This window comes from Eretmochelys imbricata, chromosome 4 (assembly GCF_965152235.1).
Source record: "Eretmochelys imbricata isolate rEreImb1 chromosome 4, rEreImb1.hap1, whole genome shotgun sequence".
In the NCBI taxonomy this organism is placed as follows: Eukaryota; Metazoa; Chordata; order Testudines; family Cheloniidae; genus Eretmochelys; species Eretmochelys imbricata.
The window spans coordinates 14768973-14871137 of NC_135575.1; the positions used below are offsets into that span (position 1 = coordinate 14768973).

Here is a 102165-nt window from a genome sequence, read left to right on the forward strand (position 1 = left end):
GCTGTCTCTCTGCTGTATCAGCCCAGCTGCGTCCCGGAAGAGTTGGGGCACTGGTAACGTGGCATACCCATGATTGAGGGAGCGCGCTTGTCATATGTTCCTAGGTTAGGTGTACTAGCTGATGGTGGGTTGCTCCTGCAGGCAGTGGCCTAGGACACTTTTCTTCACCTGGAGAGAAGAATGTGACTTTTCTCTCCGATATGGACCTTGCTACAAGTATCTAGGCCTGCATCCCCTCTGCATTAGTTTGCTGTACCGTGCTCTACCAGTGTACGGTGAGACGTTTCATAATCTGAAGCTTGTACAGAAAGCCTCTGCTCACTTGTTGAATGGAGCACACTGCAGAGAGCATGTAAAATCAGTTCTTGGGGAGCCGAGTGGCTGCCAAGCAGTTCCTAGGTGGGATTCAAGTGCTGTTTTTAACCAATAAAGTCCCATCTGATTTGGTACCTGGTTACCTAGGAAATCACCTCTCTCCTCCTTCAAGACAAGCACAGGTGTGATCATCGGAGAGGCTGAGTGCAAGTACCTTTGGTTTAAAAGGAAGGGAACTGGTGACGGGGGGTCTCTATGGTAGCCTATCAGCTTGAGAAATAACTCCCTGACCCACTCCAAAGAATGTTTTTCAGGAGGTATTAGTGGCTCTTTACAGGTTAGGTTTGAGCAAAATAATCCAGCTGCTTCAGCACAAGGAAGCTGCCGAACATCAGTGCTGAGGTCTGCTGACAGTCCTCCATGGCCATGTGGAATGTTCTGTCATAGTCTCCTCCCATTGAAAACGGAGAATCACATTCGCCGCCATCTGGGTGAGGTCAGGCAAGGCGCACACACCAAGATTTCACAAACTGATGAGTGGTTTTGGGTGCCTGAGTGTTTGGGTGCCCAAATTGTGAAACTTCCGAGTGATTTTGGTGCAACAGATTCTTTCCTGTGGTCTGGAACATTTTGTTCAGCAAGTTACAGTAACCCTTCATCGGTGCTCTTCAGTAATTTAAAGGGCATTGCCAAAGAAAGGAAATCTGAGAAACATGGATACAGTCTAAGACTGACAGGAAAAGACTGTTACTAATTGTGAGCTCTGAAGCTCTCTATTCAACTTTAAGGCACAAAGTACACAAGTGTGGGCTTAATTTTAAGCATGTGCTTAAGGGCTGTCCTGAATAGGGATAGACTTAAATGAAAGTTTTCGAGCTTTCCTGCGTCAGAGTCTTTGTGCTGTTCATCCTTTCTTTAACAAGATGTAACAGGATGTTACCTTTTATGATAACACCGGAAGATGAAGACTAATTTGGCATTGGAGGATGGAAAAAAAACTCTTCAAATGCAGATGAATCACCCAGGAAATGTCAGACCATTGACTGGCTGTTTGACTGATGACTTAGCAATGTCATAAAAGTGTATTACAAAACTTGCACTTGCGGGGGTTGGGGGAGCTACAGTACTTGGAAGCCATTTCAGATGGCACAAGGAATTGACTAATTACTTAACCAGATAATAAATAATTAAAAGCCTTATTACATTAATTATTGCTGGAAGTGGAGTGGTACCCTTTGTAGTAAAGACTATATTGTGGAGAGCAGGGATGGCACCCCAGTGGCAGTCATCCCGATCCATGGTCAGCACTGGGATTCTTAGTAGTTGCTCTATGTATAGTACTAACTTTCACTTGCTGTCTACAGTCCTTGACAATACTGGCTTAAGCCAAATGACTCCTGAGGAAAGACGCTTCAATTATGCATTTGACCTGGATGAAAAATAATATCTATCCCCATGGACTCAGATGACCCCAATTGATGTGTGATGTGACCCGCAGCACTAAAATGTCTTGCTTATTGTTTGAAAGCAGATAAACCCACCAAATAAGTTTAGGCATTTCTGTGCTGTTGCGCAATACTTGCGAAGCAATTGCTGCATTCCCCTCTAGTGTATCATGTTGTTGAGAAGTGGTTTTGGAGCTCAGATTTCTTCCAGTGAAAAGTAAAAATTCTCTACAGCCCTACTTCAGAATGAACATGGCAAATGGAAGTCCATTGTAGTTACACTGAGATGGGCTGGGAGTGACACATTTGTGTCCCATTATTATTTAAGTTCTCAACATCTTTGTTGTAAAGCTGGGGAAGAATCATTTGTTTCTACAATGTCTGGTTTTTCAGCCTCTTCCCGGGTAGTAGGCGAGAGTGCCTGCTGTCTCTTCTTACTTTTTAATTTGGCTTGTGAGCCTCTTGGCAACACCCATATGGGCCAATCCAGATATACAATGCATACAACTTAGTTCCAGGGGCTGTCAACTGATGTTATAGGCAGACAATGCCCTTCTGTATATATCCAAAACCAGAAACCACTATTCCAGCCCTCCAATCACCAATTCAAAAATTTGGAGCAATATCTGCTTACAAAATAAATTAGGAAAAATTGGAACTATTGGAAATCTCCCCATGGTCATGTGGTGGGGCCTTTCCTCAATGGAATTTCCACAGGCAAACTGATACAATCAAGTACCTAGGTATAAAAGCACCAAGAAACATTAATGAACTAGTGAACATAAATTTAGATCATGTACTTTCTCAGATAGCTAGTGATACAAATAGGTGGCACCCTCTCTCCCTGAGCCAGTGGAGAAGGGCTAATACAATAAAAATGAATATTCTGCCTATTGAATCATAGGACTGGAAGGGACCAGACGTCATCTAGTCTGGTCCCCTGCACTCATGACAGGACTAAGTATTAGCTAGACCATCCCTGATAGGTGTTTGTCTAACCTACTGTTAAAAATCTCAATGATGGAGATTCCACAACCTCCCTAGGCAATTTATTCCAGTGCTTAACCACCCTGACAGTTAAGAAGTTTTTCCTGATGTCCAACCTAAATCACCCTTGCTGCAATTTAAACCCATTGCTTCTTGTCCTATCCTCATAGGTCAAGGAGAACAATTTTTCTCCTTGATCCTTGTAACAACATTTTATGTCCTTGAAAACTATTATCATCTCCTCTGTCTTCTCTTCTCCAGACTAAACAAACCCAATTTTTTCAATCTTCCCTCATAGGTCATGTTTTCTAGACCTTTAATCATTTTTGTTGCTCTTTTCCAGACTTTCTCCAGTTTGTCCACATCCTTCCTGAAATGTGGCACCCAGAACTGGACACAATACGCCAGTTGAGGCCTAATCAGCGTGGAGTAGAGTGGAAGAATTACTTCTCATGTCTTGCTTACAACACTCCTGCTAATACAGCCCAGAATGATGTTTGCTTTTTTTGCAACAATGTTATACTATTCACTCATATTTAACTTGTGGTCCACTATGATCCCCAGATCCTTTTCTGCAGTACTCCTTCCTAGGCAGTCATTTCCCAGTTTGTATGTGTGCAACTGATTGTTCCTGCCTAAATGGAGTACTTTGCATTTGTCCTTATTGAATTTCATCCTATTTACTTCAGACCATTTCTCCAGTTTGTCCAGATCATTTTGAATTTTAATCCTAGCTTCCAAAGCACTTGCAACCCCTCCTAGCTTGGTATCATCCACAAACTTTGTAAGTGTACCCTCTATGCCATTATCTAAATCACTGATGAAGATATTGAACAGAACCAAACCCAGAACCGATCCCTGCAGAACCCCACTTGTTATACCCTTCCAGCATGACTGTGAACCACTGATAACTACTCTCTGGGAACGATTTTATGTTATGCACCCACCTTATAGTAGCTCCATCTATGTTGTATTCCCTAGTTTGTTTATGAGGTCATGCAAGACAGTATCAAAAGCCTTACTAACATCAAGATATACCACATCTACCATTTCCCTCATTATCCACAAGGCTTGTTACCCTGTCAAAAAAAGCTATTAGGTTGGTTTGACACAATTTGTTCTTGACAAATCCATGCTGACTTCTAGGTATTTGCAAATTGATTGCATAATTATTTGCTCAATTATCTTTCTGGGTACTGAAGTTAATCTGACTGGTCTGTAATTTCCTGGGTTGTCCTTATTTCCCTTGTTATAGATTGGCACTCTGTTTTCCCTTTTCCAGTCTTTTGGAATCTCTCCCTTCTTCCATGACTTTTCAAAGATAATTGCTAATGGCTCAGATATTACCTCAGTCAGCCCCTTGAGTATTCTAGGATGTATTTCATAAGGCCCTCATGCCATGAAGACATCTAACTTGTTTAAGTAATTTTTAACTTGCTCTTTCCCTATTTTAGCCTCTGATCCTACCTCATTCTTTCACTGGCATTCACTATGTTAGATGTCCAATCTCTACTAACCTTTTTGGTGAAAACTGAAACAAAAAAAGTAATATATCCCTCCATCTTATTTTAGAAAATTGAATAACGTTCTTAGAGTCTTTCTGTGGGGTTGTGGTCAACACCCAGGACTATCACTTAAAAACTCTGGCTCCCTATAGCCCAGGGGGGTTGGGGTTGGGCTCTGTCATAAATATAAAGGGAAGGGTAACCACCTTTCTGTATACAGTGCTATAAAATCCCTCCTGGCCAGAGGCAAGACCCTTTCACCTGTAAAGGGTTTTGAAGCTAAGGTAAACTTGCTGGCACCTGACCCAAAATGGCCAATGAGGGGACAAGATTCTTTCAAATCTGGACGGGGGAAACAAAGAGCTCTCGGTCTGTGTGATGCTTTTGCCAGAAACAGATCAGGAATGCAGTCTTACAATTCCTGTAAAGTTAATAAGTAATCTAGTTAGAAAATGCATTAGATTTTCTTTTGTTTAAGGGCTGGTAAAATAAGATGTGCTGGATGGAATGCATATTCCTGTTTTTGTGTCTTTTGTAACTTAAGGTTTTCCCTAGAGGGATTCGCTATGTTTTGAATCTGATTACCCTGTAAGGTATTTACCATCCTGATTTTACAGAGGTGATTCTTTTACTTTTTCTTTAATTAAAATTCTTCTTTTAAGAACCTGATTGATTTTTCATTGTTCTTAAGATCTAAGGGTTTGGGTCTGTGTTCACCTGTACTAATTGGTGAGGATTCTTATCAAGCCTTCCCTAGGAAGGGGGTGTAGGGCTTGGGGGGATATTTTGGGGGAAGACGTTTCCAAGTGGGCTCTTTTCCTGTTCTTTGTTTAACACGCTTGGTGGTGACAGCATACGGTTCAAGGACAAGGTAAGGTTTGTACCTTGGGGAAGTTTTTAACCTAAACTGGTAAGAATAAGCTTAGGGGATTTTTCATGCAGGTCCCCACATCTGTACCCTAGAGTTCACAGGCTCTAAGACCTACATAATTACTGTTCTGCTTTTAGCATATCACAGATGTCAAACTGGTTGTACTGGGGCAGCTCTGTCACTACCTGGTGAACCTTGCTGCCTGGAAAGTTCAGAGAGTCTCTCAGTGACAAATGCACCCCTCTCATTTATCCTCCACCAAGGTGTGCATTTATTTCCCTCTTGCATCACAATAGCAAACAACACAGCAAGCAAGGATTACAAGGACAGGCTTTCCTGTAGCCCTTTCTCCCTAGCCTAGGCTCACCCTCTGAGCTCCTCTTCAGCTTCCTTTGCTTCCTGTTTGCTCTCTTTATATTCTCCTCAATTGCTGTATTAACATGGTGATTACCACAATCCCTCAGCAGACAGTGTGTAATTGCCTCGGCTGGGCCTGCAGCCTTCTCCAGGCTGTAGCAATGTCAGTGATCAGGGTGCTGCTGATAGCATGCATGACAGAGTGCTAACACCCTTATACTCACATGGGTGGAAACTGAACAGATATCACTGCATCCAATTCCCTCTGCAGTTCTGTTCAGTTCCTCTTTTTGACTGATGTAACAAATAAGATACCTATAGTAATGACTGTGCAAACTTAGTTAAGAGGTACCAATTTTATCTTCGCTGTCTTGCAAAAGCACCTGTCTGGGGTAACCCAGACTTTCAAATTGGGGGGAAAAACTATAATCTGGAAGAATTGGCTAAGCAAGGGCATCATATGGATTCCCCAGGTAGTCAAGGATGAGGGCTTTGTCCCTTCTTTAACACTATATCAACAATATGACTTGCCACTCTCAGTGGAGTGGCAGTATTTACAAACTGAAACGCAGGCTATTGTCCAGTTTTCCTGGGACTGCCAGAGGGCCCAGAGCCACTGGGAACCTTGGAATTGCTTCATAAACTCCCCCAGGCTCATGTCTGCTGTGTGCTTTACATATGGCCTGGCGTTCTTTGGGAAAGCCTGGGAAGTGGGGGTTATCACAGCCCTTGAAAGAATCCCAGTGTGCTTCTGTGGGTCTCAGACCAGATACCAAGATTCCATTCAAAATTTGGATGTCACAGAGGCTATGCAAGATGTGGGGGCTCATGCTCTGATATTTGTTGGTGCTATAATCACGAGAGCGGAATCCTGATGCATATGCCATGTGACGGTCCAACAGGCAGAACAGCTGTAGACACAAGAGTAAAAACAGAGCTTGGGTTCAGCAATCAAAGCTCAGCTGAAAATTATATCCTCGGTTCTGTGCCTGCGACACTGCGTTTAACTCCACCACACAGATTTTGCTTCTGGAGGACCACAATGATTACTAAGCGCGTGATTTTACAAAAGTGGAGGCGTAAGGTTATGCCCAGAATAGAACACTGGTATTTGGACCTGTCTAAGTGAGCAGTGAAAGAAAGCCTGGTTTATCAATGTAGAGAGCAATTATCTTAATTTGAAGAAATTTGGCCCCTGTTTCTTGATACAGCACAGAAATGCCAGACTTCCATTCTACATCTGACCTTACTGCTTCTTCCCATCACTCCCACCCCCCTGCTCTGGTCCCCTTTTCCCTTTTTTGCCTATTTATGTATGTCTTTATTATGGTGGTGGTGGTTGTTACCCCCATCCTACCATGTTAAGCCCATGTACTATTGTCTGATTTTGTATTGTCTAATCTTGCAGCTTTGACAAGTTGTAAAGATGCAAAACTGCATGATTTTATTGATGACTCTGTGAAATGTGCAGTGTTTGGTGACATATACAAGCTGTAGGTCATTTATCTTATATATTGTTTATTGTTGTTATTAATCACAACAAACTCTGCCTTTGCAGTTGGGAGGTTTTCTGAGGCTGTTTCACGGCGGACTGCAGAGAACTAGGGGACTGGGGTGTCATTTCAACTTATACCACAAAGCGGTTATGCACTTGCCTCAAATTGGACTCCTATTCCCCCTTCTCTACTCCCACAATTTCTTTTCCCAGGAGATCCTTTTAGCTTCTCTTACAGCCCTGAGGATCCCCTCATTTTCCATTCTCCTCCCTCAGCCCCTGAATCCAAGTATACATCGTGTTTTCGATGTCTCTCTCTGTCATGTTCTGTCAATTAGGCTTCACTGCTATGCCTTACACTCTGCCAAAGAGAAGGAACGAAGAACTTGCATTTCAAGCCCTCCCTCTCTCCCCACAAGTCGCAGCAAGGTACACTGCACCATTAAAATGTGGTGTTCGTGCTCCATAAATCAGCCCAGTTATCAGATGGAATTTGTCCCCTAATTCCGTCAGCTGGTGGATGTATGAAAGGCTGATAAGGTAAATGAATACATACATGTCAAACATCTGCTGTCCAAGAACTCAGTCTCTGATTGCCGATTCCATAGGTTACATTGTCAAACACAGACAAAGCAAAAGACTCCCAGACTTGATGTTATACTGATGACAAATATTTATTCAGGGAAAGACACATGCATATAATTAACTAACTCCCGGAAACATTATTTAAGCACGTATACAATTAATTATCTTTGAAGTAACTACCCCTTTACAGTAAATAACGATAATTTCCTTTTACTGTTAAACTCCCTTTTATATGTACCTTAGTCTTATCAAATCAATGAAAGACCAATCTGTTAGTACAGTGCGGCAAGATTTTAAGCGTATTTACATATCATTTTGGAACTGCAAGACAGTAACACTAAATAGCTCCTTTACCCAGCAGTCTGTTTATAACTGATATTGTGATCTAATTGCCAAAGGCACGTGCCCACTAGAAGTTGTGCTTGCAGTTGCACAGATACCTGCTGTTTGCACGAAACCTTCATCTGCTCAGACACACTGGCATTTGCATGGGTTAAATAGGCACTGGCACTCCCAGGGCAGTAATTATTTGTGCAGTTTAACCAATGTTGCTGGCACTCCTGGAAGGTTTGCACATACAAAGGCAACAGATTCAGTTTTGAGAAAAGAGATTGAACAGCATCATTTCATGTTGAAATGTGAAAATTGCTAGAAATTACCATGTTATTACAATATAAAACTCAATGGTCTATCCTCCCCTTGATCACTTATTTCAGTTTTGGTCTCCCCATTTCAAAAAACATAGAAAATGGTTACAGAAGGCAATGAAAATTTACTAGAGACACAATGGGCGTCCATATGACAGAAGATTAAAAAGACCAGGACTAATTGCTACACCTACCGCTGGTGCAGAATACGGCTGCGTGCTTGCTTGCAACTGTTAGTTCTGAGGAACGCATTACAACAGTTCCTGAAACAAATGCCATCATCCAGTTTGCTTTGTGATGCAATTTGCAGTGCTGTTGGCCTTGAGCTCTTAACACCCTGTGGCTAAAGTTTTCTCAAGTGGCTCAGTGGTTTTTAGGAGTTTTGCCCAGGCCCTGATTTTCAGACATGCCAAGCACCCACCATTCCAGCTGACATCAATGCGGGTTGCAGTTATGCAGCACCCTATAAAGTCACCTTTGAGCTTTTAAGATGCCTGAATGGGGCACCCCAAATCAAAGGCCACGTCTGAAAAATGTCATCTCTGACTTGGTCCCTAGCCATGTCAGAGATTGTCTCTCTGCTCATAGGCCACAGCAGCAGCTAAGATTACCTGGGTCACGCAAGCTAAAAGTTAGGATGTTATTAGTGGAGAGCTTCTCTCTGAACTTTGTTTCTCCCATTCATCTGGCAGAGGCTGAACTTGAGCCAGCGGGAGGCCAGACTTTGTTCTCGGATGAGTCATGGACGAGGGTGTTAGGAGGGCAAGTGTGTAATTTAGTCAGGTAGAGCGAGCCAAGAATGGTTTGTTTTTAAAGGAATCTGTTACGTTCAATATTATAGAGGTGCCTAGAGATGCTGTGTTGGACCTGCTTTAAAACCTGAATATTAATAAATGGTCCTTAATGTTCTTTGCCTCTTCCAGCTGCTTTAAACATTTTTCAGTTCAATTGCATTGTGACCTTTGTTACTTTCCTGATGTGTACTGAAGGGCTGGAATGGTCTCAAGAAAGTCCAGGGTCTGTCTACTGTCTGGCAATGGAATTTCAGTGCTCTGAAAAAAAATGGTAGGTTTGTTTCAATACGTTTTTTTTCTGGGGGAGGGCAAGAAGGTGTCTTTTTAATATGAGAGAGCAGAAGTAAAGTGAATTTTTAGGAGAAAAGGTTGGAACTGGCGAGCTGGACAGTGATGCATGACTCCATCCATTCTCTTAGGGCCCAGGTTCATAGATGCTTGGCACAAAGAACTTTCTCTGACTTCAGTAAGTATCCCATGGATGGTGCAGCTACAGAATCAGGCAGTTGGAGGCCAGCCAGGGTTGAGTACAGAGCACAGACGCAGCAGTGCTGCTCCCTGGCTGGTGAATAATGGCATTGCCAAACCCAAGTGTTCAGCAGTTCAGAAGTAGAGTTAAATAACTTCCAGTCTGTAATGCAGAGGGAATTGGTTCTGTGGGCATGGGTCCCCACGATGTGCATCTGCATGACAACATTACTGCTAGTAACTCTGTGATCTGAAAAGAGCAGGAAACATCCAACAAAATACCGCAGGGCAGAGAATGGCTGTCCCCTGTCAACATGTTTAGCAGTCGGGTTGCACTATTCAAAGTTGGCAAATCACCTCCCTGCCAGACATGCCCTTTCATGCTCCCTCTATGCTTCCCTCCCAGATCCATAAGCCCGAGTGCCCAAGCCACATTTTACGTCTTTGCCTACTTCGTCTTTAAGCATCTCTTCGGAGCTTCATTCTTCTACTCTCTTCCTTGGAGCTGCAGCAGCACCTCACGCACCTCCTACCCAACACCGAGTCCCCCAGAAAACCTCAAACTCAGAGCCTCATTGGTCAGTGGCCTCCTGAGCCTCACATTTTCTGCCAATCAGGAGACCCCATTATCAAGAGGAGGGGCCACCTATTTAACTGCCCTCTAAGATTACCTGTAAGCTCAGTGCTTGTCCTGAGGAACAATTTCAGGGTAAGAATGGTAGCCTTTCTCAGAATTGCTTCACAGGTACCTAACTTGTGAGATCCAGGATATTCTACAGCTCACACTAACCCAGCATGATGGCCCAGGTACAGTAGCTGCAGGTATTTGGACATTGACATATAGCCCGCTTATAAGCGGAGAGTGTAACTTCATGAAGGCAGGTTTCAGAGTAACAGCCGTGTTAGTCTGTATTCGCAAAAAGAAAAGGAGTACTTGTGGCACCTTAGAGACTAACCAATTTATTTGAGCATGAGCTTTCGTGAGCTACAGCTCACTTCATCGGATGCATCTGATGAAGTGAGCTGTAGCTCACGAAAGCTCATGCTCAAATAAATTGGTTAGTCTCTAAGGTGCCACAAGTACTCCTTTTCTTTTCATGAAGGCAGTAACTAAACATTTTTCTTTAGCACACGCATAGTTTAAAGTTTTCTTCAGGTCGTTTGGCATGTTCCAGGGGTTTTTAATCACCCTTAACAAAGAAGCAGTTTCAAAACTTTTTCAATGCAATTCTTTAACCTAATTGTCCACGTCTGCTAAATTTCACAATTAGTACTAGTTGAACAGGATGCGTTACCCCGGAGGGACATGGGACATGACTAAGGCAAAGTGCACGAGTCTAAGCACAGCACCACTAAAAGAGAGGGTAAAAAGCAGAATTGTCAATAACAGGGATTTAGGATAGCTCAGTGGTTTGAGCATTGGCCTGCTAAATCCAGGGTTGTGAGTTCAATCTTTGAGGGGGCCATTTAGGGATCTGGGAAAAAAATTGGGGATTGGTCCTGCTTTGAGCAGGGGGTTGGACTAGATGATGTCCTGAGGTCCCTTCCAACCCTGATATTCTAGGATTCTATGATAAAACATTGCTAGAAACCCTTATAGAAAATAAATATTGTTTAAATTGGAATGACTACATTATCTGCATGTTAATACTAGAAAAGGGTGAGGTTTGGGCTTGGTTAGGTGGTTACAGATGAGTTGTGTTTTTGAGGGGTTTTGTTAGTTTTTTGCTATCTGCACTGAATAGGTATTTCCTTCTCTTACTTTAACAGATGTCAGTTCTAGAACAATGACTATGATGTATCCATCATACAGGTGTGCCCCCCTTCCATGGCCAAGAAGGGGATGGTGTGGAAACTCTTTGAAAGACCCTGACTCCGGAATTAATCCTGGAAAGCCACTGCCACATGGTGAGCTGGAAAGTGGATTACAGGGGAGGGTTGTTGCAGAGTTGTGTGGCAAACAGGAAGGGGAGCAGGCTGCAGCAAGAGATAGAGACCCCCCCGAAAGAGGGGTTGAATCCTCTCTGAGACTCAGGGGGTGAGAGCAATGCAGATCTTACTCCGCATATGACATTTCAGTCTGTTGTGAGCCAGGATTCTTCTTTTGTATCTGTAACAATTTTACTACCATCATCATGTATTACTTAATTCTGTAACTACAGCTAGAGCACTAACGCTGCCAGAGCATTTTGCAATATAATGTACTGAATGATGCTACGTGACTGTCAGGACTTGACTTCACTAGAAGTGGAGTTAGGCCAAGGTTGAGTGCTTTTGAAAATGCCACCCTGGATAGAGAAGACAGACAAAAGAAGTATTAGTGTGCCATTTTACAGATAACGAATGGAAGCACGGATAGATCTAAGACCAACTCCATGAAAACCCTTAAGTACATGGGCAATCCCACTGAAATCAATGGGACAACTCACATACTTACAGTTAAGCAAGTGCTTAAATGCTTTGCTGTACTGGAGTCTAAGTGACTTGACCAGTGTCACACAGTGAGTTTGTAGAAGAGCCAGGAATTGAGTGACAGATCTCCTCAATCCCAGTCTAGTGCCTGATCCACAAAGCCATTTCTTCTCCATTAGATGCCAATGCAGGAAGGTACTTTAAGCATTTGTTTTTCTTTATGCTCATGCTTAAGTCCTGTTGACTTCAATGGGACTGACGCATGTGCTTAAATGTAAGTATGTGCTGAAGTCTTATACGGAAAGGGGATGTTTTTCCAGAATTGAGGCCTAGAAGCATAACAACTGTTAAAATCCTAAAATGTCATGGTGACCTTAGATTTTGTTACTCTTCCCTCATTAAATAATAGATTAGTGTGGATGAATGTTCAGTATAGAAATCTTTGGTTTCAGAGTAGCAGCCGTGTTAGTCTGTATTCGCAAAAAGAAAAGGAGTACTTGTGGCACCTTAGAGACTAACCAATTTATTTGAGCATAAGCTTTCGTGAGCAAATGAACACTGTCAGCTTGTTTATTGTGTTAAATGACTGCATTCAATTTTCCAGTAGAGGGCCATCTAAATAGAAGCCAAAGGAGCCAGTATCAAAATAGGTTTCAGAGTAGCAGCCGTGTTAGTCTGTATTCGCAAAAAGAAAAGGAGTATGTAGCTCACGAAAGCTTATGCTCAAATAAATTGGTTAGTCTCTAAGGTGCCACAAGTACTCCTTTTCAGTATCAAAATAGTTTGATCAATTCAGGGCATTCAGTTCCTTCTCTGATGAAATGATAAAGATGAATTTCTGGATTTTTAACACGCATGTGACTACCATAGGTAATCCTGTGACCAGAGCATGTTGGAATGTATGTGAGTCTAAGACTAGTAGGGATTGGTATTATATAGAAAGTCTTTCTTGAGAAAAATGAGTAGTAGTTTCTATTGATGTAAAATTTTATAGTAATAATGCCTCATCCTCCTCTTAAACAGAACTGAAAAACGATTGTAGAGAAAAAGAAAAGGAGGACTTGTGGCACCTTAGAGACTAACAAATTTATTTGAGCATAAGTTTTCGTGAGCTACAGCTCACTTCAATGGATCTTATACATGCAGTCATTCCTCAGTATGACACAGCAAATGTTACAAAATGCGCTGAGTAATACTGTTGTGGACTATAATATCTTACATCTTTAATTCTGAAAGTCCCTTTACTAACCACACTATACAGCTGTCACTTTGCCCACTGTTGAAATGGAGTGAGACATGTTTAACAACTCATGCTAACACTGTACAACTATGTAGTACAGAAAATGAAGAGTAGCATAACTTATTGAAACAACAATGGAAATTTAGGTCCAGGAAAGCATCCCCCTTCAGGAAAGCACGTTAACATGCTCAAGTGCTGTCCTGACTCAGAGCCTTTGGAAAATAGCGTGTAATCACCCAAACTGGAACGTAGCCAGGATGCTGGGCTAGCACATGGTTCTGTGAAGAGGGCCATGGAATTGTTAATGACCACAAGTGGTAAAGAGGACCTTGGTTTTATGGGTCTTCTGGGAGATGGCTTCTCTAAAAGCACAATGCTGTTTAATTCCACGCAGAGGCATTTGTCCAGTATTGACTCAGAGGATCATTATCGATCCCATCGTAGGCACAGAGATGGGGTGGATTGGCCATCTAATGAAATAGGATAGGTGAACTACTGCACTAGTATAGAGGCTGAAAGACTGCTTGACCCAGGAAATTCCTTTCAACCTCCAATCCATTACCTTATACAGTAACTCCTCACTTAAAGTGGTCCCGGTTACTGTCGTTACTTTGCTGATCAATTAGGGAACAAACTCATTTAAAGTTGCACAATGCTCCCTTATAACGTCGTTTGGCAGCCACCTGCTTTGTCCACTGCTTGCAGGATTCTCTGGAAGAGAAGCCCCCCCACCCTTGTGGGGATTAGAACTGGGGGGCCGGCAGCCCACCCACCCCCCATCAGCTCCCCTAAATTCCCTGTAAGGTATGTGGCTCGGCAGCTGCTCAGCAGCAGTTCAGGTGGCCGTGCTGCTCCTGTCCTGCCCTCTGCCTTGCAGCTGCTCCCGGGAGCTTCCTGCTGATATCAGGATGTCCCCCTGCTCCTGCCCCCCGCGGCTCCGTACCCCCTCTCCACAAAACGGAGGAGGGGGACAGGGCTCAGGGACAGAAAGGAGGGAGCTTGCTAAAAGCTTTAGCTTCCTGTCTGAACTGGCTGATCTGCTTAAAAGGGCAACGTAATTGAAGTGCGGTCAGCGTACTTAAAGGGGCAAGGCACATCTCTCTCTCTCACTCATGCCCTCACCCCCCAGCACTTTGGAAAGCCTGCAGCCGTGCATGTGCCGTCAGGAGGAGGGAGTGGTGCACTCCAGCTGGATAGCGTGGGCTCATCATCATGTTCAGTTTTTGCAGGGAAGTGTTTGCAGCTACTGTCCTGCATCTATTGTGTTTCCTCCCTCCTGCGTCAGTCCATGCTGCCTTGTAGAGTGTGAGGCTACATTAACAATAGCGTATTAACCCTTGAGGGTTCAGTCGCGTGCTAGTTCATCATTTAGCAGCAAGGCATTCCCTGGGAAATATCACACCCTCTTACTCCACCACCTCAACCAAGCTTCACAATCATTCATTGCAGTGTACAATATTAAATTGTTTAAAACTTATCCTGTATATGTATATAATGTCTTTTGTCTGGCGAAAAAAATTCCCTGGAACCTAACCCCCCCATTTACATTAATTCTTATGGGGAAATTGAATTTGCTTAACATCGTTTTGCATAAAGTCGCATTTTTGAGGAACATAACTGCAACGTTAAGTGAGGAGTTACTGTATGGCAGACATGGAATATTTCAGACTTGATCGGTTTCCATCATGTTTCCAAATATACACAGAGATTCTTAAAGAACAAACTTCCTGATAGGATAATATAGATATAGGTAGGTCTTCCAAATAAGGATCTGACAACTAAGACATGAGTGGTACCCCCATTATCATACTTTGTTACTGAAATAATTGCTTGTGTACTAGTCCTTTCTTTGGGGAGAAGGTTAGTTGTAATGCACCTATGAATGAGACCCCACCCCCCTGCTGGACAGTTTGATTTTATTCCCCTAACCTGCCAAGAATTCAGAGTGGACAAAGAAAGGACGCTCCAAGGAGCAGAAAAGGAAATGATGCAAAAGGAGATTGAAGAACAACATATCACAGTCTCGAGCCACTTCCTATTTGACAGATGTCAGCATCATAAAAACCACAATCTCCATTAGCACTCACTGCCTCACTTGTTAGCAGCTTTTACAGAGGGGACAAAGTAGGAATATGCAGGAAGACTGCCCTGCCTTTTACCCTCACAGGTGGACCTTGTCGGTCAGGAACTTAGGAACACAGCAATTGCTGTATCGAACCAATATTCCATCTAGTATCCCTTCTCTGATATTGGCCAGTACCAGCTGTTTCCAAGGAAGGCTCAGGTGAAACTCCTCAGGGGCAGGTGATTTCATAACTCTGTTGCAAAATCTCTTCTTGACCTCCATAACTCAGAGGTTAGTTTTTGCCCTGAAGCATGAGGGTGTGATTTGGTTTCCCCCAATCCTTACTATTATCATGGTGGCTAATTTTGCTCTCATCTAAATGTCCAATCCTTTTGGGGAGCAAACTGACACATGGTTGGGGATTTTTGCCCAGCTGCTGCCTGGGCTCTACCTGCCCCGGGGCTCTGATCTGCAGATACAAAGACAGCTTCAATTCCTGGTACTTGTCCCAAGAACTAAAGTCACTTTAAAAAAAAAAAAAAGAAGAAGAAGAATCAAGTGAAAGTTACTAAAAGCTTCTCAAGCTCACCCATTCATACCTAGAGGAGAAAAGAAATATTTTTTCTACTATAGGATGCCTCCATTTCAGTTCTGCTTGCATCTTGCTTGACGTCTTATATGTTTTTGATATGCAGTCTGTGTGCTTAACGTTAATGGGAAAGTAACATTTCTCAGCCCCTTGGGGGACATAGGAAGTGCCAGACCAGATCTGATCCAGGGTCCGGTGTCCTGTCTCAAACAGCAGTCAGCACAAGATGCCTCAGAGGAAAGTACAAGGATACTAACCCTGTGAAGGTCTCATCCCAATCCCTAACAGTTACAGATGCATTTAAATTTTGATGTATGAGGGGGTTTGGGAGTAACTCAGATAGCTAGAATCAGCCATTAAAACTATCCATGTCTTCTCCGCTGTTCCTGGTTTACGGCCGCCTTAAAACTTTTGTGCTCTTTGCTCTCCACAGTTTCCATATTCTCTCTCTTTCTTTGCTTTAAATAAAAAATAATTTATTGTATTGCAGGCAAGCTGTCCCCAAGCAACCGAACAGAACTAATAGCATGCCTTCTACTCATCCCCTTGATCTCTCTGATGCAGGAAAATTCAGGCCTGACAAGAGACTGGGGGTTGTCTCATTGCAGCTGCACTGATTCTGTAAAGATGAGCAGTGGCAGGTTTTCTGACAACCCTGCTTCCTCCATATAAAGCTAAAGATTCACTGCACTGTGAGCTGGCCCCGCCATGTGGCCCATCTGCTCAACTGCATCCTGATTGTCCTGCTTCGGTGACATGGGGGGATGATTAATAACAAAATAAGAGAGCTTTCTCCTTTGATACCATGCTACGGACTCATTAGATTGGAAATTTAAAAAATCAATGATTAATATTGTTTGTTTATATGTATTGCACTTACAATATTTGGGGGATTTTACAGACAGGGAGGAAGAGAAGCTGCCTGTCCGGGACAGCTTACAGTTTAAACTGCCAAACAAAGTAAAGGAATGAGGAAGAAGAGCAGCTAAGAGCAGTGTGATGGAAACGACACCGTTAAGCACACGTTTGGTTAAGTACCATGATTTTTGCATGGATTGTTTTTAATGAAGCTCTACCATCTCTTTTTCATGGAGTCTGTTAATACCCCGGCAAGGTGAGGACGGGTGGGACAGGGTTTAAAACTCTCCTCAAAGAAGTGTGTTGTCAAGAGGGACTTGGTTGAGGAGAGAGTGGAGGGAAGCCAGCCCAGCCCAGGGAGGGTGTGCCAGTCATAAAGGGCAGCCCAGAAGAAGGCCCAGAAAGGAGAGTAGCAGAAGGACATAAGGCCTGTGTCGAGCTAGACAGAAATGATTTTTTTTTCTTCCTGTGAAAAATTTTGATGAAAACTTTTTAAAAATTGCATTTTCCTTAAAAAAAAACAAAAAAACACTTTTTTTATATTTTGGCAACCAAAATCTGAAATTGTTCAGCATCAAAATGGAAAATTTTGGTCAAAATCTGAATATTTTTTTCCAAAATTTCCATTTAATCCAAAAAGCCATTTCTCATCAAAAGCATTTTCACATAATTTTTTTGACCAGGTCTAGTCTGATTTTCCACTGACTCAAGTGGGAATTGCTGGGTGCTCAGCACTTTTGAAAATCAAGCCACGTCTTTAGGTTCCTAATTATGGGTTTAGGAGCCTACCATTTGCCCCCCAGGTTTAAAAATCTTGGCCTGATGGTTTTATAAATTCTTCCTGATTGGTGGCATTATTTTTTTGATACAAGTGGAAAGCTAAAAACAGCAGCTCCATATGAAACTCTGTAAAAAGTTGGGACTTGAATGTAGCCTGAATGGGATACTGGCTGAGGTGAATTTTTTGGATGGGGAGTTGAAGGAAGGAAGCTGAGGCTTTTAAATGGATGTCTCTGCTGTATGTCTTACAGCAAAAGCCACCAGAGGTCACTGCAGCCCAATAACTGTTTATTGCTGTTCATTAACTACAAGTGGAATGCAGCTTCTTGGGTCACATACTTTTATTTCCTTATGACATGGTAATACCTCCTCAAATATTGTTTAAGAAAAGGAGAGGTTGTAGCTGGAGACTGTTCTTATGAAGTTGATCCTGTAGCGAAAGAGGATGGAGGAGAAGCAATGCAGAGCTAGAGGGAAAGCAGAGAAACAACTGGGTCAGGATACAACTGCCAAACCTGTGACCTCAGTGCATGATGCTAATGCTGTTACCTGGACTCAGAATTCCTCTCCCCGGTCACAAGGTTGCTGGCCCTTGAAGGGGAGATGGGTTTCAGCCCCACCCATGACACTTTTCTCCCTAGTTGGGGAAAATGAAGAAGGTCATGTGATCCAATCAGGGATTGAGGCAGGGTCGGGGGGAGTTTAGCAGGCATTAGGCAGAGGCTCCATCCACAGGAGTTGCGGAAAGGCTCCTGAAGAAGCCCCTGAGCTAGCAGGGGCAAGAAGCAGAGGAGACTCTAGTCGGAAAAGACTGTTTCCCTGCGGGTGTGACCTGGTCTCCAAGTTGTGGAGGTTGGTGGGAAGACTGCACTCCAGCCAAGGCGCTGTGGAGGAAGGGCCAGTCTGGGTGGGATGAGGGTAACTTGAGGGCCAAAGGAAACATCAAGGACTTAAGTAATTAGACCCCAGAAGGGAGCCTCTTGTTTTGAATACCTTGGAGTGAGTGGACTTTTTAAGGAGCACAGAGGTAAGAGTGTTGCAGGGCCACGGAGGCCGCGAGGGAGTGTTCTGGAGGAGATGAGCCTGTTCTATCCCCCTGTGACTGGCTGCCCTCTGCCAGGAGCATGGGAACAGCCAAACAAGAGTGCGTGTGGCTCGTGAGCAGCCGCGCTGCGATGGGATGAAAGGGTCAGACGCCCCAGAGAAGCGGGAGGGATCTGTGCACGGAACGTTTCTCCCTTGGAGCAAAGGGAGCGCCAGAGACCAAACTCTGACTCTGAGTCTGCCCCTGGGTCACAGCAGCTGCATCCTTCCTCAGGGGTTGTGGCAACTCTGTAACTGGTCCCGTAACGAGGTGTGGGGGCCCGTGTGAGGAGTCTCTGTGGCTCCTGCTCCCACTACCTAAAAACTCTTTTTTTATTTTTTTAATTGTGTGTGACTGGAAAGAGGGAAGGAAGGACAGGAATCGTTGGGCTGATCCTACCCTCTTCTGCTGCCAGAGGCAGGGAACCCAGCTGCTCCTGCTGCGGGGTGTGATTAATGGCTGCTCTAACGAAATGTTTTGCCGAGGCCTTTCTGGAGATAAGCCAGAGGTCTTCCAGGGATTTTTTTCAATTTGTATTTTTGTCTTTTTGCTCCACTCATTTAACTACAAAATCCTGAGCAGTCAGCGTATGGGGGCCCAGAATAACCATCCCACCCGTAATAGGCTGTCGGCCAAGTAAACACAAGACACTGCAGGAACGGAGACAAAATGGAGGCTGCCACCAACACTGCTGAGGTGCATTTACACCAAATAGTTGCCACCAGCGCTTGCTCCTTCTGCCTTTAGCTGAGCTGCCCTCTGTGTTGCCCCACTCTTGTGGCTGGAAGCTGCCCACCCTGTTTAGTGGAGGAGCTGTCTCAGCAAGAGCCGGACAGTGGGTTATTTGTAGATGTCCTAACACCATCACCCTGCCCGTGCCCTCCCTCTTCTCAGAACATCAGGGGATCCACAGCCACGGACTTCACAGGCTACAAAGTCATCCTGGGCAGACTTAGCTGGGGCCATGGACAAATAGAATTAGGACGAATTACTCGACATATTTTTCACACAAGTAGTAGGCTTAGATTTTAAGGCAGTGGAAAGGGCTGGAAATTTGCTTTTTATTTTTAAATGAAAGATGAGATTCTCTTTGAGGTGTAAAGAGCCCCAAAGCTGGGTAGCAGGCTTTGGAGCCCCATGGACCTGTGAGTAGGAAATTCCTACATTAGACAAGCATAAGCAGGTCCTAAAGTATATGGCCTAGTGTTCTGAACACGGGGGTTGGAGAGCCAGTACTCATCTTACCTGCCACAGTGACTTCTTCTAAGGCCTTTTGCAGTCAGGTGCTAACCCCTCTGCTTCATCTTTCCTCTGTGTAAAATGATGAAAATAATACTGGCTTTTTACAGGTCCTACCTCATGTGAAATTTAGGTCCAGATTCTGAAACTGTTATGCATGGTGAGTAGCACCTTACTCTGAGAACAGACCAAAATCGATGGAGCTGCCTGAAGAGTAGGGTACTAAATATGAGTTAGAGGAACCAGAGTCTGTCCCTTAATGTTTATAATCTACTTTGAAGATGAAACTTCTTTGTGATTTAAACTTTCCGCCAACAAGTTGGTGGTCTTAGAATAGAAATACTCTTCCTTTCTCCTTCCTGTTCTGGCCATGTGCTCTCTGGTTCTAGTCAACGTTATCAGAAACATCACAAAAGGAAATGTTACTTGCTCTGTGAGGTCATCCCAGCCAACCAGTAGTGAGGGGGTTGCAGGAGGCATTGCTGGGCTTTTGTTTTTTGACAGGAAAGGCATTTTTGTTTTCTTCTGGAATGTCTGAGGGAACAGACAGACATCAGTAGTGAATAATTAAAACAAGTTCTGCAGTTTCCCAACAAGATGTTAATCTTCATGTAAAAGCCTAAGAATTATGCATGCAGTGTAGCTGAATGGGCTCTATTGTGCAGAAGGGAGGTACACCTTTCCTATGTGCAGGCTGTAGGGGTGTGCCCATGGGAGTGGCATGGGAAGAGAGGAAGTAACCACCCTATTGAAGAAATGCCACCCTAGGTGAAACAACGTAATGTAGCAAAGGCAGTTCTCCAGAGACATCAGAGACCAAGGGTGCTGCACCTGTTTGAAATAATAGGGCAATGTGGCAAGAGGATGATGCCCTCGCATGCGCCAAACTGAGTAGTTAGGCCAATATTTTCAAAAGCAGCCACTGACTTTTGGGGGGTGGGCGGTGGTTTCTGCATCTCCCACTAGACATACCTTCATGGTTCAGAAAGATGTCTCAAACTGAGCAGCCAGAACCAAGGCCTGCAAAGCTACTGCCCATTCTTGGCATGTTTCGTGTTAGTGCTTTCTATTATGACAGGAGTTACCTGTTGGCACTGTTACAGCCTTATAACTGCTTTTTCTTAGGCGACTGAGTGGTGTACTGTGTTCCTGGGTGCTCTGAGCATCTGCGTCTGCAATGGGGTGCTCTCCGTCCCGCTGTCTGCCCAGAAATAACTGGATAGAAGGATCCACTGAACTTGCACCATCATCATGCGCTTTCTGGCTGCGAGTGCCTGTCCTCTGCTTCGTGTGCCCTCAGGAATGCCATGGTACTAAATGCTCTGGTGCTGCTCCACTGTGCACGTTTCCCCTGTCTGCAATACCACTGGGGCCTGATTTCAAGCCTGGGGTTGCTTTAGTTCATGCACCTGTTAGAACCTGTGCTGTGTGGGTGGACCTGAGGGAACGTAACATAGTGCTCGCGATCCTGTAGACACTCCCATTTCCCTCCCGCCATCTGGCTGTTCTGTGGAGCTTGCCTTCTGTGCAGAACAGCTGTGCTACCCTGAACAGTACTGGCTGCATAGAGAGGCAGCACTCTGAATTTGTCCCACCAGAGTTTACTAAGGTCGGGATTAGTTTCTGTGACCTAGGTGCAGCCTGCACAGCCTGTTCTGCAGGAGCCAGGATGACAGGAGCCCTCTGTGGGCTGTGGCAGAACTTTTGCTCATTCGCAGCAGGCAGCGTGTTGAAATTCTTCACTTGCAGGGGCATGTCTGTTGGCTGCAATCAAAGGTATCGCCTGAAGGGCTGAGAACGACAGAAGTAGGTGGATAGAATTCCAGACCGAGACACACCCTGTAAACAACCAGGAAGAGTCTTCTTGTAATTCTTGCACCCTTCTGACTGTCACTGACTGGTTTACCCTTCTTTACAGAGAGTCCATGTCCCAAGACAGACAGTGATTCTGCATGCTACCCTAAAATGAGGTTTCGTAAATGCTTCTCTTCTTGCCTTAGCTATGTTTTTATAGCACGCTTAAACCAGGAGGATCCCAAAGCACTTTATAGCCATGAGGCTGAGTTTTGCCATCAGTAACACCCATGAAATCCCATGGCAGTTGTGTGAGTGAGACTGAGAGCTGCGGGAAGAATTTAGCCCTATAGCGTTTAGAGAGAGTGCATTTAATCTAATGCCACTGAAATGGCTGTCCGCTAACTGCTACCCATAGCACGTGGCATTCACTATATTGGCAACACTGCTCAGCAGGGTGTGTAGGGTTTATAACTTATCTAAATGACATGAACATCAGCAGAATGTACTTGCTTTTTAGAAACCTTTCCATCTGCATTGTGGTTTGGGTAAACATGAAAAACACTGACGATATGATGATGCGATGCAGTATGTATCTGAATGGGACAACAGAAGTAGCTAGCTTGTGATGTATTTAGTACTATGGTATTTATTATTTGTAAGGGGAGAGGGCTGAAATTCCCCATGAGTGGCTATTAATGCCTTGTTGTAAGGGCAGCACCATATCAGGGAAAGGATAATTTGAGAGCAGACAGCTATAGGCTTCCCTTTACTAAGAGATGGTTCACAGGCTGGAGAATGAATACTTCTGAGCATTTCCCCCTGAAATACATGAGGGAGGGTGAAAATGCTAAGAAAGAAGCAATACTTACAGTTACAGCCATGAGGCAGAGCCACTCTGAACCAGCCAGCCTCTGATTTGTATTCTCCCCTTTGGATTGCCCTGTCTCTGTTCAAATGCACATGGTGGGTGGGATTTTCAAAAGTGCCTGAGTCAGTTAGGAGCACAGATCCCACTTGGACATATTTGAAAATCCAACTCTAAATATCTGCCTAGCTATATAATTCAACATTAACAGTATGCATTTTCTTATCTCTATCTGTACAGTTTTGTCACAAAAGAAGAGTGTTGTACTGCTTAATTAAATGGGTGTCCATATGCAAAGGATTATATGTCAATTCTCCTCTTTCTTACTTCATTTTTACAACAGTGGGACTCTACTCAGAGTTACTTCTGAGAAGTACAGTACATATGTGCTGTATATAGCACAGAAATTCCAAGAGAAGATCTGTAGAACACAGAACAACTGTGGACTAGGCAAGATGAATGTGCCCTAGTCCAAAGAAACATATGTCCTATCTTTAGAGCCCTGCAAATCTGTGGATATCCACTTTATATCCTTGGATATCCACAGCCGCAGATGCGGATATCCACAGACCATGTTTGCAGATTGCGGATCAAATGCAGATACAAATTTTCTATCTGCCCATCTTTACAACTGGAATGTATCTGCTTCTTATTCTGGACCCAAACAGGAACAGAGTGAAAACCACAGAGCACAGCAATTTGTATTTGCTACCACTCATTCTCAGTCCAAATTATTTAACAAAGAGCATCAGACTATCTGCGAACAGTTACAGTACCTTCTGCTAAAAGAACGGGAGGACTTGTGGCACCTTAGAGACTAACAAATGTATTTGAGCATAAGCTTTCGTGAGCTACAGCTGCAGTTACAGAGCAGAGAATGGTGCGTATAGTTGCCACTGAAACCCTGGTGTATGGTAGACACTTAAGAAGGCCTGATTCTTCTTTCAGTGACAGTGGCGTAAATCAAGAGTTACTCCACTGAAGTAAATGGTCCAAGTTCTCTGCTGCATAGGCAGGCATGTCATTCTTACAATTTATTTGGGTACTTATTTGGCCTAAATCATCTACTGTCTGAGCTCTTTCAATTTGTTGATGGATTTTTCTCCCTCATAAAACCCCTGTGAGGGGGGGGAAATGCTCATTCCTTTTAACAGATGGAGCACTGAGACATGGTTGATTAAGTGACTTTTCCCAGAGTGACTCAGAAAAGTTTGTGAGTGAGTTGGGAATTGAACTTAGGTCTCCGAAGTCTCAGTCAAGTGGCTTAGCTATTAGACCATCATTCTTCCCCCCACATTCATCTGAGTTTCATCCATTTACACCATCATAATTTGGCCCAAATATGTTACAATGGTATAAAAATATCCAAAAAACAGAGGAAAGATAGTGCATTCTTCTTGTTTAATCAAAGTCTTCTCCATCAGTTAAATCTCTGCTTAAGCTGGATTTGTCCCCTTTGAAACTTTGACACTTTATAGCACAGCTTCCCAGTGTATATTACAGTTGTATCCATTCAGTGCACTGGAGCACTCTGAAAGCCCTCATGGTGTGAAGAGCTGTACTTACCATCAGCTATATGAAATTCAATAAAAACAAGTGCAGAGTTCTTCACACAAGGAAGGAAATATCAAATGCACCACTACAAAAGGGGGAATAACTGGTGGTAGTACTGCTACAGGAAATTTGGGAGTTATAGTGGACCACAAATTGAATATGAGCCAACAATCTGGCCATTCCGGGGTGTATTAACAGGAATGTCACGTTAAGACATGGGTGGTAATTGTCCTGTTCTACTGAGCACTGGTGGGCCCTCAGCTGGAGTGCTGTGTCCAAGTGTGGGCACTATGCTTTAGGAAAGATGTGGGTGAACTGGACAGAGTTCACAGGAGACCAATAAAAGTGATAAAAGGTTTAGAAAACCTGACCTATGAGGAAAGGTTTAAAAGAAAAACTGGACATGTTTAGTCTTGAGAAAAAAGTGAGTGGGGACCTGATAAGTCTTCAAATATGATAAGGGCTGCTATAAAGAGGACTGTGATCAATTGTTAATTGTAAGTAGGATAAGAAGTAATGGGCGTACTCTACAGCAAGGGAGATTTAGGTTAGGTATTAGGAAAAACTTTCTAACTGTAAGGGTCGTTAATCTCCGGTGTACGCCTCCAAATCAAAGTCAAGCTTTTCGGAGCTACGTGTTGCCAGTCATTAGGCTGCTCAAGGGAAGGGACATGAAATGTGGGTATGTCGATGCTCCTGCTAGGAGCAGCCTTCTCAGCACAGGTCGATGTGCCAGCACACTGAAAATAGCATGTGGAGTTGCAGCTCAGGCTCTCAAACCCACTCACGCCCTGGGCCTGCGATCCTGAGCTCCAGCCCAAGCTGCGATGTCTACACTGCTATTTTTAGTATGCTAGCTCAAGCCCTGCTAGGGCAAATCTGTCTACCCAGGCTGGAAGGCTCATTCCCAGCTGCAGTGAAGACACCCACAAGGCGGGCCGTAGGGTGAGAGGTCATCAATCCATCCTCATCCTGCCATAAACTGGTTTAACAACCAGAAGGGCTTTGCTACATAACTGGGTGTCAGTGTGAATAGCCATGAAAGAGCAACATGCTTCTGACTGTTCCTGCAGCGCTGTAAGAAGAAAGGAGCCTGGCTATAGTGTCCCGTTTCGTTACGGGGATGGGAAAGCGTGCCTAGGTGTTACTCCAAAAGGACAATTAAATTTTGTATACATATTTGTTAAACCCACTCCACAGCTCATATGCAACAGGAAGTGCGGCTGATTGGGCAGCTGATTCCAGGAGCTGCTGAAGTTGGGGAGACTTGCAGGGCTGTCAGTACCTCTCGGGAGCAGGATCTGTGAAATTTCAGGAGCTGTTTCAGAGCAAGGTGTGGGTGGTTTCCTTTGAGAGTCTGATTCTCTATGGTGCTGAACACCAACTGATAGGTGTTAAGTACCCACTCCATTCCCATTGACTTCAGCAGGAGTTAACCATGCTCAGCAGCTCACAGGGTAGGGTTCTAGTTTGTATATCAGAGCTGTTTTGCCATTCAGCAGCTAGCACCGCTTGCTGCAGCAAATAGAGCTGTGCAAAATATTTGCCTCTCCCACACTCAGGAGAAAATCTCCTGATATGGGGTTTTATTCATTACCAACTCAACACTCACCCAGGTTCACTTTTTTAAAAAAACTTATTTGTTAAGGTGCACAAATCTGGTGTGTGAATCTAGGCCCAGTTTTGAGTGAACTTTTTGCACTGGGACTTTGGGAAATTTGCGGTTCCTCGTGGGTTTGATTCAAAATGAGGTGAAAGTCTATGGTTACAGCTGAAGTTTGCTTTGTGATTTTGACTTAGTGTGGAAAGAACCATTCAAATCCGGCTGTGAGGTAGCCAGGCTTTAAAAAGAAAAGAGATGGGTGAAGCCAAAGATCTGGATCCAAAATGTGGGGGGACCTGGATCCAGTGTTCCCAAGTGGGCTTGTAACAGGGTGGGCTGTCCCCTTCAGAAACCGTGAAAGCCTGGAATCAGCCCACCCTGTTCCAAGACATGGCCTCTTTAAGAACAAGTAGTTCAGAGAAGGATCACCAGAGCTGGGAATGGCAGCCAGGTGTCTAAATGGTGTGATCAGCTGATGATTATAAAGGAGTACTCTTAGGGTGGAGGTTAGCCTAGAGTCAGGGAAGACTTTCAGAGTGTGTCTTCTGTGGTGAACCAGAATGAACTGGGGAAGCCTGCAGGGCTTGAGACACGGCCCTAGGAAGGAGAGCTATGGAGCCCTGCCCCAAAGACAGAAGGAGTTTGATGCCAGGACTAGGAAGAGACCCAGGGGAAGGTATTTTGAGAGAGTTCCAGGGGCTGCAGTGAGACTGGCATAGGAGGAATGGGGGAGCTGAGAGAGAGGTGCCCTTTCAAGTCCTGAGACAGGAAGGGTTTAAACCTGGAAGGACCACAGGAACTGTGTGGTGTGAGGTGTTGGAAAAATTAGACCATGCTGTGAGCATGATCATTGGAGACTCCAGAGCAGTGGTTCTCAACCTGTGGCCCAATCTGCACGCAGCTGCGGCCCACGTGACAGCCTCAGGGTCATACAGGCAGTGTGTGTATATGTTGTGTAGATGTGGCCCACATAACACCTAGAGAGCTGCATATGCAGCCCACAAGGGTAAATAGGTTGAGAACCACTGCTCCAGAGGCATGTGTAGGTGGGGTGTGTACAGTGCCATGTTGTGGGGTGCTCTGGGACAGTACCCTACACAACAGGGCTCATCTCTTGCCAATGGAGAGGGCACTTCACAAGTATTCTTTCAATGTCCCCATCAGGGTGACTCAGCTGGAAATGGTCAGTGGCAAGCAGTCTAAAGCATGAGCCTGATGGCATTTGAGAACAGCTGTGTCTCTGAGCTGGAGATGGGCTGTAACTACAAAGGGACTGATTCTGTAAGTCTGCATGCAGGTCAGGGGTTTTGCATCCCAGGGATTTGGTTGGGGTCCATTTCATATCTGAGCCTGAAGTTTGTTTACCCCTCTCCCCTTCTCTTCCCACAGCTCCCTGCAAGTGAGGGGAAAAGGCCACTTTTTAATGGGAGAGGAAGATGTTCTATCAAATGGAATTAATCCATGAGTTTGGTCACCTCTCCTGTGTCTGCTGTTAAACTGCTGCTGCTCTTAATGTTAGCCACAGAGAGTCTGATTGTGTCTGGGCCTTATGCAGATGCACAGTGGGGATGGAAGGAGTCTTGTCAACCTTTATAAAAGGGCCTTGTAGTCTAGGGACACTCCCGCACTCTTCCTAATAATTCCCCAAAGAGGACTGGGAAGGAGGTGGGGCCATGATCCCGTCACACTGGTGAGAACAGATGGACACCAGAACGTGGGCAAGTAAGAGTATGATTAGTGGATGTGCATGCTCTGTGTGCCCAGCAGTCAGGGCAACATTCTGCCTCCTTGTTCTCCCTCTGGGCCAATGTAGCTCAGCACCATCCTGTACCAAGGGCTGTGGGTACAAGGCAGACTCTGCCCCATTGCTGCTGTCTATGAAAATGAGGCACTGCAGAGCAACTGCAAAAATCTGGTTAAAGATTGAGAGGAGTTATATGGTTAAGCCAGTTGTTTTTAATTCCTTGTCTTCTTGCAGATGTCAACAGAAGAACCCCCATGGTGCCCCCAAGGGGGGGGAAAATCATGGACTGATGCTCAGCTAATGTAAATTAACTTCAAAGGAGCTATAGCACTTACAATCAGATGAGGATCTGATTCTGTAATTTGTCTTTCTTAGATTTGGATCTGGACCTGATCTGGATACTGCAGGTATCGGGGATTCTTCAAATAGCTGTTTAATAAATGTTGTTCTTTGAGTAGTTCCCTTCTCAGCAGAAATCTCTGAGAGGAAAAATCTGTCTTAAGGTGATGCATTATGTACTTATAGTAGCATATCTTTGAAAACAAGCTACACCAAATTCCAGGCTGCCTGCTTCATCTTCGAAGGGCACGTTCATTCATTCGTTCTGGCTTTCCAATACAGTATTTGAGTGTGAATCCCTCTTGTTTCTTCCAGTTCTCCCAAATATCATTCACTGCTCTAGTGATCTATTTGCCAGTGACACTGGGTCAGATCCTCAGCTGGTATAAATTGATGTAGCTCCACTGACTTAAGCTAAGCTAGGTGTATTTAGACCAAATAAGGACTTTATTTTTTAAGTAATTCGCTATGTAGCTTAGTGTCTGTACACACATACGCCCTGCAACTTCCACAATAACTCCTGTCTTGTAGTAACAAAAGAAGGATGCAGCATAACTAAACTCACTCCTTTTGTTTGATATAACTATAAAGCAGGCTTGGGGGGCATGCAGATCCACTGCATGAAAGCATAGTATCTTTCCTCATCTCTCCCCTTTTGCAGCCACAACTTATGATCCAAGATAGGGCACGGCTTCCATATGTGGAGAGACTAAAAAGATTAGGGTTCTTCAGCTCAGAAAAGAGATAATTAAGGGGGCAGATATGATAGGGTTCTATAAAATCATGAATGGTAAGGAAAAAGTGAATAAAGAGACGTTGTTTACTCTTTCCTACAATACAAAAACCCATGGGTCTCCCACAATAAAAACGATAGGAAGTACTTTTGCACACAACACATAATTAATCTGTGGAACTCATTGCCATGGTATGTCATGATGACTAAAAGTAAAACAGAGTTCAAAAAAAGAACTGGCTACGTTCATGGAGGATAGGTCCGTCAATGGCAATTAGCCAAAATGGTCAGGGATACAACCCCGTGCTTGGGGTGACCGTCTACCTCTGACTGCCAGGACCTGGGAAGGGAAGAAAGGGGTGGATCTCTCCAAAAACTCCCCTGTTCTCTGTGCTCCCCCTGAAACTCTGGGACTGGCCACTGTAGGAGGCGGGATAGTGGGCTTGATGGACCCCTAGTCTGACCCAGTATGGTGGTTCTTGTGTTCCTATGTGTTCTAATTTAAAGCTGGTGGGTTTTTTTTATTTCCAGGGTGTTGCCTATTTCTGATCTTCAGTGTTGTTTCAGTGGCATTATTCATGTTTGGCTTTAAAGCAAGTGAGATCAGAATTAGGCCATAGCTGGGAGTGGGGGTTCCACAGTAGAAACAAAAGATACAAACAAACCTGAGCCAAGATCAGGTCAGTCAGGCAACAGAACTTTTTCTCTTTCTGGTTAGAACAATTTTGCATTCACTGAACCACAAAAATAGTTGAAATAAAAGATTTTCCAGGTGACCCTGTGTATATTAAGCGATTTGAGGATTTATTATTATTTATTTTATGGGCATTTGAGATTGGTCCAAAACGGTCTACCTCAGCTGGTGTATATTGATGTAACTCCATTGATGGCAGTGAAGCTATGCTGATTTAGGACCTGGCCCTAAATTTTAAATATTCTTTTTCCAGAATCACCTCCCCACCCCCGAACCGCCAAATAAAGGTCCAGGCAAAAACTGGACTGTAAAAATGGTAAGTGTGGTTCAGGTTTTCAACTGGGTGACCCACTTAGAATCATTGGTTGCTTGTATCTTCACTTCAGTTCACAGGCATGAGTGTGAATGTTATCCCTTTCCTGTCTCGCAGAGCATTGAAATGTTCATGAGTCCTAAGCTGTAGTGTAAACCTGCACTAAAACTCTGGATCTAAGCACATGCCACTTTTGAGTAGCTTGAAATCTAAACCCATAAGTTTTTTTTTATACTGTCTATATCTTGACGTTAGTAAGGCTTTTGATACTGTCTCGCATGACCCTCTCATAAACAAACTAGGGAAATACAACCTAGATGGAGCTACTACAAGGTGGGTGCATAACTGGTTGGAAAATCGTTCCCAGAGAGTAGTTATCAGTGGTACACAGTTATGGTGGAAGGGCATAACGAGTGGGGTCCCACAGGGGTCGGTTCTGGGTCAGTTCAATATCTTCATCAATGATTTAGATAATGGCATAGACAATACACTTATAAAGTTTGTGGACAATATCAAGCTGGGAGGGGTTAGGATTAAAATTCAAAATGATCTGGACAAACTGGCGAAATGGTCTGAAGTAAATAGGATGAAATTCAATAAGGACAAATGCAAAGTACTCCACTTAGGAAGGAACAATCAGTTGCACATATACAAACTGGAAAATGCCTGCCTAGGAAGGAGTACTGCGGAAAGGGATCTGGGGGTCATAGTGGATCACAAGCTAAATGTGAGTCAACAGTGTAACGCTGTTGCAAAAAAAAGCAAACATCATTCTGGGATGTATTAGGAGTGTTGTAAGCAAGATACAAGAAGTAATTCTTCTGCTCTACTCTGCACTGAAAACAGGTGATGAATGTTTCTAGGATGCATCTGGCCAGTAAATAGCTAGTTAGCATCAACAGTTTGCCTTCCACGATAAAATCAGCGATTAAAGTGTTAACAAGAGTAGTCAATCCACTTCCCTTAGGTGTGTAACCCTGAGTAGGGAGTGCTCCTATCAGCTGCTCATAGAAAGGAAAGCAAACACTCCCAACACGCACCAAGGTACAGGGAGTGTCTCGTGTTTCCAACACTTCCCTGCTTGTTGAGCAAAGTAACAATTAACAGCTCCTGGACTCTTGCATAAAACTGTTGGAGGCAACTGTCAGGTAGAGTACAGTGCTGTCATGCTTCGTCCGGGGCTCCATAAAAAGGCACGTGAAACTCCTCTGTTACTTTTCAGCTGGTTTTGATCACACATACAGGTAAGTGAATTTAGCTGGAGCCGCACTTCTGCTTTCTGTTCAATGTGCAGTGTCAGTAAGTGATTGGTATTACGGCATTGTAGAGACTGCGTGTCAAATTCCTTTCAGCTGGTTAGTGTACTAGAGCAAAGGAGACATGTTAGTGCTCACCTTCAGAAACGATCTTTTATAAGATGACCCTCATACTTAAAGGTAGTCCCTGCAATTCAGGATAGGCAGAGGAAAGTGTTTTGTACCTGTCTTGTAGCTAAACAGAAGCCATAAGTCTCTGGAGAGGTGTCTCTGCTATTTTTCATTAATGTTATTACAACTATATTTTCAAAGGTCACGTTGACCTTACTTTTCCCTGGTAGCAGGAATCCATAAAAATGCTTCCTCTGCATAAATGTCAGTCATCCATTATTAGAACAGAATAGCTAACGTAAGCCTTTTATTAAAGCCCCGTGTATAATGTTTACCGAGGCAAATAGGACAAGGCATGCTTATAGTTCTATCTCTTTCTGTCTGACACTAGAGATACTGGGCCACATTCATCAGTAAACTTGAGGTGCTTTGCACTGCTACAGTGGCCCAAGCTAGCTGTAATACCTGACTTATTCAGCCAGTTAACCTGTGTTTATCATACCGGTGAGTCTGGCCCTGTGTTATGCACTGAAACAGTTATGGTGGGTTTTTTTGTCATCTTTCAGGTTGTCCAAACTTATGCAAAATAACACATCATAGGAATGAACTTTATTTTCCATCAGTACTATTGAGGCACTGGGAAGAAATAAGGTCCTTCAAAACACAATCTACTTTGGGTGCTCAGGACGCTACACCTAACTTACAGCATCACAGAACAGTATAAAAGCAGATAAAATCCATTTTATGCTGATGAAAAATGGATTGCTTTTTACATAACACGTTTACATCCACAAATATTAAATAAAACCAAATCAACAAAAACAAATACCAGGATACATACTGAAACAAGAAATAATCCATAAAGTACCAGACCTCATGGAACCTAAGAAAGAAAGGATTAAAGGTCACTCCTACACCCTTGTATCTATAATGTTAAGCCCTGCATCCTATGAGGTATACATTTTGTTGTATGGTCCTTCTAATGTAGATGGCTGAACTGCACTAGAATCTGAGGCAAACAGTAAAGCTATGTGAATAAAGGATGTCTTGGTTTGGTGAGAGTTCCAAAAACTTTGGAGGAGGGAATAATTTTGGATTGACCAGATTTTTTGTTTTTGTTTTTTGAGATTTTTGGTGAATCAGAAGATCAAATTCAGTTTGGTTTGAAAGAAAACACTTAAAAATGAAAGTTTCACTTTTGAACTTTCTTGCGTTTTCTGTTTTTAATGAAGTTGAGGGAAATATTGAAAGTCATTCTGAATTGAAAAATTAAAACGTTTTCATTTAAAAATGTCAGTGAAACATTTTGATTTTTGTTGGAATTTTTTGGCAAACAATTTGTAACTTTGACATAAATTTGACATATTTCAGTTGACCTGAATTTGTATTGTTTTTGCCACTCCCCTCCCCCAAATGTTTTCAGTTAGTATAGGGAAGAATATCTGATTCTCCTCTGACCTACACTGGTATAAATTGGGAGTAATGGCATGTAAGTCAGTGGAAATATACCAAAGTAAAATCGGTTTTAGAGAAGACTCAAGCTCAGTATTTAACCTGTTCTTCATCACAACCTCTCTTTATATGTCAGGAGATGAAGGTACAGCTAGATAGCGGGAGAAGCTGTAAAAAGATAATACCTAATATTAACAGACTCAAAGTATGTCACAAGAGCTGGCAACTTTGTATTGTCCTTCCTGAAGCGAACAGTCTCATCTCACTGTTTCCCACTCAATCGTCTTAAGGGCAGCATTATGCAAATGGTGCTGGAAACTCCCTTTGCGCCGTTCTGGGGAGGAGACAAACATGGAGAAGGGAGGTGATGTTGAAAACAGACAAACCAAGGCACTGGAATACGGCAGGACAATGGCTGCTTTTGTAGAGTTATGCAGGACTAAGGCTTATGCAAGGGTAAATGCTATCGTCATTTGTGCAACTGCATAATGCATGTGTTTTTGTGAGGTGCTGAATGCCCTCAACTGTCATTGACTTCAGTGTGATCTAAGGGTAAACGGCATAAGACTGATATATTGTGTTCCACCTATAGGCATAAAGACGGAACAGCTAATAGTTTTTTCAACCCCCCCATATGCAAGTCACTCAAGAAGCTGCTGTATTTGGTAGCTGTAGTGTTGGGTTTTAATAAAATTGGTCACAGGAAGGTTATTTTTGTTTCAACTGAGCTGGGCTACGTGTGGGGAAAGGGTGGGGTGTTTCCTAGATCAGTCACTCTAACTGAACTGGGAGAGGCCAGAGCCCTCCCTGGAGTAAGGCAACAAGGGAGGTTCTGCGATGAGGTGGGCAGTGCTGGCTGCCTAATACATGACAGCACTTGTGTCCTGAGAAAGCTGAGCCAGACCAGATGAAAGCTGGGTCTGGCCTAGATAGATCCAGGCCAGACCTGCCTTAGGAATGTGCAGAGCCTAGAGAGGAGGACCTGGGCAACCGAGTTGCTATGGAAACCAGTCAACAACCCAACTGTCATGTCCTGTTGGAGGCAAAAAGAGAACAGGAACTGGTATGAACTGTGTGGGTTTGAGACTTGAAGTCTTGCGGGTTCCAGATCTGAGTGTAAATGCGTGTATCAAAAGAGGTACAAGGGCTGCCAGGTCTATTTCACCATGTGGCTATAACACAACAGATTGACTTAAACACCTGTTTCAGAAGAGCAGCATTGTAAGCAGCACTGGCCAGAGAAATAAAAGTAATGAAAATTTTGTAAAATCTTCTCACCACACCCTTTCTTCCTAACCCCCCCCCCCCCGGTCACTCGAAATGTTGACAGTTTCATCCATATGGGGGGAAATTGTGAAAATATTACTGGTTGGTTGGTTGCCTTGTGTTTGGCCTTCATCATCAAAATTTGAAATTTGGATGGAAAGTTTTATCAGCATATCAAAATTGAGACAAAATTCAGCTCTATTATGAGTCCCCCTGAGCATATCCATGGCAAATGTCTTCAAGGAAGGGCTTTTGCTCTGTGTGTGTGCAGTGGATGATTAGGCCATCAGTAAAAAATCTTCCCCCATACAAAAGATGCTCTTCACTGTGTGGGAAGCCATCTGCAGCTCTTGGGATCCACTCCTTAACTGAATAAATGACCTGACTGCTACTATATAACAAATAATCTGTTAACTCTGTGATCAACAAAGCAACTCAAGAGCAAATAATCTAGATTTAATAATTTTACCTGTAGTGCTGGGTGTTAGAGGCAATGTGTCACTCGGCTCTTATTGGTCAGCTACATTCTGTTACATATAAGGGACAAACCTAATTGTGTATTGCTGGCCAGCCAGAAACCCATGCAACCATAAAAATAAAATTTTCTCAAAGTATGAAAAAGGGTTATTTATGCATGGTCGACTCTTTATTTTTTCTTAACTGTTATCAGTGAATAATGGGGTAGCCATCTGGACTGACACACAGGTTCCGTTTGGTATAAACTAGTGTCTAGCTATCAGTGTTAGTTAATAAATCAGATTAAATCAAAATAAATTACTTCAGAATACATTAGATGGTTCCTATAAAATACACTGAGGAAGAGAATACAATATAATGAAAGTTGTAGTTAGGGATCTCCATTTTCAGTCATCCACCAGAACATTCTCTGTTGTACAGTAATCACTGAGCAGATTTCATTTCTCAGAACGTATATTTAATTGGACTCAGCATGATCCAATGCCCATTGAAGTCAATGAGACTCTTTCAGTTGACTTCAGTGAGCTCTTGATAAGTGACTTAACTCTGAGTTTGGCAGGGGGAAAGTTTCTTGCACGCCTTTACCCATAAAGTTGTTTAATTATAGTCCCTTCTGTTCTTATAGGTTAAGTTGTAGGATTTAAATCTATGGGGACATAATGATGCATGCTAATGACTAGCTTTCTTAGACTTACCAACTGTTAGAATCCTTTCCCTACCTTCTTCGTCTAAAATCAGTATGCAGAGCCATCCAGTCCTCTAGTGTCTCCTGCTTTCGTGACTGCAAATTTTCTTTCCAGGCTACCTCAGATGCTCTTGTATGTCAAGGTGTAGTGGATGGATGGGATAAAGGTATTCTATAAATGGGATGATAAGCCTCTTTGCTTGCTAATATTTGTTTAAATGTATTTTATTTTTATTTTGGATATCTATATACTATAAATGTATCCAGTTATAAAAGATCTCTCTTCAGAGGATCAAATCTTGTCTAAAGGAGAGAGATTAGAGGCTGGCATGCACCAGGGTCTTTCTGATTTTTAATTTTCCCACTTCTCATTTCTGGCCATTCTGAACTTCACTTCTTCAAATGCTTTTATTGTATCCATTACTGCAGATGTAAAGCTGGGTTCACCCATACCCTCCTTTGACCTGGGCTTTGTGGCCTCCAGCTCATCCACACATCTTAATGGAACTGGTCCAGGTTCACACGGGTATAAATGAGAGCAGCATTTGACATTCAGTTTTTACTCATTCCTCAAACAAATGCACACCAATTGGCTTCAATTGACATTTGCCAGCATACGGACTGAGTAAAAGCTGAGGTAAGGATCTTTGAATTTAGCCCTTAGAGATTTGAGAGATTTATATTCGTAACTTTATCTCTTCTTGTCCATGTACCACAACACAAGCCTGACAAATGATACTTCACTGAAAAAGCTTAATCTTCATTCTCTTCAGTTACACCCTACTCAGCCTGCCTTTTATTTCTAATACCGTGGAATGAATTGAGAACAGCCAAAACTCCATAATCATACTTCCCAGGAATTCACTGTTGGAGTCTCATTGGTCTAGCTTACGCAGTGCCGAGACAGCTATATGGAAAGCAATCGATAATATTGCAATTAGTATCCTTGGTTTCTTTTTAATACCTCTGCTTTTTTACTTTGTGTGCCACAGGACTCCACTGGATCAACTGGAATTTCTACGTTTCCCATCCAATTCCACGGGAACCTGGTTCAGCTTTACTTGCTAGGACACTTTCGCTTTGTGACCTGAGGCAACTTTACATCAGTTGTCCATGAGCTAATCTATGCTGTGACAAGGATTCTAGTCTCGTCCTGGTATTGAGCCTCTCTTGTAAAATAATACTGAAGTATTTTAGAGTAGTTGCTGCAAATCGTTTGAATTAGTAACACCGTTGTAAGCTGTAGTATTTGGGAGTATTACTATACATAGTACATATAGTCCCCTTATATTATAGGAACGGTATGGACTATGTATAGTAATAGTCCTACCTATAGTGGGAATGGCCTTCTTTTATAGTGCTAGCACAGAATATATCATGTTCCATCAAAGAAAAATGACATTATTTTAATGTCAAGTCCCAAACTTTAGGAAAAACCAAGTATACAAAAACAAATTTTCCGAGTGTAGTACATGATTTGAGGATTTGAATAGCTCAGACCTAGGTTAGGGGTTTGTTACAGGAGTGGGTGGGTGAGATTCTGTGGCCTGCGTTGTGCAGGAGGTCAGCCTAGACTATCATAATGGTCCCTTCTGACCTTAAAATCTATGAATCTATTAAGTGAAACTACATTGCAAATAGAGAGATGTAATGAACAATGATTAGTACTTCTGTTCCTGTTATGTAGTGCCATCTAATCCGAATAAATGAAGAAAGTGACTATGAAATCGCAACATCTACCATCTGCTGTTTCCATCAATAAGGACAAGTACATTACTAGGTAACTTTTCTGTAAGAATATTTAATGTCTTGGTAATGATCTGTTCCACTTATTCATTAAGATTAGATTCTGTAAAGGAGAAATGTTGTCTATAATAATAATGCAGATGTTCAGAGCCTGATCCTACTAGCAATCTACTTACAGAATGAAGTCAACAGGTATTCACACATATTGGTCTTACAGAACTGGGCTTTTCATCTTTTTGATTGACTTGTACACAGACATAGAGGCCAACATTTTCTAACATGGGTGCATAAATTAAAATTTGGTGTGTGAGAAGTGGATGCTCGTCACCTCTAAAATCCGGTTTATGGGTCTAAATATGGTTTTATAGGGTTTGGGGGGCCTAACCCTTGCTCTTTTGAAAACTTGGACCAGACATCTTTCTCCAAATTGTCTACATGAGAGATGCACAGAGGCCTATCACGTCATCTGCTCCATCCTCCTACAAATGTACATGTTTGTTCGGTCAAGTCTGAAAAGTCTCCAGGAATGGAGCTGGCATTATGTTTCCCTTGGCAGACTGTTCCACAGTCATAGGGTAGATCTTGCTGTCAAGAAGTTTTCCTGATATTATACTAAACCCTAAGCTTTCTGATGCACAAGGCAACTGCAGAGATTGCACCGTCCTGTAGGACATAGAGCCTCCTCCCCAGGCAGTACCTGGCTTGATATGTGGGCCAGTATGACAGGAATGGGGTCCATTGCTCCACCTCTTCCCTGCCTTTCTTTGAGCCCCTTTGGGATGATGTACATACCAGGGGACCCACAGAGGGAGCCGTCCCTAAGCAAGTACAGGGGTTGTGACTGTCCTTTTCCCCCACTCCCTATGCCCCCATGCACAGACCCATCACAATCTGTCCCTTAGTGTTTATACTTTCAAATATCAGACCAGACTCAAACCCCCTTACTCCGGTTCAGTAGCACCTTACCCTGTGTGGGCCTGTTGATTTCAATAGCATTACTCAAGGGAACTACTCATTGTAAACAGGGACATCAGAACCTTACCCATGGCACATAATTATTACCTACCTATGTGCTCCGTGCTTAGTCATCATTCCCTTTATGATAATTCTGCTTTAGGACACCATGCGGTAGGTCTCACCAGTAATTAACCAATTTAAATTTGTGAGAGCACAGCACACGAGCTCCCGATAAGGCACTAAGCCAGCCAAAGCCTTTTGCTTCTTGTAAATACACATGTGCCTAATTAACTGGCTGAGAGACCTGGATCAAAGCAGAGGTTTTTCAATCTTTCTATTACCATGCACGTTTCTCTGCTTTAAGGGAAATGAACATTTGAAAATGAATGGGCATTAAAATAGTGTTTGCTGACTAAAACCACTTCAGATATAACATTCATATTGTATCTTTCCATGACGGTAACTTGGGATCTGCTGTTATTACACATGCCTCTTTCAGTACTGTCCTGCACAGTGTTCCACAACACAAGCCCATTGTCTTCAATTTGCCCAAGGGGTGGATCAAGAGAGAACAAAGGGGCGTGTGAAATGAGCTGGCTGGCATGCACAGCACGTTCTCTTCTCTTGATAAACACCCCTATTAAAGGTGCCCACAGAAAACACCAGCATAATCATGCTGGAAGGGACCTTGAGAGGTCATCTAGTCCATCCAGCCCCCTGCATTGAGGCAGGACCAAGTAAACCTAGTCCACCCCGAGAGCTGTTTGTCTAACCTGTTGTTAAAAACCTCCAATGATGAGGATTTGACAACCTCCCTTGGAAGCCTATTCCAGTGCATAACTATCCTTAAAGTTAGAAAGTTTCTCTTAATATCTAACCAAAATCTCCCTGGCTGCCCAGTAAGCCAATTCTTGTCCTATCTTCAGTGGACATGGAAAACAATGGATCACCGTCCTCTTTTGTAACAGCCCTTCACATATTTGAAGATTATCAGGTCTCCCTTTTTTTCTCTCAAGACTAAATAGGCTCAGGTTTTTTTAACCTTTCCTCATAGCTCAGGTTTTCTAAACGTTTTGTAATTTTTGTTGCTCTCCTCTGGAATCTCTCCAGTTTGTCCACATCTTTCTTAAAGTATGGTGCCCAGACCTAGAGACAGCACTCCAGCTGAGTCCTCACCGGAGCCAAGTAAAGTGGGACGATTACCTCCCGCATTTTACATATGACACGCCATAATATTAGCCTTGTTTGCAAGTGCATCACATTATTGGCTCATATTTAAGTTGTGATCCACTATAATCAACAGATCCTTTTCAGAAGTACTTCCACTATCCGGTCATTCCCCCATTTTATAGTTGTGCATTTGATTTTTCCTTTCTAAATGTCATACTTGTTTTTATTTAATTTCATCTTGTTGATTTCAGACCAGTTCTCCAATTGGCCAAGATTGTTTTGAATTCTAATTCTGTCCTCTGACCCCTCCCAGGTGGTCTCATCTTGCAAATTTGATAAGCATAATCTCCACTCCATCATCCAAATCATTAATGAAAATACTGAATAGTAGCAGACCCAGGAGAGAGACCTATGGGCCCCACTAGATAACCTCCCCCTCTCCCCAGTCCCATCAGTTTGACAGCCAGCCATTGATAACTACTCTTTGAGTAAGATCTTTCAACCAGTTGTACACCCACTTTACAGTAATTTAATTTAGACCCCATTTCCCTAGTTTGCCTATGAGAATGTTATGTGGGACTGTGTAAAAACCCTTACTAAAATCTAGATCATAACATCTATTACTTCCCTCCTATCCACTAGGCCAGTAACCTTGTCAAAGAAGTGAGTTAAGATGGTTTGGCATAACTTGTTCTTGACAAATGCATGTTGGCTATTGCTTGTAATCCTATAATCCTCTAGGTGCTTACAAATTGATTGTTTGATCATTTGTTCTTGTATCTTTCCAGGTATGAAAGGCTGACTGGTCTATAGTTCCCTTGGTCCTATTTGTTCCTCTTTTTAAAGATAGGTACTATGTTTGCCCTTCTCCAGTCCTCAAAGATAATGCTAACTATTCTGAGATTGTTGCAGCTAGTTCCTTCAGTATCCTCGGGTACATTTATTCAAGTCCTACTAACCTGAATATGTCTAATTTATCTAAATATTCTTTAATCTGTTCTTTCCCTTGCATTCCTTCCCCCTTGTTAATATTGTGTTAAGTATCTGGTCACAATTTTATCTTTTTAGTGAAGACTGAAGAAAAATAAGCATTAAACACCTCACTCTTCTTGATGCCATCCATTATTAGCTCTTCTTCCCCTCCATGGAAGAATCTATGCTTTCCTTCATTGTTTTCTTGCCCCTAGTGTATTTATAGAGCCTTTTCTATTGCATTTGATGTCCCTTGCTAGGAGTAACTCATTTGGTGCTTTATCCTTCCTGAGTTTTTGTCCCTACATACTTGTGCTATTCTTTTGTACTCATCCTTAGCAATTTGACCACATTTCACTTTTTGTAGGGTTCCTTTTTGATTTTCAGGTCATTAAAGAGATCCTGATGGAGCCATATTGGCCTCTTACCATTCTTCTTCTCTTTCCTTTGCATCAGAAGTGTTTCCTCTTGCACCTTTAGTGTTGTCTCTTTGAAGAATGGCCTGCTCTCCTGAACTCCTTTTCTCCTTAGATTTTCTTTTCATGGGACCTTACCTACCAGTTCTCTGAGTTTGTTAAAGTCTGATTTGTCCTCATCCCGCTGCTCCCATTCCTTCCTTTCTTTAGAATCATGAAATCTATCCTTTCATGATCACTTTCATCCAAATTGCCTTCTACCTTCAGATTCACAGCCAGTTCCTCTCTGTTAGGCAGAATCAAATCCAACATGGCTGTCCCCTTGGTTACTTCCTCCACTTTCTGAAACATAAAGTTGTCCCCAGTACAATCCAAGAATTTATTGGATATTTTGTCATGTTACTTTTCCAAAAGATGCTGGGGTAGTTAATCCCCTGTAATGGGTTTTACAAACCCCATAATGAGCCTAGGCAGAAGAAAGAGGAGAGTCTCTTCCGCTTACAGGCAATCCGCTTGATTGCACCTCCACACGGCTGCCAGAACTGCCAATCATGGAGACAGGCACCCACAGCTGTGACCAATATAGAAAACAAGACAGGCTGTAAAGGGGAGAATACGGAGAATGAGGCAGAAAGGCCTGAGATAGCAAAGGGGTGACAGCCCTATGCCAGGCTGCCTCTGAGAAAGCAACCAGGAGACTGCAAGCCCTGGAGTTGAAGGGCTGATAGACTCCATTTAAGATAAGAGTTCCTGGACTGAAAACAAACTGAAGAGGGCTGGTTAGGAGAAGCTGGGACCCCTCGGAAGACTACATCAAGAGATTCTGACACCCCCATTACTACCAGGTCTTATGTCTTGGATATATTTCTGTTTTGTTCTAGAAATGCCTCATCCGCCGCCAACTTCTCTTGATTTAGTGGTCTGTAGTAGACTCCTATCTTGACATAGCCTCTGCTTTTTCCACCTCTTATCCTCACCCAGGGGCTTTCAACTGCTCTGCCTCTCAATTCCTTCTACATCTCAGAGTAAATGCATATATCGCTGACGTATAATGCAACACCTCCTGCCTTCTTCCCCCGGCCTGTGCTTCCTGAACAAGCTACACCACTCTATACCAATATTCCAGTCATGAGACTTATCCTACTAAGTCTCTGTGATGCCAGTTTAATCAGAATTTAGCTTATGGACTTCTAGTTCTCCGTGTTTATTCCCCATGGTCCCCCGTTTGTATATAGACATCTAAGATGTTGAGAAGATTCCCCCACTGTTATCCCTGTTGCTGCTCCTATGACCCTGTTGTTTGTAATGGATACTGCTTGTCATAACATTGTTTTGTAATGTGATCAATAATGTCACAATTCAACAAGAAGAGGGCTTGATTTTGAAATAGATAATAGAAAAACAGCCCAACTCTGAGGACTGGATTCTGCCCTGCATTAGCTTGAGGAAGACTTCATATCTAAAACTCCATGATGGGGCCATGCTAAGGACTGGAGAGCCTGTTTGGGCTCAGAGAAGAGGGCATTAAGGGCCTTGTTTGGGGTCACGGAGATGGAGAAGGGCTTCGAGAATAGGCAGGAGGGAGTATGTATTCAAACCAAACCTTTAAGTGATTAGATTTGATTTGGGGAAAGAGGGTGAAGTTTCAAGCAAATTCTTGTGTTTTTTCTAAATGATTTCACCCAACTGTAATCTGAACACTGTTCATACTCAGCAGTTTTTAATGACAAATGTCATTAAGTATCTCAGTGCCCTCACTGAAAGACCCAGCCTCCCACCAAGCATAGGGATGTCTGTGCTTAAAAACAGTGGTTGAGAAAATCAATGCCAGTTACGTGATTTAACCACACGGCTCCCTGTAGTCAACTTGAAAAATCTTAACCACTCTGTGTATACAAATATATAGTAAGTTCCTTATATTTTAATAAGGAAAGAAAATTAACATCACTTAAGTCAAGTCCATTTTGGTCTTCTAAACTATTTTCCAAGGTCCCACAGTCAGGCAGAAAGCATACCGGACAAGTAAATCTGATCTGCTACCAAAGTTCCCCTATAGGACTTTATTTCCAAATGGTTTGCACAATTTTAGTCACACTGTTTATTGCACTGATTTACCTGATGATGAATCTGATGATGTTTATTGCACCTGATGAGGATGTTAGTTTTTATTTATGCCAACTCCCACAGACAGCTGTCAGTAGGTGTTTTGCCTCAGCAAGCGCTGATTAAAGTTGAGTAAAGATTTTTCAGGATTAGTCTCTATTTTAACCTGATATAGAGCCAATCTCAAAAGTAACTCCCACAGGGCCATGCAATGCCCTCAGTCCATGGCTAAAGTTCTCATTGCTGTCTATAGGACTTGCAGCATGCATGGATCAAGGGCCACATATGGCCCTCAGTGTTAGACCAAAGCTGTTAAACGCTTTCTTTATCCCTTCTCCAGCAAGGAACTGGCAACCTTTACAGAAAGGAACCCATCAACCAACCTCCTAGCTGTTGAGTCATCACTGCCAAGTGGACGGATTATGCACAGATTAAAATGTCATAATTAAAAGCTTTCAAAGCATGAAAAAAAAATTCATTCATGACTTTTTGGAGATTCTTGTATTCAGGATCAGCAGGAGCTCAAATGCTACATATTTCTGAAAAAAAGTGCTGAATTTTACCCTCCAATATTTTTGAGGCACCTGCATGGTCAAAGACATTGTTGACCCTAGTCGTCATCAGTCATATGACAGGGAATTTTTTGCTTGCTTGTTTCTGTCATGGTTCAGGGCAACATTGCCTATATTCCCCCTCTGTGGCTCTCGAAGGCACCCACTCCTGACTCCTCAGCCCTCATTTGGGTAGAGACCTGTGTGTGTCACCCTCATGATCAGAGGTTTTCACGCTGCATGGTACCCTGCCTACACTGTTATCTCCTGCAAACCAGAGCATGCAAACAGACCAGAGTCTGTGCTTTGCTAACTCGCTGAAGGCTATGAGCACCTGTAATTGCCAGCAGTCACAAGTTACCCCACAGCCCTTTCTAAGCAAGCACATTTATTATTAAGGTGAAAGCATTGCAGAGAAGATGTTTAAAAACAATAAAAGCACCTGCACACATGCTAAAAAGCTTACTGGAGATCATCCCCAATTCCAGCAAGGGCTGTGGTAGGAGTCAGTCCTTCAAACCCGAGAAAAGGTTTTTTCTGTTTATTACAATTTCACAACAGTCTAGTGCACAACTGGTACCTCCTTCCTCCACCCCCAGGAATAGATAAGTCTTTCCTTTATACAGTTTTGGCCTTTGATCATGAGACTCTGGGAACAGTTAATCAGCAGACAATGGTCTCTTCCTCAGGGCACAGCTTCAAAAAATTCCTCTGGCAAACCACTTGACACTGTTTTGTCCCAAAAGTCCATTCTTGTGTGGCCTGTTGGTCAGTATAGTCCCTTGAAGTTTATAACACTTTCCAGGGTTCACATCCCCCTTCCCCCCCTAGAGAGAGGTTATGTACAATTCTGGCCCACAATAATACCTAAATCATTCATCTAATGCAATGGACCCAAACTATACTTAAACTTAATTCGATAAGGTCTCCCAGGGATATTACAGGAAAATGTCTTATCTGTCATGGTTTGTTTCACTTCTCTTTGTATTTCAAGCTTTCTATTTATTATTTTGTTCTGGGATGACTCAAACATCTTGCTGTTTTTTCCTGGCTGATAGGACACAAAGGATGAATGACAAGCAAATCCAATTCAATACAGGAAAGTGTTTTCAACATTCTCACTATGATTAAAGGCAAGGACAAATGGCAGCTAATAGTTGCTTGGATAAGCCAAAACCCTTTGGCCCCAAAACTGCTCTCCAGTTGGGGGAGCTACTGGAAACATTATTTTTGGGGGGATCACTTTGGTCAACAGGGCTGTTGATCCATACAATAAGGTCCTATTCCAGAGCCAACTGAAGTCAATGGAAAAAGTCCTATTGACTTTAGTGGGCCCTAATGCCTCAATCTAGTACTGAATAAAGGGTGCGCCACCAAAGAAGAGATTAGCTTCAGGAGCCACTTCAGACCTATCCTCCTTAGGAAAGTACAATACAATGCTGTTCTGTTTAGTATCTTTCAGAGAGACTGTTTTACCTCATGCTTTGCATGTGCAGAGATGGGTAATACAATTAAATACAATTAAATACTAACAGAGGAAGAAACAGAGACAGGGCAAGGAAGAAAATGGGGTTTGAAAACAGAAGAGCTGGTAGGCTGCAGAGACAGGAACATTGTTACATATGGCAGAAACCTCAGAGAAACCTCTTACTTTACTTGTAGTAAGACAGTGTAAAGGAACAGACAGAAGGGAAAGTACTCCTGTCTTTCATAACCCCACCATGTATTATTTAATACCTTTCTAAAGTAAAAGGCTGCAAATCTTGTATATAGCTAGTCTACACCGCCATATGTTGCTATCACTCTCACCCTCGTCCTCCTTTGTCCACCATCTTTGCTTTCAGTTATACCAACTTTTGTTGCTTCTCGTCTTCAGCTGTAAGCTCTTTGGCACGAGGACTGTCTGCTGTGAATGAGGCAGAGCAGGGACTTGGATCTGGGTCTCCCACATCCCAGGCAAGTGTCCTAAAAGCGGGTCGGGAAGAGTTTCTCTCTCTCCCTCTACCCCCTGAACTGAAAAGCTCATGTTTTGGACACAGACAACCCCCACTCCACTTCCAAACTGAAAAGCTCAGTTTTCGATCTGAAAATGGACATTTCACCAGAATTCAGTTTTCATGAAAATGTTGGAAAAGCTTCATTTTCACATCAATGCAGAACAAAAACAAATGTCAAAACCTTAAAAGTTGCCCCAAAACAAACTTGTGATCCTCTGATCGGTTCTACTATCCATCAATATGTTAATCATTTATGCGTGCTTTCTGGTACTTGCAGGCACAAATCACATTGGAGGAACATCCAAGTAATAGTTGCTGGAGAAAAATGGGAAGCTGGTTTGAGACACTGTTCAAAATCAGGCCCTTAGTCTTTCACATCAGGCTTCCCTATTCACTTATTTACTTATGATCACTTATTCAGGACCATACAGTGTCCTCGATCAATACAATTAACTCCCATTGCCAACACTAAACGTTCTACTTGCTTGTGAAGGATTGTACACTGCAAGGCCTTAACAATATATAGATATTGTACATGATTCTTCTTTAGGTTCCTGGTCAACTAAGGGTCAGTTCTAATATTTACACAGTAATCTGTTGCTCTTTATGATCCTGTGCGTGATTTAAATGTCACTTTTTCCTGACACTACTATAAATATATTCTTGTAATTTTCCACTCCCTCTGTAAATCATCATTGGCAAAGGGATTAATTAAATAATAGCTCTAAGAGTAGGTGTGTGCAGTGTGTTTTCAACAAATGTGTACATACCTTTTGTTTACTTAGGTGAGTTTGCAGATGCTGTGTGTTTGCTTTGCTCACAGACAGGTTTTTATTAATATTTATTGTGCTTAACGGATTAGGCCCTCTGGCAGTGATTTGCATGGGTTTGTACCTCTGGTTCTGCTTTCAGTTTCAGGTTTGATCAAACCCACAATCTAAAATCAATCATCAGCTGAAACGACCAGCTTTCTCCTGATTCATAAATTCTGCCATGCTTGTTCAAAATCCTCCTCAAATTTGCTAGCCATGTTTAGTGAATCATTCAATGGATGGTTTGAATTTCAAACATATAATATAGCCTGAAACATAGTGAGTTTCCCTGGGTTTGGTTTTCACTGCAAACGTTTTGCACAGCTCTAGTCTTAAACAAATTATGGTAAACTTGTGTAAAACCGCCACCATCATACTCACCTTCCATCTCAAGGGCCTAGTATGTCAAAAGGGCGTGCCTGTCTGTGGTACTTGTGATAAGACACAATTTGTCAGATGTGCACTCAAGAAGAAAGGAACATTCACCAGAAAGGGTCTGCACGTGTTATTGGAACCTTCCCCATTCTGGCTTAGAGTATTTTCCTTTTTTCTAGGTTGTGAGTGTGTTTTAAATCCTGACACAATGGGATTTAAACACTTATTTCCTCCTCCTGCCATTTTTAAATGCCAGCTACCTATAAATAACATCAAGCAGCAGGACCAGGGGCATTCAGTCTGCTTTCCCTCATATTTTCATTGCAAGATGTCAGTGCAGGAAACTTTGTGCTCGTTACTAATTGGTATGCTATTTTAGGTCTGTGGTTTATTGTCTTTGTCCTGGAAATATTGAAAGGGCAGCTATCTTCATTCTCATGCCCATTCCCCCTGAATGTGGAGTGGATACATCTTTCTGTAACTCTGAAAGCAAAAGAAAAGTAAGATAGCTCGTGTAGTTATTTAATAGCTCCATCAAATTAAGGCAGAATAAACATACAGTTACCAAACCGCCATTAATATTCCTCTCACCAAAGAGAACTTCTTCAAAGTAAATAAAATTAACCATAGTATTTATTTAAGGCACAGTTTTCCTGCTTGCTTCACTACTCATTAATAGAATCTGGGTACAAAGTGCAAATTACTCTCTAGCACCATTATTGCTGGTACTGAGTCAAACTAAAACAACATCATAGGACCTAATCACACCAGCCACGCCATCAGGGGCTCATTCACCTGCACATCTACCACTGTGATATATGCCATCATGTGCCAGCAATGCCCCGCTGCCATGTACATTGGCCATGTACAGTCTCTATGCCAAAGAATAAATGGACACAAATCTGACATCAGGAATCATAACATTCAAAAAACAGTACGAGAATACTTCAACCTCTCTGGTCACTCAGTAACAGACTTAAAGGTGGCAATTTTGCAACAGAAAAACTTCAAAAACAGACTCCAACAAGAAACTGCTGAACTTGACTTGATTTGCAAACTAGAAACCATTAACTCAGGCTTGAATAGAGACTGGGAGTGGCTGGGTCATTACACTAATTGAATCTATTTCCCCATGTTACGCATCCTCACACCTCTTGTCAACTGTCTGAAATGGGCCATCTTGATTATCGCTACAAAAGTTTTTTTTTCTCCTGCTGATAATAGCTCATCTTAATTAATTAGCCTCTTAGAGTTCGTCTGGCAACTCCCACCTTTTCATATTTTCTGTATGTGTATATATATCCTCTTATTATATGTTCCATTCTATGCATCTGATGAAGTGGGCTACAGTCCACAAAAGCTTATGCTCAAATAAATGTTAGTCTATATCCTCAAAAAGAACAGTAGTACTTGTTGCACCTTAGAGACTAACACGACTGCTACTGTGAAACCTAAAACAACCTTGACTATCTGTCACAGGGCCTTCGGTTGCCCTCACACTAAGGGACCCCTGCACCCACAAATCAGCATGAGACCTCTTCTGGGTGCAATCACCAGTGCCTTTTATTTACAGTGTCAGTTCCCACCACCTTCTGTTTACAGACGGCTCCAAACTAGCAACCTAGGAGGGGGACAGCTAGCTTCTCCAGCAAGCAGGGACACCCAGCCCATAGCTTCTTTCTTTCTCTTCCTTCCTGCCAGCCCTATATAGCCCCCTGGCTAATGAGGCCCGGAGATGCTTCCCTTCTATCAATTAGGTGTGACATACCGAGCCAGCCCCAATTAATGCTTCTTAATTGGAGCTGGGCTAACAGAGGGCTGGCTCAGGACCTCCTGGCCAGCACCCTGTCACACGATCCTTTTAAAAAAATTGATAGAAAAATGCAGGTCAATATTCCAGAGGGAAATATGCCTCCAACAGGATGTGTGGTAATCACTAACAAACTGCCACAAAGCTATAATGTGTAACTGATTAATATACCCTTCTCTCATATCATACAGTGGCTTGTGTGTATAGCAGCCCTGTTCACTGTTAGTATATGTTAAACTCTGCATATCTGCTCCTTCAGTATTGGAGCTAGGGGAGATGACTGCCACCTACATGTGTTTTTAACTTTTAACTTAGAACCCCTTTGTATATGGTAAAAGCACAAGCTATTGCATTATTTCAGAGTAGTAGCCGCAAAAAGAAAAGGAGTACTTGTGGCACCTTAGAGACTAACAAATTTATCTGAGCATAAGCTTTCTTGAGCTACAGCTCACTTCCTTGGATGCATGCAGTGGAAAATACAGTGGGGAGATTTTATATATTGCATTCTCTACCTTTTTGTTTTTGAATATCATGAATGAGATCCAGCCCCCATTGAAGTCAAAGGCAAAACTACAGTGGAATAATATTTTGCCCCATATATTTGTCCCAGAATTGTTCAACTGGAGATCCAGATTTTCAGAATTCTGTCTCTCAATTTCACAGAGATTTGCATTCTCTGTGGATCTACAGTAAAGGTTTTCTTTCCTGTCTGTTCTATAGCACCATCCCAAATAAGGAGAAACTTAACATTTTACACTGGTCTTCTTTACCTTGAATATTGTCACCCAGAGTTTCACAGGCCTCCTGGCTCTACTCCTTTCCATTTGGAAAGTTAGAGGTGTTATTAAGTTTGATATCTAGGAGCAGTGCAAAGTTTGTAAATTTCCTAGACTGGATGGACTATGTAAGCTTTATTTCCAGTATTCTTCCTTTTCTGGCTGTGCCTCACTTATTTTATGGTATACCTCCTCAATAGTATCAATCTGCCTTACATTTTGAAACAAATGCAATTCTGTGGATCATGGTCTTAGAAAAGGGTCAGGGCTGTGAATTCTGAGTGTTACCTGGGAATGGTGGACACTAATTGAAGCTCTCCTTAACAGACTTCCTAAGGGTATGTCTACACTACGGAATAAGGTCGAATTTATAGAAGCCGGTTTTTTAGAAATCGGTTTTATATATTCAAGTGTGTGTGTCCCTACAGAAAATGCTCTAAGTGCATTAACTCGGCAGAGTGCTTCCACAGTACCGAGGCTAGAGTCGACTTCCAGAGCGTTGCACTGTGGATAGCTATCCCACAGTTCCCACAGTCTCTGCTGCCCATTGGAATTCTGGGTTGAGATCCCAATGCCTGATGGGGCTAAAACATTGTCACAGGTGGTTCTGGGTACATATCGTCAGGCCCCCTTTCCCTCCCTCCCTCCCTCCGTGAAAGCAAGGGCAGACAATCGTTTTGCGCCTTTTTTCCTGAGTTACCTGTGCAGACGCCATACCATGGCAAGCATGGAACCCGCTCAGGTAACCGTCACCGTATGTCTCCTGGGTGCTGGCAGACGCGGTACGGCATTGCTACACAGTAGCAGCAACCCATTGCCTTCTGGCAGCAGACGGTGCAGTACGACTGGTAGCCGTCCTCGTCGTGTCCGAGGTGCTCCTGGCCACATCGGCTGGGAGTGCCTGGGCAGACATGGGCGCAGGGACTAAATTTGGAGTGACTTGACCAGGTCATTCTCTTTAGTCCTGCAGTCAGTCCTATTGAACCATCTTATGGTGAGCAGGCAGGCGATACGGATTGCTAGCAGTCGTACTGTACCATCTTCTGCCGGGCAGGCAAGAGATGAGGATGGCTAGCAGTCGTATTGTACCATCTTCTGCCGGGCAGGCAAGGGATGAGGATGGCTAGCAGTCGTACTGTACCATCTTCTGCCGAGCAGCCATGAGATGTGGATGGCATGCAGTCCTTCTGCACCGTCTGCTGCCAGCCAAAGATGTAAAAGATAGATGGAGTGGATCAAAACAAGAAATAGACCAGATTTGTTTTGTACTCATTTGCCTCCTCCCCTGTCTAAGGGACTCATTCCTCTAGGTCACACTGCACTCACTCACAGAGAAGGTGCAGCGAGGTAAATCTAGCCATGTATCAATCAGAGGCCAGGCTAACCTCCTTGTTCCAATAAGAACAATAACTTAGGTGCACCATTTCTTATTGGAACCCTCCGTGAAGTCCTGCCTGAAATACTCCTTGATGTAAAGCCTTTGTTGATTTTAGCTCCCTGAAGCCAACCCTGTAAGCTGTGTCGTCAGTCGCCCCTCCCTCTGTCAGAGCAACGGCAGACAATCGTTCCGCGCCTTTTTTCTGTGCGGACGCCATACCAAGGCAAGCATGGAGGCCGCTCAGCTCACTTTGGCAATTAGGAGCACATTAAACACCACACGCATTATCCAGCAGTATATGCAGCACCAGAACCTGGCAAAGCGATACCGGGCGAGGAGGCGACATCAGCGCGGTCATGTGAGTGATCAGGACATGGACACAGATTTCTCTGAAAGCATGGGCCCTGCCAATGCATACATCATGGTGCTAATGGGGCAGGTTCATGCTGTGGAACTCCGATTCTGGGCTCGGGAAACAAGCACAGACTGGTGGGACGTTGCAGGTCTGGGACGATTCCCAGTGGCTGCGAAACTTTCGCATCCGTAAGGGCACTTTCATGGAACTTTGTGACTTACTTTCCCCTGCCCTGAGGTGCATGAATACCAAGATGAGAGCAGCCCTCACAGTTGAGAAGCGAGTGGCGATAGCCCTGTGGAAGCTTGCAACGCCAGACAGCTACCGGTCAGTTGGGAATCAATTTTGGAGTGGGCAAATCTACTGTGGGGGCTGCTGTGATGCAAGTAGCCCACGCAATCAAAGATCTGCTGATATCAAGGGTAGTGACCCTGGGAAATGTGCAGGTCATAGTGGATGGCTTTGCTGCAATGGGATTCCCTAACTGTGGTGGGGCCATAGTCGGAACCCATATCCCTATCTTGGCACCGGAGCACCAAGCTGGCGAGTACATAAACCACAAGGGGTACTTTTCAATAGTGCTGCAAGCTCTGGTGGATCACAAGGGACGTTTCACCAACATCAACGTGGGATGGCCGGGAAAGGTACATGACGCTCGCATCTTCAGGAACTCTGGTCTGTTTCAAAAGCTGCAGGAAGGGACTTTATTCCCAGACCAGAAAATAACTGTTGGGGATGTTGAAATGCCTATATGTATCCTTGGGGACCCAGCCTACCCCTTAATGCCATGGCTCATGAAGCCGTACACAGGCAGCCTGGACAGCAGTCAGGAGCTGTTCAACTACAGGCTGAGCAAGTGCAGAATGGTGGTAGAATGTGCATTTGGACGTTTAAAGGCACGCTGGCGCAGTTTACTGACTCGCTTAGACCTCAGCGAAACCAATATTTCCACTTTTATTACTGATTGCTGTGTGCTCCACAATATCTGTGAGAGTAAAGGGGAGACGTTTATGGCGGGGTGGGAGGTTGAGGCAAATCACCTGGCTGCTGGTTACGCGCAGCCAGACACCAGGATGGTTAGAAGAGCACAGGAGGGCGCGGTGCGCATCAGAGAAGCTTTGAAAACCAGTTTCATGACTGGCCAGGCTACGGTGTGAAAGTTCTGTTTGTTTCTCCTTGATGAAACCCCCTGCCCCTTGGTTCACTCTACTTCCCTGTAAGCTAACCACCCTCTCCTCCTCCCTTTGATCACCAGTTGCAGAGGCAATAAAGTCATTGTTGCTTCACATTCATGCATTCTTTATTCATTCATCACACAAATAGGGGGATGACTACCAAGGTGGCCCAGGAGGGGTGGTGGAGGAGGGAAGAAAAATGCCACACAGCACTTTAAAAGTTTACAACTTTAAAATTTATTGAATGCCAGCCTTCTTTTTTTGGGGCAATCCTCTGTGGCGGAGTGGCCGGTGGCCCCCACACCACGTTCTTGGGCATCTGGGTGTGGAGGCTATGGGACTTGGTGAGGAGGGCGGTTGGTTACACGGGGGCTGTAGTGGCAGTCTGTGCTCCAGCTGCCTTTGCTGCAGCTCAACCATACACTGGAGCATACTGGTTTGGTCCTCCAGCAGCCTCAGCATTGAATCCTGCCTCCTCTCATCACACTGCCGCCACATTTGAGCTTCAGCCCTGTCTTCAGCCCGCCACTTACTCTCTTCAGCCCGCCACCTCTCCTCCCAGTCATTTTGTGCTTTCCTGCACTCTGACATTATTTGCCTCCACGCATTTGTCTGTGCTCTGTCAGTGTGGGAGGACAGCATGAGCTCGGAGAACATTTAATCTTGAGTGCATTTTTTTTTCTTTCTAAGCTTCACTACCCTTTGGGAAGGAGAAGATCCTGTGATCATTGAAACACATGCAGCTGGTGGAGAAAAAAAAAGGGACAGTGGTATTTAAAAAGACACATTTTATAAAACAGTGGCTACACTCTTTCAGGGTAAACCTTGCTGTTAACATTACATACAAAGCACATGTGCTTTCGTTACAAGGTCGCATTTTGCCTCCCCCACCGCGTGGCTACCCCCTCAACCCTCCCCCCTCCCTCTGGCTAACAGCGGGGAACATTTCTGTTTAGCCACAGGCAAACAGCCCAGCAGGAATGGGCTCCTCTGAGTGTCCCCTGAAGAAAAGCACTCTATTTCAACCAGGTGACCATGAATTATATCTCACTCTCCTGAGGATAACACAGAGAGATAAAGAACGGATGTTGTTTGAACGCCAGCAAACATACACTGCAATGCTTTGTTGTACAATATTCCCGAGTACGTGTTACTGGCCTGGAGTGGTAAAGTGTCCTACCATGAAGGACGCAATAAGGCTGCCCTCCCCAGAAACCTTTTTCAAAGGCTTTGGGAGTACATCCAGGAGAGCCGGGAATGCCAGGGCAAAGTAATCCTTTCACATGCTTGCTTTGAAACCATGTATAGTATTTTAAAAGGTACACTCACCGGAGGTCCCTTCTCCGCCTGCTGGGTCCAGGAGACAGCCTTGGGTGGGTTCGGGGGGTGCTGGTTCCAGGTCCAGGGTGAGAAACAGTTCCTGGCTGTCGGGAAAACCGGTTTCTCTGCTTGCTTGCTGTGAGCTATCTACAACCTCATCATCATCATCATCTTCTTCGTCCCCAAAACCTGCTTCCGTATTGCCTCCATCTCCATTGAAGGAGTCAAACAACACGGCTGGGGTAGTGGTGGCTGAACCCCCTAAAATGGCATGCAGCTCATCATAGAAGCGGCATGTTTGGGGCTCTGACCCGGAGCGGCCGTTCGCCTCTCTGGTTTTCTGGTAGGCTTGCCTCAGCTCCTTCAGTTTCACGCGGCACTGCTTCGGGTCCCTATTATGGCCTCTGTCCTTCATGCCCTGGGAGACTTTCACAAAGGTTTTGGCATTTCGAAAACTGGAACGGAGTTCTGATAGCACAGATTCCTCTCCCCATACAGCGATCAGATCCCGTACCTCCCGTTCGGTCCATGCTGGAGCTCTTTTGCGATTCTGGGACTCCATCATGGTCACCTCTGCTGATGAGCTCTGCATGGTCACCTGCAGCTTGCCACACTGGCCAAACAGGAAATGAGATTCAAAAGTTCGCGGTTCTTTTCCTGTCTACCTGGCCAGTGCATCTGAGTTGAGAGTGCTGTCCAGAGCGGTCATAATGGAGCACTCTGGGATAGCTCCCGGAGGCCAATACCGTCGAATTGTGTCCACAGTACCCCAAATTCGAGCCGGCAAGGCCGATTTAAGCGCAAATCCACTTGTCAGGGGTGGAGTAAGGAAATCGATTTTATGAGCCCTTTAAGTCGAAATAAAGGGCTTCATCGTGTGGACGGGTGCAGGTTTACATCGATTTAATGCTGCTAAATTCGACCTAAAGTCCTAGTGTAGACCAGGGCTTAGTATCAAATTTGAGTTGCTGGGTCTTTAAAGCTCCAACCCCTTTGCCAAATAAATAGATTAGAGAACTTCCAACTGGAAGTCGTGAGTCCAAGCTGCGAGAAATGAAACTCATTGTTTTGTTCTTCAACCAGATGAGAAAAAGGGCCTGATTCTGACAGCCCCTCTCACACTAGGGAGTACTTTGCTCTGTAAGTAGCTCCACTGATTTCAGTGAGATTACAAATTATCCAGCGTGTGTAAGACTTTCAAAATGCGGTCCAAAGTGTTTTGTGGTAGCTTTAAAAATTTGAGCATAAGAAGCAAAAACGGAGAAGCATTGAATTGCTATCTCATAAAGGTGATTTTTTTCTGTATATGAAGCTGAGATCTATCCTCCAGCTTCAACTATTCTGAACTGTATTTTTCATGTTTCACGTCAACCTAGCTAAATAAAAAATGAGACAAATTGTTATTGTAACATTGTTATTTTAATCACAGAGAAATAAAGCAATTGAGAGTAAAGAGTCCTTTAGGAACCTTATATCTCTCCTTGTATGTATGCATTGCAATAGGGTCTTCCTTTCATAATCACAAAACATGTCTGCAATCATAATTTTGTGCATATAAGATTGTGTGGATAATGTTGTTCCTTTGTATTATTTGCCACATGACATTGTCCAGTACTTTGTGATCATTTAGTAAAGGACCCTGCTGAAAGATAGATGTGCAAAGAAGGCACAGCTCCAGTCTTTCGAGGAACACTAGCTCTGAATTTCCAGACTCTTGCATGATTCAACTTTCAAGCTTAACGTTACAATACTGTAGATTTAGAATAGAAGTGTCCTCTCAACTGTAATTTGAGGGTCTCTACTGCAACACCAGCATATAAAAATGCTTAAGGGGAAGATTTTCAAAGGCACAAAGAACATTTAGGGTACATCTATATTTTGAGCTATCAGGTGTGATTCCCAGCTTTCATAGATGTCTCTGCACTATCTCTGCTTGAGCTAATGCCTAAAACCAGCAGTATGTCAGTGGCGGCATGGATGGTGACTCACTCTAGCTGCCCAAATACGTACCCCGGGCAGGATTGTACTTGGGGCAGCTGGCCCGACCGGCCACCAGTGCTGCCACAGATGCACTGCTATTTTTAGGCACTAGCTCAAGCAGAGCTGGCGCGCGTATGTCTCCGCAAGCTGGAAATCACAACTCGCAGCTCAAATACAGATGTATCCTTAAACACCCAACTTCCATCTTCCCTTTGAATGGTTTGAGAAACTATTTATATTGATTTATAAGCAATGTTTTAACTAGGACCTGTTCCAAGCTCTATATTAGACAGTCTTCAAAATGTCTTATTTTCTCATGAGCTAGCAAATCCCCCAATTTTAGTGTTCCAGTTACCAAACAAGCACTTCTAACTGCAGCAAGCCCAGAGTTCTGAAGACAAGTTTTGGAATCAGTTGTTCCCAGTCTCGTTATGTACTGAAGAAGACATTTTGTTATTGTACAGTATACTTGTTTTATATTGTCATTGTAAAGTGTCTGTTCCCATTAAATTACTGTATTTGGCCAACATTTCAAACTTGGGTGCTTTAAAATTGGCTGCCACCAGAATTCATGGCCTGATTTTTCAGAGGTGCTGATTGCCCCACAATTACCACTGACGCCGGTGCAATTGTAGAAGCTGAGTACTCCTGAAATCTAAATATGGATTTAGAAGTCTAACAATATTTGAAAATGTTGACCTTGACATCTGGATTTTATGGTACTAGAGAGATTTTTAAATAGTCTCATTGTGATCTCTTCTTCTAGGGATCAACTTAACTCTTTACTGAAGACGTATAACTATTTTTATGCTGACCAAGAGAATCTGCAGCTCTCCTGTAATCAAGTAAGGAATGTGAGCAAACAGAACTGTCTATTTGAAAAGCACAGCAGGAGGGGGTGCTAATGAGTTCTTGGTACATACTGCAGGTGAACTGTGGAACATGGGATTTCAGATACCTTAGGAGTGCATTAGTGGCACATTAATGTATAAGATGGAGTGTGCGTCTTCAGTTATAACATGAGTCTTTACAATATAAAAAAGCAAGCGTGACAGCCAAATTCTACAGTCCCATTCTTCAAGAGTGGTGGAGCACTGAAAGTTACAGATCGAGGTTAGGTGAGTCATGAAAAGGGGAGGAGTTATTGACTCAGCAGCAGGAGCTCCCTGCCACCCCACTCCTTAGATCCCAGGGAGTCCTACTCGGAGAGCTCGACAAGGATCCAGAATCATCAGCTGAGGGAAGTAGGGTTGTGCCAGGACTCTCTGTACCTCCCCCAACCCAAGGGAGGAAATTGCATGGTCATTGGTGCTCAAGTTTGCTGTAACTTTTTCAGCATCCTCCTCAACACAGGGAAACCCCCAATAGGCGCCTCTGGGGTGGTAAACACCCATTTTTTCATGGTTTGTATGTATAAAAGCATCTTCTGTATTTTCCACAGTATGCATCCGATGAAGTGAGCTGTAGCTCACGAAAGCTTATGCTCAAATAAATTGGTTAGTCTCTAAGGTGCCACAAGTACTCCTTTTCTTTTTGTGAATACAGACTAACACGGATGTTACTCTGAAAGCAGTCAGGGTAGATCTTGGTAGCACAATCCTGGCATGGGCCATAGGGGCCAGGGGCTGGTGTGGAGGCAAGGGACCTCTGAGTGAATGGGTCTTGTTTCTGGTGTGTCCCCCAAGATCCCCTGGTTTCGAGGTCTGACTCACTTATCCTCTTCCACAGTGGAGAGCCTCCGCTCTTCTGCCTTCACGGGAACACATGGGGCCCTCAGAGAAATAACCCTAGGAAAATAATCTGCGAAGGGGGAGCATATGGGCTTCTCAGTCTGTACTCTGTCAAAACTCCGTGAAGTCATTAAGAATTTTGTCACAGTAAGGGTGCTACGCAAGGACAATAGGATTTTGGCCTGATGCAAGGCCCACTAATATCAGTGAGTATTGGAGTGGGCCCTTTCCCCTTAATTTACAACGTAGCCCTGCAGTGTGGTCCGCAATCCACTCCATGATTGCAAAATCCAGGCCAAGACTTAAGCAGACCCTTTTTGGGGACACACCAGCCCGGACTTGGTTCCTCAGTCAGTGAGCTAGAGTGCCAGGGTTGTCTATATCCACACAGCAAAGCTCTACCTGGGCTCTCCTACCCGAGCTAGCTTGAATCCAAGCTTGGGGTGGGTAAGAATAGCAGTGAAGACAGTGCACCAGGCGTTTCAGGGTGGGATAGTGAGTCAAGTACGTACCCAGGGTCTGTGCCGGGCTTGTGCTAACCAGAGGCTACCCCTTGCTGATACCTTCAATAAAATGCACTTGTCCTGCTGGCTTCACCATCTGACAGGCAGGACTTGGCTCTTAGTTTCAACTGTTTCCTGCAACTTCACATGGAACCTGGTTCCCTGAGCCCGTCATAACACTGCACTCCTGGGTTTTTTTTCAGCCAGAAGGCAGCAAACCAGTTATCGAAGGAATCCTGGCTATTTTTTGGGGAGTACGTTGTCCCATCTGGTTAAAAATCCAAGATGAGAAGCAAATTCCACCTTTTGTGACTCTGAAGTCGCCGGAGCTTGTGGGTTTGTTCCCTAGTAAAAGGTAATATATTAACTTCTGTAAGCCTTATGCAGGCTGATGTTCCCACAGTCCAACTGTGAAGATAAAACAAAGATGACATTTGCACACCAGATTCTGTGAAGGCTCTGCCTGTCTTTTGCCTGGTGGAAACCTGTGCAAGGTTTCATTTGTTGCTTGTTTGGCCTTGTGGCAGCTTCTGCAATGCAGAAAGCAGACACTTTAATATCATGAATCCAGGCTTTAAAGTGGGATTTAAAAGTAGTTCCAAAAATCAATGACCTAAAGGACCCAATCTCCTATATGAGCTACTTGCATACCTGAGACGGGGAACTCCGTGCATGAATTCCCACTGTATTCTGCCGTTATGGTCGGGGAATGGCACATTTGCTTCCCTCCCCTCGAACCAGCAGATCCCCTGAGACAAGTGAAAGTTGTGTGCTTCCTCCTGAACCCTAAGCAGGAGCATCGCTGCTAGGGAATCCTCCTCCATCCTCAACCCCTGAAGGGCCCCTTTGGGTGAAAGCTGACTGAATCAGCATTAATTTAACCCACTAATGTCCCACAGGTTTCAGGGTGATGAAATCACAGAGATTGTCTGTCCCTGCCTCCAGGGCATAATTCTCAAATACAGCTGAGCAACCTGATTTCGATAATTTACCTGATGACACTGCCTACAATGCCATATGGCCCATCTGTGACTGCTAGCAGCAGATATCCCCAACAGCCGGAGCTGGAGCACTAAATGAAAAGGGTTCTGAGTTACTACAGAGAATTTTTTCCCAGGTGCCTGGCTGGTGGGTCTTGCCCACATGCTCAGGGTTCAACTCATCGCCATATTTGGGGTAAGGAAGGAATTTTCCCCCAGGTCACATTGGCAGAGACCCTGTTTTCTTTCGTTTTTTTGCCTTCCTCTGTAGCATGGGGCACGGGTCACTTGCAGGTTTAACCTAGTGCAAATAATGGATTCTCTGTAACTTGAAGTCTTTAAATCATGATTTGAGGACTTCAGTAACTCAGCCAGAGGTTAGGGGTCTATTACAGGTATGGATGGGTGAGGTTCTGTGGCCTGCAATGTGCAGGAAGTCAGACTAGGTGATATGATGGACCCTCAAAGTCTATGAGCCGAAATCCAAAACAGGATTTTTTTGTTTGATTTTTTTTAGATAAAACACCAAGGTCACGGAAGTCATGGATTCTGTGGCTTTCCATGACTTCTGCAGTGGCCGGTGCTGGCTCAGTGGCTGCCCTGGGACAGCTGCAGCTGTTTGGGTGTGGGAGGGGGCTCAGGGCTGGGGCATGGGGTAGGGTGCAGCGCAGCACTTACCACCCACCGGCATGTCCCTGAAGCTCCTAGGTAGAGGGGCAAAAGGGCTCTGCGCTCTGCCCATGCCTGCAGGTGCCACCCCCGAATCTTCCATGGCTGTGGTTCCATTGGCAGGAGCAGCACACACAGGCCCCTGGCTGCCCCTCCTCTAGGAGCTGCAGGGACACATGGAGCCAGGTGGGGAGCCTGCGAGCCCTGCCAACTCTCTTCTCTCCCCCCCGGCCCCCAACAGGACCAGTGCAGGTCCTGGGCCATGCACTGCTGCGTGCCACCCCCACCCCGCCCAGCACCAGCAGGGCTCCCAGGCCACCCCCCAGCAACCCGGTTCGCTCCCGCAGAACACCTGCGGCCCCGCGGCTGAAGTTTTAGTTAGGAGTATATAGTGAAAGTCATGGACAAGTAATGGGCCATGAACTTCTGTTTACTGACTGTGACCTGTCCATGACTTTTACTAAAAATACCCGTGACTAAAACGTAGCCTTAAGTATGAGCCATCCACTTGATGATATGATCAGATTATTCTTCAAATATAGTTTCTGACATGTTTGCCATTATTTGTTGCAATATATTTTCATGCAAGTTGTTTACTGCAGTACTTGACCAGTGCTGTAGTTGGTCAAAGACTATTTGTCAAATAATTTAATGAATAAAGGAATTATTTATACAGAGGAAGTTGGGGCTTGTGGTTAAGGTACTTCATGGCACTTAGGAGAGCTTGGTTCCCACTGGGCCACAGATTTCCTGTGTGACCTTGGACAAGTCTCTTATTATTGTTTTATTTATATTATCACAGTGTCTAGGAGCCCTAGTCATGGATCAGCACCCCATTGTGCTAGGAGTACAGATCTCTCTGTGGATCAGTTCCCCATCTGTAAAATGGAGGTAATGAGGCCTCATTGGCCGGTTTTGTCTATACAGAGTATAAGCTCTTCAAAGCAGGAACTGTCTCATACTATGTCTCTGCACAGTGTCTAGATCATTGGGACTTTCATCTCAGTTGGGACCTCTACATGTAACTATAAAACCAATAATAATAAAGTTAGAATAATTTGTCTCATTTTTTCCATAGTTGACCTGTTCCACTTAGGCTGATGAGCAACTTGTGGTGCCCTTGGTCCCACAATTCATGTTTAGTAAAACATGATATTGTGATGTGCTAAAGTTGCCTACTTTATACAATCAAATGAAAGACTCTAACATGATGTTTACAGTTCTGAACAGGAACGGCCATCTGTTACGTGATGCTTGGCTGGAGCCTAAACTGAATTCACCCCAATTAAAAAAGAGTATCAACCTGTAAATATATGCTTGATCCCTGTTTCAGGGGGATGATGCGCTGGGGAGAAGTTCATAATCTCCATCACATTAGCGAAGAGACACCAAGTTCTTCAGTAGAACCCCCAAACCATGAGAAAGGTCAGTGTTCTTCATATATTCATCAGAAAGTTCTCTGATGTGATACAACTGATGACAAACTGTAGCCCTGTCTGTGGGGAGGAGTAATACGAGACATCTTGGGATATTTAGACCCTGCTTGAATACACTATAATACATAGTAGTGATGGCAATACACCTGCTCATTACCTATATAGCAATCAGCCCATAATACTGAATTATGCTGTCTCTACGGAGATTATCCCCACAGACTCAATGGAATGACATACTGTTACTGGTGGCCAGTTCAAACAGCCGATAACTCTGACTGCTTTATGAACACTACAAACCATTATACCTTCGTACCAGCATCACCTATTGGCAAACAGCTATAGAAATGATGCTGCAAGCAGCACTGGGCTGTACTAAAAGGGAAGTGAAGTAGCTCTACACTGTGCTGATGATGTTTTATTTTGTCCAGGTTGCTCCTCTTATGAGAGCAGCACCCTGAAGCCTAGGAGTGTGCAGGAGCTCAACTCCCTGACCCCTCACAGAACCAGAACAATGAGTGATGCTGCACAAGTGAGGAAAAGGGAAAATCCCCCCACAATAGCAAGAAAAGACGTGGAAACACACAGGTTCTCCATTAATGGGCATTTCTACAACTACGAGGTGTGAACGCTCTCCTGTGCTAAAAGTTACTGTGAATGCGGCAGTGAACTGATGGGGTGAAATGCAACGATTTGTTTAAGGCTTGATTCTGCCTTAACCATCATCAGGTGAAGTGTGGCATGAGAACCCAGCATCCCAAGCCCCCAGAGAGCTCCCGCACAGTGCGCTTGGCCATGTCTGCTGCACCGTGCTTAAGGAGGGAGCAGTGTCCTCCCCGCTCTGTGTCTGGCAAGCTCGACTGGCTGGTAAAAAGGGGGCATGGAATCATGGCTCTGCCCACCCCCCATCCCTCCTTGCCCTGCTCCCAGCACCTAATACTGCTAGGGATGCTGTATGCCCTGGTCTGTGTCTATGTCAGAGAAGGCAGGCCACAGAAGTGTGCCTTGCCCTTGGAAGAGAGGTTTGGGATGGTCCTTCATTCCTGCGGGATTTTGTTCGGCAGCCTTGGACCAGCCCCCAGGCAAGCTCTGTCTCCTGCAGAGGCAAGCATTAGCCTTATGGCAAATGATTCCATTGTGCCTGAGAAGCGAGACTGTCGCCTTCACTCCCAGAGCTTTAACCGATCTTTTAGCTATCCTGGGCCCAAACCATTGAGAGCCTTGAAGCAAAGGGCCAAGACTTTGAACCTGACTCAGTAGCCTCTGGGAAGCCAGCGTAGAGAGCAGGGGACTATGCATCTTTACTGCGATTCTGGACAGTACCTATACAATGGTCACTCCTTGTACTGGTACCGCCCTGCCCTCTTAGAGGGGCCCTGGCTCCCTTATGCATATCCACAAGGGCTGAACAGAATCTTTCCCAGGTGTGTTTGCTCACTGGGATAGCCCCCTGAGATACATCTCCCAGTTTTACAAGGTCGACGGCAGTCATGGGACTTATTCCAACATGCAGTAATTCAGCATTGTCTCACCAATTGTAATTGTTGTATACGACCTTAAAATGTTTGGGTTTTTTTAACGTTTTACTCTTGTTTTTCACCTCATTAATTTTTTTACCCGACATTAATTTAAGGTCTATTATCATAGGCTGTGACATGACAGGTACATTTGCTTCAATTTCCTCTTTCAGAGTCCCCAATAAATCCACTTCAGGCTCACTTTATTAAATAATACCCCTGCTTAGGGCCAGTTTATTACCAAAACACAATTCATTGATTCCTCAACAAAAATCCCAAAAGCAGTCCATTTCCCATATCCCCCAAACCTGGTCCTTTCAACCCCGCTCTCCCCAGCAAGTGTCCCGCCAGTCTCTCTGCTGGAAGTCCTTCCATAGCACAGTCCAGTGTCTTCCTCTTCTGCCACCCCTAGGCTCCTCATTGGCCCTCTTCTGCCTGGATGGCTAGCCCAGCCCTTCCAGCTGGAGCCCAACCCCGCTCTTCCCAGCAGGAACCCCTACAGCCCCTCTGCTGGGATATCATCTTTACCAGGGGAGTGTCCCTCACTCTCCTGGGTCCTCTCACTGTTCCCCGGGTCCAGCTCTCCAACCTGGAGACATCAGTGGGTAATCCCCTCTGGTGCTCCCCTTGCCTTTCAGTCCTCTCCAGCCCTGGTGCTCTGGCTTGGGGAGGTCAGCTGATAAACCCCTCTTGCTGATTTCCTTCCTTCAGGCATCTTCCCCCAGAAAACACCTTCTGGCTCTGGCAACTGTCAGCTTTCCCTTTTCCTGACCTCACTCGGCAGCTCTGATTCACCCTGTCTCTCTCTCACTGGGTGTGTCCAACTCACCAGGTCTTGCTCTCATCCTGGTCTCTTTTGTCCAGCTGCCCTGATCTGTTATAGTCCCAGGTGCTGCCCTACCCTTTTAATTGGCCATATTGGGAGCCCCTGCTCTGGCCCACAGGCTCTGGACCTATTTCATTCCCCGGGGCCAGGCACACTGTGACAATCTTTACATACAACAAGGTTATAACCATAGTCTTTGGCCCTACTGAACTAAGCTACTACACTTCAACCTCTCTGGTCACTCAATTTCAGACCTAAAAGTCACAATTCTCCAACAACAAAAACTTCAAAAACAGACTCCAATGAGAAACTGCAGAATTGGAATTAATTTGCAAACTGGACACCATTAAATTAGGCTTGAATAAAAACTGGGAGTGGATGGGTCATTACACAAAGTAAAAACTATTTCCCCGTGCTAATTTTCCCCCTACTGTTACTCACACCTTCTTGTCAACTGTTTGAAATTTGAAATCCTGATTATCACTACAAAAGTTTTTTTTAAACCTGCTGATAATAGCCCACCTTAATTGATTGGTTTCATTACAGTTGGTATGGCAACACCCATTTTTTCATGTTCTGTGTATAGATATCTTCCTACTGTATTTTCCACTGCATGCATCTGATGAAGTGGGGTTTAGCCCATGAAAGCTTATGCTCAAATAAATGTGTTAGTCTCTAAGGGCAGGTCTTAACTACCCACCGGATAGTGGGTAGTGATCGATCTATCAGGGATTGATTTATCGCATCTCATCTAGACGTGATAAATTGATCACCAAATGTGCTCCCCGTCGACTCCAGAGCTCCAGCTCACAAGAGGCAGAAGCGGAGTCGACGGGGGAGCAGCAGCGATCGACTCGCCACCATCCTCATGGCCAGGTAAGTAGACCTAAGATACGCTGACTTCAGCTACTTTATTCGCGTAGCTGAAGTTGCGTATCTTAGGTACCCTCCGCTTCCCCCATGTAGAACAGGGCTAAGGTGTCACAAGTACCCCTCGTTCTTTTTGCTGATACAGACTAACACGGCTACCCCTCTGAAACCTGAGCCAAATTCAGTACTCATATGTGCTGGGAAAATGCAGACTAGCTTCATTAAAATCAGTGGAATGACCCCCAGAGTTAGTGATATAACTGAGATCAGAATTTTGGCCTATTGTTTCTAGTGCTAAGAAATAAAAACTATAACATAGGATTTTGCAGTAGAAATGCTCTCATAGGTATAACTATAGTAGCTCAGAATATCTTCATAATATTCTCATTAATTCTCATTATATTCTTTCTTCCTTCCTTTATAAGAAGCTAGAAAAAAAACAAGAACCACGCATTGCATAAGTCTGTTCACAGAAATATGTCACACTGAAAAAAATTGGGACTATTTACTGCTTTTAAAATATGCATAAGTAGATTTCAAGGAGCAGACAATTTCAAGCAAAGAAAGAATAATATACACATGTTGCATGACATGATGCATCATATTGTACCAGATCGATTTTAAACCAGTGTGTTTTCATCAAATATCACATTTTGTTGTTGCTCTTGGTTTTTAGACATCCGTTTTCACTCCAGCCTTTGGATCAGAAACTAAAATAAGAATAAACAGTAACATGAAAACAGGAGAGGTGATTGAGCAACTACTGCAGAAATTTAAGGTAATTCTCTTTGTGTACGCGCGCACACAAAAATTGAATTCTGGAAAAGATAACCAGAATATAGAAATGCCTTCTGTCGCCAACTGTATCAAAGGACAGAAATATTAAGGAGACTTGCCACAAACAGCAAGTGTAGCAAACAAAGTATGCTATTGCCACTTTTAAGGATGAAGGTAGGTTTTATTTTCCTTAGGCTTCATATGTGCGTTGAGACTAATGACAAGTGTTTGATGTGGTCTACATTTATGGGAAGGAAAGCTGCACTATATCTTCAGCTTTTCCTAGCGAATGACTTCATTATCACCACATATACAGTAAGGAAAGCTAATCTATTGCTTAATGCACATGCCCATGTCTCCCTCTAGTGATAGGCCCTCACAAACATGATTTGCTTATAATTCGTGGCAGTTCGTTAGCCCACGCCAGTCAGGCTACAAAATGTATTTTGAAAACTCTTTTTTACTTAAATCTGGATATGTTTATCAGTCAAGGACAAACTGATTTGATTTAAATGTCACAATTCACTCTCTCCAGTAGCAAAAGAGGCTCAATTCTTGGTATAACTAATAGTGCCTCCTGAATCTGCCTTGTTACCATGGCAATCTACCACTCAGGATTCACTTTATAAGGGTGTTGCTGTGGTAACCACTGTTTGGTGCAGTCATAGCAGGATTGTAGCAGTTAAACCCACGCTGCAGGGGGTTTGCAGAGGGAAGGGATGGGGCTTACACCCTGTGCCTTCCCAGCCTCAGCCCCCACGGGGCAGGCCCCGTGCATGAGGAGCCAACAGTAGCAACTCCAGCTGCCTGGTCTGCTTGCTGCTGTTTCCATATGAACAAGGTAAGCTTTTAATAGCTATTACATTGGGCGGGGTGGAAATAAATATTTTGTGATTTGTGCCTCACCTGCAAAAAAAAAAAAAAAGTCATCAGGTTCCCCTGCTTACAGCAAAAGAAGTTTTCCTTCAGCTCAAGTGGCAAGACCTGTGTTTCAGTGAGGAAGGTCCCATGTTCAAACCTCACTGATAAAACATGGCATCTGGATGTATGCAGCCAAGGAACATCACAGGAGCAGAAAGGCTATTAAAAACAGGCTGCAATGATCTTTTATTCTAGCGTGATTAGAATAATCCTTCCTTTGGAAGTGATGAATTTGCCCTACTGTCTTCAGTCAAAACTCTCATACGTTTTCATAACTAACATGTGCCACTAGCCCCATGCCCAGAGCTTCTCTTATACTTGAGTGTTACATAAAATATTGCCAAAAGAACAGTTCTAAATTACTGAAAATAATCACCTATCTGCAGTTCTTGCCATTTCAGAATCACTTTATACTGGAGATAATTAATAACAACAACAATAATAGTGCCTAGCTTTTATATAGTGCGTTAGAGTTTTCTAATCTGACCTTACTGCTGTACAGCACCCTTAAGTGAGAAGTCAGTGAAATGCAGTGGAACATGATGTGAAATAAAATGCTAAAAGGAGAATGTGGACTTTTATGAATAATACCCATAACTAATGGGACTACCGTTTCTGAAGACACCCAATAGAGACTAAATCATGAGTTAGATGTAAAAAGGACTGAGAATTTCATAGTGTTATTCAGGCAAATAGGTGGTAGTAAATCCAAATTCTCTACTGCGGTGTCTGTACAACTGGTAAATCTGATTGTCACAAAAATATCTGTATGGAGTATTACAGTGTTTCCAGGGAAACAAGGGAGTAGTGATCCATTACTTTTTTGTGAGATGATCTACTGTGGTGATCCATTACTCTTCTGGAAAGTACAATGGTAGTTATATTAATGACATGGTAGCTGGGGGCAAAGGGAAGGAAAATGGTACCTTAGTGTGAAACCTTATCCAAAGTCCAGATAGGGTGACGACATGTCCCAGTTTTATAGGGACAGTCCCAATATTTGTTTTTTTTTTTTATATGGGCTCCTATTATCCCCCACCCCACCCCTGTCCCAATTTTTCACACTTGCTCTCTGGTCACCCTAAGTCCAGAATGTTTAAGGGGGCCACCCCTACTAATTTTTCTATCTACTGTCAGTACTGACAGCCCACTGTGAGTTAAGACCACAAATTTCAGGTGCATCCCTTATATCTGTTGACAGTTTAATGATGGGGAAATGTAGCATATGTGAACCCTGCCATTCAGTGCATTGAGTCAAGTTTGGTTTTTCTTTGTCAGATTGAAAACAGTCCACAAGAATTTGCACTTTATATCATCCACGCATCAGGAGGTAAATAAAACAGTTTGTTTCTCTGTGGCTCCACGGCTGATTAGACTTCCAATGGGCTTTGGAGGCTGCTCATATCGCACACAAACGGGACAGGCGTTGGAGTCTTACCTGTGCTCTGCCAATTGGGGATTGCGTTGGTCTAAAACCATTCGTGAAGACCTGGTGCAGTCTCTCAGTGGAAAACGGAACTTAATTTATTCATCATATACTTTGTATATCTAACGTGTGTCAAGTTAACTTTGTTATTTTAGGAAAAGCAAAAATAGGCTTAAGAACCTAATTTTAGATAAAATACTGCTCTAATTTACAATCTGTGAAACCCCACTAAACACTTTGGAGTAGAGGTACCAGTTAAGTTTGTTGGGGGAGGTTCTATTTGAAACCCATCGTATATCACTCTCAAAGGGTGATAAAATACTTACATGAGGCAGCAATAGCCCAAATCCCTTTCACATGGTGGCTGTCTGTATATCAGGTCTACAATTTTTATTCCTGTCATATTTTACATTGGCTTTCAGAATAAGGAAGATAATCCTGACTCTCAGTTGTCCAGTTTATATTATTGGTTTGCAGAATTATTCACTGGGTTTTTATTAAAGAGAAACTAAGGCTAAAATTTCCAAACCAGTGGGCCTGAAATTAGGCTCCTAAATCCATATTTCATCACCTAAATAGAAACTCCTGGTTTCTATTTAGATGCCTAAATATAAGTTTAGGGCCCTAATTTAGGTGCCTGGTTTGGAAATTTTGTCCTGAGATCCGTAGGACCATATGCTCCCATTGATCTGCATGTGGCACTCCCATTTATGTCAATGACATTTGTGTGTGTTAAATAAGAGCAGTGCATGTCCAAAGTATGAAAGTAGTATGTCTAAGCAAAGAATTGGCCATACTATTTGAGTTAGATATTAGTTACTGCTGCTGTATGTTGTGCCAAAAATGAACATGCATATCAATTCATTTGTTTTCATTCCCAGAAAAGAAAAGGCTCAAGAACACAGACACTCCACTGCTGGAGAGACTTTTACAGGGTCCCTCAGAAAAGATTGCCCAATTTTTTCTCATGGACAAGAATGCAGAAGAAGTTACCAGTGATGTATGTGATCCTCCTCGTTCTGCATATTTCCCAATACTCTTCCCATTTAACACACCTCACTGATGTGCATTTCTTGTGGTCCCCACAATAGGTTGCTCAGTACCTTAAATTTCATGTTCCTCTTCTGGAATCGTTTCTGCACAAACTAGATGAAGAAGAAGAACGGGAGATTCAACAGACAATTGCAAAGTAAGTAGGAGTAAACGAGGTAGGTTTGCTTTATTTGTTTGCAGTCTGAGAAAATACACTGCTTTCAAAGTCATTGGTAGGTGCTACAAGGTAGAACCTAGATACAGCGTGGTGCTATATTGTGGCTAGCTCTGCACAGGTGTACAAAAATAGACAGAGGGCGCATGTAGCCTTTCTCATCCCTCTGGCACACCTGCCAAGTAGGAACCACAGTCTCACTGATTCCCATCCCAGTGTGCAAGACCTGTGGATGTCTTCCACTGACAGCCACACTGGGCACACTGGCCAGCAGAGCGTGCACACTGCACCCTTTAAATGATGTTGCAGCTCCCATTTAGAATGCACAGCCTCAGTGCTCCCAGAGATATTCTTGCTAAATCCATCAGAATGCCTCCAGGGACTGCCACTGGGCAGGAGCACATCTGCATCACACCCACACCCAAACTCCAGGGCTGTGGCTGTAAATGCAAGAACGAATCCTGTAGTATTTGCATAGCACTTAGCAATGATTTGCTAATGAGAAGAAGGGAGGGTCAGTGGTGAGGGTGCTAGCTTGGCATTCAGAAGACCCAGGTTCAGTTGCCTGTTCACCCACCCCCTCAGTTCTCCAGTTGTAAAAGGAGAATTGTAGTGCTCCCCTTTTGAGGATAAATGTATTAAAGCAGAGATACTTGGACTGAGGCTCGGGAGCTGCAAATGGCTCTTTAATGTGTCTCCTCTGGCTCTTTGCAGACTATGATATTAAAACACTGTGTGATTTAATTATTAACCATAAGGATGCTTTTACTATGTTATTAACCAATTGTAGTTGATAAAAAAATAATACTTGGTCAGTCATTTTGCTGTGAGAATAATACATGTATATACATAAACTAAATATTTCCCCGTTATACAGTTTAAATATGAATAGAACTATAGTAAATGAACCAACGAATTCACATGACTGTGGCTTTTTTGGGTACTGTTGATCACTAATTTGGCTCCTGAACCACTGAGATCTGAGTATCACTGTATTAATGGTTGTGATCAGAGACTATAGTAACCCTGATCTGGATAGATCTATAACTCAACACCCCTTAAAAATTCTCTTCAGCTAGCTGACATGAACTTTCCTGATGCCAGCCAGGGACAGACCACAGTCATGGGCACTTTAGAAATGCAGATCAATAGCTAAGGCTAGGTCTACACTGGCAATGGAACGACAAAATGTTTGTCTTTCAGAGGTGTTTAAACCCCCCCCTTTGCCAACGACAGGCGCCAGCGTGCACAGCGCTTTGTCGGCGGGCGCTCTCCTGCTGACAACGCAAACACTGCTCGTTGAGGGTGAAAGTTTTTTGTCGGCAGGAGAGCCAGCAAACAGCGGCTACGCTGCGCAGTTTTTAGCGACACAGCTGTAGCGACACAGTCATGTCACCAAAAGCTGTGTGGTGTAGACAGAGCCTAAACATGTAAAGGACTTGTCACTGAAGTCAACAGAGGTATGTCAGTTTAAACCAGCTGATGATCTGGCCAAAACAAACAGGACAGGGAATCTAGAAAAATTCAGGCCTTTTCTAACAACAAAGTTGCCATTTTCCATCAGAATTTTTTTCTGATGAAAAATTTCTGACCCATTCAAATATTTAACTGAACATTTGGGCTGAATTTCTGCATAGTTCAGTATGTTTTGAAATGATTGCACTCTCTCTCTCTCTCTTTACCGCAGATACGTTAGGGAGAAGGCTATCATACGTCAGCACCTTGACAGTAAAACAGTAATAAAAACGGAGACTACCGTATAATGTCACAGCCTGCGGCTGATAAAACACTTCCTGTAAGCCAAAGGAGACTTAATTTTATATCCTTTATATCCTTGGAAATATTGAGAATGTGACATCTATAGCACATGGGCCTGTCAAGTGGGGTGGGGTGAGTTGCTGGTGACTGTGCATCTGGGATTGAAAAGAAACTCCACTGCAATCTGAATGGGAATTAAGAAGAGCTGATAAAAACTGTATTGTTCTCTAGCATGGGTACTGCACATTCTGAAAACTCGTGTAACTAAAACTTCAGAAAGGAGAAAAGCCAATTAAAAGGGCACAACTTTGAAACCTGTCCACTTGCACCCCACTAGCCAGAGCATTGTGAAGATAGATAAATATCGTAATCCCCCAGATGGCGTAAGAATCATACAGAAAATAGTCATCAGCTGTCTTTGAGAGAGATTGTTTAGTCTGAGTCTGGGGGTACTCATTAATGGATCTAGGGCCAAATTTACAAAGGTATTTAGGCACGTAAGCAGGTGAGGTAGCTAAATCCCATTGAAAGTCAATGGAAGGTAGGCGCCTAAGTCCCTTACCTTTGTAAATCAGACCTTTAGTGTTTTAGCTTGAATAATATCTGAAAAAGACTCTTCCCCTCATGCTTTGTATTTAATCAATTGATTAAAAATAAGAGATAAATTTTTCACTTGAAACTCCTTTTTAAGTCACTGTGTAATGAGCTCTCTCTAAACATTGTTACAATTGATCAGTTTCTTCAAGACCCCACAGAGGTATTTTCTTTTGGCTAAGAAACAGATTACTTTCCTATTTCCTTTTTCCTTCTTCTTGTTTAGAGGCTATGGGGGGCTCTGTTCAGCAGGCAAAAATATGTGCAGGCAGTACGATCCCAGTGAGTACTGGTGGGGCAGACTAGCATAATTCAACCATGTCCCTGAGGATGCAGGGCTCAGGCATTGTGGGGCCACAGCGCAGAGTCTGTATCAGTCTCTTCCTTAATATCATTCACTTGGATCACGCATCCCAAGCATTTTGCTAAGGCCAAACTTGCCAAGTTGTAAATAAAGCCCAGATAATTCATATGAATAACTCACTGCCCCCTGTTATCATGCTGTGTTTGCCTTTTGTCTTGTGGTTTCTATGTCCCATGCTGAGCTGTCACGTACTTATACAGGATAAATTACACAGGACAAACACTGAGGGGTTGCTTTACCGTAATGCACAATATGCTGCTGGAGAACATAGTGGAATAAATTACACAAATACAAATACCAACTTTATTCTTGCCTGAGATATTGTAACTTGGATGGTGCGTCAAAAACGAAAAGCACCTGTGTTAATGGGAATTATTATTTGTTATCAGCAACTAGTTTATTTTAATGTACATCTTTTTGTAACTCTGCCTGTGCACTTTTTATTAAGGTGCTTATTTTTTGGCTAAAACCATTCAGCAGTCAAGAATACTTAGTATTAAATATCTCAAAGCTAGAACTGTCAATTCCTTAAGCCAATAAATGCAGCTGCAGTATTTGAAAAGTTTCATTGCCAAGCCTTAAAAAATGGGAAATTTGAGCCGAAAGGTTTAGGCTTGTAAAGGGTAGGCCACATTTCAATAAAGTCTGCACCAGTTTACGGTTTTGGGTCAGAACCAAGTAAATTAAATGATTGTGTGGTTTCCACCCAAAACCAAGCACAAGTTACAGTTTTAGCTGACAGGTTTCAGAGTAGCAGCCGTGTTAGTCTGTATCCGCAAAAAGAAAAGGAGGACTTGTGGCACCTTAGAGACTAATCCATTTATTTGAGCATGAGCTTTCGTGAGCTACAGCTCACTTCATCGGATGCACATTGCGTTTTCAGTTCGCTTGAAGATATAGTGTAACCTTTGGCACTGGGTAGATGGTACTACAACATACTTAGGTATTATTATATTAATGTAACTGGAGTACAAGCCTTCTGACTGATTAGAAATTATACAATTTATTTTATTGTTTTAATCTTAATACAAAAAGGTATATTTTGTAACTCTGGTCTCTCTCAATGGTTTGCAATGTATCCAGTGCATAATATGTTTGAATAAATTCTAATGAGTTTTATGTAGAATGGCCTATGGAATTCAGCCTAGTAACTGTTGAGTAGTGACTTATGAATACAGAGTATGAAAATGTTGACATATTAAAATATGAATAACTCAATGACCTTGCTGAGATGTAAAAGCTCATCAATGTACAGGTCATATGGGAAATGGCTGGGAACATATCAGGTCTGGTCCCGCAACACCTACATACACACAGTTCTTAATTTAGCAAAGCACTTCAGCATTTGCTTAACTTTAAGTAAGTGCTTAAATCCATTGGCTTTCATTGTTTAACCAAATCAGGCCTAAGTAGAGGGGAGTTTTGCATGTACATAAAAGCTGCAAAATTGGTCCCACTGGAACGTAAGTGGCTAGATTTAAGGTACTTTAAATCTAATAGGTCTGTTTTCAGATAAAATAATCCCATTCCAGTGGATAAATTGAGAGTAAAAGTTAGACCTTACAAAGGTTATCATGGAGGAAAACAGGCTCATATCCAGTTATCCGTATTACATTTAAAGTAATGCCTCAATTAAGGGGAAAACTAGCCTATTTACATGGACCTTGGTCACCCTCTCATTGAGCATGTTGTTCCAAGTGACAGATTTATCTTCCATTTGGTGCTGCAAGATCACGAGCAGACACAACCTTGCAGCCCATGCTTTCATTCTTGTTAGGGCTGATGTGAGAAAAAGGCTGTAGAAATACAGCCCCTCAGAATGACCCTATCAAGTTACACTCCTGTATGTTGGGGCATATGTATCATTTTCAGAAATCACAGTACTTAGCTTTAATGTGCTGTTCCTGCTTGGCAATGAGCCTTTAAAAATATAGTTACTTTTATGTCTGTTTTATTTCTACTCTGTCAAACTCGTCAATGCGTGAAATACAAATGAAAAGTAAAAGAGGTAAGTGTTCTAAAAAAACAAGACTAAGATATACGGCGAAGACTTCAAAAATATAAGAAACCAGAAAAGAAAAAAATTGGCTGTGATTCAGTAAAGAAATGAAACACACGCTTTAATTTTAAGAGTAAGTGCCACTGACTGATGAGACTGAAAGGCAAGTACATCCTTTAAGTGTGGTGTCATCTGATTGAATCCCTTCCCCTTTCCTTCGTCTGTATGTTGTGTATATGTAGGTTGTAAGTTATTCAGGGCAAGGACCTGTCTTCCCAGGTTTGTAGAGTGTCTAACACTTTGGGGCATTATAAAAATACCTATGAAGCCTGGCATGGCCCTGGATAGATTTTCTGCAGTGTCTCCATGACCTGAACTGTTAAAGAAACAAAATTACCAGTTTGTAATGGTACCAGCCGTTTGCAAACATGGCAACGATTTTGTAGAAAATTGTTTGAGTGATTGTCCAATGTGATGAATCAACTGGCCAGGACAAGGGAAGAGTTTATTCAAAGCTTTATTCATCACTGAATGAAAGGCAGCAATGAGAGATGAAAGTAAGAGCAGAATTGCCTTTGTTTCTTTGAATCAGAGAACTATGACAGAGACAACTAATAAGAAAGCAAGCAAATACAGTAAACAGGGCAGAGATTAACTTTATCTCCATCTTCTTCACAGGTGAGCTATGAAAAATGAGAAAAGAGTTACTTACAGTGGTAAACAAGAAAGTGACTTTCTATTTTTGGTAGTGATAAATCACTTTAAATGAGCCACATTAAATCTGAACATCTAGGTATATCTGTTTGCAAACCTTTGTGAGGAAGGATCTTCTTTTAGAGATATTTGTCTTTTGGTATTTGATGGCATCACATACCCTCTGTTCATTTATATGGATAAACAGGAATGCCAAAACAGCCCCTGTTACAAGTTACAGCAACCTCAGGGAGGTTTCCAGGGAGCCACTCTGCTGCAGGGGTTTGCCAGAGTGTAGCACATTCCAACTCTGCGTCCAACATATCCTTCATCGGCCTTTATAGCAGCCTTTTGCTCTACATCTGTTCAGGATGCCCAACAAGACAGTCTTCAGGTGCCTTAAGGCAGCTTTCTAGTTCCCCTTGTGCTGTTATAGCATCATGTGCATTAGCAAGTTCAAGCAGTGAATGTCTATACTGTACTTTCAGCAAAGAGCTATTAAAATGCTAAGTTAATCTATGATGATGATTATTATGCAGTGACACACAGGGTATTTAACAGGGGCTAAGGGGCTGGCCCTTACTATGAATCAATGGAATCTACAGTTACATTAGCTTAGCTAAAAATTATAATGGCTTTCAATTCTTATGCTGCACAGAATAAACCTGGAACAAGAAGAAGCCCTACCTCCATGATACCGGGGCCTTGTCTAAACAGTTTAATTTAAATCGTTTTTCTACTCAGTTTAGTTAAGCTGATGCAAAACACTGTGTGGACACTCTTAATTTGGATCTGAGTAGCTTACTTCAGCTCATTTTCCCTGTCCCTAATCATTCTGAGCTAAATTGATGTAAGCCAGGTGTCTATCAATTTAAAGAGTGTCCACATGGCCTTTTGCACCAACTGAATTAAATTGATTCTAAAAAGCACACCTTTAGTTCAACCGATGCAATGTTGTGTCTAGACTGGGCTTAGTGTTCCACAGCTGGCCAGATGCATTATGGGGAGTTTATACCTATCTTTGAGGCAGGTAGCATAGGTCACTGCAGGAGACTAGATAGCAGATTAATTATTAGGGGTAGAGCCTCACTTGGTGTGAATTGTCACAGCTCCACTGACTTCCACAGAGCTATGGCAAATTACAGCAGCTGAAAGAAAAGGAGTACTTGTGGCACCTTAGAGACTAACCAATTTATTTGAGCATGAGCTTTCGTGAGCTACAGCTCACTTCATCGGATGCATACCGTGGAAACTGCAGCAGACTTTATATACACACAGAGAATATGAAACAATACCTCCTCCCACCCCACTGTCCTGCTGGTCATAGCTTATCTAAAGTGATCATCAAGGTGGGCCATTTCCAGCACAAATTCAGGTTTTCTCACCCCCCCCCACCCCCATACACACACAAACTCACTCTCCTGCTGGTAATAGCTCATCCAAAGTGACCACTCTCCCTACTTTGGATGAGCTATTACCAGCAGGAGAGTGAGTTTGTGTGTGTATGGGGGTGGGGGGGTGAGAAAACCTGAATTTGTGCTGGAAATGGCCCACCTTGATTACCATGCACATTGTAGGGAGAGTGGTCACTTTGGATGAGCTATTACCAGCAGGAGAGTGAGTTTGTGTGTGTATGGGGGTGGGGGGGTGAGAAAACCTGAATTTGTGCTGGAAATGGCCCACCTTGATGATCACTTTAGATAAGCTATTACCAGCAGGACAGTGGGGTGGGAGGAGGTATTGTTTCATATTCTCTGTGTGTATATAAAGTCTGCTGCAGTTTCCACGGTATGCATCCGATGAAGTGAGCTGTAGCTCACGAAAGCTCATGCTCAAATAAATTGGTTAGTCTCTAAGGTGCCACAAGTACTCCTTTTCTTTTTGCGAATACAGACTAACACGGCTGTTACTCTACAGCAGCTGAGAATCCGCTCCTTAGTCTCTTCCACCACGGCAATTCATAAGTTCCAAAGCACCCTTCATGGAAATTGGGAATAGACAGTCTCACTATTAAAATACTGTTACTCCTTTATGTAATTCAGAACATATTTCCCACTGCGGTTACCTGTGGTGTTTTATTGTGCCACCAAAGCCTGACTTTTTGCTATCAGTTTTGGACCCTAGGAGAGAAAGACAGAGATTTATCGGTGTGACAATCCTGGAAGAGAATGTTATTTAGATAGACAATATAAGCATCCTAGCTTTAGGAGCATTTCCTGTCATTTAGAAACATACAGTTGTACGTGCTGTATATACATAAAGTTGCAACGTTATCTCCAAGAAATTTCACACAATCCCCATATTCACTGGGATCAACTCTGAAATACTTCAGTTGAACCCAAAAGGAAAAGAAAATCTCACTGTATTTAACACAGTTAAGGCTGCTACTCCTGAACTGAGATTTTTACTGAAAGATGCTGCAGTTGTTAGAAAAGTATTTAAAGTACAGATCCACTTGGAAATGGGACTGGAAACAGTGGCCCCTTCTACCTCTATAGATCTGCTTGTTGTGTGGATTCAGAGTCTCAATGTTTTCCTTTTATTGACAGAAATGAGTGTTTACTGCATTTTACCCCTTAGAGCCTTGCGGAGCAGCTACAGTTTTGAGGGAGAGAGTTGGATTCCATTCTGGCTCAAGCAGTGGAAAGGGGACTGGTAACTAAATTCCAGCATCAGAATATCCAAAAAAAGGGGAGAGTGCACTCTAAGAAAAAGATGCACAGAAATAGGGTGGGGAGGAGAGAGAAGCAAAAGGAGGTGGTTGTGTGATTTAACAGTAAAATGAATCTCAACCAATATGGAAAAGAATAGGGAGACAGGGAGAGAAATGGAGCTAGGTGAAAGAAATTGAGAAATTCAATCACTAAAAATCTAGGAAACAACTGCTTTCACCTAACTTTGAGAATATACCACTCCTCCCTTTCTCAGAGCTGGGCTTGAGGAGAGAAATTTAAATTAGAAATTATCCTTCAGGAGAAACTGTTAGATTAGATTTGAGAACCTGCCCTCAGGACTACATCAGTGAAGTGTCCTATAGGCCTTCAGGCCCTTGACACTATTAATACAGGGTGTGTTCTGTAAGTGTAAACTTCTGAACATGAGCAAAAGGTTAACACTAGATGTATCTTAGGCAAACTTACATTCTTTGGCATTTTGGAGTTTATATATTTAGATGCGGGCAATATGGTTCCTTCTTTAAAAACCTGAATGGAACCATTCTGGCTAGCCGTAGTCATTTTTAAAAAGCAGATACTTACACCTCCCAGGCCTGCCTTCCTTTTTGATTAAAGATACATGATTTGATTAAAGATACCTCTTCTGTAAAGCATGCCTCGTGGTCTTCTGCTTTGCAGCACTTTTCTCTCATGCCCAGAAAAGATGTAATGATGGTCTTCAGTTGTTCTTCTGTAATGGTGGGCTTATATTTGATGACCCTGATGAGCAGCCTGAAAGGAGAACAAACCACAGCAATGCCTACTTAGCTTAAAGATATATAGCACGTGAATTGCCACCAAAGAACTTCTATGCCCTCAAATCTACAAATCCTTATTTCAAAGTTACGTTATCGCCTCCTTTCCTTTGTGTAGTTTCACTGGGCCTGGTCACTGCCCCATGGACGAACGGGCAGGTAGGTGGAAATCTCTGCACCATTCCTCAGTACAAAGTAGTAACCTTTGCTTGCAAGGTTGATTGGCCCTGAGCGTGTATGCAATCGTGAAAATGGTTTTTGTAGCCACCTGTAACTTTAGCGACTCCAAGGAAGAGAAGGGCCCCTCCCCGCACCAGGACCTCAGAGTTCTGCTTGTTTGGGTGTATGACATGAATAGTTTTGGGGGAGGGCAGACCAGCAGCCTGACTGACATGCTAGACCAACTAGCTACAGGCACCAGATGGTGCCCCTATGGGTGGCATGGTCCATATGTGTGCACAGTCCCCACACAAACACAGCTCTTGGGGAAGAAAGTTAGTTGCCAAGGTGTCCGTTTCCAGCAACAGGATGAGATGCAGCTCCTTAGTTGCTCTCTGTGGGAAGAAGAGATGGCACACTAAGACCCCAGGTCTCATTAGTTCTAAGGTGTGTCACAGAGCCACTGAGAAGAGAGAAATATTTGGGTTCTTCCACTTTTGGGGGCCAGGGGATGGCCCAGTGGTGCTCATTGGAAGTTGGGAGAGCCAGGTTTAGTTGCCTGTTCTGCGTTGATTTCCTGTGTGACCTTGGGCAAGTCACTTAGCCTCCAAAATGCCATGTATAGACAATGCCAGACGGAAAATGGGAGCAAGCCTCCTAGCCCAGGTTGACAGACGGGGGTTAGCAGGGCTCACACGAGCGCTCTATAAATAGCTGTACAGAGAGTGCTTTGAAGTTGCAGCTTTGGGCTCTGAAGACTAGGGAGTAGGTGGGCTTCAGAGCCCGAACTCCAGGCCAAGCCACAACTACCAAGAATTGTCTATTCAGCTATGTTTAGAGCAGTAGGGCAAGCCTGGCTCGGAGGCTTGTTCCAAAATGCTGTGTAGACATACCCTCTGTGCCTCAGTTCCCCCTGTGTAAAATGGGAATAATACTGCTCCACCTCACAGGTGTCTTGGGCTAGAGACCTCAGAGATTGTGAGATGTTAAGATACTACAGTTACAGGGCCATATAAGCACCATAAACAGCCCTATTTATAAAGTTGGTTGTCTTAATGTTAGTGTCCTAAATCCATATTTCGGTAGATAAATGCCCATTTTAGGAACTTATGTGCTGATTTAGGGGTCCAGATATGAACATTTAGAGCCCTAACATTTCAAAATGTAGTTAAAATTAGGTCACTCAGTTTTTGAGTGCTCATCTTGAGACCTCTTAAAGGGGCTTGATTTTCAGAACATGCTGAACCCCCTTCTTCTGAAAAAAACCAGACCTCTTTCCAGCCTCTCGTGTTAGGCACCCAAAAATAAAACTATGGTCAGCTTTAAAATTTTACACCGGAGGGATAAAATTTTCAGTAGCACCTATGTGATTTAGGAGCCTGAGTCCCACTGATTTTACCCATGGTGCCTAAATAGCAATGTAGACACCTAAATTTGAAAATTAGTTGCTTACAATAGAAGGCAGACAAGGAAATGAAGACCAAACAAAAAATTGAACAACACTTCCGGCAGCAGGGGTGGAAATATAGAGAATTGGTGAGGAGAAGAAATAAGTAAATATTTCTGGAAGAACAAGTTTTTAACAAGGGATGTGAAGGAGGAAGAGGAAACAGAAGGTGCTAGAGAGAAAGCTGGGTAGACAAGAAGAGGGTGAATAGTAGCAGGATGGTGGTACAGAAGCTGGGGCAAATAGAATAAACAGGCATATCTTACTCCTGCTTCTTTTTCTGTAGCTCTGTCTCTTGAGTTGCACACAAGTCTTCATGGAAGGTGAACAGATCAGGAGTCAATGGTATGGGCACATACTTCTCATCGATTCCCAAGTTGCTAATGCACACCCTTCTAAGAGCATAGGAGTTACTACAGCACTTACAGACATTAGGGTTTATAGACCTGGCATAGTGTCGTCTACATATTTGGCCAAGAATAAGGTCAACCTGTATGGAGAGAGAGAAATGTTTTTTACATTGGCATTTTAAAAAAAAATAACAGACACATGCTATCCTTGGTAATTTCATGAGGGTTTCAACCTTATAAATGAAAACCTTTATAATTTAAAGCAAATTCCTTCAAAGAGCACCAGCTCACATTCCTATTGTAAGCTGAGTGGTGCCATCAACACAAAATGGGGCCAGATTTTCAAACAGTGGCCTCCATGCCTATGCAATTTTATGCACTGTCATCTGTGCACACAAATTATGGAATTTACACGTGCACTTGATTTGTTTGCACCAACAGGGATTTTCAGGTGTATGTACATGTGACACTGCAAAAAACTGCATATGCTAAAGTACACATGCAGGCCAGTTTGTGGCCCTTTTAATAATTTGGCCCATGAGATAGATGTATCAGTGATGGAATAATGATATAAAGTTAATCATCCCAAGGGAGCAATGTCATAGCCAGGCCATATCTGCTCACAGCCTGGTTCTGCTCCCAAGATATGCAGGAGACAGGTGCTACTGACTGCAATAGGAACAGGATCAGAATTCCAGTAGGTGTAACTAATGCCCTGACTCAGCAAAAGACATGCTTCACTGTAGCCTGACAGTTTTGTTTGCAAAACTATAGGCCAGATCCTCAGCTGGTGTGAATCAACATAAATCGATTGACTTCAATGGTAATTATGCCTGTTTACACCACCTCACGATCTGTCCCTACACCGCAAGGCCAAGTCAGTGACCAGTTGTGCATTTTGCTACCTCATGGGGGTTCTGAGTTAGAGCTTCTCTCTAGAGCCTCTGGGCAGTGGGAGATTGGGAATAGTGGGGAGACAGCAAGATTGCCAGGAACAAGCGGGACTGAGATAAGGAAAGAAACATACTCACGTGTCCCTCAGCACAAGGAAATATTTTGTCCTCACTTAGATGGCAGCACATGGCACCAACTGCTGCCATTTCCTTGGTGAAGTGGAGCAGCTCTTCGGATGACAGCTGAGGCATCTTCTTGGTGTAACGGACAAGGAGCCTGAAACAACAACCTCTCAATTACCGGTGGTTCACCAGGTTAGTAATTGATGAGCCAACTCCTCAGTAGGTGGAACTCCAACCGTTCACGCTAGCTGAGGGTCTAGCCCAATGTTTTAAAAGCTAGATGCTTTCCATTTACAGGGGTGTAAGCAATAAGAATCAGGTCCTTTGTGTTTGCCTGAGAGTTCTCTCACTCACGGCCCAGTTTCTTCTGTTACATCAGGTATTGGAATAAAAATGAAGGTGATGTCACAAATTCAACATAATGGGCCTGATTCTGAAACTTGACAAATACCACCACTCTACCATTGCCTTCAATGGGACTCAAGGGACCTCATCTGTTTGCAAGACTGAGCCCTATGTGACTTCATGGGAGGCTGCCATGGGGCAGAAGATTGGCTGGAAAAGAACCCACTCTTCTTCATATACAACGTTATCATTAGCAAGTATGGCAAGACAAACCCTGACTACGGAGTGAAAGGTGAACAGGTTGAGGGTCAAGCCAGGTTTGCTGGGACATTTCTCCTGTTCCAAAGGCCTTTTTAAAAGCCGATGTGTTGATTTGAGAGGGACCAGACAGAGAGCGCAGCATATCCTGTACTTTGCTTCAGAGAAGATGGGCCCAGTTCAGCAAGGCACTTAAGAAGATGCCTAACACTAAGCACACGCATCGTACAAATGACTTCATTCAGAGTACTCCCATGCTTAAAGACCGGTTTCAGAGTGTAGGCGTGTTAGTCTGTATCAGCAGAAAGAATGAGGAGTCCTTGTGGCACCTTAGAGACTAACAAATTTATTTGAGCATAAGCTTTTGTGGGCTAAAACCCACTTCATTGGATGCATGCAATGGAAAATACAGTAGGAAGATATATATATACACAGAGAACATGAGAAAATGGGTGTTGCCATACCCACTATAACACGAGTGTTCAGTTAAGGTGAGCTAGAAGAGTACCCAGAAGTTACCTACTACAGGATAGGCCCAACAAAGAAAATAAGAGAACGCCACTAGCCATCACTTTCAGCCACCAACTAAAACCTCTCCAGTGCATCATCAAGGATCTACAACCTATCCTGAAGGACGACCCATCACTCTCACAGATCTTGGGAGACAGGCCAGTCCTTGCTTACAGACAGTCCCCCAACCTAAAGCAAATACTCACCAGCAACCACACACCACACAACAGAACCACTAACCCAGGAACCTATCCTTGCAACAAAACCCGTTGCCAACTCTGTCCACATATCTATTCAGGGGACGCCATCATAGGACCTAATCACATCAGCCACACTATCAGAGGCTCGTTCACCTGCACATCTACCAATGTGATATGTGCCAGTAATGCCCCCCTGCCATGTACATTGGCCAAACCAGACAGTCTCTACATAAAAGAATAAATGGACACAAATCAGACGTCAAGAATTATAACATTCAAAAACCAGTCGGAGAACACTTCAATCTCCCTGGTCACTCGATTACAGACCTAAAAGTGGCAATACTACAAAAAAAAAACTTCAGAAACAGCCTCCAACGAGAAACTGCTGAATTGGAATTAATTTGCAAACTGGACACCATTAAATTAGGCTTGAATAAAGACTGGGAGTGGATGGGTCATTACACAAAGTAAAACTATTTCCCCATGCTTATTTCCCTTACTGTTAATCACACTTCTTGTCAACTGTTTGAAATGGGCCATCCCGATTATCACTACAAAAGATTTTTGTTTTTTTTTTCTCTCCTGCTGATAATAGCTCACCTTAACTGATCACTCTCGTTATAGTGGGTATGGCAACCCCCATTTTTTCATGTTCTCTGTGTGTGTGTATATATATCTATATATCTCTATATATCTTCCTACTGTATTTTCCACTACATGCATCTGATGAAGTGGGTTTTAGCCCATGAAAGCTTATGCTCAAATAAATTTGTTAGTCTCTAAGGTGCTACAAGGACTCCACCATCTTTTTCCCATGCTTAAAGTTAGTCCTGTACTTAAGAACCATGCTGAATTAGGGCCAACACCAGCAGCGTTGTAGGTTAGTCCACGCTCCCTGTGCCGTAATGTTCGTCAACCCTGACATGGTGGGACTGTCACCTGGGATGAGATGGTGGTTCAGTCTATCCAAGCTTTGGTCCCTCTCCTCCACAGCTAGATTTTTTGTTAATACATACTAGTGGGGCATATTACAGCACGCGGAGAGAGAACAGGAGCCTATGAGAAAGGGCAAAGCAACTCACTTTGAGCCATACTAAGGCTTTTAAGTCAGAGCTCAGGGTTCAGAATTCAGCCAGACTGAAACTGCACATCTCAGTGATCAGCAAACCTGACCTGTATTATACACAGGAGACCAAGCAGTTTAACAATGTATTTATTACCTTCCCACTTTATGAGTGGAAATATGGACCTAATTCATGAGATAGAATGTTACCTTGACAAAACCTAAAGTTGTTTACACCAGACCTGAGGCTGGTGTAAATCAGCATAGCTCTACTGATATCAATGGATCCACGCTGATTTGCACCAGCTCAGGATATAGCCCCCTGTTTTTTAAAACTGGTAAACAAGGGTTGGATGCTCATTAGGAAACTAAAAAAACAAAACCCAAAACATACGCGTTTTGGAGGAAGTATTCTCCCAATTTCTTGTAGAGGTTGCAGTTTGTTGTTAGCACTTCCTGGCTTTCCTGGACTTGTTTTTTGAGAATTTCTTCCTGAAAAACAGTGTAACTATATTGTTAAAGCGGTTATTGTGCAATGCAGAATACTACTGCATCACAATGCAGCTTTGATTATCCACAACTTCCTGTTATCTGACATATAATTATATCTCTGCTGATTGCATTAAAATTTCCCTCTGCTGTCTGAAGCCTCAACTATCTGAACATAACTCATGCATAGACGATAAGCTGCTACATCTCTTAAATAACTGAGTTGACAATTATTCAGGGCAACATCCCTATGGGTCCTGGGCGACCCTAACTACCAGAAAGGGGAGCTCCAGGCCATGCTGACCAATGTTGAGGACAATCAAGTACGTGCATAAGGGATGCATTAGGGATACTGAGAAGCTCATTGGTTGGAGCCCCCAAAGGCCCCAAAGGGCTCAGGGATTTCACAGACCTGAGATCTCCCTTTCTTGGCACCTCTCTCTACCCATGTGAAGATCACAGATGGGGCAGCACCCCAGCAGCAGTAGCTCCCTAGGAGCCATCTGCATGGAGGTGCAAGGAAGGGGCAGAGGGATCAGTGATGTGGGACTTAGAGTGCGCCCCTTAAAAACAAGTGTTTGTATGTGGAGAGAGGGCTCTGCTGCTGTCCTCCCCTACTTCCTGTTTTCCAAGAGAGGGGCTTATGTGTCCCGAATGGGCAGGAGTCCCTCTCAGCTACCCACTCCAGTTTGAACAGCTAGCTTACTCTAGAATCAGTGCCCTGGGAGAGCAGAGGAGAGCTTCCAGTTGCTCCAGCTGCCACTGAATAAGCAGATGCTGTCCCCCCCATCTCCTGCACAGGGATGTTCATTCCCCAGCAAACCCCACATGGTTCAAATAATGGAAGGGTGAGAAGACTCCATTTGCCTTCCCATAGACTGGAGAGCATAGAACCTTATTACAATTGTTCTCTCCCTCTAGGAAACCATGGGGTGCAGTTCCAGACCAGGAGAGTGGAAATGCTTCCAACTCATGCCTCAATCAGCATCAGACCATGACAGTTTGTGAACTCCGCTCAGGCCTCCCGGTTATTACATGAAGTACAGTGGCACCCACCCCTTTGCCGTAGCACTCGGCAGGGTTACTGGTTGTGCAGCAATTTTCCAGTAATTCCTGGTAGCCTTTACCAACTCTTAAAAGCATGAGATGGGAGAACTCAGGATGGCGTCTTGAGTATTCATAGACAAATCTGCAACACATGAACGACGTCAGCATTAGAAGTTAGGGCCCCTTCGAAGATTCATAGATTTTAAGGCTAGATGGGCCCATTACTATAATCTAGCCTGACCCCCTGCAGAACACAGGCCCTAGCATTCCACCTGGTGAGGCTAGCCCAGCCACTTGTAGGTGAACTAGATAGAGCACATCTCGCTGAACAACTCCTGCCATTTGGCTCGTCCGACACGTGCTAATTATAGTCAGTTCGGATTGTTTAAAGTATAGGGGGGAGGGATAGCTCAGTGGTTTGAGCATTGGCCTGCTCAACCCAGGGTTGTGAGTTCAATCCTTCAGGGGGCCATTTGGGATCTGGGGCAAAATTGGGGATTGGTCCTGCTTTGAGCAGGGGGTTGGACTAGATGACTTCTTGAGGTCCCTTCCAACCCTGATCTTCTAGGATTCTATAATATGCTTTGATGATAAGATGTTTTTCTTCTCAGGAACCTTTGAGGCTATATGGTTGAAGATTACAATTTTTTTTATTTTTATTTTTTAGTTTATTTGAAGTTAGAGGCCATTCATGAAAAATTTGGCCCTATTTTAGCACAGGATTAATGTACAATTTGTATGTGGCCACTGACCATACATGCAGATTTGATTTATTTGCAGGGTTTATGGTAAAGATTAGCTTATTTATTTATTTATTTTTGGTGTGCAGAGCTATTAGTCCTGATCCTGCTAGGTGCTGAGCACCTCCTGGTCACAAAGTTAATCTAGCTGTTACTAGAACTGGTTGGGGAATGGCTTCTAATTCCAATGAAACATTTAGAAAATGAAGATTCTTCAACACTGGTTAATTTTTTTGATGAGTTGTTCAAATTTTTATCTCCAACAATGGCTTTTCAGGGTTTTTTGTTTTTGTTTTGGGGGTGGGGAGAGAATATGAAAAACTGAAAAATGTTGAGGAAAATGGAAAAAGACAATTCTTCCCGCTCTAACTATAAGACATTTTTGAAATGCATAGCTTGGCTTTATCCATTTACATCACATCTAAATGCTTGTGAAATTCTTTCCAACAAGGAACCAAGTCCTCAGATATGGTGTAATTCAAGTGAAGTAATTGGCTTATACTAACCCAGAATCTGGCTCAGAAGATGTTGGCTTTCACATTCATAAACAAAAGCATTGTATTTCATTTGACCTAAACGGCTTCTGGGTGTACATCTGGGATGTGATCATGCTTCCATTAAAGCCAATGGAAATTTTTGCTATTGATTGCAATGGGCGTAGAATCAGAGCCAGAATTGGAGTAAAGCAGACATGTTTAGATAAAGATCTGGGTTTGGTTTAGGCAAGTTTATGGCTGAATCGGGGCTAGCATTGGAATCTGGGATTGGAATGGACAGCACTGGAAATTTAAGATTTTCACCCTGTTCTTGGTCATGATCTACCAACCCAAATAACGGAAAACTTATGAAATCAGAAGTTCCACATTTGCTCCCATCCCATTCTCAAATTCAGCAGCATTGAAGGTTCTGTTTTTTTCCTTTCTCTAAAAAAACGATGGAATTAGCAGTATTCAGGTAAACCTCAGTAAAACCAAATAGCTCTGTGTTTATATTTGTGCTAATGTTTTTAAGTATTCTATTAAGCCCCCTTCAGAGCCAAAAATAACATATTTCAGAGTAGCACAAGTACTCCTTTTCTTTTTTTAAAAATAACATAGTATTTCAATTACTGGATGATGGAATTATAGAACTATGAGAAGAGCAGATCTTTCATTGTTTTAGTCACGTAAAAGGCTTACAGATGCATTAATAAAAACCCAAGACAAATGTAAAGGCAAATACAAATAAAGGCCAATATTTGAAATAAAAACCCCTTGAAAATTAGGCATACTATTTTTTTTGTTGTTGTTTCTTTGCAATAAACCTACTCAATGCCTAAACCAGACTTAATGGGTCAAGATTGGGCTTCTACACTGACTGCATTCCCACATACAGGCTTAGCTCACAAGTCGGAGTTTTGCAAGCAAAGCTGGCCTCTAAATTGGAATGCTGGGCCTGCAACGCTTAAATGATAGTCAGAGTAGACTGAGAGCTGCATTACTTGGCCAGGAAGGCATCTTTTTCCTTGGCAAAGTGCTCACACACATCTTTGTCTTCTATGAACTCCCTGACTGTGGGAGACAAGCCTGCAGGTCTGTCATCATTTTCCAGGTGAATTATGCATTCGCTTCGTTCCACCTCTGACTTTCCACAGCAGTCGTTGAGTTTCGTTGATATGGTATCTTTGTGGGAACAGGCATACTCTGTCAGCTTTACCTGTAAAGAAATTTAAAACCACTGATACTTCTATCTGGGTTTTCTCATTGTTTTGCAGTGGGAAACCCCTCCTTCAATTGTGACTTAATACAGTAGAGCGTAGAGAAGTCCCCAGGTGATATAAGGGCCCCATTAATATCTACCTCCTAGCAGTTTCAGTGTTTTTCATCTGTACCACTCAGGTGTTTTTTTGTGGAGGGCATGGGGTTGTTTTACAGATGGGGAAACTGAAACACAGAGAGGTGAATTGAATTGCCCAAGGGCAGACAGTGAGTCAGCAGCAGAAGTGGGACTAGAACCCTAGGCTTAGGCCACTGCTTTATCCACTAGGCAACACTGCCTCCCATTGTACTAAGCACTGTACATACCCATAGTAGGAGGCAGTCTCAGCCCTGAAACTATTAAATCTAAATAGGCAAGACAGACAAAGCGTGGGAGAAAGAATTGCAACATGCAAGTAGAAGATGCCTTGAAGGTATTTAGGTGCCCGACTTCCATGAGATTTAGACACCTAACTACCTTTGAAGATGTGCGACAGAGAGATTACGTGATTTGCCCAAGGTTACACAAGATGTCTGTGGCAGAACCAGGAACTGAACACAGTTTTCCTGAATCCCAGTCTAGTGCTTTAGCCACAAACTCATCCTTGTGCCTTATGCTTTCTGCCTATTTCACTGCAAACAGAGTCACATGGGATAATTTAGCAGGATGAAAAATTCTCATCGATGTATAAATCCTTCAGGCTTTAAACTCCTAATCTGGAGAACAATTAACAGATGCACAAAAGATCAGCAAAAAGGAACAAAACTAGAAGGAAGAAAACCCACTATCAGACCTACTTTTTTAAACATAGAAGTGGTAAGTAAGTTATTCTTTTACCCTCTCGTGTATACAATCCATCATGTCACCGTGACAACACTCCGTGTGTACGTGAACAACATCCGTTACAAGTTTGTTAACAGTAGCAAAATCAGCCTTTGGAAATTTTTGGCTGACTTGAACAAGTTTCCTAGAAAGAATAAATAAAAGTATTGTTTAAAACTTAGAATGCAATAATATGGTCCCTAGCAGTTTATTATGGGTGGGATTTTCAAAAGCACTCAGCAGTGGCCTGCCTCTGCTACCACTGAAGTTAATAATAAAACTGCAATTGAATTCAGTGGTAAGGAAATTTGGCCCCCAAATCCCACTGAACTTCAATAAGAGCTGGTCACTTAATTCCCTTAGGTCTCTTTGAGAAAAAGACAATGACGTTATTCATGAGTATAAAGCTGAAGTTACACATTGGTGAATCAGGCCGATAACTGGTACAGAGTGACCACAGAAACACTAGTTGGGCTGCATTCTTAAGTCACACCAGCGGTCTCCAAAGGTCTGGGCTGGTATACATGAGAGCAGAATTTGGCCATTATTTTAAAGCTGGTTTCCTCCTAAAAGATAAGGATTTAAGAAAATTATGCTACACTTATATGTGTATTTGCATGCCTAATTTGCATTCCCAATTACACATCCCACAGGCCATCTGCATGTAAAAGTTGGGGTGGTGGAGTGTACAATCATGGTAACTGTGTGTTCAGTTTGCTGCAAATCTGAGCTGTACGTTCTGTTATAAAATGGACTCCAGTTAGAGTATACTTGTTGCTCAGAGGGCAAAGCAGTAACATTGAGTCCCTGCTCTTTACACATATCAGCCTCCATCAAATGAACGTGCACAAAAATGATTTATTGTGATCTAAGTAATTTAAGTGGGGCCTGCAACCATTAAAGCTTTCATTTTATGGCAAACCCCTTCCTTTCTCTTTGGTAATCCCTAAAGTTGCCCATGGCTGCTGGCAAGAAAATGGAATGGCAAGATATAGTCATATCTGAGAGGATAATGTTTTCCCCTGCTTGCAGATGGAATTTAGGGACTTTAAATAATTCTGCAAAGAAACACTTAGAGTTTAGGTTCATCCCGTCAACCATCCTAGTACACAGTGGCAGGAAAGTCCACAAGGAGGGTAGCTACGGTGATGCAAGGTGACTCCACTGATGGGCCCTGAGCCAGCCAACACAGCCACATCAGCACTGGCTGGGGAGAGGGGAAGATTAGTATTAGTCCTAGCAGGATGTGCCTGTTTATTACATCCCCTATACAGCCTACAGCTTTAGAGCTTCATTCCACTGGCAACTGTGGTGTGATGGGGTATACCAGGCCCCCTGCTAGAAGCCTCACGGTGCTACCACACCCTGCTCCAGAAAAGGAGCAATAAAGGTGGGTCCTCCAGGCCTGCCTAGAAAGGCTGCAGGGAAGCAGCTAATCAGAGCGTAGCAGGCTGAGACAAAACCGGAGCTGCAGGGGCAGAGCCCCTCCTTTCCTTGGTGGGGACCAGAGAAGCAAGGATGGTGCTTGTTGCCGGAGCTCAAGGAAGACTCAGAAGATGGGTTTGGTGCTGCTGGCATGCCATGAGGAAGAACTTCAGTCCTGAGGTAAGGGTAAGGGTGAAGGTGAAGAGGCTACGTGAGAGGCCTGTGTGACCCAGGGAACAGCAGCAGCAATAACTATTACAGGAAGCAACACATGGCTGCTATTTATAGGGTCCCTGGGTTGGGACCCAGAGTAGTGAGGGGGGCTGGGTCCCCCCACTGGCAGGGTGGCCTAAGCGCCAGGAAGGGGACACGGCTTGTTTAGAGGCCCAAGTGAAGGGCAGGACTTAGTCTCCAGAGAAGAAGCCCTAGGGCACTGCTCTATGCCATGCCTTTAAAGCTAGCCCAGAAAGGGCAGAGGACAGAGCCCAGAAACCTGGATAAAGACGTTACCAATTGCCCAGAGATGGGGCTGAAGACCTTGGAGAGAGCCAACCATTTGTTGGACTTTGTTACCTCGGAAGGGGTTTGTTAGTTCAATGCATATTAACTGTGTGCTGAGCCACTGAAGACCTACCTGACGAGGGCAACAGCCGATGGGGGCACCATGAAAAAAGAGAGAGTGAGTGCAGGTCCGCACCTGCTGACCGGAGGCGCTCATGAGAGGCCCCTGTCATAGAAGATAAGTTTAAAATTATAGAGTGATGTGTCCTCCACTTCCTAGAAAGGACCATAGTGTGTGCGGGGAGGGATTCATTCAAGCTCTGATGCTATTGGAAATGCACCTCCTCTGAGTGCTGCTTGTTTAGGCCTCCATCACCAGGCTGCACAATGCTACATGGTGTCTTGCAGGGGAATCCTCCCTGAAGCCCATCCATCCTCACTGGCACAGGCAGATTCAAATTGAACCCCCTTGCACCAGCTCTAGCCAGCCAAGAAGCACTCGGGTGCTAAACCATCCTTATCTCTGTCTCCTCCAGAGACCACTTGAGAGTGGTTGCCAAGGAGAAGAGCTACAGTCTGGAGACCTGGCATATTTTTTTTTAACATCTCAGGGCCCTGCCTTGTATTCTTTGCACATCTCTTTCACAGTCCCTTCAGTTCACTTTTGCTTCTAAAGATGAGCAGTAGGCTTCTGGCAGGTGTACAGTTTTGTGGGGGAAGGGGTCTTTTTTCCAAGTAACCAAAATGTTGTACATTAAATAAACAAGCTACAGACTTACAGAGCCTTTAAGGTTCTTTCTCCAAACTTCTTCAGGATCTCACATGTCTGTTGCTCTGTCAAGCCACTTTCTTTCACTGGCTTCATCACAGCTGGTGCCTGTTATAAAGATGAGGACAACCATTTTAAAAAAAAATGAATGAAGAAAGCAGAATCAGAAATAGAGAATTTTAACAGAAACACAAAAGGGCCTTTTCTTGCTTAGCTATAAAATGCCCAACAAAGCAAAAGGAAGCTGCATGACATAGTTTTCATTCACGTGGCTGGATCACCAGCCCCTTATTTAGTTAGGGTTTCTAATGGGCAGCATTTCACAAAACTTTTATTAAACACTACTCTGTGTTTTTAAACTGTGCAGTTATGAATAATCTGATGTGATGATATATAGTACATATGCCTCCTTCTTAAGAGCTTCATTTTGCAAAGTGCTGAGAGCCTCTTAAAGTACTCAACTCTACTATACTGCTGCCAAAGATGTTAGCGGAAGGTGAAGGTTCTCAGCACCATGCAGTATCAGGCCCCAAGCCAGTCAAATGCAGCTATTCTAATAATACAATTAGCATTCTCCCATCCTACTGCACCAATATCTGTCTGACAAAATAAGTACATCTACCTGAGATTCAATAGTGAGAAGGGCCACATCGGTGCTACGCAGACAGGCAGAGATAAAGAGAGAAAAGAGAAGATACTTTGTTCATTTAGAATAACAGGAAAGAGGAATTATAATAACAGAATGTTGACTGAGATTTTCAAACACTCTGGGTGACTTAGATACAGAAATTCCATTAATGTTAGGGGAAGTTGTGTCTAAATCCTCTACACTGCATTGAAAATCTCAGTCACCAATCCTAAAATGGTGTCCTCTCTTTGAAAATAAACTTTTTGTTGTTACCTTGAAGGCAGTGGGAGCTGCCAGGGCTCAGCACCTCTGAAAATCAGACCATTTTTCTTAAGAGTCGAAGGCCCAAATTCAGGAAAGCCGTATGCACATGCTTAAATCCTGTTCTGAATGGAGGTGATTGCTGGAATCGGGGCCTAAATAAGGGTTGAGGTGACTAAAATGGAAAAAGCTGACCTTCAGCTCTGCTTCAAGCATTTCTCTAGTTATAGGAGACCACTAATCAAAACCTGAAGTAACTGTACATATTAAAATAGAATACCTTTTCATTGAAACATGCAGCCTTGTCATCAGCGTGGCAGCAGGCTTTCATCATCTCCTCATAATGACCAGCTGCGCTAAGAATTGTTGGGGAATAGAGGAAAGGATGCCTTCTGGCAAGTTCATAGATGTATCTAAAATGGAAAGGTACCTTGAATTAACTTTGAGCATAAGCTCCCAGGGCAGAGTCCAGATGATTTGGGTGGGTTGTAAAGTGTCATATGCACTTACGCTGCTCTATAATTAATAAATATACAGCAAAGCCTGTTGTAACAGCCACCCCAGTCCATGCAATTTTCCTGCCAATATAACAGGGAACAGTAAAATGCAATGGGATTTAAAATGAAGGAATTCTGTTGCGAAGGGGTGCTAAGATTTTACTAGAATTTAAGGGCTCAATCCTGCAAGATGCTGAGTGCTCTAGGCCAGATCCAGCAACACATTATTGAAGCACATACTTAACTTTAAGCATCTATGACTTCAAGGGAACTTCTCATACGCTTAAAGTTAAGCCCAAATACGTTGCTTGATCAAACCAGTGTGGTTGGCACCTTGCAGGACTGAGTGCCATGAAAGATGACCACAGTTAGCAGGTCATAGAACAGGGTTCATAATAGAACAATAATTGATGTTTGTTCTGGGGTATAATGGCCCTTTTGGAGCAAAGTGGGGCAGAAGACCCCATTCTGGGGAGTTGAAATGTACAAAGGTCTTGAATGGGATAATGGGGGTGGGGGGGAGGAGCTGAGATGCCAGTTAGTTACCTGCCAGCACCTGAGGGGGGAAAGGTACATGCCAGGCTTAAGTAGTGATAACGCCACCTGGGGAAAGAGCTGAATGGAGGTTCTTATAAAGGAAGGAAACTCAGGCATGCAAAGGAACCTGCTGGGAAGATCCAAGCAGGAAGAGTGTGAGGAAAGCAGGGTGGCCAGGGGAGACCCTGACTAAGCAGGGGAGAGAAGTAAGGGGAATTGGAGAGAGTGGGTAGGGAGGGGCCCAGAGAAGTTTCAGTGCAAGTGAAGGAGCAGACTAGCTGTTCAGTACAGGGTCGCTGGACCAGAACCCAGAATAGATGGTGGGATTAGGTTCCCCTACTGTCCCCAAGGAAGGGGGCATACAAGCCCCTTGCAAGGATTATTGAGTGGGAGGGCTGCAGGCTGAGCCACAAAGACATAGCTTCAGAAAAGGCAGAAAGGTTCTTTTTTTCTGTTAAGATGTTTCTGGGGCTTCTAGTAGGGTTGCCAACCCTCCTGGTTTTGCTGGGAGTCTCCCGGAATCAGGCTCTATCTCCCAGAGGCTACTGAAGCCAAACCGGGAGATTTTAGGCAGGGGTTTGCCGCATGCTGCCCCCGCCCCAAACGCCAACTCCGCAGCTCCTATTGGCTGGGAACTGTGGCCTATGGGAGCTGTAGGGGTGGTGCCTGCAGGCAGGGGCAGCCCACCCCCAACTAGGAGCCGCTGTCAGAGGGATGTGCCGGTCACTTTTGGGAGCCGCCTGAGGTAAGCGCTACTTGGCCGGAGCTTGCACCCCTCACCCCCTCCTGCACCCCAACCCCTTGCCCCAGCCTGTTGAAAGTGGGTGAGGGTGAGGGAGAGTGAGCAATGGAGGGAGGGGGGATGGAGTGAGCGGGCGGTGAGGCCTAGGGGCAAGGGTGTTTGGGTTTGTGCGATTAGACAGTTGGCAAGCCTAACTTCTAGTTTGCACAAATGTGACTCCGGAAAGGTTGGACTTAAGATGGTGACTCAGCCAGAGGGCCAAGTCACTGGCAGAGAAATCTCCGCAGGGCAGGCATCCGCAGAGAGGAGAGAGTAGCTGTGGCATGCCCACCCACAAGGAGGCACCTAGCAGTCAGTTTACAGAGCTGAGGACCACTGCATGTAACTCATTCAATTCTAATATAAAATTAGTTTACTTACAAGCCCAGAAGTGCTGCTCGATTCTCTTGGTACTGTTTGCATCCCTCTTCAGGGTCTGGTTTTTTAAAAGGAGGAATGAATCCTGGTGTAGAATTTTTATGGGATAGAAAACATTCATTTCTTTCAGGGTCAGCTTTAGTACAACATGCAGCTAACCCATATTTCTCAGGAAGGCCTTGCTCATGGCAGATTTCATCCAGGAAAATGGCAGTCTGTGGAAAGAAGAAACATTTCTGTTTGTCAGTAGTTGCACTGTCTTTCCTCTTGTGGAAAGAACATTTAAGACCACGAACCATTGACAGAGCCCTAACTAACACAAACTGATTATTTTTTTTCTTTTTTATTCCTTTCTACTTTGACTGCAATGGGAATTGGATTGGGCCCTAAACTTGTAGGCCAGGTTTATCAAAATTGGTGCCTAACTTTAGGCTCTTAAATCCACATTTAGGCAACTAAACAAGTGGGATGATTTTCAAACATAATGAGCAACCAGCAGCTCCCACTGAGGTTCAGATAATCTTCAAATCTTTACCCAAACCAAGATTGTTTGTCCACCTCCATATTGTAATATCAAGTATGACAAGATACAAAGCCATGTGTCTTGTGCATCTCTGATTAGAATTGAAACTGTCTGATGAAAAGCATCCTCCTCCCTACTTACAAAATAAGTTCAAGGAGCAAAATTCAGATCCAGATCTCAAGCTCCCCACAGAGCTGAGATGCTCAGATCCAGGGTTTTAGTTCAGCCCATTATAACAAATAGGAGGCATGTGCACAAATCCGATCCAGATTTGGATACTGAAACAAAATTTCAAGGATATTTGGATGCAGTATTTTTGTTCAGACCCCATCTCTGACAGAAAGTGAGAATGTTATGAGTCAATTGCTAAAAACAAATTAAGGCTCCTTCCTTGCTGGTAATGAGTGGCACCAGCTGCTACTAAATTTAGTTGCATTGACCTTAGATGCCCAATTTCTGTCGAAACAGACTTTTTTTAAAGATACAGACCAGGATTTTTCAAAAGTGACTAATGATTTTGGAGGACTTCAGTTTTTCAGTGCCTTACTTGAGATGCCCTAAAGTGAGCCCTATTTTCAGAAAGTGCTGAGCACTCATCCTCTGAAAATCAAGCTCCTTTGAGGCACCCCAAGTTGGACATCCAAAATTGAAGCCCCGAAAATCACGAGTCGCTTTTGAAAAATCTTGGTCATGATAGCAATACAATGACATTGTCTTGGCCACGATACCAATCCTATCTTTGCTTACCAGTGGTTTCAGACATGCTGCATCTTCCTTACTGGCGACACATTTTTGTGCAAAGTCTGTAACATCTTTTACCATTTTAGCTGCTTCTTCATGAGTGCTTTCCTGCACATTCTGAGCAAACATGACCATGGCACTGCAATAAGATAATACGGTTACACACATAGCTAGCTACCAAAAAGCAAAATGGATTTCTTCAAGCTGCGTGAGTGCTACATCTGATCCAGAGATCAAAACTTCCTCATAGGAGCTGGTGTATTGACAGGGCTGGAGGACAGGTCTAACATAGAACCTGAGATGCAACTAAAGACAATGTTTCCTGACCTACTGAACCATGGTGGGAAAGTCAGTGTGGAATCAGACTTACAGTCATGTTTTTCCATTGTGTAGTGATAAAGTATGATGATGGTGGAGAGGGGGAAGGATGGCTGGCTCAGTAGTTTGAGCATTGGCCTGCTAAACCCAGGGTTTTGAGTTCAATCCTTGAGGGGGCCATTTAGGGATCTGGGGCAAAAATTGGGGATTGGTCCTGTTTTGAGCAGGAGGTTGGACTAGATGACCTCCTGAGGTCCCTTCCAATCCTGCTATTCTATGAAGATCCATCTCAAACCTATAGGACAATGATCAAAGAAGCTCAATGCTGAACCACTAAGGCAGTTTAAATGAATTTGCCTTTCTGTAGCCATGGTAGAGCTAATGCATTGCAATAGAGACTTCCATTCCCCCATGTGTCCATTAGCATGGCAAATCAGCCTCTTAAGTTCATATTAGTTGTATATCATATTTAGTATTTCATAGAATATCAGGGTTGGAAGGGACCTCAGGAGGTCATCTAGTCCAACCCCCTGGTTAAAGCAGGGCCAATCCCCAATTCCCTAGATGGCCCCCTCAAGGATTGAACTTACAACCCTGGGTTTAGCAGGCCAATGCTCAAACCACTGAGCTATCCCTCCCCCCTGTTTATTTCTCCCTCTGATCATTAAGGTTATTTATATGACACCTTGCTCCTATTTTTTGTCGGTTCTGCTTCCCCCCCCCACCCCCCCTCGCCCCCCGCCTTCTGAAATGAAAATCCTCTGATATATAAAATATAAAGTTAGGAGGCAATCAAATTCCACCAAGACTCTTGCCGTTACAGAAAACTGATAGTGTGAAAGACCTTCACATCAGCCTTACCGATGATCCACACTCATTGTTCCCAGGCAAGGCAAAAAACCCTGAGATCTCTACCAATATATCATGGAGGGATGGGTATGCTTTCTTGACTCCAGATTTGGCTGTCAGCTTAACTCTGAGTAAGAAACATCCTAGTTAACCATCTAATCCTACTTAACTATGATAACTGCTGATGAACTCTCAGACATGGATCCTGCTATTATGAAAATGCCCTTAAGTTATAAACATTGAGAAACACAGAGAAGGTGAAAATGTTTGATTGAAAATTCTTCTCTTTGAAAGCTTGATGAACAACCGTTTCTGTTTTTTTTCCATAAAGCATCAGCTGCACTTCATAAGGAATCTGTAAATATCTGCACTGCTTGGAAGAAACAAGAGCTTGTCAGAGCTTGCACTTCCCCGGTCCCTATGCTGCATAGGCAGCAGAGATCTGCATTACAAAGAGTGGTCTCCAGCTGGCAGTTCTCTTTCCTCCAGGTATTATTGCAGAAAGGCTGTAAAAGTCAGTGGACTACAGTAAGGGCAGGGAAGAAATATTGGCAGGATTCTGCACAGTTGCATGGATGTCCAGGCCATCTTTGGAAACAATGTAATGTGTCTTCCAAAAACCTTATTCTTGTTGAACTTGACAAAACCTAACTTCCCTGTAGTTTTGATCTTGGCTTGTCTCTAGCTGCCGTGTTTCCTATAAGCCAGAAATAGTCTTTTCTTTTAAAACTCTTGTTCCTTTTATCATTGCCGTTTGAAGTATCTCCTGGAGGTGAGTTTAGGAACTGGTGGGGGTAATGGGTAGCTAATACTTGGGACTAGATGGTGCTGTTAGGCTCAGCCCTGAGCCAAGGGTGGTGTATGAGCTGCACTGTCGCAGGAGGCACTATACTTCATCAACAGCCCTCTGAGTCCTAATTTCTCCCATGCTCCTCCTTCTCTAGAGGGACAGCAATCTGCTACTGGCATATAGACCCTCCCCTGTGCCAGCTCACTGAAGCATTCCAGCACTTCAGTTGGGGGAAGGATGCAACTAAGGTTCTGCCCACTCTGCTTCTCCCCACCTCCACTCCCTTCCTGCTGCTCTAGCTGAAGACTAACAGGTGCCCAGGGTCCATTGACCTTGGCTGTGGATACGCAGGTGCCAGAGTAGTCTGCATAGAGCTGTAAGGGATGGATCTTATTGCCCCGCTTCCTCATAGGTGGGGGCAAAGGCCAAGTCATCTCATTGGTCTCACTTTCTTTGATATTTGCTCTGACTTACTTTGCTCTGAAAATCAACTTTTATTCTGCCAATTTTTTAAATGTATTTTTTTTCAGCATCTGGCTCATTCATTGTCTTTCATTTCCAAACTGGATAAAAATACACTGTAAGGCTCACACTTTCAGCAGGATTTTTATCAATCACACTTACACGTCTTTAAAATTCTCCTCGTGTAGGTCTGTAAAACAATGGCCAATGGTGTGTTTTTCGTCTGAAAAAGAAGATAATTTGGTCTTTGAGTCACCAAATGTTTCATACACGTATTTTATGAAGCATTTTTTGATCTGTAAAGAAAGATAGTTGAATAGTTAGGGTGCTACCCAGACCCAGAATCACATCTCCGCTCTGTCAGATTTCCCATGTGACCTTGGACAGGTCTGTTAGCCTCCCTCTGCTTCTGTTCCCCATCTGGGTAATGGGGACAATAGTGTTTTCCCACCTTACACGGTTGTTATGATGAGAATAAATATGCTAATAATTAAGTGTTCTGATACTTTGGTAATGTTAGGCCAAGTACTTAGTTCCTCAGAATATCTTAAAACCTTGCTTAGTTATTTAAAGGGATCTTTGATCACTGGCCAGTTGGAGTTAAAATGAGGAATTATGTATTTAAAGTTAAAGAGCTAAAATCAGCACTACATGAGTGGCTAAAACGCCTTTTGAAGTCAATGGTGTTCACCCTCATACACCCAGGGTGAATTTGGCCCAGTGAAACAAAATGGGTCTTAGCGGCTAAAGCTAGCAAGCAATTTTTTTTCCCTTTCCTAATGGGCCCATTCTTGGACATATGGAAGACAGTGGTTCAACCGCAGAGGAGCGAGAGTAGCGATTATCTGAGAATGTAGCCAGAAAGAAGTCTGTGATGAAAATCTAACTATTTGCCCATGGGCATTTCTGGAAACCAGACTTTCAACCAGGTATCTCAAGACTGCCTCATTTTTCTAGGCATCTTCCAAGATTCTTAGTGGGCACTTTTAATTACAGAGGACTTGCCTCTGCATTCTATAAAGTAAGTAGCTCCCAAGATAAAAGTGCAATCAACATGAGTATGATGAAGCTGTGTGTGTTTAAAACCATCCTGCATATTGTACACCTCTAAGTAAATATTATACTGTCCCATATATTACACGGATACTCAAAGCATTAATAAGCCACAAACCGGAGAATGATCACATGATTTTGGAAAAAGGTGGCACAGAAAATATCTTCTAGATTTTAAATATTAAGGACTAGATTCTGCCACCTTTACTCACTAAAACTAATTGCACTGCTCACAGAATAAGATACCAATCAACTTAAGCAAGTGTGGCAGAACTGGGCCCGAAATATTCACCCAGTTTGTCCTTCAAAACATATTTTAAAAAACACTAGATAGCGCTAATAGAACTAAGACACTTACTGACAGGGGTATCAAACTGCGCATTACATATAAAGTCCAAATCCTGTTTACCTTACTCATGCAAATCTCCCACTAGCTCCCAATGATTTGCATGAAAAAGGTGAGCATGATTTGGCTTGAAAAGAGACTGTGTATTTGCAGAGTCTGACTTAGAACCTTCAATGTGTTCTAAACCATGTTCACAAATCCGGTAGGTAATCATGGTCATTGTATTTGAAGTGTAGTAGCCTATTTTGAGAAGTTAGACCCACTGTGTGCTTTTGATCTTGTTCCTGGGTAGTCAGAGCCATTATATAATTGTGATGTACTATTCACATGTATCAATTATAACTGTTAACTTTTTATATTACCTTTTTGTTTTAGAATGGACAATGACCATATGAGATCCCCAAATGACCACACCAAGTTGTGTGTTGACGTTCTATGAAAGCTTATAGTTAATGTACAAGAAATATTCTTACCTACATCCCGATATCTTCTGGGCAGGGTTTTTGATTCGGTAAAGCTTAACAAGAAAATAAAAGAAATGAATGTTCCCCACTTCATGGTGTCAGATTTGAGGGGGGCTGGAATGTAGGTGAAAGGTAGACAGACAGAGGAGAGAGGTGTTTCTTTTATACTCTTCTCAGGTAATGTCTGGTTAATGAAAAAACCCTTTTGCTGTCGTATATGACATGAAACTTTTGGAATATTCCTGCTAATAATTAAATAGATAAAATTATTTGCTTATTATGTTTGTTAACTGGGCATCTTGTCACAAAAAGGCCTTGTAAATTCATTAATCTTTCAGAATTTAGACAAATAGACTTTTGTAAATTACCTTATCACACTACAAACAAGATGTTTAAACAAACTATGTTTTTTCATTACTGTGCTCTTTATCCTGTAGCCGATATGCTGGTGGGGGTGGAAGAGTCTGTATATGTTCAAAGGTGAACTGTTCTGCTAGCAGTGCATAGGTGGTGCCCTGTCAAGTGAAAGACCCCGAGTTCAGAAGTAGACTTGTGACTCTTGCTTTCTAGATTGCTGAGCAAGCTCTTACCCCAGCTACAGTGCCACAGTGGTGGAAAATTTGGCGTAAGGTACCATGTAAGATACTCGATCTCCAGAATTATCCATTCACACTAGAACATATTCAAAAACTTGAAAAAAAGTCTCTAACCTTCTCCCAGAACTTGAAACAAACCTGATCTGAAGGCTGCAGAATGGAGGGGAAATACACACTCACAAAAAATCCTTTTATTTTAGTGACTTCTGTTTCATTTATTCATGCTACAGTGGTCACCATTAATAAAGGATTAGGAGACACATAATGTAGTTTTGAAATTGTAACAAGAAACCAGATAGGAAGGGCTGGAGTAGTAGCTCTGCATCGAAAAAGCAAAGTTGTAAGAAGCAGAGATAGCGTAGCTTTCAGGATTGTTTTCAATTCTTCTAATGAAATTTCTTGTTCCATGCTACGAGAAATCAGACATGATATCAGAAGCTGACTGATACTGAACCAATATAAAAAAGAAGAGGGGAACACACCAAAATCCAGCCCTCCCCAAACCTTTCCATCTGAGAAGCCCACAGAATGGCTAACGAGGAAGGGGAACGTCAATAGATGCTGAAGCGCAAAGAAGCTTCATGCACAGAGGTGAAGTAACTTGAGCTGAAAGTATTTATAAACCATTGTTCTTTACTCGGCAAGGAGGCTAACTTAAAATGATTGATCATTTCATTGCACTCATTTTTGGAATGAAGAAATAGGTGTATTTTTTTTACCCAAAGAGATCTGCAGAAAACCTGGAAGCCATTGTAAGGGCCCCTGTATGACCAACCAGAGCACTGTGGCTTTTGGTATCTGTCAGGAAGAATGCATAGGAGACCACATGGTAGTGGGGATTTTAAACAAAGAACTTTCAGAAATGCTACATTAATGCCTGACGTAACTCTACAAGAGGGGGTACAAACTGCTGCATCAGCCTCAGTTACTCAAAATGGAAATCACCCCATAAGAAACAGTGGAAGGATGGCGCAAGAAGCGGCAAATAGAAAAATCCCATGGCAAAAAAGGGAACCAGTTTAAAATATACATCTTAAGAGCACTGGGCCCTCTGAGCACACACATGACAGGGGAAGCACAGGCCAGGTGAGGATAACCAGTGGAAGCATGCACAGGAAACATACGGAAATCACTGGGGGCATCTCTGTTAACGCAGAGGAACTGTAACACAAGAGCGAATCATGCAAGACTAGGAAGATCCAACTCAGAGAAGCACAGCATTACCCAGTGGGCCTTGAAAAGAATAGATAGCTCAGTGTGAGCGGGGGAAAGGGACACATCGGTTTGGAAGCCAAGGACTATTCTACATTTGTTCAAATTCAGTCTTTTGTCAGATCCACAGCAGCAGGTCAGAGAACAGTTTTCTCATCCAGAAGAAATAGTCACGGACAGCAGGCCATGTCTTGCCTTCTCTGAATTCCCAGCTCTTGGGATGCAGTGTGATTTCACGCATGTTACACCCAGCCCCGAGAAGGCACTAGAATGCTAATTTCAGTGCATTAGTCCAGTGGTTGTTTTCATTTGGTTGTACCCTGGCTGAGGATCTGTGCATCCGGTCCTATGAACGACACCTTCAAACTGCTTCTTGTGATGAGATAGCAGACTAGCCTACACCATTCCCCTTCAGTCCCAGCCACTCCTCAGCCTGTTTTTTAGCTTTCATTGTCATTTCCTCATCACACTGATGGTTTCTTTCTCTCTTGTGTTTGCTTCCTAGGATCCATAGATAGATTATGAACCAAGACGGTCCATCCTGGGGATTCCTGCACACAGCATGAGTTCCCCCAGCCCAGATCTGAGGCAACCAGGAGAACACCAGAGGTGAAGGGTAGCTGGACAGCCACCAGACAGTGAGCAGGGGACTCGTACACTGGGTAGATTGTTCCTGTTCTTATTAGGCAAGGATGCATGGAAGGGCTGAGGAAGGCTGTCAATCAGCCTGTCACACGCACTTTAATGCTGCTTATGCTCCTGCCAGGATTTGGCTCCGGGACTCTCAGTTGGGCACCTTCCCCAAGCACTAATTCCAGTGTCGGGAGTGGGGCATGAGACACTCCTTTTAAGTTCCTTTCAGGTGAGGTGTTTAAATGGTTTAGATGAGCACTAATGAAGTTGTACAGAACAGTGCGTGATATAGATGCCTGTTAAACTTGTCAACCATAGAAGCACCTGTGCTGAAGAACACTCCTAAGGGCGGATCCAACCGATGGATACCTTCCAAGTAAAGGAGAAGACAGATTAAGTCCTATCTTGCCTCTGACTAATAAAATGAGTCTGTCTGGGGTTTACACCCCTCTCTTCTCCCAATGTTGCCTCCCTTGCTGTACAAACAGGAAAATCCCTCTAGAGGAATGTGTATTACCTGGGTGATTGATGTGATTTAGTGAGTAGCACTCTTTCCTCTGCATTGCTCCTGAACCAGTGCTGCAGCATGACATGCAAGGGACCTTGGCTCTGACGGTGATCTCTTTCAGGTGAGAGACCCAGTTTTCCACTGCCCTGCAGATTGTATTATCATTTATACCTGTGCAAAATGCCCCAGCCCAGAACTCTCCCCTCCCTTCTGCCATGGGCAGGGTTTATGCCCGCTTTGCACTGGCACAGATGACTACACAGGTGCAAGGCAGTGGAATCAGGCCTGAGATGTATAACTCAGGTCCTGGGTGTAATGCTCCCCATATATAAAGCACACACTCTTGTTGTAGATGTCTTGTATTTATGGTTACAGGAAACTACAAAGAAAGAACCAATATAAATCTCCATCAAAAAGAGAGCTGAGTATGTTGCTGACTCTGTAGTCCTCTTGGATCCCTTACATCCCTGCCTCATGGGAGGCCGGCATGCAAACTTTCTGGCATTTAAAAGTGCACTGACCAGAAAACAGAACTCCGTGTGCTACAAAAATCCCATGGCCCTCTTTGCAAGTGTAAGGGGGGTTAATTTTGACAACCTGGGTTTAAGTAATTAGTTACTCTTTCTGTAGTTAGGAAAAGGTATATTTCACTTTCTTACACTCTAGTGCAGCATTGCTCTGTACTGTTTAAAGACAGCTGCTTTCAAAGCAGCGAGGTGATTGTATTTCACAGACGGGTGAAATGAACCCTGCACACAGAACAAACAAGTTTAACCAAAATGTTTCAGTAACCTAGTTCAGCTGTATGGTTTCAAGGACATCTGAAATCTTTGGGAAAGCAGTTTGAGTAAGTCAGGGAGCAATATCCCACACAGTACACATGCTTGGGTCTGTGGATGAAAGGTGTTCAAATGTGTCACACTTACATAATTAAAATGGTCACTATTTTTATTCAAGGGCTATAAGCTTAAACCCCATTTTCCATGTGTAAAGAGCTGCTTATGATGATCTCTTATTTCTCATCCTTTGTCTAAGCAGCATAATTGATCTTGGTTCTGCCCTCTCTACCGCTGTTACCAGACATCACAATTTTCTAACAAATCACTAAATTAAAACCAAGAGGCAGGCAGGAGGGGGAATTAGTTCTCCTGTGTTATACATCAAGCCACTTTCAACTCCCCTCCTCCCACAATGTCTTTTTAGCACTGTGGAATTTCCTGAAGCAATACAGATTGTATTCTTCAAGATGCTGAGCACTCCTCAGCCCCCACTGAAGGCCTGATTCAGGAAAGCATCTGTAGGCAATACAGCCCTTAAGCACATGCTTAACTTAAAACAAATATTTAAGTCCCATTGACTTGCATGGGACTTAAGTACATGCTTGACTTCAAGCATTCACTGAAGTACTTTCCTGAATCAGGGCTGAAGTCAGAGTAGGAAGTGCCTCACTCCTCTA

At 43.4% G+C, this 102165-nt stretch overlaps 2 protein-coding genes across 2 annotated transcripts; one reads left to right on the forward strand and one right to left on the reverse strand.

Annotated features, from left to right (window-relative positions):
- Positions 1–36331: 36331 nt before the first annotated feature.
- RASSF6 (Ras association domain family member 6) lies at positions 36332–69140 on the forward strand. Its single transcript, XM_077814344.1, has 10 exons — positions 36332–36405; positions 55285–55363; positions 56955–57106; positions 59734–59825; positions 60265–60455; positions 63723–63824; positions 66023–66074; positions 67052–67170; positions 67262–67359; positions 69065–69140. The coding sequence occupies exons 1-10, from the start codon at positions 36332–36334 to the stop codon at positions 69138–69140; spliced, it is 1035 nt and encodes a 344-aa protein (XP_077670470.1).
- A 5720-nt stretch (positions 69141–74860) lies between these two features.
- LOC144263469 (alpha-fetoprotein-like) lies at positions 74861–97854 on the reverse strand. The gene is made up of 14 exons (XM_077814345.1): positions 97770–97854; positions 96060–96120; positions 93485–93617; positions 92218–92429; positions 90302–90434; positions 89143–89240; positions 86453–86582; positions 85359–85573; positions 83148–83280; positions 81997–82094; positions 79242–79380; positions 78127–78350; positions 76099–76231; positions 74861–74905 (listed from the first exon to the last, which is right to left on the reverse strand). The coding sequence occupies exons 1-14, from the start codon at positions 97852–97854 to the stop codon at positions 74861–74863; spliced, it is 1839 nt and encodes a 612-aa protein (XP_077670471.1).
- Positions 97855–102165: the final 4311 nt, after the last annotated feature.

Coding starts and splice junctions, on each gene's coding strand:
- RASSF6 (XM_077814344.1), top strand. CDS start 36,332: ATGAAGAAAGTGACTATGAAATCGCAACATCTACCATCTGCTGTTTCC. Junction 57,107..59,733: donor GGTTTGTTCCCTAGTAAAAG/GTAATATATTAA, acceptor TCCCTGTTTCAG/GGGGATGATGCGCTGGGGAG. Junction 59,826..60,264: donor ACCCCCAAACCATGAGAAAG/GTCAGTGTTCTT, acceptor TATTTTGTCCAG/GTTGCTCCTCTTATGAGAGC.
- LOC144263469 (XM_077814345.1), bottom strand. CDS start 97,854: ATGAAGTGGGGAACATTCATTTCTTTTATTTTCTTGTTAAGCTTTACC. Junction 93,618..96,059: donor GAGGAGAATTTTAAAGACGT/GTAAGTGTGATT, acceptor ATCTTATTGCAG/TGCCATGGTCATGTTTGCTC. Junction 82,095..83,147: donor CCGAGTGCTACGGCAAAGGG/GTGGGTGCCACT, acceptor ACTGTTTTTCAG/GAAGAAATTCTCAAAAAACA.